Source organism: Haliotis rubra, unplaced genomic scaffold (assembly GCF_003918875.1).
Source record: "Haliotis rubra isolate DU_JTF1 unplaced genomic scaffold, ASM391887v1 Scf22, whole genome shotgun sequence".
NCBI lineage: Eukaryota > Metazoa > Mollusca > Gastropoda > Lepetellida > Haliotidae > Haliotis > Haliotis rubra.
The window spans coordinates 1,828,677-1,972,855 of record NW_025766225.1 but is presented as its reverse complement, the minus strand read 5'-3'; the positions used below and the strand labels follow the sequence as shown (position 1 = coordinate 1,972,855).

At 38.6% G+C, this 144,179-nt stretch overlaps 4 protein-coding genes and 1 non-coding gene across 5 annotated transcripts; 2 read left to right on the top strand and 3 right to left on the bottom strand.

Moving 5' to 3' along the window:
• Nucleotides 1–37,177: 37,177 nt before the first annotated feature.
• LOC124277302 (angiomotin-like) lies at nucleotides 37,178–57,200 on the bottom strand. Its single transcript, XM_046712954.1, is given in 15 exon segments — nucleotides 37,178–41,066; nucleotides 41,343–41,419; nucleotides 41,927–42,141; nucleotides 42,338–42,472; nucleotides 43,034–43,218; nucleotides 43,856–44,008; nucleotides 44,372–44,478; nucleotides 45,989–46,043; nucleotides 46,286–46,323; nucleotides 46,696–46,840; nucleotides 47,133–47,274; nucleotides 49,250–49,434; nucleotides 49,436–49,947; nucleotides 50,524–50,652; nucleotides 56,782–57,200. Coding segments are annotated over 15 exon segments (2,151 nt in total). The 5' UTR covers nucleotides 56,804–57,200; the 3' UTR covers nucleotides 37,178–41,015.
• An 8,982-nt stretch (nucleotides 57,201–66,182) lies between these two features.
• Nucleotides 66,183–66,256, top strand: Trnat-agu. The gene has a single exon. It is a non-coding gene; the product is annotated as a tRNA-Thr (tRNA).
• Nucleotides 66,257–79,778: 13,522 nt separating this feature from the next.
• LOC124277301 (profilin-A-like) lies at nucleotides 79,779–87,300 on the bottom strand. The gene is made up of 4 exons (XM_046712953.1): nucleotides 87,099–87,300; nucleotides 84,143–84,308; nucleotides 82,465–82,588; nucleotides 79,779–80,725 (listed from the first exon to the last, which is right to left on the bottom strand). Exons 1-3 carry the CDS (start codon nucleotides 87,231–87,233, stop codon nucleotides 82,488–82,490), a joined length of 402 nt encoding a protein of 133 aa, XP_046568909.1. The 5' UTR covers nucleotides 87,234–87,300; the 3' UTR covers nucleotides 79,779–80,725; nucleotides 82,465–82,487.
• An 11,240-nt stretch (nucleotides 87,301–98,540) lies between these two features.
• Nucleotides 98,541–116,943, bottom strand: LOC124277262 (general transcription factor IIF subunit 2-like). Its single transcript, XM_046712912.1, is given in 10 exon segments — nucleotides 98,541–98,942; nucleotides 100,014–100,154; nucleotides 108,272–108,368; nucleotides 109,450–109,581; nucleotides 109,670–109,703; nucleotides 110,228–110,260; nucleotides 110,828–110,988; nucleotides 111,703–111,738; nucleotides 111,740–111,780; nucleotides 116,778–116,943. Coding segments are annotated over 10 exon segments (870 nt in total). The 5' UTR covers nucleotides 116,856–116,943; the 3' UTR covers nucleotides 98,541–98,825.
• A 3,736-nt stretch (nucleotides 116,944–120,679) lies between these two features.
• LOC124277300 (replication factor C subunit 4-like) lies at nucleotides 120,680–133,617 on the top strand. Its single transcript, XM_046712952.1, has 11 exons — nucleotides 120,680–120,818; nucleotides 125,117–125,269; nucleotides 125,597–125,675; nucleotides 126,366–126,445; nucleotides 126,623–126,742; nucleotides 126,902–126,971; nucleotides 128,558–128,750; nucleotides 129,548–129,675; nucleotides 130,449–130,529; nucleotides 132,430–132,546; nucleotides 133,169–133,617. Exons 2-11 carry the CDS (start codon nucleotides 125,151–125,153, stop codon nucleotides 133,262–133,264), a joined length of 1,083 nt encoding a protein of 360 aa, XP_046568908.1. The 5' UTR covers nucleotides 120,680–120,818; nucleotides 125,117–125,150; the 3' UTR covers nucleotides 133,265–133,617.
• The last annotated feature ends 10,562 nt before the right edge of the window (nucleotides 133,618–144,179 follow it).

The window sequence follows — 144,179 nt, the reverse complement described above, 5'->3', positions numbered from 1 at the left end:
GCTTGTAAGAATGTGCATTGGGTACCTACCGCATTCACCATAAATCACTGCGTTAATAGTGTTAATTTTAACTCCGAGGAACTTTTTGCATGCGTATAAAGGGATTTTTTTCAATTTCGTCAAATTTTGTTATTCCCCAAATTTCGGCACCATATGATAAAATTGGACTGACTTTGGCATCAATTATTTTTCAAGAATGAAGAGTAGTTAATATTACCAAGTTAAAATGTAATCAAAAGATCTTATTAATCACAAAGAAGTCGACTATCCCTGACATTCCAGAGGTGTTATAATGGTGACCTTGTCTACACGTGGCAGCTGTTGTTGACACGGTAGGACACTTGAATGGTGTTCTCTCCTGGCCGCAATTTCCTTCTAACTCTATAACACCTCCTCCGCCATACATCACAACCCCCTGAACGCAACATGCCGCCGTCCGTTCTCCCTTTCGGCGTATTTCACGCTGTCCCCCCATCACCTCTGAACAAACAGAACCGCCTTTCATAAGTGAAGAAGGCCGTCTGTCAGTCACGTCGCTGACAACGACGGCCCGTCTCAATCTCTAAAGATTGCGCTGTCAATAGGTGTCCTCCGTAAGGTCTGTAAGCCTAAATTCCTTGAGCCCCGTGTGTCGGCTAAACATATGCCGTAGGAATTCGTTGCTGATGAAGTCAATGTCGGGAATCGTATCTGGAGGTGCAAATTCGTCATTGGGCGTAGATACCCTGGACGGCTTACATTTGCATTTTCATTCGAGGCATGGCACAAGCATCTTTTCATCTCTGGACATATTTTACATTTATTCATGTGTATTCTTATTTAGTCTATTGGTATTATACGGGTTGACTCAGGTTCCATGTATTGTTATTGATAAATATAAAACAAACAAGTAATATTGAAGCAAACGTTACGTAACGAGGTCGACTTTATTAATAGTTAATTTTTAATACCATTCTTATACGGGTGTATACCTTATCGTAAGTCAAGTACATATTTAATGTAATATTTACATTTAAACTAATTCAAGTTCCACATCTATGTTGGCATATATGGAAACACGTATGGTGAGGTGAGTGGCGAGAATAAATATTGTATATGCATTGAAATGTTGAAATATTGATGCACATGACATTATGTATTTTATTACCTTTGCCAGTCAGATTCTAGAACAAGACGTATGTGACGCCAATCATCTCGTGGCAATGGGGCGTACCAGCAGTCGTTTCCACAGCAATTTAAAGCTGACTAGTCAATAAATTATTAAGTTGTCAGGAATGTATTACTATCTGATACAAACAGTGGTGTGGAAGCTACTATATTTACATGATTTTGGTACTAAGTGTCTTCTAGAACAGAGTAGATTACGCTGGCACTGTGTGGAACATCCTGGAAGGTTTCTGATAAAATGGAACATGCGTATGTTGCTGTCATCACACATTAGATATCTAACCTTGGCCAGTATCGTAACCTTGGCCACTGATGTTTGGTGAATATTATCATGACTGACTTTATAAATATTACTCTTACTATTGTATTTTATACCGGCGTTGTAGTTTGACTGTGTTTCAAGTTTGTATCCTGACAGAAACTGTTTGCTTGCTCGGGGCAGAACCTTGATATAACCCATAAAGAATTGTCAAAATTACTGAATTAACATTTCCCCCCGTCTTATATAGGTTGGTTGGTAGCAATATTCCACCTTTATGGCGGCGGTCTGTAAATCATCGAGTCTGGACCAGACAATCCAGTGATCAACAACATGATCATCGATCTACGCAATTGGGACATGATGACATGTGTCAACCTAGTCAGCGAGCCTGACCACCCGATCCCGTTAGTCGCCTCCTACGCGTCTTATGTGGTTAGAAGCCAATAAACGCCGTGCGGTTTTGACTAGTTTGTTAGGCAGCCTTCATGCTGATAGGAATTCTCATTAGCAGGCTTTCGAGGCTGAAGTTTTGATAGTTCGTGAAACGGTTAGGTTGCGTATAAACCAAAGTGTAAATCTGCTGTAAGTTTGTATTTGTTAACTTTGCGAAGGAGAAGGAAACTTTATTTGGCAGGTGATGACCTCCTGGGGAGTCATCGGTGGTTTTGATTGAGGCAGTTGGTTTTACTGGAGACATTTGGACAAAGCTTGATGAGCAGAAAGTGGAACCGTTACACCAGGCTACAACTTCAGGTGATGAGATATCCATTAGCTCACAGAGTCAGCTGTATGCAGTCCGGGTTTACAGGGCTATAAACCATGAAATGATAGGGGTGTTTTTGTTGTTTTTTGCTGCTTTTTTCAGATCCGTGTATGTAAGGCTGTCTCGTTTATTATTAGCCTGCCTATATTGCAGCGTCAATGACCTATATTATGCTCTCAAGCATGGAGTAAAGGTAGAGGTGACTATATTTAGACGGGACTTTCCAGAATCACCTGTCGTGGTTAACCGCGAACCACGATGACCTGCAGTTACACACAAACACAGATGTATGTTACATACTGATGTGACAAGGTACGACAGGTGATTCTGGAAATATAAGTAGGCTAAAAAAATAACAAAAAAAACCTTTACTAGGAGGAGATGAACTATCATTACAGTCTAGAAGAACTTTGGTGAAAGATTAGTCTGTCTCACGGTCCCTGAACCGCATTATTTCCCCTACTGTTAAGGCCTCTCTGCAGTGCAGTGAAATGATAGTTCATCTCCTCCTAGTTCCCGTTCAAACATTTATTAGTCTGATTCTGAGTCTGTGGACAAAACGTTCAACTCCATTTGGTTCTAATGGTAGGTCTTTGCTTTTGTCAGAGCCTACTTGTAGATAGTGCTGTCATTTGTCATTTTTTAGTGTAAGAGATCGGTAATGAATATTAACTTTTGCAAAAATAGGTCAAGTGGTTGGCAAACCTGAACGGAAGATCATAGCCACACAGTTGAAACACATTCCAGCATTTAGAGAGCCTTTCAGCAGGGTTGTGTTGGTGACTAAAACAGTCAGGCAATCAGTACATGATCAATATCATGTGTGCTTCCTCGAGGTTTCCAGAGTCTATTCCTTACGAAATATTACAGATATGGCTAGCTATTCTCAAAACGTTCGTGGTCCTAAGAATTCTTAACTTTGATTGTAGCCAATGTGTTAAGAGTGGGCGAACGAAGTTTCTAGAATAGCTAGCGCTATTATAAAGACGTTGGTGAATGTCTTCACTATATTTGGTTTGCCTAAGACTATCCAATGAGATCAAGGCACCAGTTCCATGCCAGGTGTGTTCCAGCAGGCTATGCAATGCACCAGTTTCACTGTGAGGGAGTCAGTTCACAGGTCGTTTTGATCTTGTTTTGGCCATACTGTTTGTGACTTTAAAGCAACAGAAGAAACATTGGCTCAATGATAGGTCTGAAATGAGTTTATTGGAGTACATTTAATAGTTTCAGAGACGGATTTCTAAGGCGTGTGAAGATGCCAGGAATTCCTGAAAGATTCACAGGAGGAAAAAAACGAAAAACGAAAAAGTCTCAAGAGAAATTTCATGCCTATCAAGAAAGTTGTAGTGTTTAGCCTTGGTCAACCATTATGTGCAAGGAACCGTGAGCATTCGAGCATTGATAGAAGAGTCAGTGATACAATCTCCACGCCATCGTAAAGACACAACATGTTTAGAAAGTATCATGAAAGAAATGACAACGGACCTTCTCTGTGTTGCCACTGTTCCTCCTGTATCAGACAGACTAACTCTGAGGGAAGCAAAATAGTTCCATTTTATATTGAAAAAGAGTTCCAGTGAGATGGAAGATTTTCCTGACGATATCTGGACTTTACAGTGCTTGTATTTCATGCAGTGCTGGGCGGGAGGGACAATAATAATAATGACTGCCTATTGTAACAGATTGGGGTACCGGTGAGCATTATGACCTTATTAAGTGTAATGGAACTGACAATTAGGCTAATTATGAAGTTTGTAGGTTTGGTTATTTGTATGTATAATGGTGCTGTCTACGAAATAACATACCTACTGTATGAAACCAGTTGATCTTTATGAATTGAAGAAGGAATACATGTTGATCAGTGACATTATTGAACCAAAGCATAGTGATTAAAGTCAAGCTTGTTTTTGTGTCAAACCCTGATGGATGTTATACTCGTACCCAGTCCAGATTTAAAGCCTGTGTTGACAGAAGCAGTCAATCCAGGTACCTCAACACCTTTGACCTGTTGAAAGGGTATTAGCAGATCCCACTGATTTTGTCAGTACATTGTTATGCCACCTTCCAGCTTCGCATCGATGACTACAATTCTGAGGGTGCCAAAGACGATATCGATGATGTCACCATTCTTTCCCTGGAGTGGGACAAACATCTGAAGAGGACCAAATTTTGAAAAACAAAATTCTGTTGATGACAGTGACCAATACCTAATGTGCTTGTCCTTTGGAGGAATTTGTTGGTGACATTAAGCAAAGAAAACATGGCTGAGCGTGATCTTCAGTTTTGATTGCAAACGTGATTTGCCTTTTTGTAAACATTTTCTCACAACTGCCAAGTATAATGTTAATACTATTTTCCCTACATAGCAGTTTTTGTACTTGAATGACCAAATACATTTTTAGTTGTTGGAACTTGCTTTCTCAGAAGGGAGTGAGTGTTATGTGGTAGAGCCATGCATTGGTAAAGTGTTGTATTTGTTTCCGTTAGAAATCCGTAGAAGTTCATACTCTTAGGTTTTACCAATAGGTAGTCGTCAGGAATATATTTATATAATGTAAGCAGTAATGGGAAAGCTGCTATACAATGGACTCTGTATAATCCGACATCTGAATTATCCGACAGTCTGTGAATTCCGACATATTTTTGGGGTCCCGGCAGCTTTCTTCTATATTATCATCATTTAAACATTGAATTATCTGACATCTGTACATTCCGAATTCCAACACCATTTTCTGGTCCCAGTGACACTATTAATCTGTACAATCTGACATCCTCTCCCCATATTGGACTAAAATAGCCAATCAACCTGTCTATGGTCAGTTGACAACTAACATCCTGGTACTGGTAATCTCGTTGGTCCCAGCACTTGCTAATTGGGAGGTAATTAGCAGTGTGAGAACACCCGTACCTTTGTTTTTACAAGCTGAGTGGCCAGAGTGAGGACCTAGGTATGTTTTGTCAAGCATGGGATGAATAGGCTGAGAAAAGGGATCAATTAATTTGGTGAGATCAATTACCAATCAGTCAGTGGTGTAAATTTGAATTGTCACTTTCAGCAATAAATAGCTAGCCACACTGTAGACCATTAAAATACCAAGAAAATAGCTATTAAGCATTAATTTCATGATATAAGCCAATTACAATGTATGGTACTGTTTGAAAAGTTTTCAAGTAAGGAGACATTGAATATCCGACACTCCAATCCGACATTTTTTCGCGGTCCCAGGGAGTGTCGGATTATACAGAGTCCACTGTATTTAGATACTTTGGGGTCAAGGGTGGTCTGGAATCTTCTAAAAACGCATAGATTAATATCTCGCATTGTGTAAAACATTCTGGATGTTGTTGAGACTATGAAAGGGGACAAGCATGTGACACTTTACATCAAGACCAGCACGTGTGAAGGGGTAGCCTGGTGCTTAAATCGTTCGCTCGTTACGCCAAAGACCCGGGTACGATTTCCCACATTAGTGCAATGTGTGAACTCCATTTCTGGTGATATTGCTGGAATATTGCTAAAAACAGCGTAAAACTATATTCACTCATTCACTCGCTCAAGACCAGGTGTTCTGCATGTGTTGTTTTAATATCCAGCCTTGACCTATTTGGAAAGCTTGACCACAGTTGTTGCCAGGTGAATGTTGATACCACTGCTAGAGTATTTCATGTCTTTGTAATTGAGCCGCCATTGAATGTTCCATCGTCACTCTAGTGTACGTTGTCACGGTGACTACTTTGCAGTAATTTGCAATGCTTTGTAAAGCTACTTAATCTATAATACAACTGTTGGTATATAACGCCTTTTTTGTTGTTTGGTGGTTTCACACTGATTTCATTTGCGTGTGGGGCGGTGGGGTAGCCTAGTGGTTAAAGCGTTGGCTCGTCACGCAGAAGACCCGAGTTCGATTCCCCACATGGGCACAATGTGTGAAGCCCATTTCTGGTGTCCCCCGCCGTGATATTGCTGGAATATTGCTAAAAGTGGCGTAAAACCATACTCACTCACTCACTCATTTGCGTGTAGATTTCTGGGGTAATTTGTAGTTTTATTCAGAAAATCGGCATATACAATTTTCCAATATATGATACGGCCTTCCTTCGACCAGCCTGCCTCTCTGATATACAGCCTTCCTTCCAACAACCGCTATATGGGTGGGGAGCTCTCTTTGATGCTGCCTTCCTTCCAACAGCTTTTCAGTCTGAAATAATTTCTTTCAACTTGCTTCCTCCTGACAAACGTATTCAAAAACATTTGTGAAAAACAAAGTTCCTTGTTTTTGTCCTCAATGCAGATGCTGCTATTGTTTTGTTTGCTGCTAATATGCGTTGCAATGACAACGGTCTTGGCATGTTCTGTTCTTACTTGCCTTACCTATCTTTCTTCATTCATTTAGAATTAAGCCAGATGAAGTGATGAGAACAATTTCGCCAGAGTTTAAGGTCATTACTGGCTTTATCTGCTTCCAGTCCGAGAGCGAAGTACGTGTGATGTTTCTCGTTCCTTATTTTTAAAATATTTTATACCATTATGCAGAACATTGTGGTTCTATGTGACAATCAATATGTACTCGGGGGATTAGTTTATATCCACCGCAACGCGTTTTGCGGGGGGTATTAAAATAAAATAATTTCTTTCAACTTGCTTCCTCCTGACAAACGTATTCAAAAACATTTGTAAAAAACAAAGTTCCTTGTTTTTGTCCTCAATGCAGATTAAGAATTCAATCAATATGTACTCGGGGGAATATATATAATTTATCATATGGGAAATATATGTGGTTTCCTGTGCGTGGGTATTTTATCATAGGGAAGATTCAGTGCAGGCCAGAAGGTGGTTGTGTTCATAATTCATAAAAACAGGGAAACGTAAATCCGTCTGAGTTTTATCTTTTTTTTTTAAATGTTGATTTGACATACACGGAATATTAAATTGTGGGTCTCCCGAATGTGTTGATTTAAACATGCATCATCTTGTATATTTTCCTTCTTCCGGTGACTTTCACGTCTTCCAACAACCTCCTTCGAGTCTTTCAGTCTTTCTTTTTCACATTTTGCCTCGGGGTGGCCATAGACAGTCACTTTGTGTGTGTCGTCATGCCGCATAGCGTGGATTGATGATTATACCTTCAGCCACTGGCTCGTCCGACTCCGGCAGTAATTGTGTCAAAATACTGGAGAAAGGAAGCGTCCAGTGCAGTTCGTTACAAAGAGTGAGTGAGTGAGAGTATAGTTTTCCGCCGCTTCTAGCAATATTCATGCGTTATCACTTCGGAGAACATCAAAACTGGTCTTCACGCGTTGTAAACATACGGGGAATCGAACACGGGCCTTCGTCATGAGGAGTAACGCTTTACCCACAAGGCTGTCCCACCGAACCCAGAGTTCAGTAACTTAAGGTCGTCGCTCTTTGGACAGACAAGTCCACATTCCTTAAGCCCCCTTCCCTGTTGTATTGAGTCGAGTGATGGTTAAGTGTTGGTAGTGCCTAACACGGTATTAATTAATTGTGTCAAGTGGCACCTCACGTGGAAGCAGGACGGTTGTCTTGTTCAGGGTTCCTTGCTCTGGGTAATACCAGACTTCTATGTTTTCATATTTGGACACGGATTATGGCTAATTTTATCTACAAATACCAGTGACCAAAATGATGGCTTAAATCCTGCCGGGGTTCACACAGAAAGGCGAAGTATTGTAAGTCCCCAGTAAGGCGATCTAGGTTTGACTGCTGGCGGTCTATAGCTCGTATTATAATGGCATTACATGTAATATTGATCAAATAGAATGTTTTAATAATTGATGGTTAGTTTTTATCCCCCGCAACGCGTTTTGCGGGTGGTATTAAAATGAAATAGTTTCGTTCAGTTTGCTTCCTCCTGACAAACGTATTCAAAAACATTTGTAAAACACAAAGTTCCTTGTTTTTGTCCTCAATGCAGATTAAGAATTCATTCATTAAGAATTAAGCCATATGAAATGATGAGAACAATTTCGCCAGAGTTTAAGGTCATTACTGGCTTTATCTGCTTCCAGTCCCAGAGCGAAGTAGGTGCGATGTTTCTCGTTCTATATTTTTTAAATATTTTATACCATTATGCAGAACATTGTGGTTCTATGTGACAATCAATATGTACTCTGGGGAATATATATCATTTATCATATGGGAAATATATGTGGTTTCATGTGCGTGGGAATTTTATCATAGGGAAGATTCAGTGCAGGCCAGAAGGTGGTTGATTTCAATTCATAAAAACAGGGAAACGTAAATCCGTCTGAGTTTTATCTTTTTTTTTATTAATGGTTAGTTTTTATCCCCCGCAACGCGTTTTGCGGGGGGTATTAAAATGGACTCCGTCCGTGCGTCCGTCCGTCCGTGCGTGCGTCCGTGCACATTTGTCTTTTCCGGAACATAACTCTAAAACCGTTCAATATTTCTCCATCAAACTTGGAACATAGATAGATCTAGTGGTGAACTGGTGCCTTTTGGTATTTTTTTATTTCTGAATAAAATAACTTTTGCGTTTCCATGGCAACAAATTTGACTTAGACTGAAATTGGTGGTAGTACTCTTTTCCGGAGCAGAACTTTAAAACCATTCACTATTTCTTCACCAAACGTGGTACATAGATAGGTCTGGTGGGGTACTGGTGCCTTTTGGTAGTTTTGGTTTTTCTGAATAAAATATGTTTGGCGTTTCCATGGCAACAAGCTTCACTTCGACTGAAATTGGTGGTAGTGCTATTTTCCGGAGCAGAACTTAAAAACTGTTCACTGTTTCATCACGAAATTTCATACATAGGTAGGTCTAGTGGTGAACTGGTGCCTTTTGCTAGTTTTGGATTTCTGAATATAATGGGTTTTTTTGCGTTTCCATGGCAACAAGTTTGGCTTCAACTGAATTTGGTCGTAGTGCTCCTTTCTGGGGCATAACTTTGAAACCTTTCAGTACTCTCCTTCCACTTAGCTATATACATGTACACGCCAAAACAATTGACAAAATCATAACTCGTAGACATATTCATGAAGAGTATTTTGCCATTGCGGTGGATATTGATGACTTTGTCTTCTTGTTAGACTGTGATATCTTGCTATGTTTGACTGTCCTTTGTGACAGATATTTCTTATTGTTATCCTTTGATTCAGGGATCGTATTACATAATTGTGTCAACGTAAACAGAAACATTCCGAAACATTCTGTATTATTATGTGTTTTTTCTACTCTTCACTGACCCAGATGAATGATCACAGATTTCGACAAATAATGTTGTTGTGATTCACGGGGGGATTTATTTTGCGTCAGTCTGGTAATGTATATATTTTTAATTCCCTCATTTTTGGTGCGATTCTCTTCCCTAGATATTCCATAATGCATATTCAAAAATGATTAAAAAACTTATTAATTCTATAAATATATCCCATCCAAAAATATACTACATATTGTAACTAGAGTTAAGGCTGATCATATGCCAGTGTTGGCACACTGTTCCTGTTCAATAACTGGCTTTGCCTGTGTGCGACTATAAACTAGATTTGCCTGTGTGCAACTACGCGCCAGTTTATGTATAACGTCATGTATATGACGTCACTTGTAGTTTCACTTAAGAAAACTCGCTCGTTCACACGAGTTTGAACACCGCTTTGACATCGTTCATTTTTCAGTGCAAACACACAAACTGACATTCAATTCTTATAATTTCGCACTTTGAAGTTTACACATACGTTTTCCACCCACTTGTAGATGATCATTGTTTAGTGTGTTTTAATACCTGTAAAATGTTGTAATGCCATTCGGTTCAAGAACGTACGTATTGCAGCGATGTTTGTATACACAGCCATTTTTTTTTTACAAATGTATCCCAACCCTTGAAGAAATAGTTCTCAAAGTATTCGATCTTTAAAATATAACAACAAATTCATTATGAGGTTTGAAACTGCTTTAATAAGTATAATCAATAACAGTATCAAACAGAAACAAATATCAGAAGCAATAACAATACCATTTTAACAAACTGGCATTGTACCTTTTCACTTGTAAATACCTTGTTTGACCGCGTAATAATACACTGACCGACTTCGAAGTTGGGCGGCGTGGCGAATAGGAAACAGATCTTGTTGTATTCTATTTATTTGTGATTGTTTATTGTGAAATTTATTGAGCAGTTGTTAAACAGACCTCGGGGCAGAAAACCGCCGGATGAACCCGCAAACTGCGAGACATTAAACTCCTGTGAAAAGGAACAATGTTCGGCAATCCGTTTGGTAGTGACATTGCCAAACTTGGGGTGACTTGAAACAGGTTCGTTCGCGAAATTGGTATCACCAATTATTGGGGGTCCTTGAAACCGAAGCGAAAAAACGTTCACACACGTATGAACGGTGTTTACACAAGTATGAACGATTAGAGGGGTTCAAGAGTAATGAACCTTGAAATTTAGATCACATGACCTCTCTCTCAACCAACCAACGTTCGGGAATCTGTGTAAACTTGAAAGCACGAAATTATTTCTGGATAAACGTTGAAGTAAAGAAGTCGTTTAATGGAATCATGTCATGGAATCGAACCTGTGAATGAAGCTGAATACATAACAAGTCCTTTTTAAGGTCAGGGTGGAAACACGAAGTAAGGAATATTTTCAATACTACTTTATAATTATGTATATCTATCCGCGCATATAAATCTACTGCATAGGTATCTCGTTCATATATCAGATAATATGAAATTCACTCGTAGTTTTCCGTCAAGCAGATAATAATAATGAATGTTTCACATATCCCAATTAGGGGCTGTATTTATAAAAAGGTGATCTGTGTGCACAAATAAAAAGTTTCACTGTGTTCACAACTTGTTTTCTCTTGCATATTCATATACATGTGCAATTTACGTACAAAACATGAAAAAACAAATTCTTTGATAACAACTTTACAAATAAGCACAGGTTCAACTGTCTTTCCAACCACAGGCAAACTATAGCGCAAATAGGGTTGCGCAACAGAGAGACAAGGACCAGTCTTCCTATCTGCGAGCGAAGCCAGCAAAGGTTGGCAAAGTACTTCCCTTGCTTCGGTTCGAAAAATATTTTTAATGTCACAATGTAATATCGCCACCATCAAAGGTAGACACCCATTTCTTCACAGGGTTGTGATCTCAGATTTCCAACCTCATATTCAATAATTACTGACGTAAAATATATTCATTCAACATTTTAAGAGCCACTCGTAGGATATCCAATAATTCTTCGCCTCCATTACCCAAGCTTCCGGTTCAACGGAGTGAAGGAACAAAGAATAAGCAGAAATTAAAAAGAAATATCACATTGCCCAATTTTACCATTAAACTGTTGTTTCAAGTAAAATTAAATTACATTAATTTACAACAACAAACAAAAATACCATATTGCCTAATTTTACCATTAATTCTGCCGTTGTTGTTGTTAGAAATTTCGTAACATTCATTCTTAAAAAAAATAACACTTCTGACGTAGCGGGTGAACGAAAGCAATGGATGTAACACATTCATTCATGGTTAATCTGGAAGACGATTGTCATTTGCTAACTTTCCATATGGCGGACATGTATGTCATTCAACGAGTATATTTAGAGTTAACTCCCCTGTTCCTTCACTCCGTTGAACCAGAAACTGGCAGGATAGGCGAAGAACGATTTGATATGCCACGAGTGGCACTTACAATGTTCAAACACAAACCACAAACGTCAACGATCTTCAGGTATGATTGTTCCTAGTCTGACGTTATTCCAATAGGGTTAAATGACGTCAACAAGGCATCCGAACGACTGAAAACACTACACTGGTGCGCGTAAAGTGATATTCTAATTCAAACCCCTATAGTGTAGGGATACATTCAAAGGTTTTGATAAATTAAAAACCGATTCATCAAAACCTTTGAATGTATCCCTACACTGTAGGGGTAACGCTGTTTTTCAGGGCATCATCATTTGCATTCTTCAATTAACTCCCCTATTATAGCTAAAACGGCTGGAATTTGTGTTAAAAAAGACAAAACAGTGTTATAAATATAATTGTAAGTTTTTTCACTAGAGGCACCAAAATTCATACTCTGAGATTACAATGCATGTGACTTAAAACATGTTCTGCCATCATACCATCAGTATGTGAAGTGTCCGACAAGATCTAGAAAAACTATTGACTTGTGCTATGGTAATGTGATAGACGCCAACTAATCTTCTGCAAAGGCTCCGATGGGGACTTCTGATCACAATACTGTTTATTTAGTTCCTTTATATCGTCAAAAATTAAAGTCAGAGAAGCCAGTCTTAAAATATGTAAAGTCATGGACAAAAGATTGTTTAGAGCAGTTGAGAGGATGTTTTGATTGTACAAATTGGGATATGTTTGAACATACTAGTGATAATTTGAATGAGTTAACAAATACTGTAACTGATTATATACATTTCTGTGTAGAAAATTATGCAGGAGACAAGGTCAAGGTTAAAGAGATTCAGAAAGAGATTGCTTGTTTAACAAGGAAATGTAAAGATGATTACAAAACAAAGATTGAAAGACAATTTTCGGTAAACAATTTACGTAATGCATGGAGTGGTATAAAAACTATCAAATATTAGACCTCCACAGTTGGAATCCAGCGATGACTTATATTTTTCAAATGAGTTAAACTCCTTCTACTCCCGATTTGATACTGGGAATTTTTCAGATGAAAGGAAACTTGTATTGGAATCGCTTCCACCTTGTGAAATGTTAAATATATCGACAGATGATGTGATTAATTCATTCGATAAATCCACATGAATGTTGTGGGCCTGATAACTTGCTTGGGATTGTTCTTAAGGAGTGTAGAATGCAACTGGCTGTTATTTTTCAAAAGCTATTTCAGATATCAAATAACTCTCATAGTGTTCCCATTCTTTGGAAAACCTCTAAAATTAGTCCATTGCCAAAAATAATAAATCCCTCTGTTGATAATGACCTCAGACAAGTGGCCCTAACCTCTATTGCCGTGAAATGTTTGGAACGTATTGTTAAGATGTTATTGTTGAATTAATTCAGCCATGTTCTTGACCCATTATAATTTGCATACAGAACAAGGCGAGGGGTAGATGATGCAACAATCATTCTGTTAAACAATGTCTATAAGCATTTAGAAAACTATGGTACTTATGTGAGAATAATGTTTGTTGATTTTTCATCTGCCTTTAATACTATTCAACCTCATTTGTTAATTGATAAACCTTTCAAGATGAATGTTAATTCTAACACCATCAAATGGATTAATTCATTTCTAGTTAACAGACAACAATTTGTACAGGTTAATAATGTGAAATCATCAATTGTAAACACATCAACTGGCGCTCCACAAGTTTGCGTTATTTCACCAATAACTGTGTATCCAACACAGAAACATGTTTTACAGTCAAATTCGCGGATGATGCTGCATTGGTAGGCCTTATTAGGGAATCAGAACTTAGTTACAGAGCTGAAATTTCAAAATTTGTAGAATGGTGTAAATCAAACTTTTTATTCTTGAATGTGGAAAAAAAACCAAAGAAATGATCGTAGATTTTAGGAAAGCTAAGTCAACAATAAATGCTGTAAATATTGAAGACAATGAAATCGAAAGGGTAACTGAATACAAATATTTGGGTACTGTCGTTGATTCGAAACTCTCCTGGAACGAAAATACTGAGAAAATATATAAAAAATGGACAACAACGCTTGCATTTTTTTGTGGAAGTTGAAACATTTTAAAATCGACCAAACTATCATGACGTTATTTTACAAAACCTTTATTCAAAGTGTGATAACCTTTAATTTCTCGAGTTGGTTCGGGAACCTGTCTGTCCAGAATAACTCTCAAAAATCGTAAACACTGCGTCTAAAATTATTGGGCTTCCTATCGAAAGTATCGGCAGTTGTTATGAGCAGCAAATTTCAAAAAAGACAAACAAAATTGTAAGTGATCCTACTCACATACTCTTTTTCTGAATATTCCTCATTACCTTCTGGACGCAGGCTGTGTATGCCGACTTTTAGAACAAACAGGGTTCGCCACTCATTTGTGCCAGCTAGTATTAGATGCATTAACAACAAATTCAGTGAATGACTTGTCTTCCAATTGTCCAAATTCTAGTCAATATCTATGTTTGTGTTCTAAATTGATGTATTTATATCCTGATTATTTTAAACAATAGTTTTATGATTACCATTTGAAATGTTATGTATGGCTTCTTTATGAAAGAAAAACTGGAGAACTGTATATGCTGCAAAACAAATTTCCCTTGGTACAATAAAGAATAATCTTATCTTATCTCATCTTATCTTCAAACAACCATCAACGGGGCGTTGACCCAACACTGTCATGTCATGGAACAAGATTCATGACGTCATTATGGAGCGTGACGTCACCTGCTGTGACGTCATTTGACAACAGAACTGATAATGGTCCGTTGTTAAGGAATCAGCGGGCCATTATCATATGCAGCAGCCCGCTCATTTCTGATAACTAAAGAGCGGTTTCATGATAATTCCATCCATTTTACCTATAACACTATGATTTATTCATCATTGTCAGATTTAGTCAGTGTGCACATAATAACCGAGTTTATTGTGATTATTTGACTTGTTATTCAGTTTGTTGAAGTTTAAAAAAAGGAACTACTTTCTGGCAACGGCGTCAGTTCAAGTGGTGATATTATTTACCTTTGATCTTGAGGAACTGTGACCTGGTTTAAATAACGAGTTTCTTTCACAAAAACACAACGTAAAACGAGTTGAATTGAAATGGGGATAACTGTACTGAAAATCTAACGGTATATTTGCGACTATATAACCATCGGTATACGTCCCAAATTCGTCAAACACAGTACAGTTATCCCCTAATTTGCACTACTTCACTACTGTTTTATTTTTTATTTACCTCGGTTATTTCTATCCAATAACCTCTCCTAAAACGTGCCAAATTCTACTCATTCTCATCTCTCTGTTGAGTATACAGTTCATTCTGCCAGTGAGGTTCACAAAAACCACAAACAACAAAACAATAAAAAAGGATAAAAGTCCCATTACCAACTTAACCTACCGGGTACCCAGTGACTGCTTGGTGATCAGAGGTACATTAAGAATAGTCATTTCCTAAATAGACACCTCATGAAGTACATATACTTCAGCTGGGCTCGGGACCAAAGCCCTAGAAACCCTGGTATTTGTGACTGTGACTAACAAATATGTCTGAGACATCCACAAATGTGTCATTTATTGATGTCCTACATTAATACTTTATCCTGAAAAGTGTCGAGGAAACTAAGACAAGACTTAGTGGCAATATAGCTGCACTGTTGCTGATACGGTGTCAAATATCAACTCGTTCCTGAAAATATCACAAAACTGTTGTAGATCTGAAATCGCTCTGGGAAACTTGGCAATGTTCCATTTGTTCTGTGCGATCGTTACAATCCCAGCGTGAGGCAATGTTAAAGGCAGTACTTGTTGAAATACCCTTATATACATGTCCTTGTTAAAATACCGTTATATACAAGTCCTTGTTGAAATACCGTTATATACAAGTCCTTGTTGAAATACCGTTATATACAAGTCCTTGTTGAAATACCGTTATATAAATACCGTTATATACAAGTCCTTGTTGAAATACCGTTATATACAAGTCCTTGTTGAAATACCGTTATATACAAGTCCTTGTTGAAATACCGTTATATACAAGTCCTTGTTAAAATACCGTTATATACAAGTCCTTGTTGAAATACCGTTATATACAAGTCCTTGTTGAAATACCGTTATATACAAGTCCTTGTTGAAATACCGTTATATACAAGTCCTTGTTAAAATACCGTTATATACAAGTCCTTGTTGAAATACCGTTATATACAAGTCCTTGTTGAAATACCGTTATATACAAGTCCTTGTTGAAATACCGTTATATACAAGTCCTTGTTGAAATACCGTTATATACAAGTCCTTGTTGAAATACCGTTATATACAAGTCCTTGTTGAAATACCGTTATATACAAGTCCTTGTTGAAATACCGTTATATACAAGTCCTTGTTGAAATACCGTTATATACAAGTCCTTGTTGAAATACCGATATATACAAGTCCTTGTTGAAATACCGTTATATACAAGTCCTTGTTGAAATACCGTTATATACAAGTCCTTGTTGAAATACCGTTATATACAAGTCCTTGTTAAAATACCGTTATATACAAGTCCTTGTTGAAATACCGTTATATACAAGTCCTTGTTGAAATACCGTTATATACAAGTCCTTGTTGAAATACCGTTATATACAAGTCCTTGTTAAAAATACCGTTATATACAAGTCCTTGTTGAAATACCGTTATATACAAGTCCTTGTTGAAATACCGTTATATACAAGTCCTTGTTGAAAATACCGTTATATACAAGTCCTTGTTAAAATACCGTTATATACAAGTCCTTGTTGAAATACCGTTATATACAAGTCCTTGTTGAAATACCGTTATATATACAAGTCCTTGTTGAAATACCGTTATATACAAGTCCTTGTTGAAATACCGTTATATACAAGTCCTTGTTGAAATACCGTTATATACAAGCCCTTGTTGAAATACCGTTATATACAAGTCCTTGTTTGTTATATACAAGTCCTTGTTGAAATACCGTTATATACAAGTCCTTGTTGAAATACCGTTATATACAAGTCCTTGTTGAAATACCGTTATATACAAGTCCTTGTTAAAATACCGTTATATACAAGTCCTTGTTATACCGTTATATAGTCCTTGTTAAAATACCGTTATAAGTCCTTGTTAAAATACCGTTGTATACAAGTCCTTGTTAAAATATACAAGTCCTTGTTAAAATACCGTTATATACAAGTCCTTGTTGAAATACCGTTATATACAAGTCCTTGTTGAAATACCGTTATATACAAGTCCTTGTTAAAATACCGTTATATACAAGTCCTTGTTAAAATACCGTTATATACAAGTCCTTGTTGAAATACCGTTATATACAAGTCCTTGTTGAAATACCGTTATATACAAGTCCTTGTTGAAATACCGTTATATACAAGTCCTTGTTGAAATACCGTTATATACAAGTCCTTGTTGAAATACCGTTATATACAAGTCCTTGTTGAAATACCGTTATATACAAGTCCTTGTTAAAATACCGTTATATACAAGTCCTTGTTAAAATACCGTTATATACAAGTCCTTGTTAAAATACCGTTATATATATACAAGTCCTTGTTGAAATACCGTTATATACAAGTCCTTGTTGTTACCGTTATATAGTCCTTGTTAAAATTACAGTTATATCCTTGTTGAAATACCGTGATATACAAGCCCTTGTTGAAATATACAAGTCCTTGTTAAAATACCGGTTATATACAAGTCCTTGTTGAAATACCGTTATATACAAGTCCTTGTTAAAATACCGTTATATACAAGTCCTTGTTAAAATACCGTTATATACAAGTCCTTGTTAAAATACCGTTATATAAAGTCCTTGTTAAAATACCGTTATATACAAGTCCTTGTTGAAATACCCTTATATACATGTCCTTGTTAAAATACCGTTATATACAAGTCCTTGTTGAAGCATGTGAGTCACAATACTGGTCGATTATTTTTGTAGGTGTAAAGCTATTCAAATTAATGATTTAGGTGTTTTATAATGTTGTAGATTCAAACGTATGAGAACGATGATCGTGAACTCAAATGCCTTTATTGACGTCATATCTATCTTGGGCCAACAATACTTATGACGTCATATGGCAATACCACCTAAAATAGACTGGTATTCCACTGATAACACGCAAGCTCCATACATACTCTAACAAATCATGTGCACTTTGTGAAATACGGCATGATTGAACCCTAAATAGATTTGACTTCCGGCGACCGTTCAAATTTCAATATTTCATATCACGATTAACAAAGATAAATATATTTAAGTGTCTTTACCCATGTTTTCCGGGTCAAAGAATTAAATCATGGCCTAATGAATCATATAAGTTACAGTCAGCCATTTTTTACTACGTAGCATCTGCACAATAAAATCTCGAATCGCAAATGTGTATGCATCAGTGTACAATGCAAGTAAAATCACCGCATCATATATCAAATGAAAGTTTTTTGATAGCTGTCTAGAGTTACTTTTTGGTTTTAAGTTCAGGTAACTTGGTAGAAAGGTACAGCTTGTTGATAAGTGTCTACCATACAGCATTAGGAAGATCAGATATGACGTCCCGGATATTGAAACTAGGCACATGTCAGTCGGAACAAACGGCTCGGCATCATAACATTGCAACAGGATGTAAGGTAACTGAACTCACACAAGAACGTCTCAAATGTATCTAGCGTCTACACTTCCGGTCCCCTCGGATAAAAGAGGCTACAAAGTCTCACGCAGTACTGGGCTGGTACCTTTTATATCTATATCTTTAATATCTTTTGGTTATGTGCTTTTTTAGTTATTTTGGATCTGGGTGTTTTGGTGTTATTTTTTGTCTTCGTTGAAAAATAACGCTACAGTTTCACTATTAATAGCTGACTGACAGTTACACATCCAACCTTAACGGCCCAACCGCCTCATTCCCACCATCATCTCTTCTTTAACAATCTAACTCAAAGGTTTCGCTTGTTTCTCGTCAAATTTATAGAAGATGTCCGACGGCAAAATAGAACTCAGATATTATATGGTTAAACTGATGTATAAAGACGTCCACACGTGAAGCTTTGGGATAAAAAAAGTAAATATTTTGAAAGGTGTGGTGACTTACAATTCAAGTCACAAAGATTGTGTACGTGTTGTCAAATATTTAGATTGTTTTGAATAAACCAGTATAGCACACACGTATGCGTAATACATTCTATATATTTAGTACTCAAATGCTTCAACGCGGCTTTTAGTTTAATAATTCATTGAAATGACACGCCGAGGAGACAGATCTAAACGTAATATGTGTTTTCTTGGTGTCCCTAAGTGTCCTTTTGCCTGAGATCTCATCGAATACCCATAAAACCAGCAAATGTAAAAATACCTAATGTCAACGACATGCTATAATACAAAACGTAGCCGACATTTGCTGCAGCACATTCGCGTCAGTAGTCGAGACAGACACGACGTCACTCTTGAACGCTATAACGTGATTCCAATACGTGATACCGTTTAGACTGGGTTAAGTTTGCAAATTTGTGATGAGAGAAGAAAAGCCAATACATATTCATGTGCAATGAATAATTCAGGCCATTCCGTATCACATTGACTGTCTACCCTGTGTATACCCTAATCCGTGGGCACGCGCTGGCCGGTTTCTCGCAGGCTGCATTTGGACGGCTTAACGTAGTTTTCAGGCTCCTCGGTATCAAATCTATATGTTTAGTACTCAAGGCTCCTTTAAGGCTCCTCGGTATCAAATCACAACAGTGGACAACTTGATTTTATTTTTTTTTTTTTTTTAAAAATTGTGAAGAGAAAGTGCTCACAGATAAATGAAACCATTAAAGCACAGAAAATATTCTTTCAAGTTAAATATACGCATATCTTCATGTCTGATTACATGATACATTGTATATGTCCTTCTTCTTACATCGAAGCTGAATATCCATTTCAATGTCACATATGTTCTCGTCACGATATGGCTGAAATATTGCCGATGTGACGTTAAATAATAACTCACTCGAGGTGAATAATGCGCTTTTCTCTATCTCTCTCTCTCTCTCTCTCTCTCTCTCTCTCTCTCTCTCTCTCTCTCTCTCTCTCTCTCTCTCTCTCTCTCTCTCTCTCTCTCTCTCTCTCTCTCGTATGCATACTTAATAAATTATGTAGATTCTTTTTCAACATTGTGGAAACTGAGTGTTTATACTTTATGAATATATACTACGCTTTGTCTCTCCCTCTCTGGCTCTCTCCCTCTCTCTCTCTCACTTGCATGCAGGCATAATAAATTATATTGATTTTATTCAACATTGTAGAAACAATGAGTGTTTATACTTTATAATTGTCAGTAAGGGCTGCTCTCACCTTCCAGTGGCCTCCACAGATATTCAATATTGTCGTCAAGTATCGTGACACTCGACAGTGTGTAGTGGTTGGTCGATAACGTGCCATAGTGACTACCAGCACCATCAACATGGCGACATACATACGTGACGTCATACCCCAAAGTTGCATTATTGGAGCTCGGATAAGCTGGTACATTCATTGTCATTATAGTTCTAATCGTTACTACAGATGTCCCTGAAAAGGCGGGAAATAGTTCTCGTCGGAATACAATCAAGTCATTTTATAACAACACACTCGAATCTACAGAGTCGTTAAATCGCGTATTTACAAAATAGACGTGCTATCAGATACTTTCGATTTTTAAAAAACACTCATGTTATCAATTATTTTAGAAACAGATGCCTGATACCAGTTTTTCAAGAATAGACTCACTCGTGACTGGCTCGAGTTTACGGAAAGGGGCGAATGGTGACGGATGTGATGATATCTGTTTTGTTTTCACGAACAGACCCTTGATATCAGTTATGTCACAAATAAAGTAGTGCTCAAAAGAAACTCTACACCGCAAAATATTACACAAAAAATCACAAAAATGAAACTAAGTGAAAAAACCGTACTGAGCTAAGTCACACACGTACAGACTCTTCCGGGAACAAACGTTAACACGTTAACGAATCGCCTCAACGTCGCAAAAAATCCAAAACGACTTTTTCTGATGTAACACGGAATGTATAAAACAGCCAACGCGAAAAGTGAGCAACACAGTTGTAAATTGAACACAGAAAATATGCCACATCTAAGGCAAATCAAAAGTGAGAGAGCTGTCGGAATGTTTAGATGCAACTAAAAAAAGAAACATACTTAAAACACAATTATCATTTATTCATGACATATGATATACATTGCTCATTATGAAAAAACAAATAAACTAAATTATAAGCGTAAAATCGCAAATCAAAAGTGCATTATTTTGTATTTGGGTTTACTTCCCTCGAAACGAAGCACCCGGGATATCGAACCCAGACGCGAGTGGGTAACCAAGTAACGAAGGCTTTCATTGGCTAGTTCATTTGCCGACACTCTCAGGGCTCTTTGTGTGTGTATAGAGATGTTATTAAACTCATGACAATAGACTGTTCAACGTTACGAGTCGGTTTTACAATACATCAGGTCATGTGTAAACAATACCTTTACACAGTATGAAATATTTGGCAAAATCTAGTTTAAAACAGTTGACTGAAGTAAGTGTCTACATTAACACTAGTGAGTCTAAACTTTTGTTTGGTAACCAGGGGTGGAAATAACCCATTGCCCGACGTCCGAATCAAGTGTTTTTTCTGTCGGGCAAGCAAATTTGTATATCACACTGTACCGGTGTCAAGTGGACTTTCCAATGTTAATTATGTTGTTTATTTTAAAACATCAACAAGAAAACAGCCGGTATAGTGGAAAAATTATCAGGGCAAGTGATTTTACATGTGCCACTGTTCCGGAGTACACTAGTAATTGTAAAGTTATTTCCACCCCTGGGGTAGTATACATAGTTATGTTTTCACCCAGTACATCCATCTTTTGTCCATTATGAAAGCTTTACCATTGGTGCTGCTAGGTGAATATCAACATCACTGACTTCATCCCCATTCCCACTGCTATTGTAGTGTGTACTGCCATTGTAATTATACTGCAACTGAATCTGGTACAGCCACTATAGTGTGTACTGTTATAGTTATTACTTGGCAGCAATTGGTATTGATTTGTACATCCAGTTAATGTCACAATACAATTCTATAAAAATCCTTTGTTATTTGCTTGTTTCACACAGAATGTCTTTCCTACAGGTTTCTGGGTAAAGGTCAGGTTTCAGTTTTGAGGCCAACACGTAATGAGTTATTTCACGCTATGGAGAATATGGATATATGAGTTATTTCATATGGAGAATATGGATATATTTCACGCTATGGAGTATATGGATACATGAGTTATTTCACGCTATGGAGAATATGGATATATGAGTTATTTCACGCTATGGGGAATATGGACATAGGAGTTATTTCACGCTATGGAGAATATGGATATATGAGTTATTTCACGCTATAGGGGCATATGGATATATGAGTTATTTCACGCTATGGAGCATATGGATATATGAGTTATTTCACGCTATGGAGAATATGGATATATGAGTTATTTCACGCTATGGAGAATATGGATATATGAGTTATTTCACGCTATGGAGCATATGGATATATGAGTTATTTCACGCTATGGGGCATATGGATATATGAGTTATTTCACGCTATGGAGAATATGGATATATGAGTTATTTCACGCTATGGAGCATATGGATATATGAGTTATTTCACGCTATGGAGAATATGGATATATGAGTTATTTCACGCTATGGAGTATATGGATATATGAGTTATTTCACGCTATGGAGTATATGGATATATGAGTTATTTCACGCTATGGAGTAAATGGATAAATGATTTATTTCACGCTATGGAGTATATGGATATATGAATTATTTCACGCTATGGAGTATATGGATATATGAATTATTTCACGCTATGGAGTATATGGATATATGAGTTATTTCACGCTATGGAGTATATGGATATATGACTTATTTCACACTATTGAGTATATGGATATGGATATATGAGTTATTTCACGCTATGGGGTGTATGGATATATGAGTTATTTCACGCTATGGAGAATATGGATATATGAGTTATTTCACGCTATGGAGCATATGGATATATGAGTTATTTCACGCTATGGAGTATATGGATATATGAGTTATTTCACGCTATGGAGTATATGGATATATGAGTTATTTCACGCTATGGAGAATATGGATATATGAGTTATTTCACGCTATGGAGTATATGGATATATGATTTATTTCACGCTATGGAGTATATGGATATATGAGTTATTTCACGCTATGGAGTATATGGATATATGAGTTATTTCACGCTATGGAGTATATGGATATATGAGTTATTTCACGCTATGGAGCATATGGATATATGAGTTATTTCACGCTATGGAGTATATGGATATATGAGTTATTTCACGCTATGGAGCATATGGATATATGAGTTATTTCACGCGATGGAGTATATGGATATATGAGTTATTTCACGCTATGGAGTATATGGATATATGAGTTATTTCACGCTATGGAGTATATGGATATATGATTTATTTCACGCTATGGAGATATATGGATATATGAGTATGATTTATTTCACGCTATTGAGTATATGGATATATGAGTTATTTCACGCTATGGAGAATATGGATATATGATTTATTTCACGCTATGGTATATGGATAGTATATAGATATATATAGATTATTTCACGCTATGGAGTATATGGATATATGAGTTGTTTCACGCCAAGGAGCATATGGATATATGTGTTATTTAACAGCGCAGAGTATATGGATATACGAGTTATTTTACGTTGTTGTGTATATGGATATATGAGGTATCTCACAATGCAGAATATATACTGACAGGCAAAAGAAACTTTCTCCTCGTTCAATTTGATCTCACTTAAAAACAACAACAAGAAATCGAAGTTTGCAATTTATAATTTGTGAAGCAATGACATAGGCACGTGTTAAGTACAAACGTTCGATTTTTAACAAGGCTGGTGACTTATGGAACAGGTTATGGTCGACATGGGGTCAAACTAGAGAATTCACGATCACTGGGTCCATTCGGGAAACACAGCAAAGCGTGAACAGAAGTCTCTAATAGCGAGTTTGTCCACCTCTGGATAGAATACATGCAAATACACGTCTTCTGACTGAAGTTGTGAAGCGTCTGATGACGTCAGCTGGGATTCGCCTCCATTCTTCGACAAGGGCTTGAGTCATTTGCTGTACTGTAACTGGTGGATTCTGTCCCCGTTGAATAACTCTATCAAGGTGGTCCCATACGTGCTCGATTGGCGACATGTCAGGAGAGCGTGCAGGCCTTGTCAGGACGTTGACGTTGTTGGCGTGAAAGAAGTTCTGGACGACTCGAACGACCATGTCTGTGTGTCAGCAGCGTCGATCCATACGGTCGGTAGGCCCTGATACCATAGGTCCGTAGTCTCCTTGACACTACCCTTCCACTCACTGGGTGACCGAGTGCTGTTGACGCTGATGACGTTAACCTACCGTCAGGAAGCGGTTTCTAAGGTGTAACGTCCTCAGGTGGCGGTCTTCCTGCGCAGTTGTCACCCGGGGTCTGCCTGTCTGGTGCCTGTCTGAGGTCTGACCAGTCTGTTGGTAACGCCGACGAAGGTTCCTGACGGTCACGACGGAGCAATTGAAGGTTCTTGCAACGTGACCCGTTGTAGCGCCCATTGCAGCATTACGATGGCCCTCTCTCGCTCTGCTGGAGTTAACCTCGGCATTGTAAAGTGGTTTTCTGCTGAAGTACGATCTGCTCTCTGGCATGCATGCATTTTGCTATTTTCGATGCAAAGTTGTCAAGAGGTGCGTTGAGCGCTGATGTTGGTCAGAATCAAACCCTTGTTGTTGGCAATAACTATGGGGCAATTTGCATTTGATTACATTTTGATATGTTAATATTGTGAAAAATCTTGCAAGAGAAAGTTTCTTTTGCTCGTCAGTATATATATATATATATATATTCTGCAATGATATATATGAGTTATTTTACAGAGCAGAGTAATTGGATATATGAATAATTAGAAAGAAATATTCAACTTCTGATCATATCTTTACACTATTTGCATTAGTCCAGAAATTTCTATCCCGTCGTAAGCGTAAACTATATGTAGCGTTTGTTGATTTCCGTAAAGCATTTGATTCTATTAATCGTTCTAAATTGTGGTACTCTTTAAGTAATACTGGCCTGAAAGGTAGAATGTATTCGATTTTAAAAGCAATGTATACTAATGTCAAAGTTTGTGTAAGTTGTGGTGACGATAAGACTGATTTTATCGACTGCCTAGTTGGCTTAAGACAAGGATGTGTTATGAGTCCAATTCTATTTTCCCTGTTTATCAACGGAATTGTACTACGATATTATCGCAAATGGTAAACATGGCATCCAAATGTTTCCAGATCTCATAGAGATTTTTATTCTTTTATTTGCTGATTACGTAATTCTTTTATCAGAATCTGTAGTTGGACTTCAAACCCAGTTGAATATTTTGGAACGGTACACTAAAACATGGGATTTATCAGTTAATCTAGATAACATTGTTATATTTAGAGAAGGTAGCCGGATATCTTCTAAAAATAAGATGGTCCTTTAATAACCAACCTGTAATTGTCTCTGATCATTACACTTATCTTTGTATTAAGTTTACATCAACTATGAATTGGAAAACATCTGTTACTGAATTATCATTGAAAGCTAAGAAAGCATTGATATAAGTCTTTTATCTGCCTTGTATAAAATTGGTGTGTTGACGCCCAGTATTTACATGTACTTTTAAAATATTTGATTGTAAAATTCAACCTATTCTTTTGTATGGATCCGAGATCTGGGGATTCCAGCTTTATGAATGCATAGAAAAAATACATCTGATGGTCTGTAAGAAATTTTTAAATGTAGGACCTTCTGCACCGAATTGTATGGTGTACGGTGAATGTGGGAGGTATCCCTTATATATAAATGATCATATTCGATGTATAAATTTCTGGTTTAAGATATTGTGTATGCAAGAAAAAAAAAGATTACCTAAAAAGTCTTATAACACGCTTGTAAGGCTGGGAGTGGAACATTCACTCGAAAGGTATATTCCTGAGTGACCACCGTCCTCTTACATAATAGGGAAATACAGTGGTCACTCAGGGACAGGTATATTCCCTCGTCTGAGTTTGGTAAAGTAGCCGCGCATATCATTTCCAGCAACATGAAGAAACGGGCCAGAGAAGAATTAACCAGTATTCCCCAAATCTACGAGCAGGAGAGGAAGAAACTGCTGTCAGGATATGAAGAAGATCCCTAAAGACATCGACGCAAATCTATGTCAGACCGAACTTATTAATGAATGGTGAAATTATTAAAGAAGTGGATAACCATAAACACTTAGGTATAACACTTCAAAGCGATTGTTCTTGGAAATTTCATATAGGTGACATGATAAAGAAAATTAGTCCAATGATCAATTGTCTGAGAAGTTTGAAATATCGTTTATCTCGGAAAACGCTTGATACTTTATGCAACTCCTTTATCTAACCACTTTTTGATTACTGCTGTCATATATGGGATAATTGTACGATCGAACAGGCGATTTTACTGGAAAATTTACATTTAGACGCATTAAGAACTATATGCGGTGCGGTTCGTGGCACCAGTGACGATAAACTATATAAGGAAACCAATTATAGCACACTGAAAGAAAGACGGTGTCGCTCTAAACTCATTTTTTTTAAAAATGTATCATCGTCTGACTCCTGATTATCTGAACGATCTTGTACCAGGTAGAGTATTTCAACAAAGCAACTGTAATCTTAGAAATAATACTTCCATTCAAACTATTAACTGTAGAACGCAAAGATATTCTCAATCATTTTTACCGAGCGCGATTATGTAGTGGAATTCATTGCCAGATGGAGCTGTTAACGCTATTTCCCTGAATCAATTCAAAAGCATGATAAACCCAACAGAGACTCGCAATTACTTTGACCTAAATTTTGGGACTAGATTTGTCAAATCATCCATTGTCGCCTCAAGCTCGGTGTAGTGATCTAAACGCTGACAGATATAATCGACATATATCGGAAACAGCTGAGTGCTCATGTGGTCATTATAACGAAGACGTCATTCACAACCTTTTTACATGTCGGAACTATCAAACTTTAAGAACAACGATGTATTTTTATATTCAAGGATACGATGTGAAAACTACTTTATACGGTAACGGCGCTTTGAATAACTCAACTGGTGTCCTCCCAGTACGCCGACAGGCAGTTCGCAGACGCCTTAAAACAACAACATTTACGGTTCAGTGAACAGATTAGCTACTACCCGTTACCTACACATTATAATGGAATAGTCCAAATAAAAACGCAAGAAGATAACTGAAGCTATATTATTTACTTTGAAAGATGGCCGAAAAGACATTAATTTGAATTTTGAATGATGCAAAAAAAAACAACCCCAAAAACCAATTGATTTTCATAAACATTTCGGTTTAACCTTCTCGTCTAACGGGAGGCAACCGGACAAGCTATGAGTTAAGAAACTCCAATAATTTTAGCCAACCATGTACAAGACTGAGGTACTCAACATCATCTTTTATTCCATCAGCAGTTGAAATATGGAATAATCATTCCCTTAGCTATTAGGAATTGCGATTCTGTTTCATTATCTAAATGTTATATATCCACTGAGTTTGCTTTTACGCCAAGATATTCCAGCAATATGTGCACCCGTTCGAATGACGAGCCAATTAACCATAGGCTCATATGGAATATATGGAGGAAGTTAAATGTTTTGCACACAAGATTAAGATATATATGACGAGTACACTTAATTATGATTTATTTAAAATAAATATAAAAAATGACGCATCATGTCTGTGGCCATGGATGCGAGAATGTTTTTCATTACTTCTTTGAATGTCCATTGTATACTAATCAAAGTAAACCGTTAGAATCTTTAGAAAGTATTGTGGCAATGCAGGTCTCTCATTAACTGAAAAGCAGAATGTTTCAAATATGTACACACCTATGTCTATGATTACACAATGCCATTTATCTATATCTCTCAAACAAAACGTTTTCTCAGTTAACTTCTGTTGTACATATCCTATTATTGGGAGAGGGCTTTTCTAAGTTGGATAAGTTGTGCCCAATCCTTTTCTGGAATGCATAACATGTTTCAATCAATAAACACAATCAAACCTCTCAGTGATAAACCTGATTTATATTCGATAATAACTGATAGTAAAAATAATTTTTAGAAGAGAAGATAGATTATCATTTAATCACAACAAAGTTCTATTTACACACAATCAAACTTAGTAACGAACCTGTTTCAGGCTCACCCTGCTCTACTCACTAAACAGTGGACTGTTCCATTATACCCGTAGGTGTGGTCTACTCCCATTTGTGAGAACTCCCAATTGTGAGACTCCCAGTTATGAGACAGTGGAGAAGGTAATTAACAACGAAAACACACCATACTCCCCTGTCTGATAGAATGGATTCACCCTAGCTAATTACTGATTTGCTATGTAACTATGTAGTCAATAACTATGTGTTATTCTTCTGAATCAATAAAATATTTATTGAACTATTTCTTCTGTGTAAATATAATCTTTGAAAATCTATTTCTTTAGTCAACTCATCAATGGACTATGCCTCCTGTGGGTACTGGGCTGGGCTGATCCAACTTTCATTGTAGGGATGTGGAAACACCACATATGTGCACTGAACCATTAATTAATGTGTCTCACAACTGGGAGTTCTCACAAATGGGAGGACACCGTAGGTGTTACCCTAATTAACCTTCTAGTTCAGTGTCTGTCAATTGGGAGTCTGTCAAATGGGTGTCTGTCAATTGGGAGATAACCCCTCACCTAATAATGACATTCTGAACTCATTACACCAGTTCATTTCTAAAAGTAACCGCATCCAGTAATTATCAGTTCTACGTATACACGTATATTCAATGTAAGGCAAGTTTTAAATAACTTGATTTTCTGCGGCTGCTCATTTCATTGCTAGGCATAACCAACACCATATCGAACATTTTATTATTAATAATTTATCTGTTTTTTTTGTCTCGGTATTTTTCTTTTGTTGTCAAATTATTTCATTTATGTATCCAGCTATTGGAACAATGTACTAGAGCGGCGATTATACAAGCCACTAGGCTTGTTCGCCTATCCAGGTTTCTTTGACGAAATTAAAATATGTTTAAACCAAAGACATATCTCAAACGACCCTTCTTGTTCGTGCGGCGCTAACCGCGAAGATACACAACACTATCTGCTTGTCTGTCCAAATTACGCTGTGTTAAGAAATGATGCGGTATATCATAAAAATGTGTACAGCTTAAACACAATTCTATATGGAAATAGTGAAATATCTGATCTCGATATGGATTGAGGGTGACGTCTCCCAAGCTAGATTGAACCACTTCAACACTGACGCCCCCGCACCAACAACACACTGGAAGGATGGCACAACAGGGTGAAGAAAGTGGTGTGCAAGGCCCACCCCAACATATATGAACTGGTCCAGTTCTTTAAGATGGAGCAGACGACAACAGAGACCAGGTACCTGCAGTACGATGCTGGCCAAAGGAGGCCTCCCAAGAGAAGGAGGTAAAGAGCTTTCGATGACAGGCTAGACCAGCTGAAGACGAGACTCCAGGGCAACGACTTCACCGTTTTGGTCGATGCAGCAGCTCACCTGCTTAGTTTGTAAATTGATAGTGCTGTTGATGATGTATATAACATATATGTACATGTGTAAATAAAACAGTTTTGCCATATTCCCTAGTTCCAATTATCTGTCGCCCCCAGTCACCTTCTGTCCTAATCCGGATTAGTAAATTTAGTCTGACTATTATGTCCCGTAATTGCAATAATTCACTATTTAGTGAAATTCGTACGAAGTCACCCAGTAGGGATTAGCGTTTTTCCAAGTTGGTGACTTTATGAGAATAAATCATTTACTGCCTGTAACATGATTTGATGTTTGGATCACTAATTATTATTTATTGCACCATATGTATAATGTATATGCATAACTCCATTATATATGGGCCGGAGGCCTTTTGTATAATAAACATCTTTTGACTTTGATACATGAGTTATTTCACATTGCAGAGTATATTGATATATGAGTTATTTCACGCTATGGAGATTATGGATATATGAATTATTTCACGCTATAGAGAATATGGATATATGAGTTATTTCACACTATGGAGAATATGGATATAGAAGTTATTTCACGCTATGGAGATTATGGATATATGAATTATTTCACGCTATAGAGAATATGGATATATGAGTTATTTTATGCTATGGAGAATATGGATATGTGTTATTTCACACTATAGATTATATGGATATGATCTATTTCACATGTCACACATTACACAGTACAACCAGAAATTATTGAGAATTTAAAGATTGTAATTTTTTTTTAAATTTTCACTCATTACTCACGTATTAAATAACATAACTCCAGATTCAAAGACAGGTGAACAGTTAGTATTTTGTCAAGTCACCATGGGCAGCAATGCAGGCTTCAATGCGGCGGGGCATACTACTGATCAAAGAAGTTAGAAAGTCGTGGTCCATGCTGTCCCAATATCGGACCACCTCTTCTTTCATTTCAGCAATATTTGTCAGATTTTTCTTATTGACACTTTCCTTCATAAGTCCCCAAACATTTTCTAATGGATTTAGGTCAGGGCTATAGCTTGGCCAATCTAATAATGTCATATTTTGGGTCCGAAACCAGGCCTGTGAATGCTTTGAACGATGTTTTGGGTCGTTGTCCTGCTGGAAAATCCAAAATTTTCCATAGAACACGTGAGCAGATGGAAGTAAATGTCCCTCGAGAATATCTGTGTACCGCTCACTGTTCATATTCCCTTCAAATACACAGAGGGGCGTTGCCCCTAACACAGATATGCCACCCCACACGTTAAATTTCGGACTGTACTTTGGGCGCTGATACAAAGGTTTTTCAGTTTGTTTGGTCCAGAAATTCAGTGTATTAGGAAACAGCCACACAGAACTTTCATCTGAGAAAATCACATTGTCCCAGTTAAAATTTCTATGCTGTAAGCACCAGTTCAACCTTCGCTCCTTTTGTTCAGGTTTCATTATTGGTGATGGAATTCCTCGACGTTTCTGCCAACCCATTGTATGCAGCTCAGTTCTAATTGTCTCCTTACAGACAGCCACAGTTCTTCTATCAATCATATCCAGCCTTAAGTTTTCTAAACTCATTCGTTTGTTTTTAGAAACAAGAATACCAAGCCGCCTCCTGTCACCGACAGTCAATTTTCTTGGCCTACCTGCGCCTCCCTGGTGCTCAATGCCATATCCATTTGCAATATATTTCAAAACACGATGAACAGTGGACAAAGGGATGCCCGTTCTACTTGAAATCACTTGAGCTGATCTGATGTCCTTGTTATAATACTCTAAAATCAACTTCCCCCTTCTCTAAATCGTCCATACTGAGGATCACTGAAAGTGTCGTCTGCTAGCAAGTAAACAAAGCGGGATACTAAAACACTACATCACAAACTAATGAAAAACGATTAACGGAGTTGTCTCTCTTGAATGAAACCAAGCACTTGATAGCTGGTCAAGGTAGTTTATACTAGAAATCCAACTAAACATATTCCTAAAATTCTCAATAATTTCTGGTCATACTATATAGTGTCTAGACACGACGGTTAATGTTACGCTGTACAGTATATGATATGAGTTACTTCACGATGTATATGGATAAGTTTTTTAACACTATAAAATATACAGACATACGAGTTATTTTACACAACAGAGTATATGGATACGAGGTATTTCATACCACAAAGTATATGAATATGAGGTATTTCACACAACAGAGTGTATAGACATAACTGTTAGTTTTATGCTGTACAGTACATGATATGAGTTACTTAACGATGTAGTGTAAATCGATATAAGTTTTTAACAATATAAAATATAATTGTACAAACAGCATATCTTACAAGACATGATGGCATAGCTCGTTGCTTCTATTATCGTCTTAGCCATGCCTGTGGCTTTGACTCTGAGGTCCATCCATGGTACGACCCTGAACACGTCCAGGGCGTCAAGGAAAATGACAGCTTTAAGCTTTGACAGCTTGGTAAGATTCAGGAAAAGCATGCTAAATATGCGGACCTCGCCTTTGAAATGTCTCGCTTGCATCCCAAGTACACTGTCGTCAGGCTCCCCATTGTTCTCGGTGCCCTTGGTTTGGTACCTCCTGATCTCTTGGCGGAAATCAGGAGAGTGCCCGGGTTCTCCACCGGGAGTACAGCCCTTCCGACACTCTGGGTAATGCAGAAGGCTGCAGTATTGGGGAGCCTTCATGTTCTCCGGAAAGTTCTTGGTTGGTTCGACTAGGTAGCGTTTCCTGGTTGAAGTCCCATTCGCTGTCTGAGCAAGGGCCATGAGCTGATGATGAGCCTTACCAGCCTGACTGTGCCAGGATCCCCCGAAACCACTCTGCTGCATTTTATCGAAGCGCACATTAAACGTCTAGTTAAGGAAAGCTCTTTTAAACAGAAGGGTCTTCAGAAAGGTTTTGAATGTCGGAGCAAGTCTTTTTTCGATAGGAAGTTGATTCCATTCTGTCGCTGCTGAGTAAGAGAAAGAGCGATGTCCATAGCTTGTAGTCTTAGTTTTCAGGACACAGAGGAGATGTTGTGCTTGAGATCTGAGAGTTCTCAGTGGTCTGTAAGGCTGCAGTAGCTCACACAGGTATCAGTTGCGTCACTAGCAATGCATTTGCAAGCAAGGCACAGGACTTTGTAGGAAACACGTTCTTTCAATGGAAGCCAATGACGACATTGGAGAATGGGAGTTATATGGAAAATATACAGTCATACCAGCGATTTATTTACATTACAGAGTATATGGATATGAGTTATTTCACACTACAGAGTATACTGATATGAGTTATTTCACACTACAGGGTACATGTATATGGATATAAGGTATTTCACACTACAGAGTATATGAATAGGAGTTATTCTACACTACAGGGTATATGGATATAAGGTATTTCACACTACAAAGTATACTGATATGAGTTATTTCACACTACAGTGTATATGGATATAAGGTATTTCACACTGCAGAGTATATATGGATACTCAGGGTATTTCACACTAGGGCTGAAACGATGCATCGAACTATCGATGGATTCACACTACATTGTTGAGTCTCAGATAGCAATTAATCGAATATGAAAATTATCGATGCATCGATAGTGTGTGTGGCTATCGACAGTTTAGTAATTGACTATCCGTTGCGCAGAGCAAAATACAGGAAGTACTAGATACGTTCACTACAGAGTGATTTAGAATTATCCACCCGTTACCTCTTAAACAAACATGACTGTTTACTTGATCTGGGTTTCAGGTATTTCTTGTCAGTTATTAAAAGAGACAGAAACGGGCGGACTATATCAATATTTTTTATTTCATATAAACTGTACATTCATTTCAAATGAGGGAAATGACTTTGCAATGAGACAATTCAATGAGAAAAAACTATCTATTGCAATAGTTGTTTCCCCCCAATAGTCACCCCTATTTCACACTGCAGAGTATAAGGCTATCAGGTATGGATATGATTCTACACTACAGGGTATATGGATATAAGTTATTTAACACCACAGTGTATATGGATATATGAGTTTCATATAAGTTATTTCATACAACAGATTAGATCAATGAAAACCATAGTCTGCACTTATTACTGGACACTTGACCAATGTAGGTGAACGGCTCAAGGTCACGGACAAAGGTCACGAGCTACATCTTTTTGTTAGGTTTGACTCTCTGACCAGCACAATACACTTAAGACACACACCTGAATACAGCGTATTGATCACATCGACCAGCGTCACTTTCTAGTCGAGTCAGCACTTTCGTCCGCCCACTCGGAACGTCTGTTGAAACTGTCATACTGACGAATGCACTTGTAAAATATTCTTTCCCCGCAAAAGCGATACGATTTGAATACGTGCAGCGCAGGTGAGGTGGGGTGAAATGGGGTTTAACGTCGTACTTAAGAATATTTCGCTCATATGACGACGTGCATGCGTGTGTCTGTGTGGCTGCTTGTACTAGCCCAGACTTAAGCTGTTGTTATAGTGCTAGCTCACTGAGATACCATGCCGCAGTAATGCATGAATACCCCACTCAGACACATTATACTGACTCCGAGCCGACCAGTCCTTGTTGTACCCATTAATGCCGACTGCCAGGCAGGGACCAACAAGTACCATATTTTAACGTCTTTTGGTATGACGCAGCAGGGGATCGAACCCGCGACCTTCTGTTCTCCGGGCGGACGCTCTAACCACTACACCACGGAGGCGGTACCGTAGGTGGGTGGGTGAGTGAGTTTAGTTTTAGGCCGCTTTTAGAAATGGTATTGCAATATCACGGTGGGGGGACACCAGAAATGGGCTTCATGTAGGGAATCGAACCCGAATCTTCCCAAACGCTTTTACAATCAGGCTACCCTACCGCCCCAATACAGAATAATAGATGTATGATGCCACATGTTTTTCTTCACGTGGTTATGATGTGATATATATGTATATTGCAGTATATTTAAAATATAGCATTAATAAAGTATTGATGCAAAGTAAATGTAAGTTTATAGCAGAAATAATAGTTTGTATGTATGGCTACATATAGACAATATTTGATGTGATATATTTTGTCCAATGAATATTTTTACGATTGTCTCATGGTTAAATATGTTTATCAGACATAAACAATTTCAACACAACCTGTGTCTGTTCTTCATGTCATGAATAATCCTGGTTCTATACGGGGCAGGCACATTCTTCTGCCATCTCACATCTCACAGCCGTAAGTGAAGTTTTTAGAACACTAGACCAGATCTATTTTGGTGGCTTGACCACTATGGTGCTGAGAGACTATTACCATCACTGTCTGTCTTGACTGTTATTTCCACTGCCAGTATATACTGCCATTGTATGCTGTACTGCTGCTGATGTAAACAAGGGAGATAATCATGTGGACACGTGGCTTCATTACTGTAAAGAGTGAGTGAGTTTAGTTTTACGCCGGACTCAACATTATTCCAGCTATATGGCGGTGGTCTGTAAATAATCATGCCTGGACCAGACAATCCAGTGATCAACAGCATGAGCATCGATCTGCGCAATTGGGAACCGATGACATGTGTCAACCAAGTCAGCGAGCCTGACCACTCGATCCCGTTAGTCGTCTCTTACGGCAAGCATGGGTTACTGAAGATCAATATTTTAACCCGAACTTTCACGGGTTTATTGTAAAGAGTGCGACGTCGTCCTTCATCAAACAAGCAATGGCCACTTGCTTGATGACGGTGTCAGTTTTTACACCGAAAACCTCGCGCCGATCCGGGTTAGAGCCGGTCTTCAGCAACCCATACTTGTCGTAATAGCGACTAACAGGATTGGGTGGTCAGGATCGCTGACTTGGTTGACACGTCATCGTATCCCCAATTACGTTCATCGATGCTCACAATATTGATCACTGGATTGTCTAGTCCAGACTCGAATATCTGCAGACCGCAGTCATATATAGCAGCTGCATATTATTAGTGCTGAGTGGTTTGTTAAACAACAAACCAAACGTACACCGAAATCAATGTACCATAGACTATAGAAGTCGCACGCTTCAATTAATCAATAATATGTCTCAATATTATTATGTCCATCCATTACGTCCAACCATTATTGTTCATCATTGTTCATGTTTCTGATGGGAGCGGGCGGTAATAAGTTACATAACTTGTGCCCAATCCATTTCAACACTGAATAAAATATGTTCAAACAAACAGAAGTCGCACGTGTATAGAACCATCGCACTCGCCATAAGGGCTTCTAATGTCGTTTAATCGCTATATGGCTGTAATATTGCCGATACGATGTAAATTTTAACTCACTCTAATCTCATTTAAAGAAGGAAGCAGCCTTTGTGCAATGTCATTTATTCCCTTTCAGTAATAATTTGTAAACCTAGTTAATTCTACGATACAACTATTCGTCTTCATTTCTTTGTCGTTTGTTGGTTCACACGAAATTCTAGTGTGTGTAGATGTCGAGATTAATATTGATTCAACATGGAGATCGACAGTTAACAGCATATAATCCACTAAAAAAAACCATTTCTTTCTTACAATAACTGATCTTATACTGCCCCGTGTATCATTACCTCAGGGGCTCTCTGACAGCTTTGTCATATTATCCAAAGTTTCAAGATATTGATTGCTGTACATGTACAGTTTCCATTCCAGGGTCTTCAAATGGCGTCAAACTCTTGCTGGATTAAAGAGACGTGTTTGAACCTAGCTGCACTCTAAACCGGACATAGATGGTGTTCTGCAAGTTTGGTTTTGAACAACTTCTGTTGTACCGTCGTGCGTGACGTAATCCGTTACCCGTACTCCATGAAATTTGTTTCTTTCTTTAAAGCTGCAGTCAGCAATATTCCAGCTAAATGGCGACAACAAAGAGGCTAAATTTCTGAAAAGTATTGAAAATCAAAAGAAATTGTAGTTATGGTAAGGTAGATATGGTTTCGTCTTGAAAAAAGTTCCTACGCCCCTGCGATGTCGGGTGAATAGTCTCAGGACACTTGTACTGTTCACTCTTATCAAGTATTTTTTCTTTGGGATGCTGTGTATTGGGTACAATGTGTTGAACATCGCCAACTCGTAAGAAGAATTTACAGTGTGCTCGTACAAACCCCTGCTATTTAGTGACCGACAAATATTAGTTTTCCATTTCATTTACCTCAATAGCCGACCCCATGTTTCAGGAAATGAAATCCGTAAATTCAACAAGCCGAATGGCAGTGTTTTCTAAGTTCGGACTGCGATGCAACTCAGCAAGAGTGAGTGAGTGAGTATAGTTTTACGCCGCTTTTAGCAATATTCCAGCAATATCACGGCGAGGGGAAATCAAGTTATCAAGAAAACTATTCCTTCACAATGGATAGTCCACATGAGTTCCCGGCTTCGAATCACATTTATCACGTTTTTGAAGCAATCAGATTGCAGAACTTCCATTCCGTTTACAGTTTGCCCCCCACACAAAGGTTCCTAGGATACATTTCTGCAGCCCCTGTGCAGACGACCCAACAGCCTCGCTTTGAGCTTTCGCCTCGCAACTGTTCATGATATTTAAAGTGGGTCAAACCCTCCAGTCCTTCAAACAGAGATTGAGGAAAAACAAACTAAATAATTAATTTTCATTTTCATCATTTTATGCCAATAATGACATGCAATCTGTGGTACAATCAACCAATGGTTATTTGTTATTCATGACTGCCGTGAACTGCTTCCAACTGACCTGACTGCCATATTATAATAATAAAATATTAAAAACAATAATTTTAATAATCACAATATACCAAAGTGCTGTCAGGAGCCCACAACAACCTTCTCTCCTGCCAATCAACTGGAAACAGATCAAGCAGCCATGAACACAACAATGAAGTTGAATTTCAATATCAAACAGTTTTTTAGCAAAAATAAACCTGCATCCTGCAAGTTACTGACTATGAACTTCATGAACCTGATTATATAGATGAACCAGCTCCCTACCAGAGGGAGACAACACACAACATGTGGTAACCATGGAAACAGGTGACACTCCAGGCATATACGACAGTCATCAGATCCACATGGCGCCATAACAACCTGACATCTAAAGGATCCTAATTGTTGGCATCAATGGTGCTGCAGCCATGATTTTCACTGTCAGCACCAGAAGAGGATCCATATTAATGCTGCTTATATTTTTCTGCCGTTTATTTTGACGCCACGTGTATGTGGTGAAAATAATAAAGTTCAAAACATCGAACTCCCCTCCATTGAAGATATAGCATGTATGTACATTACAAACCGAGCCATGAGGCTATATGTCTTATGTCGATGACCGCGACCAAGTCCCTCCCTCCCATTATTTTTTTTTCAGTTTACAGGATTCAATAGTAAAAAACTTGCTCTTGAGATAATAAAAATTAAATAAGCTTCTTACAGGATTTATGTTATCATCTTAAAGATTAATATGGATTGTTAGATGAAAAATGCTTTTTTAAAAATCGGCCATGTTTGTATCCTCATAAATATTACAATCTTAAAATCTGACAGAGGCATTTCATCGTCAACAAAATCTTTACTGTTGGCTGCATTAAAATACTTTGTATTCTGCTTTGTTTACTTCTCAAGTTTCAATCAAAATGTTAAAAGATCCATGAACCAAACTAAAACAATGAAAGGCTTCAGTATGAACAGATGTGAGCATTATGCAATTTGGGAAAGTCAAAATAACATGAATTTCTTCAAAAATATGTTGCTAAAAACTCACAGAAAACGTCAGAGAATCACACACAGTTTCAGTTGAAGAAAAACCTTAGGTCCAAATATCTCAAAAACTCCAAAATGGAAACAGATTTCACACAATGATAAAATATACTTTACAATACTGTATAAGATGGCCGTACTGTATAGATACATGTATCACTGTTACTGATTTTCATGCTTTAGGATTTTCATTTTTTTCACCAAGAATTCTTGCTACAATTAAAATAACTAATGCAAAAGTTAAGCATATCAAATTTTGACCCCTTTACAATTTTTTTTCGCCAGGAATTCTTGCTACAATTAAAATAACTAACGCAAACGTTAAGCATATCTAATTCTGACCCATATGCACAATATATTTCAGACTTTGGACAGAATCCTACCTTGGGTTTATAATCCTATTGGTGAACGTCATATTTTGTACAATTCACATCCTCTGCTGATTTCTTTCACATTACGTAATCTCCAACTTAACAGTGCATCCTCGATACATTATATAGCATATCAGTTAGAACCTTTAGAACTTCATTACCTACATTATACCTACCAGTTGATAAATCTAATATCCTCTACTGCATATCCGTCATAACTTCCTACCTGTATAACTCAGTGTCCTACCCAATGTCATAACTTTGTATCCGTCAGTGAATAACATTATAACACCCACCCTTTATAACTTATATCCCACTTAAGAATTTCCTATCAGTAATAACATTGTATACTGTTCTGCATATCCGTTATAACATATCCATTATAACTTCGTATTCCTGATATCTTGATAGCCTATATAACTATATATCCTTTATGTGTTATAACTAGATATGTTTCAAGTAGGCATTAGCCTACTAGTCCTTGGAACTAGACAACATCTGTGATACAACCTTGGAGACTAGTGACAGAACAAGTCTTTAAAATTACAATCTAATATGAACCTGCTTCATTTCAACAGCATATTATGCATATACATCGTAACCATGGTAACAGTCTAATAAAAAAAAACCCAGACTTTTATCATCTTTCACTTGAATTTAGAAGTTTTTACGAACAATGACATGTTCTCATGCACTGGTAATATTGTAATGAAAAGTTGATTATCCATGAGAACATGCCCCCGTTCTGACTTCAACTTGTTTCAGATTCAGAAACAGATACCGAAAACCTTATCCGGGTAGAATCTACAGAATTATTCATGTCATGATTTGAAAATACAGATAATGAAATGAAAACGTTTCTTGCATAAAAAACTAGTTATCGATGAATGTAAAAAATGGCAGATTTGAATTAAGAGATATTGGGGTTATATTTTAATAACGGCACAACCAGTATTTGTTTTTATTTACAGTGTGTACATGGCAGTGGAAAAATAAATAACTACCCTCGTCTTGTGATCCAGGCATGGGATATATATATAAACAAACAAAACTTGGTGTTGTATCCAATGTACCTTTCAGTAAATCAGTATGAAATAGATTCTCAAAGGGTAAATGCACCTTAACACCAACTTAATTAGCCAAGTTTGCAGAAGAATAAAACTATTTGCTTGTTTTACAAATCATACCAACCCCTGAATCACAAAACAGTCTAAAGTGCCATTTCAAAACCAGACTTGTATTATTCCATACCAACAGACATTGCAGGTCTCCATGGCAACCCGTCTTTTCACATCCTACAAGCATTCTTGTACACTGACATCTTGCTCTGACCAAAGCAGAGATACAGTCTGACACTGTACAAGTCTGGATTGAGTTGTCTCCCTTCCTCAAAATGTCGAAAAAACAGTTGACGTGCAGCAAACAAGCCTCACGTGCATCTGGGCAGAACTACTCGTATTTCAATACTGGGATAGGAATGTCAGTTTTGTTTAACACGGAGAACATGATTCTCCTCTGAAGAAAAGAATGTAACTTCCAAGTTATTGAGTAAAAATAATGCTTATGTAACTGACAATAGATCATTTGGCAACAAGTTCGTCTTCATTTGAAAAATAATTCTTTCTATTTGCATGTTTGCTACACTGGCTGCGAAAACACTTCAAGTGGAAGGAAGACTCTGACACTAATATAAACAACTGAGACCTCTTTGTTTTAAATAGCACCATGGCACAACATATTGCACAAGAATTTCACACATTAAATTAACACGGCCGGCAATCCTAGCACACAAATCAAGTCACCAAACATCTCAAACAGTCGCTCACAGAGCATCATCCCATTTCAGTCTCATGATGTTTTCTACAGCCAAGCAAATGATTCAAATGATTCCTCTTCTTCAATCAAATGGTTCCCTCTTTCGGCCAATCAGATGATTCCTTCTTCAATCCATTCAAATGATTCCTTCTTCAATCCATTCAAATGGTTCCTTCTTCCAACCAATAAAACGATTCCTTCTTCCAGCCAATCAAATGGTTCCTTCTTCCAGTCAATCACATGATTCCTTTTCACAATCAATCAAATGATTTCTGTTTTCAGCCAATCAAATCATACTTTCTGCAAGCTATTCATCTGATATAACATTTTGGCAGTCATATTGCATAATTTGATAATCAATCAACCAATCACAATGGGTTTTTCTCTCAACCAATCATAACTTTCAGCAATCACTTGCAGTCCACCAATCAGAGCTAACAGACAGCATCTGGATTAGTATTTCTTCCAATCACATTCCACGAAAGTTGACGTCTTCAGATCTGCTGAGATTAATGCCGAAAGGAAGTGTTAAACTTGCCACATCAGCAGTTTTCCTTCTTCATCTGAATCATCCTTGCTCTGAAATGGAGATGAAAATGATATACGTCATAAAAAAAACCAAAACAATACGTTCTTTGTTACTGCAGTCTCAGTAATATTAAATCATCTTCTGTGTCAAAACTAAATGGCTTCTTCATCCCATTTTACACATTACACGATATCGACGTACTGTGAATATAACTCCAATGAATGCCAAACAGGTCACTTAACACTGCAAGTGTTTTTTTCTTGCTTACTTTCAATCCATAAGCTCTCTTTATGTTTCATTTACGTAGCCTAGCAACCTTTCCTCACCTCTGATTGCAGATCTTTGAACTTCTCCCTCAACTCTTCTTCCACTGCAGACCTTGAGTCTATAGCACTTGCACTACCTGGGAATAATAATAAAAATCATCATCATCATCATCATCTGTATATTTCGCTTCCATTCCACATCATCATATGATCAGAATCACACAAAAATTCAATCCAAAACATCAACATCAAAGTCATTCAAAATTGCTTCACTTTCTTTCAAAATAATCATAATAGAAAAGAGCTTTTGAATGCAGAAACTTGAGACTTTAAATACAACAGAATCAGTATTGAATTCATCCTTCAAGCTAACAAAGGTGGCAGTGTTTCTAAAGTATGTTTGTTGGTTAATGCCCTATTCAGCAATAGTTAAGCCATATCAAGATCTGTACAGATTCCAAGTGACATTAAACCAACTCCGCTGCCATGGTAACAATATTATTATCATTATCATGATATTATGATGCAACATGAAAGCAACTCATTCATTTTGTGTTCTTGATTTTAATCCCATTTTCAATATGGCTGCCAGACGGCCATGTTGAAAATGTCACCTAACCAAGTGCGGGAAGAATGAAACGTACCTGTCTTGACGTGTTTGATGGTAGCAAAGTCCCTGTAGGAGTCCGACTGACTCCCCTGACGAGTGAGCGAGGAAGTAGATATAATGGAGGGACGGGGGGAGTGTAGCGGTGAGCAATAGATGGTATGGACGCTGCTGCTGCGAGTCATCGGCGACCGCTGCACCAACTTCAACGTCGCTTCCTTCTCGGTTAGCTGCGTTTGCAATGACTTCACCCTGTAGGAGATATGGTGTGATCATGAATATGAATAAAACATTCGGGATGCGCAATAAAAGTTTGAATCTGTTTGACAGCATACTTGCACAGAATGCAACTACTTTCTGCAACTTCTCTGTTTCATAGGGTTGGCTTTCCGCAGAAACCAAATGGGAAACTACAATTAGAAACATTGACCACAACACAGCAACTAACCTGGCCTCTAGTTCCGCAACTTTTCGGTTGGCCTGGTAGAGCTCTTCCATGTGCTTGAGCTTTTCAGACTTTGCCTCATCGATCAGCTTCTCCGTTTCTGCAGAATTCTTCTCCAAGGCTGCAAGTCGGACATCTCTGGAAAATAAACCAACAGAAATTATTAGTTAAAGCTTGTTCAAAATATTCAGGCAATGAAAACCAACTTCACTATGGATATATGTATAAGTAACCAGGTAGAACCCTTATCGTCATCAGGTTAATAACATGTAATACTTATTCTTTCTATATTCTTCATGGCTTAAAGTTACCTAAAACCAACAAGGCCTTACTTGTTCATTCATTTGAATATTCACATGCAGAATTAATTGTTACTTTTACGGATTGTAATCTTTTCTCTATAACATAAATTTAGGACATAGAACTGGCTGTGTTTATATGGGGAATAGAATAATGTGCATGGTCACTAACGCCTCAATGTAAACCTGTGTATTTGCAGCAGTTATGTCCCTTGATAGAGTTACCTCCCTTAAATTATCTAAGCCATGGGATGTTGCCTGTACTCCAAAATTGTTTGTCTCTTCCTTTTGAAGAAGTACACTGTACATCTGACTAAAAACATTATCTGATCCAAATAACAAATGAAACCTCCCTCCAGAGATATTAATGGCTGAATGTATTCAGCGTAGTGTGACTCACTTGGTGCCAGCACTGTCCTCCATCAAGAGCTGCCTCAACGTGCTCTCCTCCAGGTAGCGCTGCTCCCATTTGGCGATGTCCGCCTCCATCTCGAGGATCTTTGCCTCCTTCTCACTGAGCATCTGTTGTAGCCTCATCACTGTCATTGTGTCGCTGTTTAGACCTGGAACTCGCTTCCATCCCAACTGAAAATATTTGTGGTAAACATTTTCAGATTTCATAAAAATGGCAAAAATGGTTTGAAATCCCTCCTTCTCCAACAGACGTATGTTGTATTCTTGACTAGCAAATTCCCAAACATTTCCCAAAATAGTGTGAAAAATTACATTTTCAATATCGTTGACATGACAAAATATCTGACCAGATGTCAGTGAATGTTCAAGTCGAAGTGTTGCTGGTTCAGATGGGGTGTGTACAGTAGTCAATGAAAGAATTTATTCCCTTCAATGGCACTTTTACTGTATTTTGGATGTAATTCAGTGTTGTCACTAGCTTCAGCACTTCCAGCCATCCAAAGATGGCATACTTGTACATTCAAACACTACAAAGTGATAAGGTAGGCCAGTCAGCTTGTTTTTTTAATGTTGCATACAGCAATATTCCAGCAATAACATGGAAGTCTGTACATAATGGTGTATGGACCAAACAATCCAGTGATTGACATCATCAGCAACGATCTACACAACTGGGACATGATCACATAAACCATGTCAGCCAGCCAGCCTGACCACCCAATCCTCTTAGTCACTTCCTTCCCTGGATTATCATGATGTAAGTTCTTCAAAGCCAGCAAGTTTACAGAAGCAGGTTCTGATTACCTACCTTCTGTTGTGCCCGGAGTGAGTCCAGCTCTTTCTCCAGTTTGGCACGGAGTTGTCTGTCCATTTGTTCCCGCCTCTCGCTGGCCGACTGTAGAGACATGAGTGATTTCTGCATCTGCTCCATCTTGTCCAGGTGGCCTTGCTTGGTGGAACACTGGAGTCAACAAGCAGCAAGGGATAAACCAACTTGTCGATTCTTGTCCAGAAGCATTGCACTTCAAGTTTCTTAACTACTCTTCGTAACTTCTTTCCTAAATCTACAATTTTCTTTGTTGTTAAAATTTCATCAAAATTGCAGCTATATTCCAGCAGAAACAAAATTATATAAGTGTTTGATTATGACTGGTAGGGTCTTGTTCTATTCCAAAATCTGGAGCACCCATAGCATAGGGAGCTTAAATACTGAAAATGAATAAAAAATGAACTAACATGTTGTTTTTAAATACTGTGTAATTATGTATATCATTCTTATTAAACACTGTGTTTCCTCAGGAAACCTTAAGATGAAGCTACTAACCTCTTGACCAAGATGGACCAGTCTGGCTTCGGTGTTAGATAAAGTGGATTCTAAAATATCCAGTTTCTTCTCCTGTCCCTGCCCTGTTCGAGACAACAGATCCTTTTCTACAACAAAAGAGTAAATTTATACTAATTTGTTTGAAGTTTACACAGTTTCTTTACAAGTTTACAACCATTCAAACCAGTCCATGTTTTATCCTTAAACTGCATTCGGTAATCCATTAGAATTCACAAAAAAACAAAACAAAAACAACAAAAAACACAACCAAAAACATTAAGACATTTCCATTTCCACAACATGGGATTTGAACTGCCTTTGTTCAGGTTGACCTCAAAATGAACATTCAGTAATTCTCTACAGAGTTGTCTCCCTTTGTGCAACCGGCATGACTCAATGTTGCTACCTTACATTCTGGCATCTTATCAGACACCCACTGAGAGCTTTGCACACGCTTGCTCACATATCTTGTGCATGACTCACTGGGGCTCAGATAGCGAGGGCTTGTAGGCAAACAGGTAAACTTGTGAATGTCAGTACTTAGAGCTTTTGGAAATACTGTATCGGAATCAGACATCTTTGTAGGGCATTAATTGTCAATGGTTTTAATAAAAAAATGAAATAAAGACAGTAGTTTTAAAACATTCTCATCTGTTTTTGGAAATACAAGTACAAATATGTTTGAGTTTAGACATCTTTTGAAGATTGAGGTTTGTAAATTCAACATAAGTTACAAAGCAATTTCTATTGAATATCCATTTTATTCAGAGAAAAGGTCCTAAATTTCATTGCACAAACATGTTGGCCTTATCACAATTCAAGTATCACATCTCATGTTCTAAGCAGTAGTTGAACATTTCAGAAGGAAAACAAGATCTGCTCAAATCTCCTCGGAGAGATAAAATCGTGGCAGTGCTCTGCTATATCTAGGTAATTGACGCCATAGCGTTGATACCAAGTGGCTACGATTGCTTGAGCCTCTTCAGCAGAAACTTGCTGCGGCTCAAGTTACACATCTTTCAAATATAGGGCATCTTTATCATGTTCATACATGTACCTTAAGTGAAATTTTCAGTCAAGTTGAATCGAGGGCTAAAAATAAAATAGGGTTTTCGTGACATAGTAAGGGGAATATTGTCAATGTGGTTTAGTTCTCAGTGGGCTAGGACAAATACCTTTTAGCATTAATAAATTGAGTCATGGCTAATTTGTGAGTGAATATCACTGAATGACACATCAGCAAGTTTGCAGCTGATCCATGCAATGGTTGACATTGAGAGTATAAATACTATTTGTATGGTTTCCGCGAGAAGAATATTACTGACTGACTGACTGACTGACTGACTGACTGAGTTTGGTTTTACGCCGCTTTTAGCAATATTCCAGCAATATCATGGCGGGGGACACCAGAAATGGGCTTCACTCATTGTACCCATGTGGGGATTCGAACCCGGGTCTTCGGCGTGACGAGCCAGTGCTTTAACCACTAGACTACCCCACCGCCCCTAGAAGAATATGATAAACTTCCATTGACAACTTGGAAACTTAGGAAGTTACATGGACATTAGCACTCTACTTGGCTTAAATCTGGCATGACAACAAGGGGTAAGTACTCACTCTGAGCCAACAGTTTCCCCAGGTCTGCCGCCTTCTCATTATCCGACCTCAGATTCTGGAAGATCATCATCATCATCATCATCATCATCATCATCATCATCATCATCATCTTCAGATATGGATAGTCTTAGGGATAATCTTATCAATCCATTAACTAGAAAACTTATTTACTAATTATTTTAATGTCACACTCCACATTCATTACAGTAGCCTGTAAATCATGGATCAAAGACGGTCATCTGGGTTCAAAGTTATTGATAAAAAAATATTTATCAAGGAATACAAGAGTTTAGTTACCTGATTTTGTGACTCTTTTAATGACTTCTCCATTTTTTCTGAAAAAGCATAAAATATATTAATTTAAGATAAGAAAGTAACTTTTGTTTCACTTTATTTTATGGAACACTAATCTATTTTCTATTTTGCTTGTAAGACAATGAAGTGCTAATGCTGGTCAGATATAATGACAAAAGTTACCATATAACAATTACAAAAATTCAAACAATATTTAACAACCAAATAACTGCCAGACAAGAAACTGTTTCCATGACAACTGAGCATAATGGCCAGTAGATCAAAGGAACGAAGAAGTGTTCCATCACATGTACAATACATTTCACACTAGATCTGTAAGTTTTTAACAGACCTGAATTAAAAATTCCGACAGACTTGAAAGTGAGAGTCAGACATAATCACTGACTTCTTACCTCGTATGTCAGTATTTTCTGCTCTGGCTTTCTTCAGTTCGTCTTCTAAGCGTTTCTTTAACGTGGCTTCAAGCCGCTCGCGCTTCTCAGACGACTTTACCAGAGACTCATATGCTTCATGAACCTTCTGGATTTCAAATTCAAACTGAAACAAACACAAATATACCTACATTTTGATATTACATCAATGGGATACTGATGAGTGAGTGAGTGTATTGGGTTTTATTCCAGATACACTGCTGTACAAGTTGCATCATCTCAGCTGGACGTCTTTTAGAGACAAAATAGTGTTTTGGTCAACACTGCAAGACTTTTTATCACGATTGTCTAAGACATCCAGCATGTCCAGCGAACATTATACTTTGTTTGTAAAACAAAAATATGTGGTACATGTTTATATCTTTATTCATTTCCCAAAATTGTGTAAATGTCTTTACCTTTTGTAATTTCGAAACTTTTTTGTAGTTTACTTCTAACTCATCTCGCAGACGTCTGTTTTCCTCTGACAGCATCTCGATGACCTGCGTTGTCCGCGCTGCCATGGCAAGGTGATCGACCTCCTCATTCTGAGCGTGGCTGCTGAACACATTACCAAGAGTGAGTGAGTGAGTTGGGTTTTATGCCACTTTTAGCTTTATTCCAGCAATATCATGGCGGGGGACACCAGAAATAGGCTTCACACATTGTACCCATGTGGGGAATCGAACCCTGGTCTTCGGCGTGACAAGCGAACGCTTTAGCCACTAGGCTACCCCCCACCCCACATTACAAAGAGCCCTGATGATACACATTTAATGACACAAACATTTTGCTGTTTAAATTGTTGAAATGAGTTGTAGTACTCTCCCAGGGGTTTCAAGGCTGAACAAATAAACCAGTGGTTGATGTTATGAGCAGCATCCATAGTGAGTGAGTGAGTGAGTGAGTGAGTTTTATGCCGCTTTTAGCAATATTCCAGTAATAGTACAGCGGGGACACCAGAAATAGGCTTCACACATTGTACCCATGTGGGGAATTGAACCCGGGTCTTTGGCGTAATGAGCAAACGCTTTAACCACTAGGCTAACCCACCGCCCTAGAACCACTGTGAACCTCGGCCTCATTCCACAAACAATAGTAGCATCACGACTATCGCAAGTCGGTCTTAAGTATGCAGTTAAAGAAACCGTTCAAAATTTCCCACTGACCACAGGACCAGTGAGTTGACAATAACTAGTGGTCCTGTCTGTATTTGACTGGTCCAAAATAACATTCCTGTATTTACTTAACTATCAGTACAAAATACATTGGCTAACAGGACCAGTGCAAACTTATCATTTAGTGGTCCTGATGAATTTTTACTAGCCAGGGACCACAGTACCAGCATAAATTTCGCATACTGAATATGGGAGTTACCATAACCTTAGCTCTACTATCGCTTTATGGAATGTACCAACGATCATTGTACCATGGACATTATAAATGTATGAAGAAGAATCCCAGGAGTGGGTAGCTTCTGTTGTACAGTGTTGCAACTAGGGGTGACTATTGAGGGGGAAACAACTATTGCGATAGCGATAGTCTATTGCAACATACTATTGTGATACTATTGTAATAGTTTTTTTCTCTCCTTGAATTCTCTCATTTGAAGTCATTTCCCAAATGAATGTATAGTTTAAATGAAATATAAACAAGTTGAAGTAGTTTCAGTCTCTACTAATAACTGACAAGAAACTTGAAACCCAGATCAAGTAAACAGTTAACACATCAACTCAATGAAGCTGCAAGTCTGCACCCAAACATCCTGTTTTTTGCGCTGCGCATTCATCAACGGAAGTCAATTACTAAACTATCACACATACTATCAATGTATTGATAGTTTTTCGTTTCTAGCTATCGGAGACTCATCAATTGCAATCCATCGATAGTTCAATGCATTGTTACAGTCCTAGTCGCAACGCTGTCAGTAGCACCAAGGTAAACATTATTACTTGCAACATCATAAATAAGATGAGTGAGGGAGTTGGGTTTTACGTTGCTTTTAGCAATATTCCAACAATATCACAGCAGGGGACATCAGAAATAGGCTTCACGCATTGTACCAATGTGGGGAATCGAACTTGGGTCTTCGGCGTGACGAGCGAACGCTTTCACCACTTGGCTACCCAACTGCCCCTTGTATAAAGGAAGGGCACTGAAATGGCTGTGTGGTTAAAACGATCCATTGTTACGCCAAGGAGCTAGTATCACATCCCTACATTGGTATAATGTGTAAGGCTCATGTCTGGTCTTCCCCAATGATATTGCAGGAATATTTCTACGCCATTCCCTCACTCTTGGAGTCGCACATGCCCATTTCAAAAAATAAAATTAAAAATTCATACCCACATTGGAACTATTATTAAGGTTAAGACTTTAAATCATAAATCCATTTTGTAAACCAATGGTACAAGTTCTTAGTTAAATATATTTTTTTCTACCTGCCATAAAGTTTAAGAAAAACATAATAAAAAATAATAAATGCAAAGAAAAGTTAATTTTAGTTAGACTATTAGGTGTTAGCTAGAACACTTACCTTAAACCTGCTGTGGAGAATTTAGGATCACTAGCATACACTGGCATGGCAACTTTACTTTGAGAATCAGATAGTCTTGACAGATCAGGCTGTGATCGAGTCAGTTCTATTTTTTCCATGGTTTCATTTGACTTTCTGAGTTCGGGTTTCTCTGTTGTATGCGGTGCTTTCGGGCCTGGATATTCCCGGCGGTGGCGGCAGGTTTGAGAGATACGATATTAACTGACTGCCTTGATCTGTAGAAGACTGAGAACTCCATTGTGAGTTTACATACTGAGGAATAGTCCTGTATGTCGAAATCAGATTTTGATTATATTCAACGCTTCTCGAAACCGACACTGGTGACTGTGTTGTGGTGACCATTTGTGGTGACCACTGTGGCACGGTCAGTTGACCCGATGCATACACGGGCGAGGCCTCACTGTAAGCCGTGTACACCTTGCCCTGTGGGGGGCCAGTTATGAAATATGCAGGCACTGGGGTGGGTTTGAGTTCCACGGAGGTGGAGGTGGGCATCCCAAGTCGGGCCAGAATGCTATAGTCACTGTCAGTGGCATTTAGATCCAGCTGATTGTATAAGTTCTGGGTTTGAGTCTCCTCCCCTTGGGGCTCCTGGCGCTGTGAGGTTGCAAGGTTCTCGGTGGACGAAACAGAAACATCGGTGCTGGTCTCACTGCCAGAAAAACTCTGACGAAGACCTGGAATAACGATAATACTATTTAAGTCAGATAAAAGCAAAATGGACCTTGAAGATAAGACATTTTTAGAAAGAGATAATGTCTGATCTAGGGGTTACCTTGTTGTTTCAAGAGCCCTGGATAGATTGTGGAAGAAATACATAATAGCTGACCTGGATAGATAGTGGTAGAAATAAATAATAGCTCACCTGGATAAAAAGTGGAAGAAATACATAATAGCTCTCCTGGATAGACTGTCAAAGTAATGAACAATAACTCACCTGGTTACAGGTTATGCTAATCCAAGGGTCTTGAGTGAGTGAGTGAGTGAGTTTAGTTTTACGCAATATGCCAGCTATATGTCGGTGGTCTGTAAATAATCGAGTCTGGACCAGACAATCCAGTGATCAACAGCATGAGCATCAATCTGCGCAATTGGGAACCGACGACATATGTCAACCAAGTCAGCAAGCCTGACCACCCGATCCCGTTAGTCGCCTCTTATGACAAGCATGGGTTACTGAAGGCACATTCTAACCCGGACATTCACGGGTCAAGGGCCTTGAGAGATGGTTTAAAAAAGAGACTATATCTCACCTGGTTGCTGGTTATAAAGTTGTTTAGAGTGCCCCGGATAGGGAGGTGGTTCTCGGTACTGGTTCTGCATCGCGATCACCTCGTCATACGTTGGTGCATAGTGAGACGTTAAGCCGCCGAGAGGGTAATCTGAAGTACAAATTGTTTCCATTAGCACGAGCTCAAACACAAATTTTAGTTAACAGTTATTCAGACATAATTTGAAACATAGTTAACTTTAGTTTTCCAGAACAACAATAGTGAGGAATATATATGATATATAGTATGACCAGAAATTATTGAGAATTTTAGGAATATGTTTAATTGGATTTCTAGTATAAACAACCTTGACCAGCTATCAAGTGCATGGTTTCATTCAAGAGAGACAACTCCATTCATCCTTTTTCATTAGATTGTGAAGAGTTATCCCCCTTTGTTTACTTGCTAGCAGACGACATTATCAGTGATCCTCAGTATGGATGATTTAGAGAAGGGGAAGTTGATTTTAGAGTATTATAACAAGGACATCAGATCAGCTAAAGTGATTTCAAGTAGAACAGGCATCCCTTTGTCCACTGCTTATCGTGTTTTGAAAAATATTGCAAATGGATATGGCATTGAGCACCAGGGAGGCGCAGGTAGGCCCAGAAAATTGACTGTCGGTGACAGGAGGTGGCTTGGTATTCTTGTTTCTAAAAACAAACGAATGAGTTTAGAAAACTTAAGGCTGGATATGATAGAGGAACTGTGGCTGTCTGTAAGGAGACAATTAGAACTGAGCTGCATGCAATGGGTTGGCAGAAAAGTCGAGGAATTCCATCACCGATCATGAAACCTGAACAAAAGGAGCGAAGGTTGAACTGGTGCTTACAGCATAGAAATTTTAACTGGAACAATGTGATTTTCTCAGATGAAAGTTCTGTGTTGCTGTTTCCTAATACACTGAAAATCTGGACCAAACAAACTGAAAAACCTTTGTATCAGCGCCCAAAGTACAGTCCGAAACTTAACGTGTGGGGTGGCATATCTGTGTTAGGGGCAACGCCCCTCTGCATGTTTGAAGGGAATATGAACAGTGAGCGGTACACAGATATTCTCGAGGGACATTTACTTCCATCTGCTCACGTGTTCTATGGAAATGTTTGGAATTTCCTGCAGGACAATGACCCAAAACATCGTTCAAAGCATTCACAGGCCTGGTTTCAGACCCAAAATATGACATTATTAGATTGGCCAAGCTATAGCCCTGACCTAAATCCAATAGAAAATGTTTGGGGACTTATGAAGGAAAGTGTCAATAAGAAAAATCTGACAAATATTGCTGAAATGAAAGAAGAGGTGGTCCGATATTGGGACAGCATGGACCACGACTTTCTAACTTCTTTGATCAGAAGTATGCCCTGCCGCATTGAAGCCTGCATTGCTGCCCATGGTGACTTGACAAAATACTAACTGTTCACCTGTCTTTGAATCTGGAGTTATGTTCTGCTCATATTCACATTTAATACGTGAGAAATGAGTGAAAAAAATTAAAAAATTACAATCTTTAAATTCTCAATAATTTCTGGTTGTACTGTATCATTTACTTAGTAACTACTATCGAAAAGATTGTCTGGTCCAACTCCATTATTTCACACTACTATCATATAGCTAGAATAGTACTGAGTGCAATTTCAAACAAACCGTGGAAAATATTTTAGCTTTATCAATATTTGAAGTTAATTTGTTCACCACCATTGAACTGTAAAAACATTTAACTGTGTATGGTTAACATAAGCCCTTTTCCTTTGATAGTTCCTAAGTGCTCTTAGTGAGCATCATGGTGAATGCCATACATTAAGCAAAAACAAGGCATCTGATACCCGTCACCTCCTTGGCTTATAATGCCTACAGCATAAAACATCACTCACTTACTCAGGCTTAAGGCATACTTCAGTGATGAAAAAAATCAATTCTACTAAATCTAACAAGCACTTATAACAAAGAACTCACAACGCTGTAATTATTATCATGCTTTACACATGACTAGCCACAAGCAAATGTTTGTGTTTCTGGTACTTACTTAAGACTGAAGTTATATATCCTTAAATATATATCCATTACTATTCTCCTGATCTCTATCTTTCTATCCCTATCTCAAAGATCATTACCTGAAAGTTGGGTATCACTGTCTGATCCTGGCTAGATAACAGCTGGTTATACAACACTACCATAGGGTATAACAGTCCATATCATCTTGTAGGTAAGAGATATCAGGATATCAACATGCATAACGCATAATTAAATTCATTTCTGTTGCAATTCCCCTAACTATGAACACTAAATGCATAGAATGAGCTAATCTGACGAAACAGGAACTGAAGATCTAGTAGATTGTCAGTAACCAACACGGAAAGGGGATTGTAATGGGAGAAACCACGGGACAGGAAGTGATGATTATAAGTTACGTCTTTCATGGAAGTAAATGGACATATTTCACGGGACCATCCTGTCAGATGCCCGCAAAGCCATGACACCTTCCCTCTATATGATCATTATAGCACAAATAGTATAAATAGATTCAATGTTTTCAAAATCACAACTTTGATGAAGATAGGGTACTTTCACACTACTTTTATACACAGGTTAATGTTTATCAGCAATACATGTACCTCTATCAGACGTTATGTTGAGCAGTTTCTGAAAGTGTGGGAGAGAGGGACCGAGTATGGAAACTATGGTTAAAGTAAGTGATATTTACCACGAAGGGCTACGAATGATATATAGACATTAGTGTGAAATTCTTGCCATATTATTACATTTATGTCAAAAGCTTAATACTTTTTTTTTTTTTTAAATGCAAATTGATGAGCTTTGTTGATGATAAATCAAAGTTTTCCTATATACACCTAGTTTCATTGAGTATACAATATTACCCTTTGTTTAATTATCTGTTTATATATACATTCAAAGGCAAAAAGGAGTCACAGTAACAAGATAAACTTTTTGAGGTATAATCATTAAACAATAATATTAATGAATACTTTCAAGATAACCTGTGTAGATAAGATAAGATATTTATTGCATAGCATTCCATGAAGAAACAGTGGCAATATTCTATAAGCTACAAATATTTACACAGTAGGTACAAGAAATATAGATACATTTCACACATAAATGATGTACATTATAACAATTTTTTTAGAAATCATGTGGTATAATGACATGGAAATAATATATAAGGAGACTATGGTAAGATATAACATTCATTTAAAGTTGTAAAGATATAAACAAGAAATATTTATACTAGGAAGGAGCTTTGTGACAAAGAGCAGGTGCCCTCGACAACTCCCTCCACTCGGACACACACATGGACAGTCTTTGTTACCCACCGGTATCCTTCCCTATATCCGATATAAACAAAACACTGTCCTTCCCTATCACACATCATCAGCATGTGATGAAAATGTAAGACCTGGCCACACTTACCTAAATACATAGTACTCCCTAGATAACATCCAGCGAACGGTCACTTGAAGACACAGTATATACACTAGCGAAATTCCTCACTGAAATGCCTCTCTACCTAGCAGTGATCTCTCAATGCCTCCAAGATTCCTGCCCACTCAACCACGACCTTACTACACACCAGCTGCTCCTACAGAGTCCAACAATGAGAAAAAAAGGACCTGGAATGCTAATACCTCGTGTTCGGCCAGGCGTGAAAATTCAGCCGCTTTCATAGCTGGCTCATTACAGGAGGTAAAGCTTCCTGCATATTTCCCTGAAGGAAAGTGTGGGGAGACGGCTTGCCCTGATGGAGGGATTGGTTTATGTCTTCTGCTATAGCTAGCTGCCCCGAAACCTAGTGAATAAAAACCTGTAGGCTAAACTGACACATTCCTGTCTGACGCTGTGCTTTTACACATTTATCAGAACGTGATTAATAGCCGGACAAAATTTTATAGGTTTTTGGGTCTATATTTGATGGTGCACACCATGATATATACCATGATATATAGCATGATATACATATTTGATATAAAAAATATCACCACAAATATCCGAGGCTTTTACTTCTATCAACAAGTGTTGATATATTTGATATCAGAAGACACGAGGGTGAGGTTATATTTAACATAAAAAATCACTCTTCATTACTTTTCAATAAAAATGTACATCTCTGAACACGGTTCTGCCATATTAGACTTGCAGTGCAGCGATGTCATAGCATTGTGACATCATCAAGTACATGACATCACAGCATTGTCAGGGCATTGTACAAAATCTACTGTCAAAATGATATCTCCTTGGAGATATCGTTTGATTTCACACAAGCAATATCTCCTCTGGAACAGTTTTGGATGATAAACTTATTTATACCCTTAAAATGTAACATATGTTACATTTGGGATTGCACTTTGTAAGAAAGTACAGATTCTAGTACTTTTGTTGGGTTAAGTCCAAAAGTACTACAATCTGTACTTTACTAAGAAAGTGTTATCCCAAATATAGCATATGTTACATTTGAGCACTTTCTAAATGGCATTGTGTATTCATACCCTTAAAATGTTCAAATAAGTAGACAAATTGGCTTACATAGGAAAAGCATTTTGGGCACTGCCAAACCTGCTTAGCATGCCATGTTTAATTTATACATTTATCAATCTATTAAAATTGTGTGTAATGACACATGGACATAGAAAATAAGCTTTAAAATGAAAGCCAAAAACAAATGAATTAAATAGCATCCAATAATAAAGTAATCTTCATTTTAGTCACTTGTCCTCATGACAATGATTACGGGATTTATATAATAAAGAATAATACACGCTAATTTACATTTGTCTTGTCAACACCCAGTACTTTTATAATAACAAGCTTTAGGCTATAAAACAGTTGGTCTTAAAGACCCTTAAGAATAAATTAAGACTGGAATCCCACTCAAATCCAGATTGATGAAACAAGTCTTGCCGTGAAATTGTACTGAGCTCAATCTGCATTTATGTTTTTACATTTTAGTATATTTTTAGATAAGATAACTCTTTTTCTTGGACTAAATGAAAGTCGAAATAAAGGACAGTGTCAGCATTTAGTTCAGCAGACTATCTTTGTTAAAAAATAATAACCAAAATTCATGATTAAAATTATGATAAGTGCATTCAACTGATGATAAATTATGATAAGTGCATTCAACTGATGATAAATTATGATAAGTGCATTCAACTGATGATAAATTATGAATTCAGATCATATTAACCTGATTAAAAGGAGATGTAAAATAACAGGATGATAGGAATCAGTCCACATGAGAGTTGTAAAGTTTATGACTTAATGAAACCCCAAACTAGAGAGGTAATTGGTCAGTGCTCTACACACAAGGAGATGGACAAGATGAGATCTGTGATAGCCCTACCCAGACAGACAAGATAGTATCACTTCCAAGTTCTACAGTCTCATAAGCAGCTGCTGAAGCCCCGAGGCGATCCTCACCTAAATTACAGTGGAATGCCATACAGCCCCAGGCAGAGAGGGGATGTGTCTGGCTGAATCCAGGCAGATGATCCATAGCTATGTGAATGAGTTACAATGTTGCTGAAATGGGGTTTTTAGTGCGGAGAGAATTTCAAAAGAAATTCATGAGTGTAACAATTATTTACTACCTATTTTAAGACTCCTAATGTATGTTGAGATGAACACAATTTATATCAATGGTGTCATTAAGTAAGGTATGGGTTTGATGGAAATTTATAAAAATTGGGCTTGAAATAACTGGAAGAATCCTCCTTGAGAGCCGAGTTTTTTTCGTACTCTCGTCAAATGTTCTCACACTGAATGGCCAACTATTCATCATTGTCACAAGATTCACTTACACTGGTTTTGAGAGTGGTTTTCATGGAAATAATATAAGAATGATAGTATTTAAATAACAAAGAAAATGTCACAAAAAAGCCAAGTGTTTTATAAAACCATTCTTAACATTATAGAGATCTCAGCAGAATATTATGTGGTAGGGCTTATTGTTTCAGTCAAAAGATAGGCCTGTGTACAAAGTACATCAAAATGTAATTAATATACTACTCATTTTTAAACAATTAAACCTCACATATATTCAGTTGTTAAAATAATGGTAGATCACTATGATGAAACTTGTGGAAAAAAAAACCGAAAAAATTTAGAAAATTATTTCTGACATTTAAAGTTCATAAGCAGGCACTGGATTCCACGCTTCATTACATGCAGATATGCGGAGATCCCATCATCGTAATGTAACAGACACAGACTAAACTCGAACCATACCTGGCAATCTCATAGTCAACATCCTGGCAGAACCTGGATCAAATCTGAAAACTCTTTTCAAATGAAGCACCTATTTGACAATAATCCACTGTTGAGAGTTGAGAAGAGAGTGTAGTACACTGGGCTGGTATATCCAAGTGTATGTCGAAGAATGTCTCACGTTGTCTTCAATCTCTTCAACTTCTTACATTCACCTACTCAGGTAATACAAAGTACATAGCATGTGACACATTGTACATTCCTTCAGTCTGTAACACACAAGCAGTCAATAAAACATTATAGTCCAGCCATGGGGAACACCGATATGATATACAAAGCAGGGAGTGCACGTTCACTTTATATGCCAGCGTTGTATATCATACGTATCACACTGGTATTCAAGAGCCCATTCAATTGAAAACTGTAGACAGTTTCTTCGTGGTTCAAACTCATAAAGAAGTACTTCTGTGGAAATATGCCGCTATTCATACAGGTCTTTGTCAAGGATATTACCCAGGCCATAAATGATTCAAAGCATCAGAATCAACATAGTAATTAATTGCAGACTGTCAATGGTGCATTTCAAGCCATGAAAGAAACTTGTCTAAGCAACGCATGCTTGACATTCTTAGTTAGTATCAAGAGGCCGCCTCCTGACAGTCAGCAGGAGTATTAGGTGTACTGGGCTGCTAGTCGGGGAAATTCTACGTGGAGGTTTGTGTGTTCAGTGACGAGGAACTCCGTAGACCTGTCCAAGGGAGAAATATGTACAACGGCAAGAAAACACCATTCAGTGGGCTCACAGCCCTGTAAACAACGAATTCCAACATGTGCTCCCCTACATCACCGAGCTACATACCTAGAGTGACCGACTTCTCCTGGGAAGATTGAGGACTTCCATGACATTGTTTATGAGGTCAAACTAATGTTGATCAGCTGAACTCCTTTGTTTTAACTACAAAATAATTAAATGAAGTTTTTGCAGGAATAATTGTGGTTTTGAACACTTTTTCCTAGCACTTATTTCATGTTATTGATCGTTTTTATTTTAAGTAACTATCAACCATTAAATGAAATTCCTGTTCTCACTACTTCACCAATGCCAAAACTCTGTGGTTAACCCTTTGCTCTCACTGGCTTATTTAATGAACACTAGACATATTCTCGCTGCACTTTAAAGAAAATATGGTTAAAATCAAAACATTCTAGACTTGCATGCAATGTATTGGGTATATTTGTTTCAGGCTCTGTATCACAGACTTGCACCTATCATAGATAGATAGAGAGAGAGAGAGAGAGAGAGAGAGAGAGAGAGAGAGAGAGAGAGAGAGAGAGAGAGAGAGAGAGAGAGAGAGAGAGAGAGAGAGAGAGAGAGAGAGAGAGAGAGAGAGAGAGAGAGAGAGAGAGAGAGAGAGGAGAGAGTGAGAGAGTGAGAGAGTGAGTGAGTGAGTGAGTGAGTGAGTGAGTGAGTGAGGGCATTAACCACAAGACTACCCCACTGCCTGTCAGACTAGCATGAATAGTGAAGGTTGAGTGGCCATGTCTATTGCTGGTTCCACACAGCTTTGAGCAGTATTTGAACATCATCATCGTGTGTCAGCTTCATGCTCAACTTGGAGAATGTTGATCCTACCAGCCGCTCAGCCGGCATGAACACGTTACTTCAGCAGATGTAACCTAATCACATGTTCCAAGCAACAACAAACACTAAAACACAGCTTGAATACTGTCTAACTTGTACCTTTGTTACACATTCAACTTGCTCACAATGCAATATTTGCATACATCTTTATGTGAACACAAAAGTATTATATTAAGGAACTGTAGGCTTATAGTAATCCTTGCTTTACTGATATTTTAGGACAGTAGGTATGTCACAATGGCGGACACTGAGGAAGTCAGAAACTGAGTGAGTGAGGGAGATTTTAGGACCATTTTACCAATATTCCTCCAATATGACAACTGTGCTTCCCACATTGTACCCAACATATAAAAAGAAAGAAATCTATGAACTAAATAAATACCCTAAGAAAATAGGTACCCATGGTTACATCACTGTTAAATAAAGTCGAACTTAAGTGTAGAATGATTGGGCATGTCCAAATCACTTCATTTCTGAAATTAATAATTGTTATGGGACCCTTTGGGTTTTATTTCTTATTTTCACAGATTTACTTTTATAAGTAAGATATCTTTATTTCTGGGAGTACATGTTTCTATACTTCCAATACAACTCCTGCATTCAAAATAAATCATTGAAAATGAGGGGATATTGTCTTATTAATTATACAATCCTATTAATACAACCTCATATTTAAGGGTTTCCTGTTTCAAATACTATAGACGAAAATGTCGATGCCAAAGAACTTCCATTTCAAACAGCAAACCCCCACATTGTTGTTAATTAACTAACACCACTTCAACTTAAACACTGACATGAGAATAAGTTACGCATTTACCGGTTAAGCTGTGGAAAACCACAGATAACTTCCGATATGCACACAACACACAACCACCAACAACAATAACACATTATTTAGTGGACAAGTTGGCCTGCTGCTAATCACACCACTCTGATTATATCCCAACAGCAGCCCGACCAGCAGGGGTGCACCCAAATTAGAAAATTACATCGGTAAATAAGCATGTTCACAGCTAGCCCTAAACACAGTAGAACACACGCTACCATTAACTATTTATGTCTCAGTCATGTCAAATTTCAAAACTGGCTTCAAAACATGCCATCAAGGTCAAAGAGACACAAAAATGTGATTATTTGTCCTGGCAAACATGTCCCACATGACAAAATGTGTAGTCCTGCTGAGTACTTTTACATTCTTGTGGCATAACATTTAATTCCTCATTAGTTCTCTTTAAGACAAAGACTCTGTTCCCCAGCAGTATCCTGAAGGTTTTTCAGTTGTAGAAGTATTGTATGTTTGAAGCATGCAGCAAGATATTTGTAATACATCAAGTTCTCTTTTTGACCCTTTAATTAACAAAATGTATATCTGTGAAAAAAAAATCTCTTTTTTTTCTTTATTCCTTTATTTAAAATATGCACATCTGTGAAAATATTTTTCTCTTTTTATTCTTCTATCGTTTAATTAAACCTGACAACAGGTAATACTTTTAGGAGATAAACATCATGTGTTGGCCAATTTCCGGGTGTTATTGAGTATTTAAAATTGAAGCACGGGAATTCATTTGGAACCGATGGCGTAGGCCGAGGACCCTTGACAACAGGCAATACTTTACAGTATAAAGCCAGGGCCCTTGACAACAGGCTATAGTTTACAGTATAAAGCCAGGGCCCTTGACAACAGGCTATAGTTTACAGTATAAACCCAGGGCCCTTGACAACAGGCAATAGTTTACAGTATAAAACCAGGGCCCTTGACAACAGGCTATAGTTTACAGTATATAAGCCAGGGCCCCTTGACAACAGGCAGTATACGCCCAGGGCCCTTGACAACAGGCTATAGTTTACAGTATAAAGCTGGGCCCTTGACAACAGTCAATACTTTACAGTATAAAGTCAAGGCCCTTGACAACAGGCTATACTTCACAGTATAAAGCCAGGGCCTTTGACAACAGGCTATACTTTACAGTATAAAGCTGGGCCCTTGACAACAGTCAATACTTTACAGTATAAAGTCAAGGCCCTTGACAACAGGCTATACTTAACAGTATAAAGCCAGGGCCTTTGACAACAGGCTATACTTTACAGTATAAAGCTGGGCCCTTGACAACAGTCAATACTTTACAGTATAAAGTCAAGGCCCTTGACAACAGGCTATACTTTACAGTATAAAGCCAGGGCCTTTGACAACAGGCTATACTTTACAGTATAAAGCCGGCACCCTTGACAACAGGTAATACTTTACAGTATAAAGCCAGGGCCCTTGACAACAGTCAACATCCTGCAATACAAAAGTTGTGTCTTATACACACTTACATCATGTAAACACGCTACAGGAAAATGGTTTACCAGAAGTGAAAAAAGTTAACATTAAATAAAAACATCCTTACTTGATTCACTGACGCCAAAAGGTTGGCCGTAGACTTTCCCATATATTTTAAGATGTGTCTCACCATCTGTCCAGCGCCATATCTTTAACCTTGACTGACTTCACAAACCTGACCATTTCTCTCCTCATACTGAACACATGTAATTCACAAGTATTTTTTCATTTGAAAAAAAAAATCCCCATTTAAATAAATGATATTACTTCAGCATCTGTGCAAATTCTTTTCCAACCATTCACTGTGGAAAATAACAAAGTAGCCAAAGGACATTTATCATTTAATGATAAATTAGCAGTATACACATGCTACATTCTTACTCTTTCATCAGGAGATAAAGTACCTCCATACATTCTGTCCTACATGTGAACCACTTCTTAACGATATTCAAAGAAGAGCTCAGCCTTCACTACAAGAACATATCCACAAAACTATTCAAGATTCCTAACATATTTGGTTCAGCATATGTAGACATTACACACTGATCAATTTATCAATGCATATGTTAATTCTGTGTCAATTTTCAAAATGTTCTGTTAAGCATTGCAATAAATAAGCTGATTACTAATCTGGGTAGTTTTAATGTTGGAAATCATATTTCAAATTAATACCCATTCAAATTGCATTAGACCATCAACGATGTCTCCCAGACATTTCGGTTTAACAAATCTGGTCGTCAATAATGACCCCACATGAGACTGGCCTCACAGGACGTTGAAATTTCATAAAATAATAAAACTAAGACTACATCCATCCAGTAACTCAGGCATTGAAATTAGCATTAAGTTTAACAGTTGTGATGTGACCCAATAGTTGATTTTACATATACAAACACAGAGTAAATATTTTTAACGAAACTAAAATCTTCACTGACAAAATGCCTTGATGAAATTCGGTCTTGATTCTACAGCCTGATAAGATGATAAACTCACTGGCCACTGATAGCTAATACCAACAAAAGATTGTCTACACATGTAAGATAAGTTGTGTGGCGAGCAGTACTGAGAAAGGAATGTCGTCCACTGTGCCACAAAGAATGACATACCACACGCTATTATCCTATAATAAGATAAATACCTCCCTGGACTCCAGCACATTCCACCCTCTACAGAGCAAACACAGAGGGGGTCTCGCACACCGGATTCTTATCACTAACTAATAGGGCTCAAGTTATTGTCAGCTTGAGTGAAAACTCAATTTATTGAGTAATTTAGCAAAGGCATGAGGAAACTGGTCTATCAGACCTGCTCTAATTGCTTGAACTTGTGTTTATTACACAGCCAGGATATATAACCATTTAAGGCACACAAATCATTATCACAGATCGGCAGTACTACTAAATATAACCCTTTAATCATGTCAAAGGAATGCGCTATCGGCAATGCTTTATCATGTCAATTGATAAGATGTTTACATATGCATATATTTACAATGAACTCAAGGGATATTTTTATAACAGCTCTTACTAACTGTTTACTGCTGCGTAAATGTCAGCTGCGACATTGGTAGTCTCTACTGTATAGCTCATGACAAGAGACATCCAATACAGGTTTTCCTTCATATAAGGCTTGATGCTAATAGATAGATAATTGATGTGACAAAACTTTTTAGGAAAGGAATTTTATTTCAACATGTGAAAATATAGTACATTAAAACAGGTAGCCATACATAAGATTTCTGTTGTATGATGGTAATAGGACTCTTTGATGTTGGGTACTTAATTGAAGCAGATTAGAATTTTCATTTTTGCCTGTAACACGAAGCCAGCTGATACCAATATTGTTGGATATATATGATATTAGGAACAGAGGTACAGATACGCTGCGTATCTGCATAAATTACCCAAATATTTATGTGAAAACTCAATTCCTATTAAGTCTTTTGCATACAAGTATGGTTGAAGTTTTGTAAATACTCAATAAACTTGATCTTACATGCGTACACACGAAAATGACAAATCTTAGCTTGCATACCGGTGAATTAGTTCCTGTCACCGAACCTACTAGAATTTGAAGTAAGCAGACCCATGTGCTACAGATGGAGGTTACTGGGGATAGATAAAATAACTGAGGTGTATTTGAAAGGTTCTATTTCAGCACATGAATTTCTCATATTGCAAATCAAATATAAATAACAAACACGTAAACCAACACTTTAGCTATATTATATTTTACATGGAAAATGGCAAAATACCCAATTGAGTTTGAGTGAGGTGGGTAGAATTTATTTGGTTACACAAAGGAAAATTAGGATACCCAATTAAGATGAATACAATCAAGTACATAACTCAGTCACATCTGACTTCATGACTTAAGATTAAGGGTGTAATTAAATATTCCTGCTATGCAGACCCTAACCAGGAATACCTAAACACAGAAGAACACACGCTACCATTAACTATTTATGTCTCAGTCATGTCAAATTTCAAAACTGGCTTTAAAATATGCCATCAAGGTCAAAAAGACACAAAAATGTGATTATTTGTCCTGGCAAACATGTCCCACATGACAAAATGTGTAGTCCTGCTGAGTACTTTTACATTCTTGTGGCATAACATTTAATTCCTCATTAGTTCTCTTTAAGACAAAGATTCTGTTCCCCAGCAGTATCCTGAAGGTTTTTCAGTTGTAGAAATATTGTATGTTTGAAGCATGCAGCAAGATATTTGTAATACATTAAGTTCACTTTTTTACCCTTTATTTAAAAAATGCATATCTGTGAAAATATTTTTCTATTTTTATTCTTTTATCCTTTAATTAAAAAATGCACATCTGTGAAAATATTTTTTCTTTAAGCATGAAATACCCTTTTAAACAAAGGAGAAATTGCATACGATTTTATGTAAATTTATAATTTAGTGGCTCTCTACGAACGAATATTCCTGCTGAACAGACCCTAACCTGGAATGCCTATGGAAAAAAAACCAAGAGGTCAATGGAGTCAAGTACTGTATGTGCAAACCTATCAGATAGAAGTGAGTCAAGGAACCCATCTTAAGACCCTAGCAAAGTGATTGTGTGATACAAAACCACTGCCTCTATGTCAGGATGTAAATATTTTGTTCTGAAATTCCCATCTCCCACCTCTATTTAATTTTTTTGCCAACATGGAATAACAAAAAGTCTTCTTATTTCAATTTTCCCTGCCACCGTGGAAATTTATGCCCTGAAAAATAATACTCTTACATATGCACATCAAAAAGCCAGGTCAGCTTTCAATATCTGTTCTGGAAGTGAGTATGATCCAATTGTCAGTCCAAGTCAAAGTTGTTGCCATGGGAACTTGAAAAACAGTGTTTAACTTAAGCATTACCACAACTTTTCTGTGAAAAACTGGTAATCAGAATCTGTCTCCACACTTTGAACACGAATCAGGGAAACTATGAGAAACACGCTAGTTGATTTTCTGAGGCATTGTTGTAATTATACAACAATCTCAGACTTACTCCATATGAAATCCTTTCCTGGTTATTATCAAACAATAAATTTCTTTTCTCCAATGTTTGGGCTTTGTTATGCCAACTTCATGTGGAGGAAAACAACTAGCTCGAGGTGCCTATTCATAAAATCAAGATTGTTTATCTCCTTGAAACTTAACAGAACACTCAGTATCTTTTTTGCTTTATGGCAGGGTCCTTTTAACAATCAAGTGACAATCCAATGATCAATATCATGAGCACCAATCTATGCAGTTGGGATCAGATGACAATGGCAGGCCAGTTAGTCACCTCTAATAACAAGCATGGGTAGCTGAAGACAAATTCTTACCTGGCCCTTCACAAGTCACCAGATACATACTGACCAAATATGTTACTTTCATGTGCAAACTTATCGTGACTGAAGTGAGTTAATAATAAGAGTTTAATAAATTAGAATAACAAACGATACAAGAACACTTTAGTCTCTTGATTTCGCAGCTGAGGACACAAGACATGGTGTTTGTTTAAAAAAATATCCTCTAGGAATAAAGATATTTCAATAAGGAAATTCAATATAACCATATCAAATTTCATATTTCAACTATCGAATGGAACACATATAAACCTTTAGAGAATGAGTATTCCAGTTATATTCCAGTTAGTCAGTAATGATCCTGTTAAGTTCAAAATCATAATAATGGGAAAAACTGGTGTCTGTCACTCAGCTGACTTTATTCAACAGAATGATTTCTGTTGGTCCTTTCAATAATAATTTCATAAAACACAGGTGGAAACAAATCTTTGTTTTCAGATAATAAGCAATGTTCCTACAACACTTCAGTTTACAGTTTGAAATTAATACAATCAGGTTTCCAGGATGTTTTTTTAAACATTGTGTTAATGATGGCAACAGCCTTGAACAGGCATTGACAACATTACTGAGATAGACTATTGATGTAAACAAACTGTTGTTTGCTTTGTTTAAGCATGGTAAATCTGACCTAGTTTTAGTCTGGATCAAATCAATCTTGCCCATCAATCATCTTACATCAATGTCTGTACATGAACTTAGTAGATAGCACCAGTAATAACTGCAAGATCATCACAATTCTAATACTGTGTTATTAAATATTATGGCATTGCCCAAATGCCAAATATAATAGTATTTAATCTCATTCAAAAGCAGTTTTATTGCAACATTTACAAAACAAACAGTCAAATAACAAATCAAATAAATTAATCAAATACTATGCTACAGAAAGCCTACAGAACATGGCCATCGAGACATTTTCCGAGTCTGACTTTGTGCCTCCATGTGCCGGTCGTAAAGTTTTCCAATGGTAGTTCAGATATGTGTTCAAAACATGGGTAAATTGGTACTAGAGAGTAATGTAATAATTATATTGTTCTCTCTCCACGAACTGTCATGTGTTGTTTATAGGTCTCACACCATAAACATGATAAACCGACAGCCGACAAAGTCAAAGTCTCTGTCTGTGAGACCAAAACAGGCACCTGCCGACGGTTTGAATCTGCAGGGGTGGTAACCATCACACCATGCAATTTAATCCCCGTTAACTTACCGTCAGTTTCTTTAAAGAATGTTTATGCTTGGTTTCATCAATACGTCATCATACACTGCCCTCCATGCACCCAAAGTTGCCTATTCATGATCGTGTTCTTTGAGTCACAATATAAACATGGCTGAACGAAAATGTTAGGAATTTCCCTTGCGTGACGTCACGAAGGTGAATTCCAAGCAGAGTCGGCCATTTCCGTTGTATTCCGTACAATGAAACGGTGGTCGAATATGTTATTTCTCGGAAGTAAAAGTGTACTTTCACGGTTGATTTCGCCATATATTCACCTTACACTCACATGACGATAAATAAATTTAAACCTGTTATCAGGAAAATATCGACGATCAGCCCTTTACGTAGATTTATATATGGCAAGGAAACCATCGTTTTCCAAGCGAGGCTCTATAGCTCAGTTGGTTAGAGCGTCTGCCTAGTAAGCAGAAGGTCGAGGGTTCGAATCCCCCTGGAGCCTCATTTTTTTTTTTTTTTTCCCTTACAAAGATATTTTTTTAATAAAACCGTTTTACATCATGTTTAGATACTATTAAATAAATTTTAAAATTTCCAAATGAAGTTTTATGCAGTTAAATTTGAAATGTGAAAACAAAATACATTAAATGGTATGGTTCTTGGCGAGTGTGGCAGACTCTCATTACAGCATTTGTACATGTCAAGAGTGATTAAATTCTGGTGTAGACAAAAACATATGCCACAAAATAGACTACCACATCAATGTTATGTAATATTAAGATCATTAGATAGCTTAGGCGATAATACCTGGGTAACAAAAGTTAGACACATACTGTTTCAATATGGATATGGTTATGCTTGGCTAAGCCAAGAAATTGGGAATGTGGAGTATTTTGTTTCTCTATTCAAGCTAAGGCAAGGAGATAACTTAAAACAATTTTGGTATTCATCAATCAGTGAATCTCCTCAATGTATATTTTTATAAGGACTATAAAATTTATGTTATATGTTGAAAGATATTTGTGTTGTGATATTCCTATGCATATAAGAATTGCTATATCAAGGTTTAGATGCAGTAATTTAATACTGCTGTTGAATGTGGGAGGTATAATGGTATTGAATATAACGAAACACTATGCCCTTTTTTTAAAACCAGAGGTCAGCATTACATAGAACATGAATATCATGTACTATTTATTTGTAATGCCTATAATAAACTTAGAAATAAATATATCATAAAGTTCACTAAAGAACCACATACTTATAACTCTTTTGTAAATCTTTTCCAAATAAAAAAAGACGTTATATACAATATTGGCCTATACCAGAGATGCCAACCCTAATTTAGCCCAATTAGTATTTTGGCCAAAAACTGATGCAAAAATTAGTATTTCTTGGCCAAAATTAGTATTAACTTTTCCAAAGAATTTTCATATTGAATATAAAACGTAAATATATAGTCTAAAACCTTGTTATTAACATTGTACTCACCTAATCAGTAGCAAGTATCCACGTATAGCTTGATACTGAATAAAATGTGGTTGAAATTATTGTGTATGGTATGTATGCTATTTGATAATTTAATTTAATGTATTATTTTTAAAAATTCGTACATTTTTACTGCCATCATACTCTCGTATTTTGTGTTGTTTTTTCATAACGAATACGATAAAATCGTATGGGTTGGCATCTCTGCTATACTTATATCATGTACAGAAATTGATAAACTCCAGGATGTAGAGCTGCAAAGTTAAACTGTGCATCCACTAAATACATTGTCATCTGATTGTATTATGGGCTGACAGCCTCTTTACTGAATATAAACACTGTCTGTCTGTCTAAATGTGAAATGGGGACTAAATTCTCATAAAACAAACTGTCAAACTGACAGTAAAGCCACATGAAATAAAACATATCTACCCTACAACCTCATCACCCACCTTAACCAGCCCTACACTCAATGAAATATATATTTTGGATGACTCATACCCAAACATGGGGTAACTAGTACCCACCCATACCTCATCAACTTGATAACTGGTAACAGAAAATGGTAAACATGAAATCTATATGATATTTAACAAAATTGTTTCTATTGATCTGATGTTAAGTTGAAACAATAACTTAAAAATCAGAAAATCCATTTCATAATTCCCATCCCTTCTGAACAGCATCAGCTGCATCACAGAGCCTAGATTATAAAGGGGGCGGTGGGGTAGCCCAGTGGTTAAAGCGTAGGCTCGTCACGCCTAAGACCTGGGTTCGGTTCCCACTTGGGTACAATGTGTGAAGCCCATTTCTGGTGTCCCCGGCCGTGATATTGCTGGAATATTGTTTAAAATGGCGTAAAACCAAACTCACTCACTCACTCGATTAAAAAGGTTTTCAAGTATGACATTAATCTGTTGTCTTGAAGAAATTCCAGATGATAAATTTAATGCTTCCCATCGCTCCTGAAAAGTATTATCTCTGCCACAAAACATTGATTAACCATGTTTCCAACTAGACATTGTTGTTGAAGCTTAGTTCTTTGATGACGAGGCCACTGGAAGAGAACAAAGATCACAGATCACCGTGTGTTAACTGCCTGTAAATGTGGTAACAGATGCTTAGTCTAAGCAATAATCACCAATTATCCCATCAACTTAGTCAGTGAAATGTCAATTGAATGTTAGAAATTTATTATGAATGAGTTCAAAGCGATAAAAATGTTTGAATGTGTGAAAACAGTGCTATGAATATATTACTAATGATTTTTATTAAATCCATTAAATTTCATGTTATCCAAAAAACATGCTGGAATATGAGATTTGAATGCTGTGAATAAATGATTATGGATATATCCTGGTTAACGCAATCTAGTGTTGATTCTGACTCATTAAAATTGCAACTAATTTGAAAAATATTTGTGTCCAAGTCTTCCACATTTGCGTCCAGATAATCTAGATTTTGTTGGGGTCATCAAAGTTTTAGTCAGCAAAATATAGTACAAATTGTCCAAATCAAGATGGGTCCGACAGGTGTTTCTAGTACAGTAAGCCATTTTCAATTGGTACGGTACATCTAGAATCCATTGCAAATACGTAGCTGAACAACCTATATCTGTCTGCCGTGCATCTTACGTAACTTCATGCCTTGTGTTTGGGCCTGTCTATCCAGCTCAGTGTGGTGCTTGTGTCTGTCTTGAACACCTGACAGGTGCTTGTGTGTGTCAAGACCATCTCCTGCCAGGTGCTTGTGTCTGTCTAGACAGTCTCCTACTACAGTCCGTTTGAGTCAGAAACGGACCGATGAATTGCAAATTTTATCATTGTACAAAATTGCCATATAAATATACATAGTACACATGTTTATCATTTACTAATACCCAACAGCTTTCCTATATTTGAAAATTTTCCGGACTCCACAAAAAAAGTTCTTTAAGAAACTATCATTAAAATTTTGACACAGTTCACCGAGGGAGGAGTGCAGAGAAAGGAGCCAGGTGTGCGAGAAAGGATGGAGACGGCACAGCACAGGCTAATGAATCAATAACTTGGTGGGCACTTGTGCAAGTGCTTCTCTAACACCTGGCTGTCCCTTTCTCTGCACTCCTCCCTCGTAACAAATAGTGAACTGTGTCAAAATTTTAATGATAGTTTCTTAAAGAACTTTTTTGGTGGAGTCCGGAAAATTTTCAAATATAAGAAAGCTGTTGGGTATTAGTAAATGATAAACATGTGTTCTATTTATATTTATGTGGCAATTTTGTACAAAGATAAAATTTGCTATTCATCGGTCCGTTTCTGACTCAAACGGACTGTAGGTGCTTTTGTCTGTCTTGACAGTCTCCTGCCAGGTGCTTCTGTCTGTCTAGACCCGTCTCCTGTCAGGTGCTTGTGTCTGTATAGACCCGTCTCCTGCCAGGTGCTTGTGTCTGTCTAGACCCGTCTCCTGTCAGGTGCTTGTGTCTGTCTAGACCCGTCTCCTGCCAGGTGCTTGTGTCTGTCTAGACCCGTCTCCTGCCTGGTGCTTGTGTCTGTCTAGACCTGTCTCCTGCCAGGTGCTTGTGTCTGTCTAGACAGTCTCCTGCCAGGTGCTTGTGTCTGTCTAGACCCGTCTCCTGTCAGGTGCTTGTGTCTGTATAGACCCGTCTCCTGCCAGGTGCCAGGTTGTGTCTGTCTAGACCCATCTCCTGTCAGGTGCTTGTGTCTGTCTAGACCCGTCTCCTGTCAGGTGCTTGTGTCTGTCTAGACCCGTCTCCTGCCAGGTGCTTGTGTCTGTCTAGACCTGTCTCCTGCCAGGTGCTTGTGTCTGTCTAGACCCGTCTCCTGTCAGGTGCTTGTGTCTGTCTAGACCCGTCTCCTGTCAGGTGCTTGTGTCTGTCTAGACAGTCTCCTGCCAGGTGCTTGTGTCTGTCTAGACCCGTCTCCTGCCAGGTGCTTGTGTCTGTCTAGACCAGTCTCCTGCCAGGTGCTTGTGTCTGTCTAGACCCGTCTCCTGCCAGGTGCTTGTGTCTGTCTAGACCAGTCTCCTGCCAGGTGCTTGTGTCTGTCTAGACAGTCTCCTGCCAGGTGCTTGTGTCTGTCTAGACCCGTCTCCTGCCAGGTGCTTGTGTCTGTCTAGAGACTCCTCCTCAGGTGCTTGTGTCTCTGTCTAGACCCGTCTCCTGCCAGGTGCTTGTGTCTGTCTAGAGACCCGCCTCCTGCCAGGTGCTTGTGTCTGTCTAGACCTGTCTCCTGCCAGGTGCTTGTGTCTGTCTAGACCGTCTCCTGCCAGGTGCTTTTGTGTCTGTCTAGACTCCTGCCAGGTGCTTGTGTCTCCCTGCCAGGTGCTTGTGTCTGTCTAGACCCATCTCCTGCCAGGTGCTTGTGTCTGTCTAGACCCGCCTCCTCCTGCCAGGTGCTTGTGTCTGTCTAGACCCATCTCCTGCCAGGTGCTTGTGTGTCTGTCTAGACCCGTCTCCTGCCAGGTGCTTGTGTCTGTCTAGACCCGTCTCCTGCCAGGTGCTTGTGTCTGTCTAGAGGTGCTTGTGTCTGTCTCTAGACCCGTCTCCTGCCAGGTGCTTGTGTCTGTCTAGACCCGTCTCCTGCCAGGTGCTTGTGTCTGTCTAGACCCGTCTCCTGTCAGGTGCTTGTGTCTGTCTAGACCCGTCTCCTGTCAGGTGCTTGTGTCTGTCTAGACCCTGTCTCCTGTCACCCGTCTCCTGCCAGGTGCTTGTGTCTGTCAGGTGCTTGTGTCTGTCTGGACCCATCTCCTGCCAGGCGCTTGTGTTTGTCTAGACCCATCTCCTGCCAAGTGCTTGTGTTTGTCTAGACCCGTCTCCTGCCAGGCGCTTGTGTCTGTCTAGACCCGTCTCCTGTCAGTTGCTTGTGTCGGTCCAGAGAGATTCAAGTGTCCTGATTGTGTGTCTTGATTATTAATAGTCTAATTTTTCTGCCTGCTTAGACAGTCTTGTATATATGAATACACATGGCCTTTGAGATCAGCCAGTGTTTAGGTGCCTCACTCTCAGAGTGTGAGTTCGAATCCCAGATGGGACTCAACCAACAAACAGTAGTGGAATCTGTACTTTAATGGGAATGTACAATCCCATATATTACAAAACTATACAGATTCACAAACACAATTTGAGTAAAGACAACTTTTTTATTTGAAAACTTGGGAATGAACACAGTTTATCAGAAAATTTCATTTAAAGTAGAGGACAGGAATGCACAAGGCAATAACTTATTAACAGAAATAACTCTCAAAATGTCAGCAACATAATTCAACCCAATGGCAAGACTAGACAAATCTGCATAAACATATTGGAAATAGCAGACAAAATATGTAAATTATACATATATTGAGTTGAACACTAGACTTGACCAAAATAGAGTGAGTTAGTGAGTGAATATTGCTTTAAGCTGCATCAAGTTTGCTGCTCTTCACAGCTACAATACCAAGACACCATGACAGTTTTGGGGATCTTTTGGTCCTCTGCCAAACATTAACACAATATTTCTATATACAAATCATCAAATTACTGAAATTATCCTTACAAGAGAAAATGGATCTCAACAATATAAAAATGTTTAAAAATGAAAAAATGATACAAATATTTGTTATTTTGATTTCACATTTTTAATTACAAATTTTGATTTTTTTTCACCATTATCTGAGAGATAGATGTCTCAATTCTTATTCTCAATATCATCATACGTAACAAACTCAAGTGAAAACATGGTGTTCTGACAAATGATTTTTGTTATTTGAAATAAATACATGATTGCCAACAATCAACATTAAGAACAGCAAGACAATGGCTGAACAAATGATGCAACATGTGATGATATTGAAGTTAATGCCCCTGTGGAATAACATTCATAACATTCCTGGAAACTACAATGTGTCCACTATGATGAAGCAATGTAGGATGTATAAGGGTATTTCTATGTTAATTCAGCCTGAAAAAGAAAATCTATATACCATTTCCCAGTGTCTCTTACCGGTAATTTCAAATCTAGGTCAGTGGTTTATTTCATGAGGCAAAGAATTAACATAATTTTCTGACGTTAACCGAAAAAAACCTAACTAAAAGTTTTAAAAATAAATATAGTTCAGGGCAATCTCAACTCTATGAATTATCCTGATAATAGAAATATAAACTACGGACATAAATTATTGGTATTCTCTGTGTGAAAAAACCATTAAGATGGGGTTCATTATTACTTATTTGATTTTTATCAGGTGAGGTAGAAACAGGATCACTGAATGAAGATGCTGGTAGTGTTTCAGAGTCATGTATGTTACTGGGCACAAGGCAAAAGGATGTACATGTACGTGTATTTCATAAGGATATTGATAGAGCCATGTGCTAACTCTCATTTACAGGAATGAAAGGTTCATTACACCAAGTTTTCTAGGCTGTTTGTGTCCGTTTCAAGGAATGTTGTCAATTAAAAATTCTTCTTAAAGCATGGATAATCAAATGTAAACAAAACGAATAATACTGCAAGCATTAATACCATTGCAAAAAATATTGCTGGCATGGCACAACAAAACTGCTGAAAGCAGTGAATTTGAAAAACAATTAGCACTGGATAATACATATACCGAGGTCCACCGTGCATAAGTGATAAGTACATGAGTATTACCTATGATCTATATGTTATATCACATTGGGGACTGTTCCAGCAATAGTGCCATCAAGAGAGGACAATACGAGGCATATTGTCATACAAAGGAAATGTTGAGTTTCAACAAAATAATCATGGATTTCTACTAAAACCATGTTTTTATTGGTTTTAGGTTGCAACTAAGGTAATCATTTGGTAAAATTTTTCCCGCTAAAGTAACGTAACCAACAGTACAAAAATGAAACAGTGAAAGTTTGAGCTGTTAATTCGTTGTAAGAAAAGCACTTTCTATGATGGAACTGTTACAATATATCTCATGTTAAACTGCTGTGCAAAAGAAATTTTTCAACCAAGTACGAAGGTGGCTAAAAATGAAACTAACAAGAAAAGGTTATTCAATGGTGGTGTATTTGTTACAAGTATCATGTCTGTGTCTGGGACCATGTTTTCAGCATTTCCATGGCTGATTTCAATCTTGAAACATTTTGATTATATTGTCAATTTTGTAATTTCCAATTGTTTGGTGTATTCTTTCTTTCTTTCTACCCAGACGGCATAGTGGCACTGTAATGTCCTATCACAATTTCACAAGGAACAGCTGGGCTTCTTCTTCATACAACCATCTCAATCCCAGGCCATTGAACAATCAAACTGTCTTGAGTGAGTGAGTAAGGTTTGACCCTGTTTTTAGCAATATCAGAAATATCACAGAGAGGGGACACCAGACAAGGGTTTTACATTGGGATTCAAACCCAGACCTTGGGCATGACGGGCAATTGCTTTAACCACTAGGCTACCCCATCACCTCCCTAATTAAGTAAATACATAGAACACAACAAATGAATATAGGAATAAAAACAGTTTAAAACTGATAAATGTAAATATTGGATGAAGTTCACAATGAAACCAGTACAATGGTATAAAAAGAGTTGAAAACAAAACAACAATTCAGGTTCGATTCATCCATCATCACTATTTCAATTCGATATTTGGATACCTATTTAAATTATTCCCACACAGCCAGAATGTAAATTTGACTCCAACTCGAGCAGTTTCAAGCGCTGAAATGAGGCAAAACGTGATTGGTTGTTTATTATCCAATGAGAATTGTTGTTGGTAGATATCGTCAAGTTGAAGATGGACTTCATGCTCAAAAAGAAGACTCTGAGAGTTAAATAAAATCTGATGTTTTACCTGTATGAAGAATCAAATCGAAAATGATCGAATCAAGGGTCCAATATCGAAAATCGAATCGAATCGAGGTCTGGGTGAATCGTTGCAGCCCTAACAGGAATACTGACATACAGTTTACATAATATAGCTATACTAATGTTGACAATAAGAAATTGGGACTTATTTGACAGTTTTCATGAAGCATTTAAGATATACACAGAGGTTATATTCAGCATTCCACCATAAAGACACTCTAATGACCTCCCTGCTTCATGGCAACAACACACCAACCTTCAGGATAATGAAAACTGGATGCCTATTGAAACACTCAGACTTACATTTGACTGGGCTGGTTTGACTGTAATCTAGGCTGGTTTGACTTAATGGCAACAAATGATTACACTTGCAAACTTAAGCACTGAGATGACTGCGAGTTGGAGCATTGTTGCCCTTGAAGGTATACTTTTAAAATCTTAAAACCAGTAGATTAAAGCATTTTGGTATTTTTGGCACTTTAAAGTTTGTACAATCTCACCCAAATCCAATCTTTGTTCTTACTACCTCCAAACAAAGTTCCCGATGGAATCAAAATGAATTTTTGACCGATGAATGAAATTACTAACAGGAAATCAACATTAGCCAATCAGAAGACAGCTTTGATCTTTATGACATACTGGAGGCTTCTTTTCCAGACTAATCTTCTTAAATATTTTGGCAAATTTCTCAATTTAAAATTTGGTAACTGAATAAATGAATATTCTTGAAAATCCAATTGATGACAGGGATTGTATGCCGGACTTCCTGCAGGACATCTCTTTAGTTTAAATGTTCATCCAAATGAAGTGAATGACAGACAATGATTTTCACTGGGACAAAGCATGTTAACTCTTTCAAGGGTGTATGATTGGAAAATACATCCCGACTGTTGCTTTACTCATCTGGTAAACTATGCTGTGATTGGTCAAATGAAAGGTCATTTTAACATGACCTTTGGGACGCCCTTGGAGTTTTGTTTTAAGGCAGCAAGAACTAACATGCACCTTATTGAGATTGAAGTTTGTGGAGTTGGAACTCTTAAACATGTTTTAATCCTCTCTCAAAGGCATGGCCACTAGTAAAATTGTACTATGTTCCCTGTTGTTCCTTGTTTCATGGTACAAATTATACCACACAACTGAATCCTATCACATGCTCATTAAAACTAGGAATTCATGATTTCATCTTCAAAGATAAATTTGGCAACCACATATATAAATTCTACGGCCATCTCTATGCAATCATAAAATGCTGACACACAGGTATGGTAGAACTTTGTCCGACCAATCAAATTAGAATCAGTCTTTTTACCTTTTCCTTTTAAGGTCAGAAGTTACCTCCATAGGATGTTGTGTCCGTGAACTTTCTAAACTCACAAGGGACGATGACATAAGAAACATTTGAGTGCTGTGTGATCTTTTTTTGACGAATCAAGGTTGTCCAAAAAATGGAGCTGAAATGTCTGAGTGAACAAATGAGATTTTACTCAGGTTTCAGCAAAATTCTTTCAAAGTCTCAGAAGGGAATACAAGAAATACGGTAGGCTTTACACATTGTGCACATCTGGGGAATCAAACCCATGGCTTAGGTATAATGGGTAAACACTTTAACCACAGCCCAAAATTGTGTTACAAAGTTGACATCTGAACACACACACATCCTTCATCAACACCAGTTGAGGTTCACCTGACCTGATCCGCTATGGAATAAAAGGTCTGATTATAACATATTACATCTGGACATCTTAAGCTCAAATATGATTGGACGAAACATTAAATCATTAAATTTTCTTGTTCTACTACCTACCTAGAGGAATGTATTGGTCGGACATTCACAAAAATACACAACAAAAAGCAAAACTAAAGTTAAGAAATAAACAAACAGTTTAGAATACCAACCGTGGAACAATTGGGATATTTTTAGGACCATGAAGTCCACTTGACAGAAAGTGTTTCATCAATGGGAAAAATGTCACACTGGAATACACTCATCTCGACCCAAAATATTTGGAAAAAACACACCTTCCAAAGAACTTGTTTAGGATGTGTTGATCTATAAAAGGGACATAACTCTGTATCTATAACTTTATTAAGAAACTTGCTAATCCTAAAAGTTCACCTCATTCAGTAAAACAAGATTCTGAAACATGTTTTATGACACTTGTCTATTCACACGATAAAAAGATCATCTGCTTGATTGGCACTTTAGAAGTTGATGGATAATAGAAAAGTATAATACTTTATGGATAACAACTTATTTTTTTTGTTTGATGCGACGTTTTGGTATAGCTTCTTATACCGTTGTCAAGCAATACTCTTGCTTGACAACGGTATAAGAAGCTATACCGAAACGTCGCATCATAAGAAAAAAAGAAGTTGTTATCCATAAAGTATTATACTTTTCTATGATAAAAAGATCACTGTGAAATGAGCCATCAAAATTCTCTAGCCCACTAGCCCCAGACAACTACGTTGCGTTGAAGACATGCACACATCCAATAATTACATTCCTTATGGACTAGAAACATTTGCATGATATAATTTCCAACCACTTTGAGTGACATTTTAGAATTGGGAAGTACAATATACATAAACTTCATGGATAACAACCATAAGAAGTTGTTATCCATAAAGTTGGTCTACATTGTAATTTTCAGTGATGAGAATGAAGTTGTGAGAAAAGTAGCCGAAGCTCCTGATATTTAGGCATTTTAGACCTTTAGAACTGGCTCAGAAATGACAATATCATGAACACAGCAACAATTAAAACTTTAAATCTGCTGAAGCACATTCATACAGTTGTCAACAGATTTAGACGATTCACAAAATTGACCCTTGGCCTTGTGAAATTCCCGGAATTCCGCGGATCCGTGGAAAATTCTCATCCCTGAATTTTGAACCTTTTCTTCAGTTTTCTAACAGGCAGAACATGTAAGCATGGCAACTACGTTTTTCTGGCGTAAGTATGACTAGCTACACACTGAGGACTCGGGAAACAAGGTCAAACCAGGCTCTTGGAGTAGTCTCCCCAAAAAACATTGAATGAAAAAACGAACTTTCTAAACCTGTGAAATGTCTGAGCATGGAAACCATCAACTCAGGAATGTAGTCTATAAGTCAATGAAGATATGATACAAGAGATAGTATTTAAAGAACCATCATATAATGGCTAAAACTCACTCACTCACCATGGGTCACACTGGTACACCAAAGGTCACATCAGTACACCATGGGTCACACCAGTACACCACAGGTCACATCAGTACACCATGGGTCACACCAGTACACCACAGGTCACATCAATACACCATGGGTCACACCAGTACACCATGGATCACACCAGTACACCACAGGTCACATCAGTACACCATGGGTCACATCAGTACACCATGGGTCACATCAGTACACCATGGGTCACACTAGTACACCAAAGGTCACATCAGTACACCATGGGTCACACCAGTACACCATGGTCACATCAATACACCATGGGTCACATCAGTACACCATGGGTCACATCAGTACACCATGGGTCACACCAGTACACCAAAGGTCACATCAGTACACCATGGGTCACACCAGTACACCATGGTCACATCAGTACACCATGGGTCACACCAGTACACCATGGTCACATCAGTACACCATGGGTCACACCAGTACACCATGGGTCACACCAGTACACCACAGGTCACATCAGTAAACCATGGGTCACATACACCACAGGTCGGTACACCACAGGTCACACCAGTAGACCATGGGTCACACCGGTACACCACAGGTCACATCAGTACACCATGTCACATACACCACAGGTCACACCCGGTACAGTGTGGGTCACACAGTAGACCATGGGTCACATCAGTACCCCATGGGTCAAACCGGTACACCACAGGTCACATCAGTACATGGGTCACACACACCACAGGTCACATCAGTACACCATGAATCATATCAGTGCACATGGGTCACACAATGGGTCACATCAGTACCCCATTGGTCACATCGATACAGTGTGGGTCCCACAATGGGTCACATCAGTACCCGATGGGTCACGATAGCCAATGGTCACATCAGCACATCATGGGTCACAAATTTGAGTACTGGCCTACAGTCCTGGCAAGTTGGGCACCACAACCATCATGTACAAAAAATGTCTGTTGATGAAGGATCTTAGTTTTGGGTTGTCACAGTATTTGAGTATCACAATAGCACGCCAAGACCAAAAGGACCATTTAAGTTTTCACTGTCAATACTAGTGCTGTGACGAGGACACTTGTCTTGTAACCCTGCATCTGCAGAAGTAAAGCTTCAGGTAACATGGTTCAGAACCATTATACATCCAGTCAGCTAGGCCCTCTCTACTAAACTGAGGTATGAAGTACCATGATAATAGTCCCTTAATGGCTAGTAGCAGTTGACAGGTGTAATTCAGAACCAGGACAAGTTTGAACTGAGTAAGACTGACAGGGAATGTGAACGCACCAAACACTTTCCCCCTTTGGACTAGCAAAACCAGATTTCAACTCATCCTCTGGACTAGATTAGAGAATAAAAAAAAAATAATTCTAAGGCTGTGTTTGTTATTAAACAAGTACAGTGAAACTGACTGAACTGAAAACATATCTTGTTAGAATTAGATTATGATATGGTTCAGGCTCATGACGGCAACGTTGATTGTCATATTTAATATGAAGCAGAGATAACATAACTACATCAGTTCAAACATCAGTATCTTACTTCAAATTGCAACAATGTAGCCATTTTGCAAAGAGGATTACTCTAAACCGATAGAGAAATGAAACCAAAAGATCACATTACCCTGACAAAATCACAAACCCTGATGGCGATCACAAGGACGATTTCCATGGCTGACCAACAAGAAACAGGGAACATATACCTTTACTTTGCTACAAAGCAGTATACACTGACACAAACTGGAGGAAGGGACATTTTCAAGGACTGATGGAACATTGACTGCCATTAGCAGCGTATGAAATAAGGCCTGACCGCCAGAGACTGGCTAGATTTCTGATGGACGGTCTAAATTTACAGCTCGCCAGCCCGACGGTCTTGTGCAAATTTGAGATGTTCCATACATTTGAGCAAATTCACCACATCTTGGTGTCTGGTCTGGTTAAATCCATTTTGGGCTGGTAACATTTTGAAGTTACCAGCCCTGTTGTCTGGCTGGGTTTTTGGCTTATTTCATACATTGCCATTAGTCCAGCTGTTTCACAGATTTCAATTATTTTTGGACGAATTGTTTTCAGAAATCAGTAATTAATATTCACGTCACCTGGCATTCATTCAGTACATATCACAACCAAGAATAAAAAAAGACATTACTTAACAAGTTTTCATTTAGTTTTGACACCAGGGAATTAAATTAAGCATGTTTATCCAGGCTAGGAAATATAAAGCAGCTTATGTATGTGTTTAGTATGGCTCCCGTCAGTCAAGACTTAGGGGCTGTGAAGTGAACCCCTATAACTTTAAAGTCTGGTTTTGAACACTGCTTATGTTAATTCAGTGTGAGCTCGGTTAAATGCCACTTCGAACAGTATTACAGTTATTGTCCTCAACGCTGATACATTAAGGGACTGTTCATAATTTATGGTGTGTGTGTGTGTGTGTGTGTGTGTGTGTGGTTATGATGATTTTAAGGGGGGTCACCCATTTTGTTCTGGGGAGGTAGGGGGTCATCAATTTTGTACATATGATTCGGGGGGTGGAGGGAAGAGAAGCAATTTTGTACATAAAAATTATGCTTTAGAAATATGGAACTGAGTTTTTTGGTGTGTGTTTTGTGTTTCATTCACATTGTACATGCTTCTCCATAAAATCATCATCATGCTTCTCCATACAAATCATCATCACCGCCCCTGCCATAAATTATGAACGGTCCCTAACCTTTCGTCCGTATTGATAGAATATACATGATGTATCACAGTGTGTCAAACTACCTCAATGCAAGCATGCTAAAACATATTACCTCTACACCTACATGAGCAAATACTACAGTAGGCTGTAAGTTGCCACACCTCCCCTTGGTAGTACCCATCCCATTAATACCTACAAGAATTGTCTCCCTTGAATGGAAAATTAACAAGCTCCTCACAGAGCATTGTTGATATTGGGAGGCTAACATAGGTGTCATGTGCTGGGACTGAGCTTGGAATATTCACATTTGCTCCATAAATATAATGGATCAAGTGAACCAGCCAAGCTGAGTACCCCAAAATGTATAATACAAATTACAGACTTCAGCGTCAACACTGCCGTGAATGACTGAAACCTAAGAATCAAGAATCGGGCCACTACAAATCAGTGGCTTTTTAACCGAGGAATAAAGACATAAAGTAACTAATAACAAGCATGTCAATTTCATAAACAGTTGGAAGAATTGCCTTAACAAATACTGACAAGCATTGAAAATCTTTTAAATTTCAAATTTAAAAAATGTACATAAAATATGTCATGCAATTGAATATCTGTGTTGGATCGGATGTACCTCAACACCTTTCCTCAGTCCAACCATGTTAAATAGTTGACTACAATGCATAGTAGCTGCATTAAGATCAGCCAGACAGGCTGGCTGGCCATGCCAACACACAAACCCACATCCATTCGCATAGGGCCAGGCAGCTTCTCAGGTAGGGTCTGTGGGGAAAAGGAAATAATCTTAAACCAATGATATCCGAAGTTTTGCTACTTCTAGATCAAATCTAATACTAAAACACTCATGCAGATAGTGTATTTTGACAAAGCAAGTACTTTCTGGTTGTTTGTTTGTTTGTTTGTTTGCTTGCTTGTGTTTGTTGTTTACTGCTGTATTCAACAATTTTCAAGCAACAACACGGTGGCCTTAAGCATGAAGTGTATTGACAGGACAATATGGTGAACAACATGATAAGCGCAAATTGAACCTGTGTACAATCAACGTATTAGCCTCTCCTGACAGGGATAAGTTGCTGGTGACCTATATTCTTACCCAGAGCTCCCATAGGGAGACCAGCTTGTGGTTGCTGGGGACCTATATTCTTACCCAGAGCTCCCATAGGGAGACCAGCTTGTGGTTGCTGGGGACCTACCCGGTATATTCTTACCCAGAGCTCCCATAGGGAGACCAGCTTGTGGTTGCTGGGGACCTATATTCTTACCCAGAGCTCCCATGGGGAGACCAGCTTGTGGTTTCTGGGGACCTACCCGGTATATTCTTACCCAGAGCTCCCATAGGGAGACCAGCTTGTGGTTGCTGGGGACCTACCCAGTATATTCTTACCCAGAGCTCCCATGGGGAGGCCAGCTTGTGGTTGCTGGGGACCTACCCAGTATATTCTTACCCAGAGCTCCCATGGGGAGACCAGGATAGCTTGTTGGGGACAGGGCTCCAGATAAGGGCTGTATCGGCGTATGTACGGATAGAAAATATGCATGATACGGTAGGAAATAATTTAGAAAACGTAGCAGATACGCACCACAGGAATGGTGTATGGTCTTAGAATCATTTACAGACGTATTTATCTGAAAAAGTATTGTTTTATTGTTTATTGACCTGTTTACACAAGAGTAGCAATGTTGTGGTGCATATATGAAACGAAACACAGGATTACTTATACTCCAAAAAATTCCATTCAGTACTCTAAATGTACATTTAGGGTTTTCCAGTACTCCTGATGTTGAAAAATTATCTGGAGCCCTGTGGGGACCTATATTCTTACCCAGAACCCCCATGGGGAGAACAGTATGGGTTGCTGGGGACCAAATTCCCCACAGCTCTGCACGTAGTGGATGCACTGGACAGTATTACAGTATATCAATATACTGCAATACACTTTTGAAAAGATACGTATTGCAACATTTTTTCTTAGAACCAGTAAAAAACACATGAAGTCATGTGATTATCTCAATCGATTTAGTTAGAAATGACTATATTACACAACTGATGTTACCTTTTGTAATTAATCGACTAAATGGCATACCTAACATACAGTCAATTGTATGAAAAAAGGAAAATAGACAATCCAACCTAATTTTGAGATGACCAATTATCAGAACCAACACATTTATTTTTAGGGCCTTAGCATGTAGAAAATGGGATCTGCATGTACAAACATTCACTCAATGTCAAATACACTTTTACTAATTTCTTAGCTCCCAATAATTCGCAATATGTATCACAATATGGATACCTGAAACGCAATATATTACAATGCAATTTGTCAAAACACAGCCCTAAATTAGTGATTATACTTCCTTATTTAGTACACATAACTTTCTCTTATCACAATTATTATCATTTCAGCAACATGACAAAGTTGTACTGTACTGCCAACTTGGTGTATGTTTTTTCCGTAAAATCTGCTAACACAAATCTTTAAAATGCAGAGTAGTCCTACCTTGTCAAGCATCAGCCATTGGCTTAGTAACCACAATCTTTGAGTGCGTCACAGATACTTGTCACAGCTAGACAGTTGTTTGAAGGTTGGACAGATTCATCGTCATAGAGTCCAATAACATACGCTGAAAACATAAACAGGCAAGCAGGAATTACTGAATGTAATTATACCATCTGGGGATTGCAAAACCTACTTGTCCTGTTGAACTGATGACCTTTTTATTTTGTTTGTTTGAACGCTTTACTCAGCAATATTCCAGCTATATGCTGTTGAAAATAATTGGGTCTGGACTAGACAATCCAGTGATTAACAGTATGAGCATTGATCTAAACAACTTGTGTCAGCATGTGCAGAGCAAGAGTGATGCAGAAAGGTTGAACTGATGACCTTTTTATTTTGTTTGTTTGAACGCTTTACTCAGCAATATTCCAGCTATATGCTGTTGAAAATAATTGGGTCTGGACTAGACAATCCAGTGATTAACAGTATGAGCATTGATCTAAACAACTTGTGTCAGCATGTGCAGAGCAAGAGTGACGCAGAAAGGTTTCATGCCGCTTTTAGCAATATTCCAGCAATATCAGAGCAGGGGACACCAGAAATGGGCTTTAACCATTGTACCCATGTAGGGAATTGAACCTGGATCTTAGGAGTGAATAGTATACGCTTTAACCACAAAGCAAGGCAAGAAAGAAGGGAACAAACATTAGTCGTACCAGGTGAGTACATATTTCATTTGCATAAATTCATCTCTAACTGTATCCTGGTTATTGATTGTGACATGACTGACAATATACAAGACACGTGCCCCTTACAAGCATTAACCAGAGCTCATGTATGTGTGATGCCCACATGCGATCAATGAATAGAAATCTGTAAATAAATGCGTGTGCATTTATATCTGTACCTCTGCATGCTGCACAGGTGTAATCATGTGACCACCATTTCTCATACATGAAGCAGAGGCCCAGATAAGCTGCACATTTGGGTAAAATATGCATAGAAAATCTCCAATTACGCATTGAAATATAATTATGCATTTAAAAAATAACAAAAAGTTTAAAACAAACCGGAATATATTTATAAAACACATGGATTAAAATGTTAGATAGTTGTACAGTATAGGATAGGATGAGGATGAGTGATTTTTTTATGAAATCATTTCCATTATATTTAAGTTGGTTTTGATTAAGTATGACATAAGGCAGAACATACCTTCTTAGTAAACTTACTCAATGACATAATACTTAGGTAAGTAAATTGACTGAAAAACGCACATATTTGAAAGCAGTGGGTAACGGAAAATGAAATACCCACTCAACATTCATAATGCCCACTCCAAAAAAATACAGTGGGTACAGTACCCACATGAGCTAAAACTTATCTGGAGCTCTGATGAAGTATATCTAAACAAAGATTTGATATCATTGAGTGAGTGAGTGAGTTTAGTTTTACGCCGCTTTTAGCAATATTCCAGCAATATCACGGCAGGGGACATCTGAAATGGGTTTCACACATTGTACCCATGTGGGGAATTGAACCCGGGTCTTCGGCATGACGAGCGCATGCTTTAACCACTAGGCTACCCCATACCATGATATCATTGAGACTGGAGCAATAGCAGTATCAGAACAATTTGGCACAATCTGCCGACATCGTCAACTCATATGGGCCTCACTCTGTTTGCTCTTGCTGACAGTCATCCCCCCAGCTCCACTCTTGGCTATAAGGAGGTTGGCATCAGAACGAATTGTGATGTACGACTTGTCTTTGATCTTCAGCTTGCCCGCTCCAGGACCTCCAGACATGATGGTGGACACAGTCATAAAAAAATCTTTTGGAATCTGAAACATGAACCAAGTGTTTAGAATGGTTTCATAAATAGGCCTTTATTGACAGATTTACAAATATTCTGTATCATCTTTTGTTGGTTTCCTGTTTAACTTAGCTCAGCTTAATGATGGAGGTCTGTAAATATTTAGTGATTGATATCATGAGCATCGATTTACGTAAGTAGGATCTTTTGCCACGGATACACCAAGTCAAACGTTTCATAACTTGATCCTTTAAGTAGGCTGTTATGATAAGCACAGTTTGCTCAAGACAAATTCCAACATGAGTCAATAAATAATGCAAATAGCAAGTTATTCGACCTGCGGGGTTCTGATGTTCTACTGCAGGAAGTATTCTGTTTACAAAATCTACCTTGGGGTAGATTTATGCAATACCTCATGCAACAAAGGCCTCACCATCCTCATTAGTGTTGGGAATTGGTTGAAATCTCACAATTGATGATTGGTTCATTACAAATGAGCGATCATCGAAAAAAATTGCTTACCTTCTTTTTTTTACAGATTTTCCTCAGTCTAAGTAAACTTAGGCTCAGTTTTATTTGTTACACTGCTATACTGAGTCTAACAAAACTAAGCCCGTGTGTCTTTGTGGAAGGTCGCGTCAGGAAACCTTTGGGCTGACATATGACCGCCCAATCAAACGCGAGGCGACAGAACGGATTTAACCAATCAGACAACGGCTACTATACAGGGTTCGACGGGACTTACAAAATAGATTTACTCTTCCCCGATCGCCAACACTGATCTCGCGAACAAATCAAAACCTGCATAAAACACAGATCTATGACCTGCAGAATATATGCTTTTGGGTTTCTGTTGACATGGTTATCATTAGCTAATATTTCCGTATGCTGACATCCTTGAATACTGACAAAACGCTACTTTCAGCGACTGTTCACTCCACGGTTGTGGCGTGCTCCATGTGCCTCACACTCGAAGCGATCGTCACGGAAAATAGCATTCGAATCGTTCGGGTACAAAAAAACTATTTCGAGGTAAAAGTTCAAAAGGTATGTGCGAATGTCAACTTAAGTTTTTCGATTTGGTAAGCTGTGTTCTGATTGGTCAATTGAAATGGTTACCTGACGCGACGTTCCACAAGGTTTTGTTAGACTCTTTTTCAGTAAGGACGAGCCAACGCTTTAACCACTAGGCTACCCCCGCCACCTCTATTAATTGGAACACTACTAATCCTCATAACACAATACTTACCGTGATATCCAACTCCATTCTAAAATTATGTACAGAACTTTCAGTTTGCTTGTTTTGAGGATTTTTTTGGCTGTCATCATTAGGGTAACTTTGTAAATAGACCAAATCACTAAATCTTTATCACAGAAAGATTTCTTTGCAATTTTTCAATTTGCCAGCCAAACACAGATACATTGAACACACCACACATTATCACTGTTTTAGAAATTGATAAATCTTATGTAATTATGTGACACGATTATATATCATACAACACCATATACAAAAAACGATGAAATACACAATGACTCAACCCCCCAAAAAGTACTAGAATCTGTACTTTACTGAGAAAGTGTAATCCCAAATATAACATATGCTACAAAAAACAAGATGTTGTTCATGTATAACAATGAAAGCTAAGCTGTGATTTCATAACTACTACAGCATACACAGTCGCTGTGGAAGCAGCGGTGGCTGAGTGGGTTAGACAGCTGACTTTGTGTGCTGGTGATTAGGTGCCTGACTCTGAGAGTGTGGGTTCGAATCCTGGACGGGACTCAACCCAACAAAAGTAATAGATTATGTTCTTTACTGAGAAGGTGTAATCCCAAATATAACGTGTTACATTCTCTATGGCATGCTCAGCTAATAGATAATCGTCTATATGGTAATATTATTATCTACTGAAAATCATGGTAAGAGCAATGTTTTGCTGCTCAGACTCAGTTTTAAGAACAGAATAAGTCCATCAGTGGACTTAATAATGTGTGTCTGCAAAAGAAGAGCACAGCTCAGACCAGAGATATATGGTCTCTGCTCAGACATGGAAGATAAGATCATCATGACAATACCTACAATGAATTCATGATTATAAACCCTGGCTCTTTTTCAGAACTACTCTTTCCTATCTAGTCACAAACATTTCTCAACAATAGCTCTGTCAACAGGATTAAACCTGTTTATCAGAGCATAAACAAACATGACACATCATAAATGGAAAGGACAGATGCATTGCATTAAACTGGACACCATAAAATTATTGTTATGTGTGTGGCAATATTTCAATGCTGAAATTTACTTCTTACCATTATTTCTTACAAAGATTGACAAATTAAACATACATTTAGCCCTTGTTTACTCACACCAGACACGGGAACACAGATATGACTCAGAGTTTCTTATGGGCTACGAAGGCGAACCCGACGGGATCGGACAGTGACATAGTGACAGCGACTACTGACCGAAAGTGGTGATGACAATAAGTGTCACAACTGTAACAGGGCCCAGTCCGGGTTTGTGTTTCATGTGCTGGCACCCGCGACAATGACACAACGAACAATAAAGCCACCATTACGCGATCTCGTTTGACAGGCAATCTAAAAGCCTAAGCTGTCGCCTGCGATAGAATAATCAAGTTCATATTTGGAATTCCAAATAGTCAAACTTAAAATTGCACCACAAATAATGCACATTGTCCCCCATAATGATCCACTTGTGATTATCATGATATATTTCATTCAGTGAAAATAAGGAATACACATTTAGAAACTTGAACAGAAGTGAACACTGGCAGTGGCGCCATATTCTTACCTCTCTGGCGACTTCGTCTGTCGCTCCCCATACGGAACCATCTAATCCGAACACCCCTGCGTGATGAGATGCTTGCTGCTTGGCTGCTCCTGTTGTCAGGCAAGAAGTTGCCCAATTCTCCCACGACGATGACATTTGTTTATGTGATTCTCTTGACAATCAAATTCAAGTGCCGGAAATCTCCACCGCCTCTCAATCTCGCCGGTGCCTCGTTTACATAATCCCTATGAAATATGATCCGTCAACACCGCGACAAAGTTGGAAAGGAAATGTCCAGATGATGTTTGTTAACTAGGGGCCTGAAGATTTCTTTACTGGTAGTCATTGTATAAACAGCCTATCAGTTGTATAAACTTTGTCATCGATAAACATTATTAAGTACTAATCTTTGTGGATACATTTCAAGTTGCCATTTTCTGGCATTACACCGAATATCGACTGCTGACACGTGCTCAGTGAACGAAAATATGTTGGATTTTGGTCTATCTGTGGCACAATAGCTCACAGGCATTCAACGGGTCCTTTAATTTTATCTTGAGCACCTGGGGCGTGAAACTCGAGTACTCGGGGTGGGAAGTTCGAGACTTGACACATACTCATGATAAAGCAAGTTCATTGATATATAAGCATTTCAACACGTAACTCGCTCTGAATAACACCATATGTGCTGTATAAACTATTCAATTAAATGTTTTTTAACTCTCCGAGCTGAGTGTTACATTTTGTTATTGTTGTTTTCCAAGACAATCTGACCTTCATATCCGTCAGTCGTGACTCGTTCGAGGAAAGTTCCGTCATTTTTCTCCATGGGCCCCGCAGCAGTTCGTGTAACTTTCCTTAAAGTGAGTGAGTTTAGTTTTACGCCGCACTCAGCAATATCCCAGCTCTACGGCGGCAGTCTGTAAATAATTGAGTCTGGACCAGACAATCCCGTGATCAACAGCATGAGCATCGAGTTTAGTTTTACGTCGCACTGAGCAATATCCCAGCTCTGCGACGGCAGTCTGTAAATAATTGAGTATGTACCAGACAATCCAGTGATCAACAGCAAGAGTATTGATCTACGCAATTTCGGATACAATGACATGTATCAACCAAGTCAGCGAGCCTGACCACCCGATCCCGTTATTCGCCTCTTACGACAAGCATGGGTTACTGAAGATCAATTCTAACCCAGATCTTCACAAAGGAATCAAAAGTTTCAAAGTATGAGTTGAGTTGAGTTGGGCTTTACGTCACATCGGCATTATTCCAGCCATATAGTGACGAGAACAAGTCTGTATTCATGGATATATCAAGTACAAAGTCCAAAACAGTTTTAGTTTATAAATGTAAATGAGTTTTAGTTTCAAAACACAGTCATATATTCATCACATTCTTATTCAAAAGCAGAAGATGTCATATTTGTTAATTAAACATAGTTAAAGCAAGCTTCCCTCGTTGTTCACATTATATAGTTACAATTGATGATACACTTGCACTCAACTTCCCTCAAGGTAGTTTTCAACAAAGAGATGCCCGTCCTCACACGTTTTCAGGAAAACAGATGTAAACCAGATTTCACATCGCATCATAATGTGCATGACTGACAACTTGCAGGTATAACCAAAAGATGAAGTTTATTTCTTCCTACTTGGGTGTCCCACCTTTTTTACATGAGGTCCCGAGTATAACTTTGATAGTGGGTTTGAAATCACTGTATGGGATCTGCAGTGGAGATAAGGGCTTGTCAAGAGCTGCTTTCGCTTCAGCATCGGCCTTTGTGTTACCTGCTATGCCGACGTGACCCCAGCAACCAGCAGAGGACGATGTCACATTGGCCAGTAGCAAGGTCGTTGTCAAGTTCTGAGATGTCCAGGATGATAGGATGACATTTTGAAGTGCTTGAAGGCAAGATAATGAATCTGTAAAAACGATGAAGTTTTTGGAATGGTTCTGCTGTTTAATATAAGTCAAAGCTGTGAAGATAGCTTTGGCCTCAGCAGTGATAATGGAACTGTTGTCGGGAATTCTGGAGGAGACAGAATTGGATCCAATGACTGTAGCACTGGCAACTCGGTCATCATTCTTGGATTGAAAATGGATCAATGGGTGTTATACTTGGAACGTAACTGGTTGTATTCCTGTTGGAACACCAAAGGGTTTGTTTCGAACTTTTTTGAGTTTAGTGAGGGTAAGGTCGACCTGTGGTTTCACCATCTGCCACGGTGGCGAAGATAGTCGGTAAGGTGCTATGATATTGAGATCAATTTTAGCTGCAGATATGTGTGGTTGAATTCTGATTCCAAGTGGTGGAACCAGGCTTGGCAGATTAGGAAACAGGTTTTCATAGAGGGGATTTAAAACACAATTGTATGCTGGATTGGACTCATTTGAACGTAATTTAGTGATATACTGTAGTGAAAGTTTAATCCGGCGTTGTTCAAGGGAAGTTTCAATCGCCTCCGTACATAGACTGTCTATTGGGGAGGTCATAATAGCTCCCAGACAGAGCCTCAGGCCATGGTGGTGGATAGAATCTATTTTTTCTAAATTGCTTTTGCAGGCTCCACCATAAACAATGGAGCCGTAATCTAGTTTAGAGCGAAGCAAAGATCTGTACAAGTGAAGGAGGGTAGTCTGATCCCCTCCCCGTTCTGTATTTGAAACGACATTTTAGTAAGTCCAGAGTCTTCAAGCACTTTGTTTTCAGAGCCTTCAAGCACATTGTTATTAAATATTTATGTGTGGTAAGAATGTCAAGTGACGGTCGAATATGAGTCCCAGGAATTTTACTTCTTCTACTACCTTGATGGAAGTACCATCTTAAGATATATCTGGATCCTTGTGTGGTTTGTATTTACGACCAAAGTGAATAAAATTTGTTTTGGATTTTGAAAACTTCAAGCCAATCTCATTGGCCCACTTTTGGATTTTGTTAAGGCAGAGTTGTAGCTGCCTTTCTATTGTGTGCATGTTCTTACCACGGCATGAAATATTGAAATCATCCACTAAAAGGGACCCATCAACACAACTGTTCAATACGTTAGTGAGGCTGTTAATTTTGATGCTGAAAAGGGTGACAGATAGGATGCTGCCTTGAGGGACGCCCTCATCTTGATGGAAATAATCCGACAATGTGGAACCCACCCGTACTTGAAATTGTCTGTTGTTTAAAAACTGAGATATGAACTGAGATAATGTACCCCTCAATCCAAATTCATGTAAATCTTTAAAGATGTTTCCACGTTTTATCATATGCTTTTTCTAAGTCGAAAAAGATAGATACAGTATGTTGTTTGTTGACAATGGAATTTTTGATAAATGATTCCAGACGCACCAAATGATCAATGGTACTTCGGTGCTTTCGGAAACCACATTGGAGGTCACTAAGGAGGTTATTGGTCTCCAAGTACCAGATTAATCGATTGTTGACCATGCGCTCCATGGTTTTACAAACACAGCTAGTTAGTGATATAGGACGGTAGTTTGAGGGATCAGTATGATCCCGGCCAGGCTTTGGTATAGGGATGATAATGGCATTGTGCCACGAAGGAGGAAAGTTTCCGGTTGTCCAAATATCATCACATATATTGAGTAGTGTTTCCAAACTTGAATCAGGGAGGTGTTTCAGAAGCTGATAATGAATATCATCAGCTCCTGCCGCAGTGTCGTGAGCCTGCCCCAGGGCAGTACGTAATTCATAGAGAGAAAACGTTTCATTGTAATCCTCTCCATTATTAGAGTTAAAATTGGCTGATTTCTTTTCTTGTTGGGTTTGGTATTTCTGGAACTGAGAGTTATAATTTGACGAGGAGGAGTGGTTTGCCAAAGTTTCGCCAAGTTTGTTTGCAATTTCAAATTTATTTGTTAAAAGAGAGTCACCATCTTTGAGATGGCGAACACCAGATTTTGATCCTTTGCCCCTAATCTTTTGAATCATGTTCCACACCTTGGACATGGGTGTGCGGGAGTTGATTTTGGACACATATTTCCTCCATGATCGACGTTAAGTTTGTTTAAAGGTACGTCTTGCCCTGGTATTCGTCATTTTAACGGCATTCAGGTTATGTACAGTAGGATGTTGTCGGAAGTACTTTTCCGCCTTCTTTCATTTTCCTAGCTTGTTTACAGTTTGTATCAAACCATGGTTTGCGTATGTTCGGGTTTGCAGAGGACTAAGGAATGGTTTCGTCTCCAATATTATTTAAGATATCAGAAAATAGTTCCATGGAATCAGGAACATTCCTGAAATTGTCTGGTATAAGTTTCTCAGAGCAGAGAGTTTGGAATAATGGCCAATTGACCTTAGTAAAATTCCACCTGGTTGAAGGTGGTTCATCTGCGGGATTGACCAGAGTAAGAATAGTTGGGAAGTGGTCACTTCCACAAAGGTCATCGTGGAACGACCATTCAAACTCGTTTAAAAGGTTAGAATCTGTAAGTGATAGATCAAGAGCAGAGTATGTTCCAGTGGCAGGAAGGAGATAAATGTTTGATCCATCGTTGAAGATGCATAGATCATTATTGGAGAGAAACTCTTCAAGGACCTTTCCCTTGTTGTTTGTATCGAAACTCCCCCATGGGGGTTATGGCCGTTCAGGTCGCCCATGATTATGCAGGGTTTCGGGAGTTGATCATACAAGTTCTGAAGATCTGATAGGCGGACAGGTTGAGGGTGGAGGAAGATAGAGTGAACATAGTGTAAACCCTATGATCTAGTTAAAACATACATAATAATGTAACAGATGAATTCTGACGCAGTGATCAGTAAAATGAAACTATTATTTAACCCAACGAAATATATCCTAGCATTGTGTAATTTTAATTACAGGTTCTGCTTTATAAATGTAAACTACATGTATTTATAATCAACACTAAGGTTATACGGACCCACATGAGCGTGGTAAGCGGAAGTTGTACGCGCATGGAATGAGGTGAAATAAGCAAGCCATTTAAATTCACACACATTTTTACCGAAGCTACTGTAAACTAGCAGTCCATGGAAAACGAGACGGTAATCAGTTCGTGATTGTTGATAATATGATGTGAAATTGGCTATCGCTGTTGGAGCGAAAAACGTACCCTCACGAACGAGGTAAGCGGAAGTTGTACGCACGTAATATACATCTATTTTGTTATTATTGTGTGTGGAATGTCTGTGTATTTTCATGAATAAGATGTCTAAGATATTCTTGATGTAAATTTACTTTCTTAATATTACTACGCCGAGAATGTTTTGCGTGGGGAAGAGAAACGCAAAATTCGCAAAATATAAACTGACGCAGAATACTTCCGGTTTACAGTATTGTTTTCACAGTAAACTTCAGATGACAAATGCTTAAAGGTTTGGCAAATTATCCTGAACCTCCGGATATAAGATCTAAGTTCATGTTTTAAGTCACCACGTCCAGTAAGGCATTCTCCCCGAAGTTTGACATGCAGGATAGTTTTGTAGGTCTACAAATGCGAAATACAGAAAGGTTTGATGGAACTGAACGTTTCTGAGATAGTAACAAATATTCAAATCCTCTGCGGTTTTTCAGAATCCGCATGATATTCATTCAGTTTGACTAAGGTACTTTCTGTGAATATAAAGACAGACGTTCCGTGTGACTCATTGATAGGACGGAGCACATGTTTGGACCCAGCAATGCTTCTCTCTTTGGAGGGATGTTTTATAGGGCGGGTGAGTGCGTTACTCATGATAATGTCAGAATTGTACAATCGACTCTGCTTTTAGCAGAAATTTTTTCCGGACGTGGAAAGGGCTTTGCCGTTTCTGAAACGTTTTCAGAACAGAAACGTTGGTGTCTGATCGCCAAAACGCGCTTTACTTCGCGGAAGAATCGTAAGTTAAACACAATCAATTTGTTTGCGCGCTGTTCCCATACGTTGAATGACTTGAGTGTTGCATGTTGAAGACTCGATTTGTTTACAAACATCGTACAGCTGTAATACTGCTGAAACAAATATATACTCATGATATAGTGACAACTGTACAATGGGATCATGATTTCTTCAAGATGTGGTCAGGGTTTTGTCGCTTCTATCTTATTAATAGGCAAGTTGCTTTTAGCAATATTCCAGCTATTTCACGGCGGGGGACAACAGAAACCACACATTAATTGTAACTATGTGACCATGTGGGGAATCGAACCCGGGTATTCGGCGTGACGAGCTAGACTGCCCCATCGTTTTGGTTATTATTGGTTTGTATTACAAGGGTGTATGCACATCAAATGAAACACCGAAAACGACAAGGTTTGTTAAGTTAACGCTCTTCACGTACCGCACGTGCATTTGTTTCACTGTTCCAACTACTGCGCTTACCCCCTTGTAATACAAACCAGTAATAGCGATTTGAATCTTTATGATCGTTTGTTAAAATAAAATTTTGAGATTTAAATGTTTAATACTTGAGTGTTGCATGTTGAAGACTCGATTTGTTTACAAACATCGTACAGCTGTAATACTGCTGAAACAAATATATACTCATGATATAGTGACAACTGTACAATGGGATCATGATTTCTTCAAGATGTGGTCAGGGTTTTGTCGCTTCTATCTTATTAATAGGCAAGTTGCTTTTAGCAATATTCCAGCTATTTCACGGCGGGGGACAACAGAAACCACACATTAATTGTAACTATGTGACCATGTGGGGAATCGAACCCGGGTCTTCGGCGTGACGAGCTAGACTGCCCCATCGTTTCATATGGTTATTATTGGTTTGTATTACAAGGGTGTATGCACATCAAATGAAACACCGAAAACGACAAGGTTTGTTAAGTTAACGCTCTTCACGTACCGCACGTGCATTTGTTTCCCTGTTCCAACTACTGCGCTTACCCCCTTGTAATACAAACCAGTAATAGCGATTTGAATCTTTGATCGTTTGTTAAACAATTTTTATCCTAATTTGAATAAAATTTTGAGATTTAAATGTTTAATTGGCAAGGTTAATTTATGAGGATTCGCAATCTTAATTTCACTTTATTTGATTTACTTTTTTGTTTAAAGTGAAATTCATCGGTACGTTTTCACTGCAAACAGACTATAGGCATATTTTATACTGATAATTATGGTCGGGCCAGTGTAAGTCCGATGCTGAGATGATAATAACTACTTATGATGTTTCGATGACTGGCCGATGCTGATAGTTATTTCAGACGTCAGGCAGATGTTGATCAGATGAGCAAAACGTCATCGGCCTGACGATGTTCGCCGACGCTGGGCCGATGATGTAGCCGACGATGGAGCGATTTGACCCCATGATGGTGTGCACCCTGCGTGACTACCTCTGTTCAACCAAAAGGCAATGGTATGGTGCTGACAAACCTACAAACAAAACCAAGGCAAAACGGGATTCGAACCCAGCACCAGAAATATTCATGTACCCACGGGACGCAACTCGCCACAGAAAACGTGGCCAGGGGCGTAGTTACCATTATAGAAAAAAGCCCGGGCTTACACAAGATTGTTGCTAAAAAGGATGGACAAGCCCTCAATAGTATCTAAATATATAGCTTTACAGCCTATCGGGCTTACACGAAAAAAAATGGCTTGCTACGCGCCTGATGGCGCATTAGACGACTGGCTTATCTGCCCTCGTTTCGGAAATGAAATGTAGCAGAATATCAAAGGAGTTTCGAAAATCTAAGAAACATTGTTCAAAAACAGTTTTAGGAAAATTTGGTATCAACCGTATTTCAAATCTTATGGTTCCAATAAAACCAAACAATGGAGATCTGATTTCACACTACAACAGAAGTTTGGCCAAAACTTGATAAAAGTGAAACTAAACCTTTTCAAATGTCATTGGTGAAACCAAATGTGTCCAGGAAGAAATGATATGTCACACAATCTGTCAGTTCCTATAGCTCCAAGAGAGGGAAAGCCCAAAGTGATGTTGGTCTTAACACTGCCATTTAGATGAAACCCATGAATAATGTATGGTGCCAGGTGTAGCAGTTCATAGCCCCAGGTGCTCAAACCCAGGATGCCATATAGCAGGTATAGGACCAGGCCAAAGTATACCCCTCCAGTCAAGACTAAAAAATCATGTTGACAATTCTCTCAATATGAGTGTGGACTCGGGCAATGGTCTTGGTGTCATTTAAAGGAATTTGTAATGCATTGCATTTACATTACTGCATACAGTATTTGTTGAGTGCCTCTCTGCAATATGATATTTTAGACTGTAACTGCCATGCTGATATATCAAGTTTAGGTTTTATTTGCTTTATTTAGCAATCGCACACACAACAACATCACAACAGGGTAGTACAACATGAACAGATTGGGCTACTCATCAATCTAATTAGAGCTGGTGCTCAAACCCAGGATCGCCATGTAGCGATATAGCAGAGTGCAGGTTAAACAACAAAGAAACAATCCCAGGATCACAACTTTCAGTATGACTAATGCGCAACTTTGCATGCATATTTCCAGCACCTTAGAAGGCCATTACTGACACACTTAGGTTCCATATGCTAATTTCATTGGCTGTGACCTTGACTGTCAATTTCATCAGGTCATGTGCCAAAACTGCATCACTATACAGTTTAATTCTTAAAATGACACATTCACTTCAATTCAGAGAAAGGTTTTAAAACCTGCATATGAACATTCAAACCAGTATCACCTGCTCTTTTATATTGATAGAATGAAAAGTAAGATATTGGTCATGATCTGTGAAAGTGACACTGAAATGAAATTAGTTTTGAGTGAGTGGGTGTGAGTGAGTTTAGTTTTACCCAGCTTTTAGCAATATTTCAGCAATATCACAGCGGGGGAACATCAGAAATGGGCTTCACATATTGTACCCATGTGGGGAATCAAACCCAGGTCTTCAGCAAGACAAGTGAACTCTTTAACCGCTGGGCTACCCCACCCACCCAAATTAGTTTGAAAAAGGATCCCGAGCTAACTGGAAGTGATCCGACTATAAGATTGTTCTGGCGATATGAAGTTGAGGTAAAAGTCAAGACAACAGCATCAATTCAGTACAATGTTTTAATTTGCACATTAAAACTGAAAAAAATCTCAGATGAACCCCAAAAGCATATTTTATGAAGTGGATCAATCAATTTCATAAAATCATGATGATGTACATACAAAATCTCTCATGTGGAACATAGGAATGACAACAGTAAAATATGTTCATGGACATTTCAAGTTACTATCACACTATGATCAGTTTGGCACCATGGTAACGGTTCAACAGAGCACTGATGATTTATTGATTACTCTCACTAATCAGCTCAGAGCCCCAATGAAAATTTACAATAGTTAAAATGTTTTCAGGACTGATATTTCCATTATATGTCTGTCAACGAGCTGAGTTATCTACCCTTGAGTCAAGATGACTACATTTTGCAGTTTCTCAAATCATCAAAATCAGTAAATAATATGTTCTTAATGTTTAGTGATCTAGTATTTAAGCCAAAAGGAGGCATACCATTTAAAACCGTTACTAATAATTCATTTGGATATGGGCAGAACCATGCCCTCTGACTCAAGTGAGTGAGTTCTCTGCTTTACAGCAATATTCCAGATTTGTTTGAGTGGCAATTCTACAAGTTGGTGGTATAGAGATGACAAAACGTTAATAATAATAAAGAAGTTGATCATCCATAAAGTTTTGTCATCTCAATATTCCAGCAACATCACAGCAGGGGATATTTACACCCTGAACCCATGTGACACAAACCAGACATACGGTGTGACGAGACAACACTTTAACCACTCGACTACCCCAGGTCCCTCAGGTTTGTCCATGTTTCAGAAGTCCTTGTTTCACACAGTTAAAATCAGATTGGCTCACCCAGAAATCATATCATATTTGAAAAAAACATGTTGGGATGTCTACACCTAGGTGACACCCACGAGTATGAGGATGTTGCTGACATTCCCAGGAACATTCTGAGTTCGAACAAACAATCATAGGTTTCTCGCAGGCTAAAGGGATGAAACTCTTCAACAACATCCTTATGATGAAAAATGACATTTTCTGATTTTTAAGATGAATCCTAAGTTATTTCTTTTGTCCACGGAAGAAGAGTCTACAGAGTTTAAAAAACAATATGGATTGGTATATGATAACATGTGACATGATTTTATTACTTGATTTGATTTTAACTATTTGGCACAATAAGCATTCTGCTGACATGTTCAAGTTGCATGTTGCAACCACTTTGGTTCATGGGTACCATCTCTGCCCATGTGTTGATGTGAGATTCAAACCCATGTGTAGGGGACACAACTCTAGGACATCTGACAGGGACAGCATAGGCAGGGACAGCATAGGCAGGGACGGCAACCCTGTCATGTACCCACGGGATAAGAGATGACATCCCTATGTACCCACAGGACAACAGATGGCATCCCACTCACACAGGACATGGCCCGATGTACCCACAGGACAAGAGAAGAGATGACATCCCTGATGTACCATGGGACAAGCATGGGTACAGACAGATGGCATCCTGATGTACCCTCATGTACCCATGGGACAACAGATGGCATCCCGATGTACCCACAGGACAAGAGATGGCATCCCGATGTACCAACGGGACAAGAGATGGCATCCCGATGTACCCACAGGACAAGAGATGGCATTCTGATGTACCCACGGGACAAGAGATGGCATCCCGATGTACCCACGGGACAAGCATGGGTACAGACAGCATCCCTCATGTAACCTTGGGACAAGAGTTGGGACAAGAGATGGCATCCCGATGTACCCATGGGACAAGAGATGGCACCCCTGATGTACCCACGGGACAAGAGATGGCATCCCGATGTACCCACAGGACAACAGATGGCATCGCGATGTACCCACAGGACAAGAGATGGCATCCCGATGCACCCACGGGACGAGAGATGGCATCCCGATGTACCCACAGGACAAGAGATGGCATCCCGATGCACCCACAGGACAAGAGATGGCATCCCGATGCACCCACAGGACAGAGATGGGATGTACCCACAGGACAAGAGATGGCATCCGATGTACCCACAGGACAAGAGATGGCATCCCGATGTACCCACAGGACAGAGACATCCCGAGAGATGGCATCCGGACAAGAGATGCACCCACAGGACAAGAGATGGCATCGATGTACCCACAGGACAAGAATGGCATCCTGATGTACCCGCGGGACATGAGATGGCATCCCGATGTAACCATGGGAGAGATGGCATCCCGATGTACCCACAGGACAATAGATGGCACCTGATGTACCCATGGGACAAGAGATGGCATCCCCGATGCATCCCGATCCCCGACAAGAGATGGCATCCTGATGTACCCACGGGACAAGAGATGGCATCCGATGTACCCACAGGACAAGAGATGGCACAAGACATGGCATCCCGAGAGATGGCATCCCGATGTATCCCGATGTACCCACAGGCCAGGGACAAGCATGGGTAGAGATGGCACCCCTCATGTACCCATGGGACAAGCATGGGTAGAGATGGCATCCCGATGTACCCACCTGACAAGCATGGGTAGAGATGGCACCCCTCATGTACCCACGGGACAAGCATGGGTAGAGACGGCACCCTTATGTACTCATCTGTCATGGACAGAAGGCACCACTCTGAAGTACCCACAGGCCAGGTGTGACCAGAGATTGCAACTCCTATTGTACCTATGGAATAAGTCTGGCGCTGTGCCTGTTTTCCCCTGGGATATCCAAGGGTCACTCAATAAATACGGACAATGTCCGGGAGCTGGTGCTAGGAGTCGTTCTGTTCCTTGTAATGTCGATACTCTGGTTTCAGCTCCCACATGTTGCGATGCGGAGCCTTCATGTTGTACGTGCAGATCTCTTTCAGGATCTCCTTCAGGTACGGCTGAAACAACAAACTAAATACTTCAGATTCTATCAAGACTGTGTACTCGGCAAGCTCTTGAATGGAAATTTAATGAAAAAATATGTTAAACATGGGAGGGAATAATAATATGGAGTATTTCTTGGAATATAAAGACAAAGAGTTCATTCTCTTCACACCTCAATCTACTGCGGAGGATCAGAATTGCTTATAACCCTTTGGCAGGAAGAAATAAAAGTGACCATTACAAAAGTTTGAGCAAATCTATTATAAAATCTGGGCCACAGCTAAAAAATGGAAACAAAAAGACAGAAAATGCATGCGGAAAGATATGAGTGAGAGACATGATTGAATGTGAAACAGAGTTGGGAGCCAATGTGAAACATATGGGAGTAAACGTGAAACAGCTGAGTAACTGTGAAACAGATGGAAGTCAAAGTGAAACAGGTGAGTAACTGTGAAACAGATATAGGTGAATGTGAAACAGATGTCAGTATATGTGAAACAGGAGTAAGTGTGAAACAGCTGGAGGTGAATACGAAACAGATATAGGTGAATGTGAAACAGATGTGAGTATATGTGAAACAGATAGGAGTAAAGGTGAATCTTGAAACAGCTGGAGGTGAATGCAAAACATATAGATGAATGTGAAACAGCGTGAGTATATGTGAAACAGATATGGGTGTAAATATGGAGTGGATCTGACAAGATATAGGTGAATGTGAAACAGATATGAGTATATGTGAAACAGAGATGAGTGTAAATATGAGGGATGTGACAAGCAATGTCATTGATGTGACCCAGGGGAGGTCACTAAAGGATGCAACAAATGGGCGTGAGAAACAGTTGTGATGTGACTTAGACTGACTGACTGAGTTTAGTTTTACGCCGCTTTTAGCAATATTCCAGCAATATCACGGCGGGGGACACCAGAAATGGGCTTAACACACATTGTGCCCATGTGAATCGAACTTAGGACCAACGCTTTAACCACTAGGCTACCCCACCGCCCGATGTGACTTAGAGATGTGACTGTAAGGATATCACAAACAGATGTACCCAGAGATGATGTTCCCCCAAGATGTGACCTACCACAGGCTGGTTGGTGATCTTGACCAGGTCCTTGACATTGTAGTACTGATGTTTCTCGAAGGCATTGAACAGCATGTCCTGCACCTTCTCGCGGTCTAACCTTGACCTCTTGCTTTCCTCCTTCTTGCGTTTGTCCCCATCCTGTAGACACAAGAGAGCTTGTCAGCGACATGTATACCATGTTCATTAGGGGTGCAACGGTACGCCATGCCACGGTTCGGTACGTATTGCAGTTCACAGCTCTCGGTTTGGTACATTTCGGTTTGGTTCATTAACAATAAAAATTAAAGTTCCGAGAAGAAATCTTCTTGGAATTGGGACCCAAATGAAAGTGCCTTTACATGAACCGTTCATCCAATCAAATTAGCATGAGTTGTTGACAATAGCACTTTGGCACAGAAATGTCAGAAACGGTAGCTACATGAAGATGTCATCTAGACTTAAATTACATGGAATATTTGTGATGACATTCCGAAAGTAATGTGCATAAGGTGAGTAAGATGATATTTTCAGTACGAAAAACGAATGTACCGTATTTTCAAAGTGACTTTTGGTGTACCGAACCGAAAACAAAACACAGCAGTATGAATACACCGTAGTATACCGTTTCAGCCCTAATGTTCCTGCCGATGGTAGCTATAGTTGATGTCCAACCAAGATGTCACAAACCCCATATGGTGATCAATTCACATCCCTGGGATCAGCCTTCAGGTTTGAAGTTGTATTTATGTGAATCAAAGATGGCTTCCTGGAGGCCATATTGAAATTCCATTTATTATACCTTGAACACACTTGACACACTTACAGAAAAACTCAAAATGTGAAATGAATCCATAAAACCACTTCAAATTTCATTGATTGATCTAGCTATATAGCAGTGGTCGGTAAATATTCAAGTACAGTCAACTCTCGTTAATCCGACACTCGTGGTTGCAGAGAAATATGTCGGATTAACGAAAATGTCGGATTAATGTATTTGTGTGAAAATATCAATGTTTACTAAATGTCATGATTGTCATACTGTTGCAATCATATCAGAAATGGTAGATCTATTATCTTCATCGTATGTAAAAATATTCACGGAGAAAAAAAATAACAACACATCCTTGTTATCATTTATTTCCATTCATTAATGGCATAACTAACATATAGCAAATAATCAAACAGTTTCATATCTATGTCATACCCACATTGGCACAAAACTCATGTTTGTTTTTACCGCATATCAGCAGCCATTACGACCTGGATGTTGAAAATGTTACAGTTTCCATACAACTACTTCCATACTAACATGTGGACGTGTAGTGAACAATCAGGCAATTATTATAACATTTATAATTTATAACTTGAAAAAGTCTTTGATGGTCATTAATATCAAACATGTCTAAGTGGTGTGTCATAAATGTTGGCAAAGTGTTCAACGATGCTTTGGCTTCAGATAGCTTGAAGCATTGGGATCAGTCGTAGAGACGCTAAACCACTAAGCAGACTGCTTCAGGTTGTCAGATACGGTTGATCATCCAGTCTTCACATCAAACTTCTGCTTAGGAAAAGTGATGACTTGTTGTTGTGTTGTCTGGGGTTTGTCTTTCTTCAAAAGGAGATTTCTTTCTTGATCAATGGCGTAACTTCTACTCGAGCTCACTTAGCAGGTGGTGTACTCGAGACTTAGAATGAAAAGTCAGATATTGGTCAAGATCTGTGAAAGTGACACTGAAATGAAATTAGTTTTGAGTGAGTGGGTGTGAGTGAGTTTAGTTTACCCAGCTTTTTAGCAATATTCCAGCAATATCACAGCGCGGGGAACATCAGAAATGGGCTTCACATATTGTACCCATGTGGGGAATCAAACCCAAGTCTTCAGCAAGACAAGTGAACTCTTTAACCGCTGGGCTACCCCACCCCCCAAATTAGTTTGAAAAAGGATCCCGAGCTAACTGGCAGTGATCCGGCTATAAGATTGTTCTGGCGATATATGAAGGTGAGGTAAAAGTCAAGACAACAGCATCAGTTCAATTACAATGTTTTAATTTGCACATTAAAACTGACAAAAGTCTCAGATGAACCCCCAAAGCATATTTTATGAAGTGGATCAATCAATTTCATAAAATCATGATGATTTACATACAAAATCTCTCATGTGGAACACAGGAATGACAACAGTAAAATATGTTCATGGACATTTCAAGTTACTATCACACTATGATCAGTTTGGCACCATGGTAACGGTTCCACAGAGCACTGATGATTTATTGATTACTCTCACTAATCAGCTCAGAGACCCAATGAAAATTTACAATAGTTAAAATGTTTTCAGGACTGACATTTCCATTATATGTCTGTCAACGAGCTGAGTTACCTACCCTTGAGTCAAGATTACAACATTTTGCAGTTTCTCAAATCATCAAAATCAGTAAATAATATGTTCTTAATGTTTAGTGATCTAGTATTTAAGTCAAAGGAGGGATACCAATTAAAACCATTACTAATAATTCATTTGGATATGGGCAGAACTATGCCCTCTGACTCAAGAGTGAGAGAGTGAGTGAGTGAGTTCTCTGCTTACAGCAATATTCCAGATTTGTTTGAGTGGCTTCTACAAGTTGGTGGTATAGAGATGACAAAACGTTAATAATAATAAAGAAGTTGATCATCCATAAAGTTTTGTCATCTCAATATTCCAGCAACATCACAGCAGGGGATACCCTTTACACCTTGAACCCATGTGAAACAAATCAGACATATGGTGTGACGAGAGAACACTTTAACCACTCGACTACCCCAAGTCCCTCAGGTTTGTCCATGTTTCAGAAGTCCTTGTTTCACACAGTTAAAATCAGATTGGCTCACCCAGAAATCATATCATATTTGAAAATACATGTTGGGATGTCTACACCTAGGTGACACCACGAGTATGAGGATGTTGCTGACATTCCCAGGAACATTCTGAGTTCGAACCAACAATCATAGGTTTCAGCAGGCTCAAGGGATGAAACTCTTCAACAACATCCTTATGATGAAAAATGACATTTTCTGATTTTCAAGATGAATCCTAAGTTGTTTCTTTTGTCCATGGAAGAAGAGTCTACAGAGTTTAAAAAACAATATGGATTGGTATATGATAACATGTGACATGATTTTATTACTTGATTTGATTTTAACTATTTGGCACAATAAGCATTCTGCTGACATGTTCAAGTTGCATGTTGCAACCACTTTGGTTCATGGGTACCATCTCTGCCCATGTGTTGATGTGAGATTCAAACCCATGTGTAGGGGACACAACTCTAGGACATCTGACAGGGACAGCATAGGCAGGGACAGCAACCCTGTCATGTACCCACGGGATAAGAGATGACATCCCTATGTACCCACAGGACAAGACATGGCATCCCGATGTACCCACAGGACAAGAGATGGCATCCCGATGTACCCACAGGACAAGAGATGGCATCCCGATGCACCCACGGGACAAGAGATGGCATCCCGATGTACCCACAGGACAAGAGATGGCATCCCGATGTACCCACAGGACAAGAGATGGCATCCCGATACCCACAGGACAAGAGATGGCATCGATGTACCCACGGGACAAGAGATGGCATCCCGATGTAACCACGGGACAAGAGATGGCATTCCGATGTACCCACAAGACAACAGATGGCATCGATGTACCCACAGGACAACAGATGGCATCCCGATGTAACCACGGGACAAAGAGATGGCATCCCGATACCCAGGACAAGAGATGGTATCCCGATGTACCCACGGGACAACAGATGGCATCCCGATGTACCCATGGGACAAGAGATGGCATCCCGATGTAACCACGGGACAAGAGATGGCATTCCGATGTACCCACAAGACAACAGATGGCATCCCGATGTAACCACGGGACAACAGATGGCATCCCGATGTACCATCGGGACAACAGATGGCATCCCGATGTACCCCACGGGACAACAGATGGCATCCCGATGTACCCATGGGACAAGAGATGGCATCCCCGATGTACCCACGGGACAAGAGATGGCATCCCGATGTAACCACGCGGGACAAGAGATGGCATTCCGATGTACCCACAAGACAACAGATGGCATCGATGTACCCACGGACAACAGATGGCATCCTGATGTACCCACAGGACAAGAGATGGCATCCCGATGTACCCACAGGACAAGAGATGGCATCCCGATGTACCCACGGGACAAGAGATGGCATCCCGATGTACCCACAGGACAAGAGATGGCATCCCGATGTACCCACGGGACAAGAGATGGCATCCCGATGTACCCAAGGGACAAGCATGGGTAGAGATGGCACCCCTCATGTACCCATGGGACAAGCATGGGTAGAGATGGCACCCCTCATGTACCCATGGGACAAGCATGGGTAGAGATGGCATCCCGATGTACCCATGGGACAAGCATGGGTAGAGATGGCACCCCCATGTACCCACCGGACAAGCATGGGTAGAGATGGCACCCCTCATGTACCCACGGGACAAGCATGGGTAGAGACGGCACCCTTATGTACTCATCTGTCATGGACAGAAGGCACCACTCGGAAGTACCCACAGGCCAGGTGTGACCAGAGATTGCAACTCCTATTGTACCTATGGAATAAGTCTGGCGCTGTGCCTGTTTTCCCCTTGGGATATCCAAGGGTCACTCAATAAATACTGGACAATGTCCGGAGCTGGTGCTAGGAGTCGTTCTGTTCCTTGTAATGTCGGTACTCTGGTTTCAGCTCCCACATGTTGCGCGATCGCGGAGCCTTCATGTTTGTAATGCGGCAGATCTCTTTCAGGATCTCCTTCAGGTAATGCGGCTGAAACAACAAACTAAATACTTCAGATTCTATCAAGACTGTGTACTCGACCGGCAAGCTCTTGAATGGAAATTTAATGAAAAATATGTTAAACATGGGAGGGAACTCTGGATGTAATAATCATATGGAGTATTTCTTGGAATAAAAGGCAAAGAGTTCATTCTCTTCACACCTCAATCTACTGCGGAGGATCAGAATTGCTTATAACCCTTTGGCAGGAAGAAATAAAAGTTACCATTAAAACAGTTTGAGCAAATCTATTATAAAATCTGGGCCACAGCTATAAAAATGGAAACAAAAGATGGAAAATGCATGCAGAAAGATATGAGTGAGAGACATGATTGAATGTGAAACAGAGTTGGGAGCCAACGTGAAACATATGGGAGTAAGTAACTGTGAAACAGCTGAGTAACTGTGAAACAGCTGGAAGTCAAAGTGAAACAGGTGAGTAAGTGTAACAGATGGGGAGTAACTGTGAAACAGCTGGAGGTGAATGCAAAACATATAGATGAAACAGCTGGAGGTGAATGTAAGAAACAGCTGGAGGTGAATGCAAAACAGATATAGGTGAATGTGAAACAGATGTGAGTATATGTGAAACAGAGATGGGTGTAAATATGAGGGATCTGACAAGCAATGTCATTGATGTGACCCAGGGGATGTTACCAAGGGATGTCACTAAAGGATGCAACAAAGGGGTGTGACAAAGAGTTGTGATGTGACTTAGAGACTTAGGATATCACAAACAGATGTACCCAGAGATGATGTTCCCCAAAGATGTTCCCCAAGATGTGACCTACCACAGGCTGGTTGGTGATCTTGACCAGGTCCTTGACATTGTAGTACTGATGTTTCGAAGGCATTGAACAGCATGTCCTGCACCTTCAGGCGGTCTAACCTTGACCTCTTGCTTTCCTCCTTCTTGCGTTTGTCCCCATCCTGTAGACACAAGAGAGCTTGTCAGCGACATGTATACAATGTTCATTAGAGAGGTGCAACGGTGATGCGCCATGCCACGGTTAGAGTGCGTATTGCAGTTCACAGCTCGGTTCAGTACATTTCGGTTTGGTTCATTAACAATAAAATTAAAGTTCTGAGAAGAAATCTTCTTGGAATTGGGACCCAAAAGAAAGTGCCTTTACATGAACTTCGTTCATCCAATCGAATTAGCATGAGTTGTTGACAATAGCACTTTGGCACAGAAATGTCAGAAGCGGTAGCTACATGAAGATGTCATCTAGACTTAAATTACATGGAATATTTGTGATGACATTCTGAAAGTAATGTGCATAAAAGGTGAGTAAGATGATATTTTCAGTCACGAAAAACGAATGTACCGTATTTTCAAAGTGAACTTTGGTGTACCGAACCGAAAACAAATCACAGCAGTATGAATACACCGTAGTATACCGTTTCAGCCCTAATGTTCCTGCCGATGGTAGCTATAGTTGATGCCCAACCAAGATGTCACAAACTCCATATGGTGATCAATTCACATCCCTGGGATCAGCCTTCAGGTTTGAAGTTGTATTTATGTGAATCAAAGATGGCTTCCTGGAGGCCATATTGAAATTCCATTTATTATACCTTGAACACACTTTGACACTTATAGAAAAACACAAAATGTGAAATGAATCCATAAAACCACTTATTCAAATTTCATTGATTGATCTAGCTATATAGTAGTGGTCTGTAAATATTCAAAGTACAGTCAACTCTCGTTAATCTGACACTTTCGTGGTTGCAGAGAAATATGTCGGATTAACGAAAATGTTGGATTAATGTATTTGTGTGAAAATATCAATGTTTACTAAATGTCATGATCGTCATGCTGTTGCAATCATATCAGAAATGGTAGATCTATTATCTTCATCGTATGTAAAATATTCACGGAAATAAAAAATAACAACAACACATCCTTGTTATCATTTATTACCATTCATAGATGGCATAACTAACATTTATCATCCAAAACTGTGTTCCACAGGAGATATCGCTTGTGTAGAGCAAAGCGATATCTCTTAGGAGATATCGTTTTGACAGTAGATTTTGTACAATGCCCTGACAATGCTATGACGTCATGTACTTGATGGCGTCACAATGCTATGACATCGCTGCACTGCAAGTCTAATGGCAGTACCAAGTTCAGAGATGTACATTTTTCATTGAAAATTAATGAAGAGTGATTTTGGATCATAAATAGAATCTCACCCTCGTGTCTTCTGATATCAAATATATCAACACTTTCGTTGATAAAGTAAAATATCCTTGGCAAGCCTCGGATATTTGTAACTTTATCAACTTCGTGTTGATATAATTGATATCAGAAGACTACTTGGGTAATTCTCTATATATAAGCAAATAATCAATCAGTTTCATATCTATGTCATAACCACATTGGCACAAAACTCACATGTTTGTTTTACCGCATATCAGCAGCCATTAAGACCGGATGTTGAATATGTTACAGTTTCCATACAACTAATTCCATACTAACATGTGGACGCAGTAGTGAAGAATCAGGCAATTATCATAACATTTATAATTTATAACTTGAAAAAGTCTTTGATGGTCACTAACATCAAACACGTCTAAGTGGTGTGTCAGAAATGTTTGCAAAGTGTTCAGCGATGTTTTGGCTTCAGATAGCTTGAAGCATTGGGATCAGTCGTAGAGACGCTAAACCACTAAGCAGACTGCTTCAGGTTGTCAGATACGGTTGATCATCCAGTCTTCACATCAAACTTCTGCTTAGGAAAAGTGATGACTTGTTGTTGTGTTGTCTGGGGTTTGTCTTTCTTCAAAAGGAGATTTCTCTTGATCAATGGCGTAACTTCTACTCGGGCTCACTTAGCAGGTGGTGTACTCGAGACAGACATCTTGTGACGAAAACTCATGTTGGTTGTAAACATTTTATACAGCTCGCTCTACTGTTATTTCTTGATTAAATCGTCTCAATTAATTATCCTGTGTTCCTAATTAACAAGTGTGATGTTCACTGACGCCGGTGCCAGTAAGGCACACGCTAATTACCACTCATGTGTGATTGTTTGTATACGATCGGATCATCTGACCGGCTGTGTTGATAGTCGGATTAACGAATGTTTTTACAATGTATTTACAATAATCAGTTGCTAGATTGGTGTGTCGGAGTCGGAATGCGAGAATGTCGGATTAACGAGAGTAATTATCAATGTTTTAAATGGTTCCGTAATATTTTGTCGGATTAACGTGATTGTCGGATTAATGAGAGCTGACTGTATGGACCAGACAATCCAGTGATCAACCTCATGAGCATTGGTCTACGCAACTGGGATACGATGACATGTGTCAACCAAGTCACCTCTTACGACACGCATGGGTTGCTGAAGACCAATTCTAACATTATTCACAGGTCACTAGAATGGTGTTGACACAGCAAGACCTACCAGCGTGGCAAAGGCACTCCGTGGTTTGTAGGACTGGACAACTCCACTCAGCTGGATCACCTCTCTCTTGGGTTTGTTCTGGATCTCCCAGTGACGTCTGCATATGGAACAACACACAAACACAACCTTTTAATATATGATTGCTGACATCCACTAGTGTGAGATATAGAGAATACTAAACGATGTCCCGTGTAATACCGTATTTATGAAACGAGTGAAAGGTTTGGTATCTAACGAAGCGATAGTGAGTTAGATACCAATACCTTTAGTTTAGTATTTTAGTATTTACATAGTTTAGTATTTTATTTATTACCCACCAAACATTAGCAAAATAATATCGAAAGCAAAGTACTTCTTTCCTAAGAATTCAGCAGGGTCTAATACTATTGTGATGACTCTCAGCATTCCACGAGTCAAGCAGGGTCTAATACTTCAATTGTGACAGAATAACTGTATTTTAGCATTCTGGCGTCATAACTGTAAACCAGTTTCGTGGAAGGTATGTGAACACAGGACAAACAATGTGTAATAACATTGTAAAATGATTAAACAGTGATATCTTCAGGACGTTGGTGAGTAATAAATAACTGTATTTCTCATAATTTTTACATAGCATATGCAATATATATCATAAGTCTGGGAAATATACAGGAGTCATTATGCATATATATAATAAGAGTTCTTTTAGCTAGACCCATTAGTTCTTAAACAGAACCCAGTCACACAAATGACCCTGAGAAGGGCAATGTCACTCTTCAGCTTGTCATGGAATAACATGAGTTGGTCATGAATGATAGGACTGGCTGTTTCAACCAATATGCATCGCTGATATCTACATGATAGGCATCACGATATTAACTGATAACAACAGTAGTCTCACAATACATAACAGGTGGTAAAACACAGGCATCTTACTTTTGAGGTATCTGATTTTAATAATATTTTGACCAATCAGAATCAAGTTAAATTGAAATTAACAGTTTGTCAAAAATTCATACTGGTTTAGTTGGATCTGGAATAAACAGTTACCGGTACTGATATATGTAATATCTCTACTATAAATATTCAAAACTAGTGATACCAAGATCCACACACTCTCATCCTTTTGGAGTTAGTTATCTCTTGGGCTTATAACTCAGCCACAATCTGACTGGTGGCCTCACTTCTAATGTTCTCACCTCTTGAGTTTGTTATAGATGTCATCAGCCACAGGTCGACACTCCATAGCGCTGCAGCACCTTGCAACCCTTCTACTGCAACCCTCTCTGGAACACACATTGACATTGCATGCATAACACCAAGCCACCAATCTGTGGGAGAACTAAGGCGATTGTACTGCAATTGAACACACATTGACTGCATAATGCAATTCCATCTGTAATACTTTTCAATTTGCACTGTTTACAATCCACCAATCTCTCAATCCATGAAGCTGCAAGAACACACATTTCATTTTACACTCTGTGGGAGCTGGTTGCTACTAACTACAAACTAACAAACCAATCAAACATAAAACTGGGTTTTATCTCAGACATCTGTGTTGGTCATTTCAACGCTGGTTGCCACAATCAGAGATATTCCAGTTATGTGATGGGATCATTTAACGCCACAATCAGAGATATTCGGTTATGTGATGGGGGTTGGCAAATGATCAAAATCTAGACCAGACAACCCAGTGATCGATGCTCACGAGCAACAGCACACATATTAGGGGTAGAATGACTCATAACATGGACAGAGTGTGTGAGTTTGGTTTTACTTGGCTTTTATCTGCGCTTTTATTGCACCTGTGTGTGGGAATTGAACCCTGGTCTTCGACAAAGCGAACATCGTAACCACTAGGTTACCGCCCCACCCCCTCTTAACATGGAATTCTGACATGAGTTCTAACTAATTATTGTCAACAATCAGGGCATTTAAAACATGTCTGTTCCACTATCAAGGCAACACACATACCTGCAACCTTTTCTTTGGTGGCGCCATTCCCATCTGAAACATGAGTTAACGCAATATGATTGGCGGGCGACTTCAAATTCTGTGTAACAATAGCAGCCTTGTAACCATGTATCCATGGTACATGGCTACATTTTCAAGATGACAATACAATTGTTCTTCAAACAAACGCTCTAAAATCCCATATATGAGAAAGCTGATTGTTGAAAGTTTATAGATGTCACAGAATGACCAGCACCATCACCTTACCTACATACCATTGAAAATGTCTAGTTAAATTCGAAAGCACCATCTCAACTGGCAACATCACCAGACTCATCAGCTGTTCCAGCTTATCCTGACAACTTGGCAAAACTCTAGTATACCTTCGGGGACTCTGCCACAATTCCTTGATGTCTCCAAGAAGTCACTAAAATGTCATCTGACAAGGCCATAAGGTAATGAAAGATGATTTAACTATAATGACTCTTTGCAAAAACAAACAGCGGCCATACTTGTATGGAGGAACCACTGGCTTCAAGGCCACAATCAGCTGATAAAGCCAGTCAGGGGACAACTGAATTAACTGTACCCATACATTTACATATTTCAGCTGTAACCTACCTTTAGCAAATATAGGCGTCTGTGACATGACCACCAGATTTTGAACACCAACCCCAGCTAGAACAAACTTATGATCTTTTGGCCTGTGCTTGTCCAGGTTCGAAACTTTCAGCATGGACTCGTGAGGCGAGAACATGACATCTGGCTTTGGACCAGGGTTTCTGAAACAAGACCACGAGCTCAGTGGCATAACCTAGTGGTTAAAGCGTTTGTTCATCACAGCAAAGTGTGAGTGAGAGAGTTTAGTTTTACGCCGCGCACTCAGCAATATGCCAGCTATATGGCCGGCGGTCTGTAATTAATCGAGTCTGGACCAGACAATCCAGTGATCAACAGCATGAGATCGACCCGGCAATCGGGAACTGAAGACCGTGTCAACCAAGCCACCGAGCCTGACCATTACAGCAAAGACCGGAATCGATTAAGCCACATGGGTACAGTATGTGAAGACTATTTCTGGTGTCCCCACATTTTGTTGCTGTAATATTGCCAAAAAACATGGGGTAAACCTAAACTCACTCACTCACTCACTTGTTTGTATTCAGCTCAGTACATTTACCAATAATTGTAATTGACTAAGCAATGGTGCCTCAAACTTACCTGTTCCCAGTTTGGGATAAAACCAATGACAGGTAATCACTGCGGTAATTTGAGATTGTGAGAACAATAGAAGCGGATCTGGAGGTTTGTGAAGGCTGGAGGAAACATGAACCCTGGAGATGCAGGGGATGAAACACCAGGGGGTATTTTGATATATCATATCAGATCTAATTATTCAACCATGCCACCACAAATTTCTGAGGAATTAAATTAAGCTGAAGACTCCACTGAAAATACCACAAAGCTCCCTGTCTAGAATGTACATCGACACTCACGCCGGTCTTGTGATCCGGAGCTTGCCCACTTCGCTGCCTCCGCGCCTTCTGCCATCTTTCTGACAGATACTTAGGAACCTGAAGAAATCAGTTTTAACATATCACATGTATCTATACTAATCATTATTAAGCATAGAAGACAGCTTCTTGTTTTCTTTTGAAAACAGGGGTGCTTTCGTGTGCCTCGAAAGCTACATACATACTGTAAATCTACGATGAATGGGCTTTCAGAAAATATTAAATTTACGCTTCCTATATACATGCACATGGATGAAATTCACTGTTTAATCTGTTTTGTCCAAATTTGACTACCGGTATATAAATTTTCTTTTTATGTTTTCATTCATGTCATTCAACAACTTGAACAACTATCAGTCAATTAGTGTTGGGAATTGTTTAAAATATAATAACTGATGATTGGTCCATTACAACCGATCAATCATCGAAAATAATTGGTTAGCTTCATTTATCAAATGTACATGTTAATGCACACAAAACAAATAGAAAAAACATGTAGTTCTTTGGAGTTGTTTGCAAATTGCACAAAATGCATTTGAAAATTTTACGTATTTAAAGGATGACTAGTATGTTAGGAACATAAATTCAATCATAAGTAGTAGTCTTAATGATTGTTCTATTACAGGGTACCCTATGGGCTTATTTTGGCTTAATTTTGCTCTCAGCGCCCAGTATAATTGATGATTTTCGAGCGGGAGACAGTGTTCGATGTCCTGACTAGCTCGCCAGCGTAGGCCTCGACGTGCCGAATGGAGTTTTTTTATTAGGGGGTCTTTTAGGAGCCTTAAAATCTGTAGGGCACCATGAGTTTCAGCAACCCCAATGCAATGGAACCCAACATTTCGAGATTTTCCATTTGGACATTTGGTGCCCAAGCAGGTATACAGCAACCTATCTGTATTTCCAGAAAAATGGCAGTTGAAGCAACATATACGAAAATATGGGCTTGCGAGCTGAAAAAGCGGTGGCATACAACCTCCTACTGGAAAATACCAGACATGTTCAACCGGACATTGCCCGTGTAGACTATCTCCATGGCAATCTCGGCAAACAAGTCTCCAACCACTGGAAGGTCTACCTACATTTGTGGACGATATCTACGTATTTGGCTATCTTCGACGAAAAAGACTGTGTCTATAGAAAAGGAGCCGTGTATTGTAGTATCGGAGAAAAAGGAACGGCATCCGTTGTAGTTTCTAACATAGCGAGTACAGTACGCGAATCTTTTGAGGAGGAGGGCTATATGCAAACCAAAATCGTACATACGCTACAATATGCCATAGATGCCCCCTCTGCAATACAGAGCACTGTACGAAGAATCGAGAAAGAAACCAATTTTGTGGCAAAGATGCAGTGGGAATCTCTACACGTCTATCGACTATACGTCTATCGGCATCCTAGACAGAAAGAGTCTCGTGGAATACCTCCAAAACAGACACGACTTTCAAAACCAAAAAGATCTTGCAACAGCCATGGACTGCGAGGGACCTACCATCCTAGACAATACGGGTAGTGTAGGCAACCACGTCTGTACTTAGGTTGGAACCTGGAATGGATATACCATGCAAACAAAAATCTACAACAAAGTAGTTTCCAATTTCGAAGCCGGAGAAGTACGAGAACACATCGGTGGACATTTGGCCGACTATCGCGGATTGTTCCAACGAACACTTTCGGGCACAGGAAGAGTATCCGGAATCCAAGTACAACCCACCAAAGCCAATGTAGAAGGCGATGTTTGATGGAACTGCACCATAGAATGGGCTACAGCCGATTTCGGATTCAGGCATGTCCTCTATTTCGAGCAGACATTTTGGGCCGCTACACCTACAGGAGTAGAAATAGGACCACTACGATGCTATACAAAAGCTCCCCATACTAGAACTATACTATCTTGAAGTCGTAGGCCGATGCAGCTACATTCCCAAGGTCCATATCCAGATACGTTGCTACCCCGAACAAACTATTAAGCTTTCGAATGGCGAAAGAAAGACCAAAAGCATAATCTGCATAGAAAAAACGAGATAGAGGAAGTACCGGAAATCGTGGTAGGTCGTACTATACTATGCAAGTGAGAGATCGCGAAAGAAGACTGGAAGAAATTTTGCATGCTGCCAATGCAGAATGGCGTAGAGATGCATGGAGTCGTCTGGAGATGATGCAAGAGGACTACAAAAAGAACGAAGAAAAACGAACTGAGGAAGTCAATCGCCTCGAAGAGATCGCCATCGCCAAAAGCGCTATGCAGAGATTTAAAAAAAAGCACAGGAAATGGCCGAAAACGGTCTCTCCCTTCCCATCACAATCCGCCTGTCTTACCTTTCGGAAAAGAAAACCTATTCCGTTCTCGGATGGCGTATACAGAAATCCAATGGGACTCCAGCAAACTTCCTATAGAGTAGTTGTGCAAAGAGGGAGAGAGGAAAGCGACTGCAGCGAACCAATAGCAGTTTGGGCAAACAAAGGTCTAGAACAACCGTGCAACGAGTTTGTGGAAGAGAGATGCGATAGGTGGGGACGAACTACGTATTGGACTCCCAATGGAACAATTTCTTCCTGCGTAGAGCCTTGTAGGAGTTTCGAAACGGAAGAAGGTGTTCCGATCTATTGGAATCCAGTGTCTGTCATATCGCTGTCAGATGCTATGGAAGAATCTGTTCGCCGAGCAATTGCTATGGAATCTGCAGTGCAAGATCTCGAAAGACTACGACACAAAGCAATAGAAGAAACAAAGCCAACAAAAGCCAACAAAACAACACGTATATTCGATATGCTTCCTGGGGAATACATTTGTTGGAAATTTGCTTCTGCAACCTATCGTGGAAACCAGAGAACCATACTGTGGCTGGTTCCGACTGTAGATGGAGTGGAGACAACAGACGTACATGTACCCGTGTGTGGATTCTATCTAGAAGAAGAAATAGAACGGCTTGGAGGACATGATGCTCTTCGAAACAGCGAATCTCCGATTCTCTGCTCCATTGGCAAACCAAAAAGAACACCACAGAAAAAGAATGATAGATCCTGCACGCTAGAAATTGCAAGGTCTGCAAGACAACATGGCCAGTAGGCAAACTGGGTACAAACTAGTTTTGTATTCCAGGGTGCAGGAGAAATCCCTCGTATAGTCCATAGAATACAGTCCATAGCCATGTGCCAATAGAAATCGTTCGAATTTGTAAATATTGGCTTGTATTTGCTCCATAGGTATTTCCGAGACATCCACTTTTGCTATGAATATTCCAAATATCGGGTCGTCTACGTGTAGAGATTCCCACTGCATCTTCGCCACAAAATTGGTTTCTTTCTCGATTCTTTGTACAGAGGGGGCATCTATGGCATATTGTAGCGTATGTACGATTTTGGTTGGCATATAGCCCTCCTCTTGCTTGAAAGCTTTGCGTACTGCACTCGTTATGTTGGAAACTACAACGGATGCCGTCCTTTTTCTCCGATGGTACAATACACGGCTCCTTTTCTATAGACACAGTCTTTTAAATTGAAGATGGCGAATCACGTAGATATCGTCCACAAAAAGTTGGTAGACCTTCCAGTGGTTGGAGATTTGTTTTGCCGAGATGGCCATTGAGATAGTCTACACGGGCAATGTCCGGTAGAAGATTGCTTCCTACGGTATTTTCCAGTAGGAGGTTGTATGCCACTGCTTTTTCGGCTCGCAAGCCCATATTTTCGTATGTTGAGCTTCGACTGCCATTGTTCTGGAAATACAAATAGGTTGCTGTATACATGCTTTGGCACCAAATGTCAAAATGGAAAATCTTGAAACAGTGGGCTTTTTGGTTACATTGCATTTGGGTTGCCAAAACTCATGGTGCCCTACAGATTTTAAGGCTCCTAAAAGACCCCCTATAAAATAAACTCCACTCGGCACGTCAAGGCCTACGCTGGCGACCTAGTCGGGACATCGAACACTGTCTCCCGCTCGAAAATCATCAATTTTACTGGGTGCTGGGAGAGAAATGAAGCCAAAATAATCCCATAGGGTACCCTGTAATAGAAACATCATTATGACTACTATTTCATAACATGGAACGAGTTTGTAGTGCTAATGAAATGTAAATTTAATCACACAGACAAAACCAACCTTGTGAAAAATATTGTTGATGCAAACAAGAGTTCCAAAATTGTTTTTGTTCAATTATTAGAAAACATATTAGATTGCTTGGTCGTTTCGTCACTGCGACCAATCTTTGATTATTTCAATTAATCGGACCACCACTACAATGAATGCACCAAATTTTCTTTGACTTTTGTTCATAAATAACACTTAAGACACGTTTTTGTGTGACATACAGACTTCCCCTGTCCGTGGTCAGGCAGTCACACAAATAAGTGATGCCCTTTCAGGTAGTCACGTGTACACAAACGGGGAACCATCTTGTGTACACGTTACATACTCTACTGTTAATATGATTAATATTCAGTTGGGAGAACAAAGCTGACAATGCTTGTGATGTGCTGACTGATCTCATACGTCTCTGTGATGCTTTGATCATTGTGTCAGGGAAGGTTGTGCCACATCCAACTGGAGGCACATAGGAACATCAATGATAATTTGGTCTAAAGTTGACAATCCCCAAAACAAAACTGGCCCAAAATTGTAATCATTGTCATGATCACTGGAATGGGCAATGACTAACATGTACTTCTGAATACATAATATTGTGTAGTGCATCTTATCACCTAAACTCTCAAAATCTAAAACACTTCCCCGCCATTACGACAAGTCTAAATATCTGATTTTTTTTTCACTGTATCATTTGTTCCCACTGAACAAATATGGTACACATATGGTACCGTATGTATCTCTGACACTAGTTCTATGACTGAAGTTGCGCACGGTGAAGTTCAATCTTGCCAATGTCGAAATGAGCTACGGAATAAGTTTCCGATTTTCAGTTATCCTTATACATACAGTGATACTGATGTATACCGATCAAATAAACTTCACCAGTGGATCAACTAAAATCATAGTTCAGTCAATATTGAACTTGAAAGAAGTTTTACTTTAAACATTGACATTTTAGTATACTTGCCTTTACAAGCCATACGCCTCTTGGGGCCGCAGACAAATCTACTTCGCGCGTTTCGTGTGCTTTTTCCACGGTTTGCATTTTGTTAGCATACGCTTCGTTGAGGATGAAACTAATCGCAAAAAAAACACGGTCACCTTCCGTGTCTGCGCAGATGTAACTTCCGTATTTTCGTTCTAACTTGGCTTCTGTCTCCAAATAGTATAAGTGAGCAGGTTGACACAGCGCAGACTGAGTGGCGAACCAGTTAATTCTGTTTGCAGCTCAATACAGCGACATACTGCGATAGACCGTCAGGTGGCGCTGACCCATTGCTTTACCTAACCGCTCAAGATCTGAGTGATCTACTATACGTATCTACAAGGAGTTTTTTTTTTTTTAAATTTGGAAATAGATAATAATTTAGGATAGTTGTTGCGGTACTAAATATACCTGAAGGGGTTGTTGTCGGCACAGGTACTACAGAAACGTACCCCAAGTACGTTTCTGTATACAGATATGTACCCTGGCCATAATAAGAATACAGAAACGTACCCTAGGACGATTCCATTTCCATTGTGTCGTATTCTTGATCGGAACTGTTATACTGTTGTATTAGATACATTTGAATGCGTTATGTAAGTAATGAAAATACACAGTAACGGATATTTCGCAATGCATATGAACAGGAACTACTACATTCGGTTTTGGAATATGGACTCGTCCGCCTTTTAGGGTACCGGGTACGTTTCTGTATTTTGACTTTGTTTAGGGTACATATCTGTATACAGAAACGTACCTGGGGTACGTATCTGTAGTACCTGTGCCGACAACGACTCCTTCAGCCTAATTATATGCTAAAATGTAGTGCGCGCGCAAGGACACTGAACAAGGTTGTGCTTCGGCCAGTGATCACCTGGGTGAGAGAAGAGGACATCCCTCAACAGAGAAAAATATGATAGAAATATTATCAATTAGATTTCCCCGATCTCTCTGATACAGATTGACTGCACAAACATGCAATACGAATGCAAAACTTTGGTAAATGCATTGGGTATAATATTTGAAGAATTCCTCACTTTTTGATCAATGATGGTAACGATGCATTTTTCGAGAGCATGTTATTTAGAAATGTATAGGGGAGACCGGGGTCAATTGTAACACTTTTTACTTAACTTCTTGTAGTTCGATCCCAGACGACCGCTCACAAAGTAAATCGGTACTAACTAGTACATTGGGTTCTTGGCGTTAAACCTCAGTGTCGTTTCAAGTTCACTATCATGTCTTTACAAAGTTATTACGTATCAAATGCAATGACTACAAGTGTTACAATTGACCCTAGCACGGGGCAATTGTAACAGGTGGATAGGGCAATTGTAACACAGAAGGTTCAAATGTAACAATTTATTTATTTTCCAAATAAAATCAAAATGTGGAAAGATGTTATCTTGATCAGTTGAGGTGGAAATGGATTAACAATAAACCTTTATCACCATCGACATTTAAAAATTTTTCGTTTAAAATTCTTGTGTTGGTATGCCCAAAATATAATACAAAGACTAACACCAAAAACTTTCACCCGAGGCTAAAACTATCAACATAACACTGAAAATGTTCTACTATGATAAACCTAGTAAAGAACTAACATAAAACCTTCATCATAATTTGCTTTATTATCATAACACATGGGAAAATTACATGGGGGCAATTGTAACACAGTGTTACAATTGCCCCTAATGGCAATAGCCATATTTCATGTCACGTCACACGTTAACAACCTTGGGCTTCTCAAATATTTCTACTTCCAAACATGTCGTAATATCTAAATTTTACACTTGAAAAGTTAATTTCATACCAAACACCATTTACTGCATTAAGAACGCTTTAATACGTTTTGTGAAAAATTTACTTACCTATGTGAAAAACGATTTTTCGTCAACTGTATCTCGCCATAAGCGAGCAGATGAAAAACGCCTGGATGAGTACCGCAGGAAAGTAAAGGGAAATAAATCTACTCACCTACACTATGCTTGAGCGAAAACGTTTAGAGTAATCGCCCTTGTTACAATTGACCCGTGTTACAATTGACCCCGGTCTCCCCTACATTATTCCACGGTAGGCCATTCCACAGTGAACACACACACCAAAACAATCCTCACACGTCAATAAAGACTCTTAACAGGGGCAATGTACAGTACACACAGATTCGTAACAAACATGTAGATGAGCTGAGGATATAATGGTGTGTATATATTTTGTAAACGACTGAGAGAGTTAGAGAGTAAGGTTATACGTTGCTTTAAGCAATATTCCAGCAATACCACAGCGGGGGGACACCAGAAATGGGCTTCACACATGTTGGGAATCGAACCCGCGTGACGAGCGAACGCTTTAACCACTAGGCATCTTAATGTTGTTTGATGGGTCAAAGTTAATAGCGGAATGAACTCTCAATACTCCAAGTGGTCAACTATTGTGACATATTCATGACAAAATATTGTATGCTTCAGTGTTCTGCTATGAAAATAATCAACACTCTCCTCTTATGCGCTGAAGACCCATGTTGTCATGGAAACACCTGAAGACTGGAAAGGGAAATTCGTGAAATAGTGAAAATGGGATCGACTTCGAACAAAAGCTCGCTGGCTTGGTTGACACATGCCATCGGTTCCCAATTGCGCAGATCGATGCTCATGCTGTTGATCACTGGATTGTCTGGTCCACACTCGATTATTTACAGACCGCCGCCATATATTGTTGCGGCGTAAACTCAAATATTGCAAAATCCATCCCAATTGAAGCCCTGCGGCGTAAACTCAAATACTGGGCGTTTGCACTGAAATGTCTCCGTACCAACTCGATACAAAATCCATCCGTTCCACTGCGGTCTTTGCCCCCGATTATCGTAAGGTTAAAGCAAATATACGATAATCCTTGAAGATTGCAGAAATCAGAATCGAAATAATTGGGCGTTACAAACTAAAATGCAAGTAATATTTTAGAATATTCGTACCAACACAAAGGCAATATATATATACAGTATACATTTGAAATATCTCGAAATGGGACCCGTTCCATCCTCAGAGATTCGAACCCAGCGGTGACTTAGCCCCACGATTCTAGTCAGAGCCAGTGTTGGAGCAGTTAAAGCAATTTGGATGACCTGTACCCGTATATTTCTAAAGGCAACATGTTAAAAATCGGTACAGACCATGGAAAATTTGAAAATACAGCCTTTATTCAGCACTTCCCATATAGTGCCCAATTATCAATCTATTTAACACATGATTATTGTTTAATACATTTTTTACATTCATTAAGTATTCAATAAATTAGCTTGGTGTCCAGTTATCATTTTATGATAATTGTGTAATACAAGTATTCATTTAGCTGGTGTCCCCGCCGTGATATTGCTGGAATATTGTTAATAGCGGCGTAAAACCATACTCACTCATGAATTAGCTATCAATACAGTTTGTGTAACTGCTGTAATTAAAATAACGTTTACCTATGAAAAACTGCCTTGATGAGTTTCTTTGTGACACTGAAACGAATAATGTTTTAAATGTATTTATATATTTATTCGCACCTTTATATTTTTATCGGGTACATATTGAACGGGTTTGGAACGAGACTATATATATATATGTTGGAGTTGGAGTTATCCAACATTTGGGTTAAGGAATTTGTACTGATTATTGGGATGGGATCTGTCATATCTACGACAAGTCAGTTTTTATTCGTGTAAAGGACTCCATAAAATAAAAATCGTTTGGCATTTTCGTCATATCGTCAACAAATCCGAGGGAATGGAAACATTGACTGGGACCCTGTCTACCTAAACAGGCAGCAGTAAATAGCCTCAAAGCGCTAAATTGGAGGCGCGTAACAGTGAAACCAGTTTAGTTGAAACTGTGTGCCATTAATACGTGCGCCACCTAACGGTGCTGTGAAGAACTGGATACACGCAGTGTTGTGAGTTGATTCAAGGAATACGGCGGGAAATGGCCGATGTGGAGGGTGAAAAAGACACAACAATACACCCGAAGCACATGATCTATTGAGGTACTTGATTTGCATCCCGAATAATTGCTTTCCGCAATATCATGGAACATGGCGGCATTGATGTCTCTGGCTAATTGTAATCGCCTATCGCATACTTACTTCGACGTATGAACGCCAAGGCATGAATCCGGAGGTTGAGAAACAGTTCTCAGAGTCAGAAACCACAAACAGAAAACAGCTTTAGGCTGACTACTGATTTTAGCAATGTTCAATTTTAATGTAATGCAGTATTAGACACATCTTTGTTGAAAGATCTATATTAGGCAACACACACACGAGACAGTTTCAATGAAGGATTGATCATGACTAACGCTTACTTCAGTGGAAAAAAACTGTCTTTATAAGGAGATCATTGCCACGATGGCCTGTTTCACCCAACTCACTCAATCTCTTTAAGTTTGAGTAGGGCTTCTGTGACACTGACCTAGTTGAATTTACTTCAAAACATTTTTTTTTGTGTGTTTAGCAACTGGCAACAAGTCATAGAATTTACTTCTGAGTGCATTTTCTAAAATAAGAAGTATGAAGCTTTGAACTGTATCAATACTTTGGCACAAACACTGAATGAATACTCAATGAAGCAAGTTCACCATTGTGACAGTTTCAAAAATAGAAAGGGTAATAGCATTGTAGTTTGAGATACAAATACCCACTGTTGATCTATTGTCTTAGTATATATGGTCTCTGTCTCAGTGATGACAGGTTTTGACAGATCATTCATAGTTTGACAAGGGTGGAGATTTTTCCGTTGCCTCGAGAAGATGATCTGATGTTTGGGGCTGTAGAGGCGGGAGACGGTGATTTAAGTAGACAAAACTAGTTAAGTGAAGGTAGCGGTGAATTCGTAACCAAAACCAGTTAAGTAGGCGGTGAATTAAGTAGGCGATGTATAAATAATTGAATATATAGTTTGAATTTTACTTAGATGTTACTTAGAATGTTTATAACGAAGTTGTTATGCTTTGTTTTCAGTGATCTGAAACTAAGGGCAGCTAAAGACTCAAGGAAATTGTGAATGAATATTTTCCCGTATGCTTTGTTTTCAGTGATACGAAACGATATGCTGAGGACACAAGAAAATGTGAATGAAGAGTGTTGTGTATGTGGATTAACTGGTTTCACTGAGTTGTTGTGAATGTTAATTAGGAAGTGGTGAGTTGTTTTGATTGCGAAGTACTCTGTGTGGGAGATGTAAGTGTTTTCTTAAGAAGTGTTTTCTGCTACTTCTCTGCTGGTCTCTGCGTAGTTAAGCGTTGAATGACGATACTTACCTAATACCAGGGATACTCTACAACAGGGATAGGTCACTTTCGCTTGCCTTCTTTACCATTTGTACTAATTAGCGTGTGCCTCGTCATGCTCCAACGCACACAGTGACTTGGTTCGGTCCCAAGCGCAACCGGCATTTCGTTTAACAGTACTTCAGCCAGTGTATTGTATGGGTGAATTTTACAATGAATGAATGAATGAATTAAGAGCAAGAATTTTATGTGAATGAATGAAAGAAATTAAGAAAAGAACAAAAGAAAAAGAACATATGTGAATGAATGAAAGAATAAATGATACACCACGGCCATCCCTCCCAAAACATGTTAAAGAAGCATAAAACTGTCGGTAGAATACATGTTAACATCAGCTGTCCTTTTCAAAAAAAATTACTTTGAGACATGTTTTTTACATTAGTAACTAATTCAGATATCTTATTGCATTTGTGGAATGACATGGGCATTGACAGAATGTTAACTGACACTGTCACAGACCCCTCAAGAACTGAAAGTTTAGAACTATCACAAAGCCTTGCAAACACCTTTCCAGTTTTGTCAAATACTATGATCAACAAGAAAGAAAGAAGTTTTAGAACTATAACACTCAAGCATCACAAGCACCAATGGTATCATCAGAACAGATCGGTGATATGTCATATTTTCACACACCTCAAATACACACTAACAATTTTTTAAAATTATAAAACTATTACTATTACTTGCAAACACCTTTCACCTGATGGTATATTCCCTCATAAAATTGAAGGTGTATGTGAAAGATGTTTTGAACACTAACTAGAAACACTCAAACAGCCCTGTAGTATTTCAATGGCAGATCAATGATATGTCATATTTTTTACACACCTCAAATACACACTAACAATTTTTTTTAAATTATAAAACTATTACTATTACTTGCAAACACCTTTCACCTGATGGTATATTCCCCTCATAAAAATTGAAGGTGTATGAGGAAAGATGTTTTTGAACACCTAACTAGAAACACTCAAACACGCCCTGTAGTATTTCAATGGCAGATCGGTGATATGTCATATTTTCACACACCTCAAATACACCCTAACATTTTTTTTTAGTTATAAAAATATCACTATTACTTGCAAACACCTTTTAACTAAAAGGTATATTTCCCTTCTAAAATTAAAAGAATATGTGAAAGAAGTTTTTTAGCGATATAATTTAGTCTTTCTTCGCTGTGTACTGAGAATTGAAGCCAGTGAGCTACAACATGCCCACTTGAAACTTTACTACAAAGCTACTGTACTTATACTGACACTAATAACAAGTATTTGACTTAAAATGAAGTGACAGAATAGGTAACTTATCTTCTACATGTAGGTTTTCAGTTGTCACAACACTCAGTGTATGTAATCAGCTGTTGAAAATAAACCGGGCTCAATCTTAAAAACTACGCTGCCGCCATATTGGCTGCACTGGGCACGTGACGAGCTGAGGCATAGCTTAGGAGCTTTCCGAGGGTGACCACTCCCCTTATAGAGTCTCCCTGCTAACACATATCTTTTAATTTTACACAACTGAATTTAATATTAGCGGCCTATGATTTAGCCGAATTTGTGAAATGGACCACTGTGAAGCATATTTTGTTATTTTATTATTTAAGGATATTTTCACAGCCGATCATACTTACCTGATATATTTTATTTCTTTCACAAAATGCAAACACTTTCGTCGATTTTCTTCATCATTGAGGATGAACTTTTCCCATTTAATACGCGTCTGAATTCACACGCTCAATCCGTCACAGAATCCACGGTTCCGATCTGAACCGGTTTTGAGTTACGAATTCACCTACAGCCGTAGAGAGGCAAGTCTGGTCAAGATAACCTCTTGCTGAAAGATGAAACTTGTTTGTTATTCCTGTATAAGGACTATATTAAAGGGCTGGGTCCCAATCCATATTGTACAACAAGGACTGGTTGACTCCGGAGTCAGTATAATGTGTCTGAGTGGGGTATTCATGCTTCACTGCGGCATGGTATTTCAGTGGGCTAGCACTATAAAACCAGCTTCAGTCTGGGCTAGTACAAGCAGCAGCACATTACACATACACACGCATGCGCGTCGTCATATAAGCGAAATATTCTCAAAGCCACGGACGTTAAACCCAATTTCACCTCACCTCACCCCAATCCATATTCATAGGGTAATTTCATAAGCTCATGATAAACTATAGAGTTATGAGTCGGGATGTCCGCGATACATAAGTTTCATGAATCAATACATATCCACAATATCCATGTCGCGATTCGATATGTATCCGCGATACCTATTTTCGCAGCATTATTGCGTAAATTTAGTTACATTTTGAACATTAATATTTAATATTTTATAATTGTCCATGAAAGATCAACATTTCTTATTCTAGAGATTAAAAAGTTCTAATTTTCCATCTTTCTGCATGAAAAATAATCATTATTAACTCTCATAACATAAAAACATGATACAATTGCAAAATGTAAGCGATACATAAACATTAGATGCTTGATTGGCATTTTTAGAAGATGATATTTGATGAACATAAGCGAAATATAAAGAAGATGTAACCCAGAAAAATCTCTATGATACATAAACATATTTAAACCAATACTTTCAAAACTAAATGTCGATACAGCTTTGAATGTATCAATAATTGTATCGTCTGAGAGAAAGTATCGATGTATCATGGCATCCCTAGTTATGACAGGTCGTAATGTTATGAAGGCTTAGAGTGAATTGGGACCCTGGGCCGGTTGATTGAGTGAATTGAGATACCTCACTGCTACTGTAGTACATATAACCTGAGAGAAATACATTGTACTCCAGAGGCGGTGAGGTAGCACAATGGTTAATGAGTTTGCTCGTTATGCCAAAGGTCAGGTTTGATTTCCCACTTAGGTACAATGTGTGAAGCCCATTTCTGGTGTCCCCTGCCATGATTTTGCTTTTGTCTAGTTTTCTTACTGATTAAAATACTGTTTTTGGATTAAACATATCTCTCACCCCTGTCCATTTCAGACTCTACAGCCAGACTAAGCAAACTTAACAAAAGATGCAGGCATTCCTGAAAGGAGGGACAACTGGCTTGTCAAAAACTAAGGACAAGCCGGCTTCAAGTTCGAAACAAGACAAGGAAGCAAAGACTAAACTCATACCATGGGTTGAAAAATAGTAGGAGCCTTTGAAACATCACTGAAGGGTTTAGTCAGTATTAGTTCTGTTAATGTGAGCTTTTGAAATTTCAATCAATATTGTAGCACTGTTTCCAGAGTGAACAGAATAATCGTCCAAGACAAGGTAGATGTAAAGTGTTTGTGCAGGTTCTGTCATTTTGCTCTAGAAACATCATGATACACTGAGTTCTGGCTTTGGGAAGATATGTCATATAGTGCACAGAAATGTTTAAGCCATAACACAAGGGTCTGTGGTTTTAGATTATGAGTAAAATATTTTTCCTGAAAGTTTTCTGTCGAGTTAACTGAGAAAATCTGCTTGCAGTCGCCCACGGTGTATAAAGGACGTGGCACATCAAGATGAAGTTGTTGCTGTGTTGAACAAGTCTCTGGAGGGGGCTGATGTAAGTATGTAGATAATGTTTAGGCCAGACTTGGTTGTAAACTTGGCTAAAAATGTGGAAACTCCTAAAATTGAAATACGGAAATTTATATTAAAAAACCCATTAAAAGCTGTGGGTATTTCTTAACAGTGTTTTGATGTCAATGGAAACAATTTGGACTTGGTTTCAAAAGGAGGGGTTGGATTTTGTTTGCAGAGCACAACTCAAAAACCATGAGTCCCTTTTTCATCCAACCAGGTACATGTATTAACCAAGGGCTGAAGTGGTGCCTACTACTATTTAGGAATTTAGAAAATGAATTCTTTTCCTGTTTACATGGCAGCAAGTTTGACTTTGACACTGTTCATAGTGGTGTGTTTGTCGCGGATCATATTTCTTAAACTAATAGGTATTCTTTTCATGAAACTGTTCACACACAAAGACCAGGTTGTCAAATAGGGATTTTCCTTTGACTTTCATATTGGTGTGTACCTGACATAGAAGTACAAAGTTTAAGAATCCCAATTCCATGTTACTGTTTTGATAGCTCAATAACTACTCTTGTATATGGATGGACTCATGAAGTTGGACTTTTAATAGCTGTCAGATGATTTGTTCTTTCAAATTTGTTTGGGCGGGGATTTGTCATCTTCTGGTGAGTGTACTCTTTGTTCAAAGCTGCTGTGGTAATGCAGATATGTTGTGTTGCAGCTGCCAAACCTGTTGTTCTACGGTCCGCCCGGCACGGGTAAAACCTCCACCATACTGGCAGCTGCCAGAGACCTGTTTGGGTGAGTCTACTCAGTGTTCAAGAGTCTCCGTGATTATCATATACCTAAAACACTGTTCAAAGAAGTGTTAATGTCGCTCAAAGATTTACAAGGGCAGTTGGTGAGCCAAGTGAGCTGTTAAACAATATTCACCTATTTTCTGATTTGTTCTAATGCTTTGTTTTGTATATTTTCCAGACCAGAAATATTCCGTAGTCGCGTGTTGGAGTTGAACGCATCAGATGAGCGTGGTATTGATGTCGTGAGAGATAAAGTGAAATCCTTTGCTATGTTGACAGCAGGGGGCTCCCGATCTGAGTAAGTTCATCCAGAGTCCTTGGTTTCTTAACAGTATACTTACGTCGTTTGGCATCGGTCTGGACTAGTGCAGATATGTTGAACGCTACGTGAACCTCATTTTGTCTCCCCTCAAACATTAGACATGTATGTTTAATGTTACATGGTACTGTTTTTCAGTGGGAAGCCATGTCCACCATTTAAGATTGTTATTCTGGATGAGGCTGACTCCATGACAACTGCAGCACAGGTGAGAACAGCTATACCCATCACCTCACAGTGTCAGTGTTACAGGACCCAGGATCACGGTTATGATTAGTCTTCAGTAACCCAAGCTTCTTGTAAGAGGCGACTAACAGGATCAGGTGGTCAGGCTTTCGCAGACTAGGTTGACCCACATGTCATCTTATATTCTTATCCCAATTCGTAGATTGATGCTCGATTGTCGGGTCCACCTGATTATTTACAGACTGCCGCCATATAGCTGGAATATTGCTGAGTGCGGCGTTAAGCAACAAATACACAAAAGGTGCCTGGCCTTGATTGATTTACCCTTAGATCTGACCCGTGAAGGTCCGGGTTAGATTAAACTTTCAGTAACCCATATAACGGGCTGGAACTTATTGCTGATCGGAGATCTATGCTCATGCTGTCGATCACTGGATTGTCTGGTCCAGACTCAATTCTATATAGCTGGAATATTGCTCAATTCACTCATTCACTATACTTGACCTAGAAAGAGTAATCCAAAAATCCAAAATACCACATGTTACATTGAACCACTTTCTTAAAGGCATAGTGTATTCATAAATATGACTTGATATGTCAACTCTGTCATTTTTTACATGCCGGGGGTATATAGTCAACACCTCGTCCGTCTGTCTGTCCGTAATCATTTTGTTTCCAGAGCACAACTCGAAAACCGTTCAATTTTTTTCAACAAAAATTGGTAGATATATCAAACAGAACCTAAAGTGGTGCCTTTTGCTATATTTTACAGATTTTTTTCATTTGTATTTTTTTGGTTTCCATGGAAACGATTTGAACTTACTCACAAGAGGAAGAGGTAATCTTCATTTCCGGAGCAAACCTCAAAAACCGTTCAATATCTTTCAACAAAACTTAGTAGATATATCAAATGGTACCTAAAGTGGTGGCTTTTGCTATTTACAGATTTTAGTCATTTTTATTTTTCTGAGTTGCCATGGAAACGTGTTGCACTTAGTTTCAAAAGGGTAGGATGGGTTTCATTTCCGGAGCACAACACGAAAACTGTTCAATATCTTTCAACAAAACTTGGTAGATATATCAAACCGAACCTAAAGTGAGGCCTTTTGCTATTTGCGGATATTTGGCATTTGCTATTTTTCTTGGTTGCCATGGAAACGTGTTTGACTTAGTCTCAAAAAGGAGGGGTGTTCTTCGTTTCTGGAGCACAACTCGAAAACCCTTCAATATCTTTCAGCATAACTTGGCAGATATATGAGGCAGATCCCAAAGTAGTGTCTTTTGCTATTTGCAGATTTTTGGCATTTATAATTTTCATGATTTCCATGGAAACGGTTTGGACTTAGTCTAAAAAAAATCAAGTTGGACTTACACTAACTGTCAGTTCTTTCAGATATGTGGGGGCCGGGGGGATTTGTCATCTTCTGATGACTCCTGTTTCATGTTTGACACATGCACACAGAAAATAAGGGATGGTTTCTTACACAACGCATGAGCATGATTTATGGTGAAACACAGCATTTATGAATACGATCTAGTAGATGTTTTATTCTCTGAATTATTAAAGATGATCGCTACGATTTGATAACTTGATTATTATGTTTGAAGGCTGCGTTAAGGCGTACAATGGAGAAAGAATCAAGGACCACACGTTTCTGCCTCATCTGTAACTACGTCAGTCGAATCATCGAACCCATCACATCACGATGCGCCAAGTTCCGCTTTAAACCCCTGTCCGAAGAGATCTTAACAAAAAGACTTAAGCTCATCTGTGAGAAAGAAAATGTGAATTGTGACAAAAAAGGTATGTCATTGATGTACTGTTGTAGATGTACACAGGGCTTCATCAAGCTTATGTGTTGAGGGCCTACAAGTCACCCTACTGTGAAGAGTTGTGTCCCTTAGTAGTACCAGGTTCTCGCATCAATGGGTTTAAAATATACTGTTTGCTATTTTACAGATTGGTTTTCCAATCACTCGAAAACCTGCTCCAGGGTTTTGAATTGATGTAAGACCCATGTACGAGAAATTACTTTAAGAAGCCAAACTTGACAAAACAAAGAATGATTGTAGAGGATGAATAAGACAATGGATTCACATGTTGTATTTTCAGTCATTTGAAACTGAAGGTCAGACAAGACCATATTGGACAGCTCCTTTTGGAGACTGGAGAATTTAAATGTAAACATGGATCAGTGATATATGTCATGTGAATTTGAGGTTCACTTATTATTGGCAGTTGATGCACATGCAGTGAAATAACAATGATTAACTATAAATTCTTGTTCAAATGGAATAAAAACTTGGCAATAATTACATTAATTTGAACCCCCATGACATCCAGTGACAACCATCGCATAATTTTACTCCATCCCCTAAAGATCTGTACTTTATAAACAATCCAACCAAGCATCTCTTGAATGCCTGTGTTGTTGGCTTTAACTGAAGAGAGACTTCAACCACTTTCTTCTAACGCTTGTTTACAGTATCGTCCACTGCTTGTCTTTCTGTTCTAATAAATTGCAGGTATCGATGATATAACTTGACAGTTGTTGACTTGTATAAGACAATAACCAAATGACATGTCATGTTGTGTATAGGCCATTAAAGCCCTGATGGAGACCTCAGAGGGCGACCTGCGGAAAGCCATAACGTATCTACAGAGTTCGTCCAGGCTGAAGGGGGAGGAGGAGATAACTGAAGAAGTTGTGTGGGAGATAGCAGGGGTAGGTTCATCAACCCGACCCTTTAGGAATTTATCCGAGTCTTGGGCCCATCCCCAAAGCATTCTTGGCTTTGTGACTGTCGTAAGTCTGTTTATGTATGGTAGTTAGGGTGAAGGTTGCCATGTGGAACGGAGCTCAGGCTTGCATGTGGTTATCAAAAGAGGCGACTTGATGAATTGGGTGATGAGACTGTTGTTTTTATTGTGTGTCACCATGCCCTGATGAATAGTGAGTTTAGTTTTACGCCGCACTCAGCAATATTCCAGCTATATGGCAGCGGTCTGTAAATAATCGAGTCTGGACCAGACAATACATTGATCAACATCATGAGCATCGATCTGCGCAACTGGGAACCGATGACATGTGTCAACCAAGCCAGCGAGCCTGACCACCCGGGTTACTGAAGGTTTATTCAAACCCGGACCTTCATGGGTGCCCTGATGAATAAGTGCTCATGATATCAATGACTAGATGGTCTGGTCCATATTTATTTACGGTCATCATATTGCTCAAATATTGCTCAGTGTGGCCTTAAATGACAAATGATCAACCAATCACACAGTGCCGCTGTTCCAGGTTTCAACAGACTGCTACCTCATTCTGTAACTAGGACCCATTAGTTCTGGGTCTCACCTATTACTGCTTCAGGTTTTGACACCATAACACAGTGACAATGAGATTTACAAGTTAGATGATTAAATACTTGATTTTCTCTCGCGCTTCAATGTCACCTCGCTAAATACTTCAGGATTTATAAAATCCCCCTGCTTCAGGTCTGTCCAGAGAAGCTGATACAGAAGGTTCTAAAGACGTGTCATTCCGACTCCTACGACAAGCTGGATAAAACTGTCAAGGTAAGGACGATCTGCCAGCCCCACCAACACACTTGACAGCTGTGTATGTTTTAATCAGTACTGCAGTTATTTTTTTGCAGTACCGGCTAGGTATTCTCGAAACGTTCGTAGCCCTACAAACTTCTAAAGCCCATTCTTAACACATTGGCTATGATCAAAGTTAAGAATTCTTTGGGCTAAACGTTTCGAGAATAAGTCCCCTGGTCATTGTCAGAACTGATGACTACCAGATGTTTTTTTGCATGACCTCAAAGTACTGTACTTGCTTATTTCTTGAACTAACAAGTACTTGTATGATGAAATAGTTACATATAAATTGCAAAATACAGTATGCTTTCTTATTGAGGAAGGATAACAATATATAGATGAACAACTTCTTTATTGCTGTGAGAGCGACGTTTCGGGGTAGGTTCTAACACCGTTATCAAGCAAGTGATGAACACCATAAGGATGAAGGAGCATATATACAAGTTAGAGCAGATGTTTGTACAGTACAATGGGGATTAGGAAACCAGACACAATAACGACCCTTATTCGGTGTTAGAACCTACACTGAAACGTCGCTGTCACAGCAATAAAGAAGTTGTTCATCCATATATTGTTATCCTTCCTTACTGCTCCAACTTCTAAATGCCTCTCAAAGAAATTATGCTTTCTTATTGTCATGTCCACCAGTTTATTGTTTATCTGGTCATGCAAGTGATGCTAAAGTTGCGTGACAATTTGTTGGCTATGTCTACGTGAAATTTTCTGTGTACAAAGAGTGTCAACACAATTTGTGCTGCCAACTTCAAAACCAGGGTTGTGTCCGAAGTGCATTATTGTGATGGATGGATGCATGTGTACATGTATGTATCAACCTGCTTTCAATTGAAGACTTGAGGACTCAATTTCAGGGATAATGCAACATATGTTATATTTGGGATTACACTTTCTTAGTAAAGTACAGATTCTTGTACTTTTGTTGGGCCGAGTCCCATCTGGGATTCGAACCCATGCCCTCAGAGTCAGGCACCTAATTGCCAGCACACAAAGTCAGCTGCCTAACCTGCTCAACCTGCGACTTCCATGTTAATAAGAAAGTGTAATCCCAAATATAGCATATGTTACATTTGACCACTTTCTGAAATGGCATTGTGTAATTACAAGGATAATGATGAAATTAAATAAAATAGAATAAGAGACAAGGTAAAAGGTGTGGGTCTCCTGATTAGAATTGGTCGGGCAAACAGAAATACAAGTTGGTTTGGTGGCCTTAGGAGCTGATGTTTAGGTAAATGAGCTATGGGGTGTGGTGGGCGAGCTGGCTAAGGAGCCAGGCTAGTGATCCAGCGAGGTTGAGGTGTCGGGATCGATCCTACCTGTGACCGGGTGTAAAAACCTTGGAGTCAACTTTATGTGCAGACTCTTTCAGTGTTGTCACAGCCCCAAGTGTACAGTACACAACCCTGTGCACTTGAAAGAACCAACGAATCCGTTGGTATATGACCAGATGGTGGCCACATTAATACGTGCAAACACTTAGTTGCGGGTACAGCAACGTACAGTGAACTTGGACACGGTACTGTGACAATGTGTCCCAGTCCACTCAGCTGTGAATGGGTACCTCGTTAGGATGAGAAAGCCACACTAACTCGGTACGCATAGTGGCTGCAAGAGTTGTATACTGCCCAGGGAGTTGAGATTGATAATAATTATGATGTGTCGTTGAGATTGACATCCAATGATCAAGGGGAAAAATGCCAGCGCCTTGAGCATGCACTAGTTGCCTGGATATGTGCTCTATATAAATATCCTATAATAATAAAATAATAATAAATAACCCTGGTGATTTAGACTGGAGAAAGTGCCGATTGTTATTCCGCTACAGCGTTTGTTGATGCGAAGGATCTGATTGCAGCACATCATCAGCGAAGGGTTCTCAGCAACACAGGTGTTGACGCAGCTGCACGACGAAATCGTCACTCTAGGGGAGCTCAGCGATCATCAGAAGTCAGCCATATGTGAAAAAATGGCGGTATGTGCTCGAAACATAACAGAAAGATGCTTGCTTGCTTGTTTGTAAATATATGTCTTGAACAGACCATGTGAGATTCTGGGCTACCTTGACGTTTCATTTAGAACATGTTCTTGTAAATCATAGGAGTACAAAATAATTTGTCATTCAATCATCAGTCCCAACTGTTATTTAAAATTATAGGATGTGAGTCTCTCTCTCTCTCTTTCCCCCTTTCTCTCTCCCCCCGAAAAATAACTTCGAAATCCCGAAAATAGTTATATATATATATATATATATGTATATATAACAGTGGTAAATTCCAGCTTGACAGTCAGAAAATATTTGACCAGGATTCATATTTTCTTGATGTTGGTTGACATCTTATTTCTACTGTTCATTTCAGAACATATAAGGATAAGGTCATTTAACAAATTCTGTGAAATTAGTCTGGTTCTATATCTTTCCTTGCTGTGGCACTGTTTTACTATTTTTTCCAAACAAATTGTTTGCGTCCCGCTTCTTCCACATGTGACACCCTTATTTGAACAGCTACCCCCATGATAAGGGACAAGTTCTTTGACAGAAAAACATCTGAAATGTAGGATGTACACTCAAATTGCTGAAACCTTTTTGTCTTCAGATAGTAGACAAGTGTTTGATGGACGGTGCAGATGAGTATCTTCAGCTGATGGCGTTGTTCAGTACAGTCATGGAGCAAATCTGCCATCACAAATAGCCTCGGAATGACACATTAGGACACAACACTTCAAGGCAAGGCGCAGACCAGGCAAATCTGGTTTGCAAATTCTATGTGATTGTCTTTTTGCCAACAAAACTTTACCTGGGCATTCAGTGGATAAGTGCTTGCAGGAGGGTGCCAGCCCTATTTAGGTATCCTGAATGCTGAAAACTGTTACATGGTGTTCCAGATGTCACAGTGCTGTAACTTGGATACATATTTATTCCTTACATCACTTTGGTAACAATCAATCAGATATTTAGCCGTTTAGTCAAACATGTATCAGGGATTTACAGTGCGCTAATTCCTGCATCCTATATGCATAAAAATTGACAATGGACACAACAAAATTTATTAGCGCATCCACAGGGACTCAGAAAAAGTTAAAATACTTTTTGTAAAAATTCCAATCAAGTGACAATAAGTTATCACTGAGTTTGCTACTAGCTGGGTTGTGGTATCATTTGCAATTTAATTGCTGTAACAATCCGATGATCATGATACACAATACAATAACAGTATTATTAATAATATTTAAGTGTCTGGGACCCCCATTTTGTTGTCCAGGACCCCTGAAAATTAAGAGTATGAGTCCCACGGACCTGCAAATACAGGACTCCAGGTAAATCTCTGATATATTGTCATGTTTTCTACACTGATATTAACCAGGGATTCTTTAATTGGATACCAAATCAATTGAAGTGGTATGCCGGAATCCAGCACCTTCATATTGGCAATACCTGATAATACTACCTGTTATACCATAACTGGGGATAAGTAAGGTCAGCATGACCTACCTGAGGATGACAATGTCATATTAACTGGGGATAAGTTAGGTCAGTATGACCTGGCTAAAGCTGACTGTCATATTAACTGGTGATGCACAGAAATAGGTCAATTCAGGCTAACAATACGTGGGAACTTGTGCATTCTGTTCATATGATGTCTGTCATTGAATAGACCTACTCAACAGATTCATACAATGTCGAGACATCCTGTTTTTCTGAGATCTTGTTGGCATGAAATAATATTGTCTCATCACTGAATAAATGTGTACATGTACTCTTCAGTTGTGTTTTTTTTCGTTATATCTTCTATTTGCACGAACGGAAAGATCATGTGTGGAAGACAAAAAATATCACCCTTATAAATCTCTGTGAACTGAATGTTAATAAGTAGATGCTGCTCCAGTTTAGAGTTTTGATAATTATTGTTTATCTTGATATTTCACATTAACCCAAGTGTAAACTGACGTATATCTGATATATCCCTTGTAAAGGTTGAGTAGTGTATTATATGAACTGCATTACTTTAACAGCAAACCATCTTTTGACCTTTGGCCAAGTAAACGTTAGTTTTAATGGAGTTTTCAAGAAATGTGGTTTTAATTAATAACTTGATCAGTGGATTTGTCATGTAAACCTGGCCCCGATTTCTCGAAACAAACTTAAGTCTGAGTTTCGACTTAAGTTAGAGTTTTTACTCAAATTTGAGAAAATGCATTTCCCAGAATGAACTAAAATCGATATTAAACTCAACCATAGTAGACAATTTGAGTTTGGTGGATAGATTACTTAAGTTGTTTGGGCTTTTTTATTTAAAAAATGCAGTTGAGTTAAAATTCATCTGTTTCAAATTGTCCAACTCAGTTTGAAATTTGAGTAAAAACTTAAGTTTGTTTCGAGAAATCGGGGCCTGACCATTAAATGTAACAAAGGGCAGGGCTTGTTGACCAAGCTATTTACCTTTGGTTTACCTGGCCTAGACTGAAGGCACCTGTGAGATAGGGATGTCATGTTGACATGAAAGTAATTCCACTTGGCATACAGTGCTTGGCTTCAGTTGTGTTTTTTTCGCTATATCTTCTATTTGCACGAACGGAAAGATCATGTGTGGAAGACAAAAATATCACCCTTATAAGTCTCTGTGAACTGAATGTTAATAAGCAGATGCTGCTCCAGTTTAGAGTTTTGATAATTATTGTTTATCTTGATATTTCACATTAACCCAAGTGTATACTGATGTATATCTGATATATCCCTTGTAAAGGTTGAGTAGTGTATTATATGAACTGCATTACTTTAACAGCAAACCATCTTTTGACCTTTGGCCAAGTAAACGTTAGTTTTAATGGAGTTTTCAAGAAATGTGGTTTTAATTAATAACTTGATCAGTGGATTTGTCATGTAAACCTGGCCCCGATTTCTCGAAACAAACTGAAGTCTGAGTTTCGACTTAAAGGTCACATAAACCCTAGGGGGTACAAATACATAAATCACTAACTGGCATCGTTATAAATGAAACCCCGTCATTAAAACTACTCATTTCGACCTTTAATTGACTTAAATTGACCTTTTTGACAACAGTGCACAATTCTCACCCGAGAACGAAATTTCAACCAATCAGAGCGGCGCGCCTCTGTGACGTCATATGAGGAATAGCTTTGAGAGCCGATGCAGAATTCATCTACATTTTAGGGGGTAAATTATCGTGTTTACAGGCTTGTATAAACCTGAAATCGTGACAATTGTTGTGGAAAATGAAAGCTATATGTTCTCACAATCTACTGTCATTTAATTTTGTCTCCTGCTTTGCCTAGTTTCCGAGTTACAACTTGTTTTCATAGGCGATTCTGTCAAAATCGATTGGTGTCGTTAGGCCCTATTTGTATAATGACTGATCCAAATTGATCCCATTTCTGTGTTGTTTTACCTCGATATTTAATCATGTCATGTAAAAATCTGTTTGTATTCTCAAAACAGTGTCGGCCCATAAGTTTTCACATGCAATACAGCAATTAATACTCCCTCGTTGTAACCCGTGTTAGGTGGTATAAACCTACACATGTTATTTGTCATCATTCACTTGATGGTCAGTTAATGAATTTAAAACAGGTATAATTAGTGGTAACACACTTAGATTACCCGACAAAGGTTCCCATTTCGCATTTCTTGTGTCTGTAGTAAATATTCAACATTATTGTGGACAAAGGACAAAGGATTAACCGATAACACGCTGATTGATTAATTACTTTTATCTTACACAGCGGAATTGTCAAAAGGTAGTGTTTATGTATGTAGATTTACTAATCTATACTGAATACACTCTGTCGTGTCGGTGTCTGCGTAAAAAACAACGTCCTTCTTTCAAAGGATTAACCGGCAATACATTGATTGATTGCCGATTATTGGCTAACTAAATTACTGTTTTTATAGAAAGGCGGACATTATGCAATTAGTTGCCAGGTGTGCTATCTTGGGTGACCAATGAGACTATACACCAATACCTGAAAAGATTTATCACTTTTTTTAGGTATATTAAACTGTTAAAAGACACATCATTTGGAACAGTTTTGTGGATATTGATGGATACATTCCTCGAACAAGGTAATGGCCTGATATTGTTCCTATAACTTTAATCTGTTTTAATTTTAATATTTGCATTTTGTTTTATTCATTTGTCGTAGCATTCAACAGAATCTTTGTTTTAGCCGTGAAGTGTAATGAGACAGACAACATGCACTAGGGTGTGTGTGCGAATTATGATTCACATTGGCAAACTATAAAATGTCTAGATATTACAGTTCTGTTATAAATTCACTATAAGTATCAGCAGATCGTCTGCTTTTATTTAGTTTCAAAATGCATACAAGTGTGATAATAAACTAATTAGGATTATAAGACCAAATATAAAGGCGCACATTGACTAGTATCTACATACTGGTGAGTGGACATTAACCATGGGAATGTAGCAAAGAAATTTATCGCGCAGTATTGTGACTTCGACCCCCACCTCGCTTCCGTGGAAGAAATCGTTATGTTATAAGTTGTGTCATGCAAAATCCGTTTGGTTATGATTACAATACATATTTAACAACGAGTAGAAAGTAGTCTTGATTTTCTAACTTGATGAAAACAAACTATAATCTTATTAATTCTAACAGATTTTTTTATTTTTAAAATGGCGGCGCCCTGTCGGGAACATCCGCCAGTCTGAGGATAAATGGTATTTAGGTTTGTTTTCACCGAGTTCTAAAATCAAAACTACTTCTACTGGTAATAAAATATGTATTTTATTGATGGCCAATAGGATTTTGCATGACATAGCATATATCATAACAATTTCTCTCGTGGCAGCAAGGTGGGTGTCAATATAATACTACTTACAATATTATTGTTGCCGACCACAACCTCACTTCGAGGAAGAAATCGTTATGTTACAAGTTGTGTCATAGAAAATCTTTATGGTCATCAATCATATGCATATTTTACTACAACTAGTAAGTAGTTTTGATTCTTTAACTTCCGTGAAGCGATCTGAACACAAGTAAGATATCGTTTCAGGCTTCCACAACGCCGCTTCGCGCACTCACAAACATAACCCATTTAGCACGAACTGCGGGGTCCTGTGGAAATCTGTGCATGGGGACACCATCGCCCGACCCTAGGAGCAATTGACGACAAAGCAACGATTCGGCATGTCGTCGTTGATGTCGAGAAATCATCAAAATGATGGCGTGCTACACATTTTCTATACAACTAACTGAAAATCGTTCCTCATATGACGTCACTGCAGTGCTCTGGCGACAGAGTTACGTAACCTGTCTGTGGTTTCGTTGGCGGGCGAGAGGGAAGCAGGCGACTTTTTGGCCACTTTTAATCGCTCGGTATTAATTAACCACAAGTTTTTAAAGAATAAATTTGGTGTTCCGCATAAGACTAACCACAAATCTGTCATATGTAATGGTTAAAAGAGTAACAAAAAACAAAGTTTAGTGGTTCTTTAAGTTAGAGTTTTTACTCAAATTTGAGAAAATGCATTTCCCAGAATGAACTAAAATCGATATTAAACTCAAACATAGTAGACAATTTGAGTTTGGTGGATAGATTACTTAAGTTGTTTGGGCTTTTTTATTTAAAAAATGCAGTTGAGTTAAAAATTCATCTGTTTCAAATTGTCCAACTCAGTTTGAAATTTGAGTAAAAACTTAAGTTTGTTTCGAGAAATCGGGGCCTGACCATTAAATGTAACAAAGGGCAGGGCTTGTTGACCAAGCTATTTACCTTTGGTTTACTTGGCCTAGACTGAAGGCACCTGTGAGATAGGGATGTCATGTTGACATGAAAGTAATTCCACTTGGCATACAGTGCTTGGCTTCAGTTGTGTTTTTTTCGTTATATCTTCTATTTGCACGAACGGAAAGATCATGTGTGGAAGACAAAAATATCACCCTTATAAATCTCTGTGAACTGAATGTTAATAAGTAGATGCTGCTCCAGTTTAGAGTTTTGATAATTATTGTTTATCTTGATATTTCACATTAACCCAAGTGTAAACTGACGTATATCTGATATATCCCTTGTAAAGGTTGAGTAGTGTATTATATGAACTGCATTACTTTAACAGCAAACCATCTTTTGACCTTTGGCCAAGTAAACGTTAGTTTTAATGGAGTTTTCAAGAAATGTGGTTTTAATTAATAACTTGATCAGTGGATTTGTCATGTAAACCTGGCCCCGATTTCGAAACAAACTTAAGTCTGAGTTTAGACTTAAGTTAGAGTTTTACTCAAATTTGAGAAAATGCATTTCCCAGAATGAACTAAAATCGATATTAAACTCAACCATAGTAGACAATTTGAGTTTGGTGGATAGATTACTTAAGTTGTTTGGGCTTTTTTATTTAAAAAATGCAGTTGAGTTAAAAATTCATCTGTTTCAAATTGTCCAACTCAGTTTGAAATTTGAGTAAAAACTTAAGTTTGTTTCGAGAAATCGGGGCCTGACCATTAAATGTAACAAAGGGCAGGGCTTGTTGACCAAGCTATTTACCTTTGGTTTACCTGGCCTAGACTGAAGGCACCTGTGAGATAGGGATGTCATGTTGACATGAAAGTAATTCCACTTGGCATACAGTGGTTGGGCCAGCTGTTCAAACTTTCCTTGGGGTGGTGGGGTAGCCTAGTGGTTTAAAGTGTTTTCTTGTCATGCTGAATGTTACTAGACTAACCCTTATACAGCATGTACCAGTTGTGGCTCTCAACCTGACCTGAAACAAAAGAAGACTAAAACATTATACAATATGTACAAGTTGTTCCTCTAAACCTGACCTGAAACATTAGAAACTCATTATACAACATGTACAAATTGTGGAACTCAACCTGACCTGAATGTTACAAGACTAACCCAATATATATAAGTACAAATTGTGCCTTTCAACCTGACTTCAAATATTACAAGACTAACTCAATATACAACATGTACAAGTTGTTCCTCTCAACCTAACCTGAAGTATGACAAGACTAACTTATTAGACAGCATTAGAGTTTGAGCTAGTCAACCCAACCTGAAACATTAAAACCAAGACATTAACCTACACTTACAAGTTGAGCCTCTCAATTGAAACATTAATTCAATTGTTGGTCACCCCGAAACTGCATTATTATTCTTTTCAACCTGTGGCATAGAGCTGGTCCATTTTTTACCAATACACGTTCAAAGACGATCTCCCTGCCAGACGACCTCAGCTGACACCACAACTGCCTTTCTGCGGTAACTGGGGTATCACTGGGTGTGGACAGCACCCGCAACTCATTCTTACACTTCACCATGAATGCGGAAGGTTATACTTTTCCCTGTATAATGAGTTAGTGTTCTACTGTTTGATGTAAGGTTGAGAGACACAATTTTCTTTAATGATGAGTTGTTTTTTTACATTGTAGGTCCAGTTGTATAATGTGTTAGTCTTGTTATATTTCAGGTCAGGTAGAGAGACACAACACAGACTAACACATTATACAACATGTACAAGTTGTGCCTCTCTACCTGACCTGAAATATGACAAGACTAACCAACTATACAACATGTACAAGTTTTGCCTCTCAACCTGACCTGAAATATGACAAGACTAACCAACTATACAACATGTACAAGTTTTGCCTCTCAACATGACCTGAAAAATTACAAGACTAAAACATTATACAACATGTACAAGTTTTGCCTCTCAACATGACCTGAAATATAACAAGACTAACACATTACACAACATGTACAAGTTGTGCCTCTCAACCTGAGCTGAAATATTGCAAGACTAACCAACTATACAACATGTACAAGTTTTGCCTCTCAACCTCACCTGAAAAATTACAAGACTAAAACATTATACAACGTACAAGTTGTGCCTCTCTACCTGACCTGAAATATAACAAGACTAACTCATTATATAACATGTAAAAGTTATGCCTCTCTACCTGAACTGAACAATCACAAGACATTTAAAACACATAATAGAACATGTACAAGTGATGCCTCTCAACGTGACCTAAACAATTTCAAGAATAACTCATTACACAACATGTACAAGTTGTACCTCTCTACCTGACCTGAAACATTACAAGAATAACTCATTACACAACATGTACAAGTTATGCCTCTCTACCTGACCTGGGCCCACTTGCACAGAACGATCTTAGCGTTACAATTATTGTAATTCCTTAAGATCGCGATCTTAGGCTTCGGTTACAAGCGCCATCTACTTGCACAAAGCAATTGTAGGCTAAGATTATTGTAAATTACAATCGAAACTTACAATTGGTCCGGACCAATTGTAAGGAGCTAAGATCATTTTAGAAATGGCATTCAAATTAGTGTCTGTTTCACGCAAATAATCAGCTTTACGTTTGGAGATTGCATTTATATTGCATGAAACTGTGTAGTTCGCCTCGACATTTCAACAACACGGAGAATGCACAACTGATTTAACGTCGGATACATTTTTATTTACTGTAGTGAAACACATAACTATCGAGTCGATATCACATAGTACTATTCCCACCGATTCAATGTTGGAATAAGTGTGAACCAACATACCTTCTTGATAATCAAGGAAAGGATAATAGCGAATGGTGTCGGCGTATGCGATTAACAATGGCCGTGACCTTTTCATTAACTCAAGAGCAGATAATTTTACTTTCTACGCCAAGATGGGAGTGGTTTCCCTTGGCATATGCCGTTGCGTACAGTCTCTCATGCCCAATTGCAGAGCTCAACATACTGATATCTCTTTTCGGTCATGGAGTGATTTTGTCTTAGTTTATCATTAAAGTAATCTACAATTAGATACAAGTTAACGTGCAAAATCAAGTTTCTTTCTCATCCATAAATCTAAATTTGATTATGCAATTTAAATATATACAAGTAGTCATCAAATAGGGATATACACATGATGGGGTATTAAAATTTTCTGTTTCAAAAGAATTTCACTTTAAGAAAAATATTAATCAACGCCAATAGGGTTAAATATTTAATATACTGTGAATAACGCATTTAATAACTACTCTCTTGAAATATTATTTAATGCACGTATTTCCCTGCCAAGCATTCTTTACAACACTTCTGTAGCCATTGTTTTATTGTATTTTATTCTAGGTTATATTTAGGATTTTACCCTCCCTCCCCCAACAGCTGCGTGATAAACAACGCCTCATTGACAACCATTGGCAAATCATACATTTAGGTGTTATATCATAAGGAAATACTGTTTATATTTGTTATTTTAAGTTCCATAATTAAGTCACTAAATCTAGATCCAAATTTATTCATGTATTTTTTCGTATTTCAGTATTTTCATAAAACATGGGTAGGTATTTCTGTGGTTGCAATATCACATTCTCAGTTCATAAATCAAGACAGTTAGAATGTAGAAAAATATATGCTATCGTCCACGTAATCGGTTCCTTCTAAGATTTCTCGGACTTTTTCTTGAAAATTATGCAAGAGTCGCGATTGAGGGAGGTATGTATTGTGTGCTGGGACCAGTATCACTTTTTATTTGCGCAGCATGTTATGCGCACTTTGAGACAACTGTAGACGGGAGTCGAGTTTAAGAAATTCGTACCACCACCGTTGAAGAGTTCGATCTTAACTAAGATCGCGATCTTAAATACACGCCGTCTTACAATCGCTCTAAGATCGGCTTTGTGCAAGTGGATTAGGGCAATTGTATGGTGATTGTAAAGTTGATTGTAGGGGCCTAAGATTGATTGTAACTAAGATTGCTCTGTGCAAGTGGGCCCTGAAACATTACAAGAATAACTCATTACACAACATGTACAAGTTGTACCTCTCTACCTGACCTGAAACATTACAAGAATAACTCATTACACAACATGTACAAGTTATGCCTCTCTACCTGACCTGAAACATTACAAGAATAACTCATTATAAAACATGTACAAGTTGTACCTCTCTACCTGACCTGAAACATTACAAGAATAACTCATTACACAACATGTACAAGTTATGCCTCTCTACCTGACCTGAAACATTACAAGAATAACTCATTACACAACATGTACAAGTTGTACCTCTCTACCTGACCTGAAACATTACAAGAATAACTCATTACACAACATGTACAAGTTATGCCTCTCTACCTGACCTGAAACATTACAAGAATAACTCATTATAAAACATGTACAAGTTGTACCTCTCTACCTGACCTGAAACATTACAAGAATAACTCATTACACAACATGTACAAGTTGTGCCTCTCAACCTGACCTGAAACATTACAAGAATAACTCATTACACAACATGTACAAGTTGTGCCTCTCAACCTGACCTGAAACATTACAAGAATAACTCATTACACAACATGTACAAGTTATGCCTCTCTACCTGACCTGAAACATTACAAGAATAACTCATTACACAACATGTACAAGTTATGCCTCTCAACATGACCTGAAACATTACAAGAATAACTCATTACACAACATGTACAAGTTGTACCTCTCTACCTGACCTGAAACATTACAAGAATAACTCATTATAAAACATGTACAAGTTATGCCTCTCTACCTGACCTGAAACATTACAAGACTAACTCATTACACAACATGTACAAGTTATGCCTCTCTACCTGACCTGAAACATTACAAGAATAACTCATTACACAACATGTACAAGTTATGCCTCTCAACATGACCTGAAACATTACAAGAATAACTCATTACACAACATGTACAAGTTGTACCTCTCTACCTGACCTGAAACATTACAAGAATAACTCATTACACAACATGTACAAGTTATGCCTCTCTACCTGACCTGAAATATTACAAGAATAACTCATTACACAACATGTACAAGTTATGCCTCTCTACCTGACCTGAAACATTACAAGACTAACTCATTACACAACATGTACAAGTTATGCCTCTCTACCTGACCTGAAACATTACAAGAATAACTCATTACACAACATGTACAAATTGTGCCTTTTAACCTGACCTGAAACATTACAAGACTAACACATTATATAACATGTACAAGTTGTGGCTCTCAACCTGACACCAAACAGTAGAACACTAACTCATTATACAACGTGTACAAATTGTGCCTTTTAACCTGACCTGAAACATTACAAGACTAACACATTACACAACATGTACAAATTCTGCCTCTCAACCTAACCTGAAACATTACAAGACTAACACATTATATAACATGTACAAGTTGTGGCTCTCAACCTGACACCAAACAGTAGAACACTAACTCATTATACAACGTGTACAAATTGTGCCTTTTAACCTGACCTGAAACATTACAAGACTAACACATTACACAACATGTACAAATTCTGCCTCTCAACCTAACCTGAAACATTACAAGACTAACACGTTATAGAACATGTACAAATTGTGCCTCTCAACCTGACCTGAAATATTACAGGACTAACTGATTATATAACATGTACAAATTGTGCCTCTCAACCTGACCTGAAATATTACAAGACTAAATGACTACACAACATGTACAAGTTATGCCTCTCAACATGACCTGAAACATTACAAGACTAAGTCATTACACAACATGTACAAGTTATGCCTCTCAACATGACCTGAAACATT

Coding starts and splice junctions, on each gene's coding strand:
- LOC124277301 (XM_046712953.1), bottom strand. CDS start 87,233: ATGTCATCGTCGTGGGAGAATTGGGCAACTTCTTGCCTGACAACAGGA. Junction 84,309..87,098: donor CAGACGAAGTCGCCAGAGAG/GTAAGAATATGG, acceptor TTCATGTTTCAG/ATTCCAAAAGATTTTTTTAT. Junction 82,589..84,142: donor TGTCAGCAAGAGCAAACAGA/GTGAGGCCCATA, acceptor TTATGTTTTCAG/CGTATGTTATTGGACTCTAT.
- LOC124277300 (XM_046712952.1), top strand. CDS start 125,151: ATGCAGGCATTCCTGAAAGGAGGGACAACTGGCTTGTCAAAAACTAAG. Junction 125,270..125,596: donor ATACCATGGGTTGAAAAATA/GTAGGAGCCTTT, acceptor ATCTGCTTGCAG/TCGCCCACGGTGTATAAAGG. Junction 132,547..133,168: donor CCATATGTGAAAAAATGGCG/GTATGTGCTCGA, acceptor TTTTGTCTTCAG/ATAGTAGACAAGTGTTTGAT.